Raw genomic sequence first — 144179 nt, 5'->3', positions numbered from 1 at the left:
GTGTAAGCTATTGACTACTATGAGTATTTGTAAATACTCAGAATAGATGCCTCCAGAGTCACAATAAAGGCAGACATATTTTTCACGAGTTAGAAATTAACTACAAGACTTCCTCCCTCTGATGAACAGTTTCATGCTGCCACTATTGGAGAATAAAAATGAGCCCTCAAATTCCCCATCTCCTTTTTCATTTGTTTCAGGGGTGTATCTTGTGGTTTTGGTGGAACCTGGGTCTTGCTTGCATATCTGTGGTATTCAGTGAAAACCAATGTGATAAGGTAAATAAAAGATAATATCCAAAAAGTTTTCTAGGGGCTGGGAGACAGTCCAAAGGTGAACTCTGTATCCTTTGATGCCCTATTACTGTAGAGGCTTCTTTTGAAAGAATGTCTTCTGGTGGTCTTTGTTGTGGAGTTTCTGTTTGTGGAACACACCCTGTATGCTGAGGGACTATTGCCATCTCAGTTGTCTGGAATAAAACCAGCAGAGCATGCACTGCAGCCCAGAGAAGCGTCTCCTTGCCCTGTTGGGAAATGAAATGAATATCCCAAAGTTGAATTTCCATGAAAATATTGAAAAAGAATGATTTAGAAGGAAGTTTTTAATTTAGTCTCTTAACCCTTTGTTTAAATTGTTATTTGATTTAATGCTACAATATTTTATTTTATTTTATTTTATTTTGTGGTGTAGGTTATAGCCAGAAAATCCCGGTCATATTCCTTCAGGAATCACCTATGATTGGTTCCAGGGTCATGGGGATCAAAAACCCGGATGACCAGGTATAGGCTAATTTCTTACTCTCTGTACTTTTTATTTTGGACACTGATATAGCATTTTGGACAATATAATCTTAACACTTTTTGACTTGTTTTTGTCCTTAGCGAAAGTTTCCTCAAGGCATGCTCATTCTTTCAATATTTTATCAACATTTTTATTGTATGGTCTTATATTGTTACTTATGATGATGAAGATGATGATGATAATCCATTTAAAGCTTAAGGTGAGCATAACTTTGGAAAAGTCCTTATGACCTCTTCATGAGCAATCTATGAGTCATAGAAGTTGAGTCATAGAATCTTTCAGGGAAGTCTACATGCTATTGCAGGGAATGACTTACTGAACTTTGCCAAGGTGGTTGGTGGGGACTGGGGGACCTGGAAGCATTAGTGGATAGACCTTGACACAGCTGTTGTGTGTGGAGCAGGAACTTTTTTCTGAGAATATGTTGTTTGCTGTTGCCTACAGTATTGGAGATCCTGGAGCCTAAGGAAAAATGAGAAGATGGGACAACAGTTAAGGAAAGTACTGGACTTCCTGGTGGGGTGTTTTTGATCTCCCCACTAAATGAAATATTGTGTTTTTTTCAGAGTATTTTGCTACTTTGGGAGCATTTAGAAGATGCCTGCTCTCATAATAACCACTTCCACCAACTCGCCAACATCCATCTCATCATTTTTCGACTCCAGCCAGTACCAGATCATCTCAGTGAGAGATGTACCCTAAAATGAGAATTTTACATCATCTTTGCCAAAGTATGGGTTGGGGAGAAAACGGTTTGGTTGTTTGGTAGTTTTGTTGGTTGCTTTGGGTCTTATCTAGGGTGCTCATTGTAATATATGATATCTTCTCCAGAGAATTTTTAATAAGTATTTCTGCATGTTTTTTTCCTTTACTTTATACAAATATTTGCATGCATGATATAGGGTGCTTTTTTTTTTTAATCTTGGGATTTTACCTTTATTCTCAATATATGATGTCAATGATGTCATTTTTTAATTTTCTTTCCCATTTAATCTTGGAAAAGAGACTATATTTCTATGGTTCTAAGGAAAACAGGGAAATCAAGATGTTCCATTAGTATAATGGTGAAATTATCTCACTCTAGGCTTGAGATACAGCTTAGGAGATTGTAGTGGCCATCTGACACAAATGGGGGAGTCAATCTCCAATCCTATATGCTTCGTCAGGCACCCATGTGGCATGCTATGTCATTGCTAGTTCAAGAAGCAAATGAACCAAAATTTCTTTTCTTTGTGTTCAGTTCTATTCTCCAGTCAGCTAAGGATTAAGTAACCCCCATTTCACTAGTAATCACAATATTTGTGTATTCCTGATTAAAAATTGATTAATTGATTTTTGATTTTGTCATAAACCAGGATTATCCCTTAATTACTCCTTTTGAGACCATATGAAATACCAAGGATAGTGGTACATATACACAATGGAATATTATGCAGCCATCAGGAGAGATGAAGTCATGAAAATTTTCTATACATGGATGTACATGGAATCTATTATGTTGAGTGAAATAAGTCAGAGAGAAAGAGAAAGATGGAGAATGGTCTCATTTATCTATGGGTTTTAAGAAAAATGAAAGACATTTCTCAACAATTTTCAGAGACAAAAGAGAGAGGACTGGAAGTTACAGCCGACCTCATGAATCTCACCACAAACAGTGATGAGTTTAGTTAGAGAAATAACCACATTGCGAACTATCTTAACAATGAATATATGAGGGAAGTGGAAAGCCTGTCTAGGTAGGGGCTGGGAGGGGAGGAGAGATATTTGGGTCACTGGTGATGGGAATATTGCACTGGTGATGGGGGGGTGTCATCTGATATGACTGAAACCCAACCACAATCATGTTTGTAACCAAGGTGTTTAAATAAAAATATTAAAAAAAGAAATATTTATTAGAATTGTGCACTGGTAAAGGGGTGCTCTTTTTATGACTGAAATCCAACTACAACCATATTTGTAATCATGGTGTTTATAAAGATATTATTAAAAGAAAAGGAAACCAAGGATAGAACCTGTGTTGGCCACATGCCAGGCAAATGCTCTACCTGCAGTGTTATCACTCTGACTCTTAGTAGCATTTTAAAAGCTTTGAACAGTTACAGGTCTAGATATTAGTAGTGCACACATAACATACATGCATATATGTTTATGGCATTTTAAATCAATTCCTGATAGATGGAATGATTCTCCCTCCTTTTCCTGAAGCAAACCCCTTTCTTTTTTCTCTTGGCAGGTTATTAAAATGGGCGTCATTCTCTGCCCGTCTGTCTCCATGATCATTCTTTATAGACTCTTCCTGTTTCACAGTCTTTAGTGGAAAGTTTCCTTGCTCTCTGTCAAGTTGTCCTGACCATCTCATCCAGACACAAAAGCTGGCCTCACTTCAAGGAGGCTTGAGTCCCATGTGAAGAAAATGCCAGTTGATCACGCAGTGCAAGAAGCATCCAAATCCAGTGACTTTTTTTTGTTGTTGATACTTTTTGCTATGAAAAACTGAACTAAGAAAGAAAGTGTGTTATTTTATACTGCATTTAAGCAGTGAGAAATCTGTGGGGGTGGAAATGGTAATGTTTTGGAATCTGCTTACTAAACTTTTGCAAAAAATGTGTTCTTAAAAGTTGATTTATGTATTTCTATATGGAAATAAAGATGGAGATGATATATTTAGTAAGAGGCTCATCACTCCTTTTGTAATGCTTTATCTCCTATCTGTAAGGTACTCAGGTTGGATAGTCTTATAAAAAGTAATCAAGGGCAGAAGCAATTGCATAGTGGTAGGGCATTTGCCTTTGCAAGCTTCTGACTTGGGACCGGCCCAAATTTGATTCCCAGCATCCATAGGGTCCCTGGAGACTCAGGAATAATTTCTGAGCACAGAGCTAGGAGCAACTCTCAAGTGTCACTGGGTGTGGCCCACAAAACAAAACAAGAAAAAAAAAGAAAAAGAAAAAAATTGCACATTCTATTTTTTTAGTTTTATTTTTCAGCATCCCTTTAACATTATTGTCAAGAGAACTGTTAAACATGCCCCAAGAGGCAAGTACTTTATTTTTCCTATCATGTTAGCAGAACCCAGATGATTTGGCAACCTGTCAGTGGCAATACCAGACATAAAAGAAATATCAGCAGTGCCATGTTTTCTCTATTCCCACAGTTCCCTTAGGCATGTTGGCACAAGATATTAATGAAAGACTAAGGTAGGGATCAGGATAATTTCTTTTAGTTGGGAGACCACTCTTCAGGGTTCACGTACCAATTCTGAAGGAAAATTGAAGGTAGAGTAGGAATTGTTTTGGGATTATTAGAGTAGGAATTATTTTGCTCAGAGCTGGCTTGATCACTTCTGGCATTGCTGGGGGACCATATAAGGTGTCTTAGTATCCAACCTATAGTTCTATCTCTCTGGCAGTGGCTAGCAGGTTTTGAACCAAGGGAAATGAGGACCTGGTTCAGCTACACAGAAGGAAGTGGCCAAGAACGGGATAATTTTGGGGTCCAGGTATCAAAGTTTTCAGTCGCGTAAGAACTTTCATTCAGGTCATTGGTAAGCTCAGGTTAGCAGGAGATAGAAAAGGCTCCTACAGATCTTGAGTGTGTGGGTTCCTGGAAGGAAAGGCATGACAACTGGATCTTTGGATATACAGGAGTCTGGAAGGGGAGCTCTCTACAGAGGCATGGCTGTAGCTGAAGACATTCTAATGGAATGATCTTGGTGGGTTTTCTCTCAAGTTCAAAAGTAAGCATAACTGGGTAGGGGACAGAAATGCTGGTACAAAGTGTCCAGAGGAACAGGGTCAAGGGATCATTAATATTGGATGAAGATTGTAACTGGTTCCAGAACATTTAAATAGCAAGGCCTCTTTTCCTGGCCTTGGAACCAACTCTAGGAGGGAGGTCCACTCACTTAGACACAGCCTTAGTGCTGCTGCCACATGATGATTGTTAAATGTCACCACAGCTTCAGTGGTCCCATCCTTTACTAGGAACCTGATACTACCCTTACTTACAGATGTCTGAGTAGGGCAAGTTGAGGTCTGACAAAAATACCTGAGGACAGAGGCTGATACAATGAGTGCTCACGCATAGGAGCTGAAGGCTGAAGACAAACAACATGGCAGGAGGTAGTGGCCTGGAGTGGGATCTGGTCACCCTGAAGTTCAGCCACGTAGATGTGGGTCAGAGAAGCCCTCTACAATGTCAAATCAGAATCCATAACAACTGGAAGAACAAAAGCAGCTTACTGCACAAGAGCAACAAGGCTTTAGGGGGCAGACCAGGAGGCTTATAGACCCGGAAATCACATCAGCAGTACCCAGGTGAAAAACAGAATCCAAGTCAAGGAATTGGCCACACATCTATCACAAGCCAATGACAAATATTATTCTCAATGGAGATAAACTAAAAGCCTTTTCTCTAAAATCTGCTACAAGACAATGGTGCCCTCTTTCACCACTCCTATTCAATATAGTGCTGGAAGTTCTTGCCATAGTGATTAGGCAAGAAAAAGATGATATGGGCATCCAGATAGGAAAGGAAAAATTCAATCCTTCACTGTATGAAGATGATATGATACTATATTTAGAAAACCCTAAAGATTCTACCAAAAAGCTTCTAGAAACAATAGTTCATATAACTGTAAGGCTACAAAATTAATATGTAAAAATCAATGGTCTTCTTGTACACCAATAATGATAGAGAAGAAATGAACATTAAAAATACAATCCTGGGGCCCAAGTGGTGGTGCAAGCAATAAGGCGTCTGCCTTGCCCATGCTAGCCTAGGACGGTCCGTGGTTCGATCCCCTGGCTTCCCATATGGTCCCCCAAGCCAGGAGCGATTTCTGAGAGTCAATGGGTGTGGCCCAAAAAACTAATATATAAAAAATCCTCTTCACATTAGTGTCATACAAACTCAAATATCTTGGAGTCAATTTAACTAAAGAGGTGAAGGACCTATATAAAGAAAACTACAAAATCCTGCTTTAAGAAATAAAAGAGGACACACAGAAATGAAGAAACATACCCTGTTCATAGATTGGAAGGATTAACATAATTAAAATGACAATACTTTCCAAAACATTAGATTTAATGCAATCCCTCTAATGTTACCCATGGCATTCTTCATTTGATATTCTTCAAATAAACCATTTAATTGTTCAATTATTTCCAGTGTTAATCTCTAGTTGTAGAGATAAAGATTCCATCTTCAACAGTAAACATGGAGACATCCTTCTAAAATACCATGTCCTAGGTATGCTGATCATGTTACATTTCTTTTGGCAACAACCTTTTCTGTCTAAGCCAAAAGCAGTAGCGCCAATGGTTTTCTGATGATTCTGACTGAGACCACAAATACCATATCTCAGCACATACTTGCTGCTTTTATGCCATTTAATTTTTGATAAAAAGATAGGGTGTTATTATCATGCAAATGTTAAAAAATTATCACAGTATTATTTTAAAATATTGTGTTCAGTGATTCTGCCATGGGTTGGGGGGTAATAAGGTACTTCCCATACAATTGCCTACATGCTGCTAGCTGTCACCAGAGTAAGTAGCTACCAGGAAAACAGCATCTGTAAGACTTCTCAAGGCTCCCAGTAGTTACTTCATCCTGAAGACTCTGGAGATGCTTTTGATCTCTTTGTTCTACTTGAATCATAAGGCAGCTTGTATCATTTACCACAATGGGCCATTGTGTCATATCAGATTAGATGACAATACATCAAATCTATGTGACCAATCTGGCATAGAGATGAAAGACTTGAGTGGATTCTTGGCAGCATCAATTCTTAAGTATCATTAAAGGTGACATAGCTTGGGGTGATTTGGTTTTCCTGATTATTGCCAAGTATTTCTCTTTTCTGGCTTTAAGATGCCCACGCAAGAGTAGGTTGTGCTAAGATCAATACCAATTGTGTGACTCTTAGATGTGGTTGAGTGTAGGTTTGATTAGCAAGGAAAATAGCAATCGAGTTGCCACTGCATTCAATGAGGACTTGTATATTTTTCACTTTTGGTTACTATTGTGGATCTACACTTGGCGTTCTAGAAGAGACAGAGCATGCAGTTTCAGAGATGGATTCTTAGGCCATAGTACCAGGTCCTAAACTTTTATTTTTTGATGTGTTTGGGACATACCAAGTGTTTTTCAAGGCTTATCTCTGGCTTGGTTCTCAGGGATTATGTTATCAGGAACATATGCAATACCAGGATCAAACTAGGGTCTCATGTATGAAAGGCAAGTGCCATAACTTCAGTACAATCTCTCTGGCTTGACCCTAACCTTTTTAATTTGAAATAAATTTAAATTTGCTGAAATGTTGGGAAAGTGACTTTTTCATTTCATCATCCATTTAGGTTGCTATAGCAAACTTTAGTAAACTTATTACTATATTAGTATCTTGCATAACCATACTATAATGATCCAAGCCAGAAAAATTAAGTAGATGCAATGATATTGTCTAATCTAAAGCTCTTATTTACATTTTACAGTATTTCCTTTAATCCCTCTAATCCTTTTCTAATCCCTGGTGCCTTTTAGTTGTTATTTATTTAATTATTTAGTTTTTGGGGCCACATCTGGTGATGTTCAAGGGGTTGCTCCTGCCTCTACATTCAGAAATTACTCCTTGTGGTGCTCGGGGGACTATATGGAATGAAGGACTTTGAATGCAGGTCAGGCTTGTGTAAGGTATTACCCTCTATAATATCTCTCCAGCCCTGGCATTTACATACAATACAAATAGAATACAAATGTTGTGTACTTTTCATCTCTGCTTGTCTGTGACAGTCCTGTCTTTCATAACTTTGTCACTTTTGGGGAATAGGGTTCACTCTGCCTATTTTTCTCCTAAAAACACAATACCCAGAAAGTACTATATTGGAAGATTATAGTAACACTTCTTCCTCTATGTTCTATTTGAACACAGTATTGCAAACATCTTTTCTCCCTTGTGTTTTTGGGCCCTTGGGAATGTATTCCATGAAATGGAATTATTGTTTCAAATGGAAGCTCAATTCCTAGTGTTTATAGGAATGTCCATATTGTTTTCTTAAATGGTTGAACCAGTGGACATTCCATCAGCAATGAATAAGAGTCCTTTTTCTCCTGAAATTATGCCAACACCTGTGATTCTTGTTTTTTAATGAGTGTGAGTCTCTGGTGTGAAGAGATACTTTGCTGTTTTATTTTACATTTCCCTGATGATTGGTGATGAGTAGCATTTTTTACATACGTTTTGAACATTTGCCTGTCTTCTCTGAAAAAGAAGACATATATTAGGTATCAGATAATTAGTTTGCAGATATTTTCTCCCAGTCTTTGGGGTCATCTTTGTATTTTGCTCACTGTTTCCTTTGAGGTGCAACTTATGAATTTATTATAGCACTATTTTTTATGTTTATTTCTCTTTGTGTTGAGTTCTTAAAGATGCCTCCAGCTTCAGTGTCATGGGGAATTCTGCCTATGTTTTTCTCTATGTATTTTATGGATTTAGGTCTAATATCAAGTTCCTTAATTCATTTTAATTTTATTTTTGTTTTGAGCCACATATGGTTTACTTCTGACCCTGCACTGAAGGATCAATCCTGATGGTCTCAGGGAACATATGGGATGCCAGGTAGATCAAACCTAGGCCAGTCACATGCAAGGCAAATGTTTAACCCATTATAGTATCACCCCAGCTCCTGGTTTGATTTGTTCATGGCACTAGAATAAGCCTGAATTAATTTTTTTTGCATGTAGGCAACCTATTTTTCCAGTACCACTTGTTGAAGAGGCTTTCCTAGCTTTACTCATATTTTTTGCTTCTTTTTTATTCATTAGATATTTGTTTGAAATTTAGTTTAAACACATGCAAATTAAGCCACAGGTAAACACTAAATTATATGAGATAATGCTGGCTTCCAGGAGAATAGGAGACAATTTTAAAATTCGTTGCACTAGGCAAGAAAACTATGATGTCTAATCTTGATGTGCTGCTTATTTAATAAAGAAGCACAATTAAAAATTGTTATTTGAGGCACATACATTTTTATTTATTTTGATTGAGGTAGTTTACAGTGCTGTTAATGACACCATTTCATGCATACAATGTTTTAATACCACATTCTCTACTAGCAAAAACCTTAGACTATTACATATCCTAACTCCTCCTGTTTTCCAGTAAAAAAAATAACTAAGATCTAATAAGAGAATAGCATAGTTTATATATCAAGAACACTAGACCAGGAGTCAGAGTAATAGTACAGAGGGTAGGGCATTTGACTTGTATGCGTCAAACTCTGCCACATCCAGAGGCTCCAGAGGCTGCTAGGAGTAATCTCAGAGCTAGGATAAACCCTGAGTACTGTCAGATGGAGTCCCAAAACAGGAGAATTTCTATAACAAAAGGATCTATCTCTTTCCTTACCTTTTCTTATCCTTTTCCCCTTACCTCATTCTTTTTCACTCTCCCTCTTTCCCTTCCCTTCCCTTCTCTCCTTCCTTCCTTCCCTTCCTTCTTCCTTCCTTCCACTTCCTTTCCTTCCTTCCTTCCTTCCTTCCTTCCTTCCTTCCTTCCTTCCTCCTTCCTTCCTTCCTTCCTTCCTTCCTTCCTTCCTTCCTTCCTTCCTTCCTTCCCTTCCTTCCTTCCTTCCCTTCCTTCCTTCCTTCCTTCCTTCCTTTTTCTTCTCTCTCTCTTCTCTCTCTCTCTCTCTCTCTCTCTCCTCTCTCTCTCTCTCTCTCTCTCTCTCTCTCTCTCTCTCTCTCTCTCGGTTTTTGGGCCACACCCGGCTATGCTCAGGGGTTACTCCTGGCTGTCTGCTTAGAAATAGCTCCTGGCAGGCATGGGGGACCATATGGGACACCGGGATTCGAACCAACCACCTGTGGTCCTGGATCGGCTGCTTGCAAGGCAAACACCGCAGTGCTATCTCTCCGGGCCCTCTTTTCTTTCTCTGAGACCTATTTCCTGGAAGAATTTCTTCCTACTCTGTGTGGGTGTGGGGCGAGGCAGGTGCCAGTCAATCTTTCTTTGTTGTTACTTTCAATGGATTGCATGAGACTCACCTCTCTTATGGAGGATAATCTTCACTAAGATTATCCTTTTCAAAATTTCATCTTGTCTGCAAAAATATAGTGAATGTTGACCCAAATTCTGGCCACCCAATAAAGCTGGAAGATAAAGAACCCATCTCTGGTTTTCCAGAAACCAGACAGACTGAAGAGAAATGTCACCCCAAGCATGTTGCTTGCACATCTAAAATGATTCCCAGGGCTTGGCTGGGATTCTCTTGAGCCCCCACCCCAGTCCACTAGGACCAGTTTGATTCATATCTATCTGAGTCTTAGAGGAGCTCAGGGCCTGTCTTCTGTATTCTGGAGTGTGTGGGCCCAGCCCAACCAACCGGTGACCTCTCCTACTTGCAGCGATATTTACCGGAACTGGGTTTCAATGGCCAGTTGTGGGAGGTGGAAAGATCTTATTGTTTGCAGGAAGCTGCTGTCTTTCTCCAAAGTTGCTCCAGGGAAGCCAATTGCACAAACTCCTTCACCAAACTGAAGACAAGATTCTAATAGAAAAGAATTCTTCATCTTAGAGTCAGATCTTTTTTTTTTTTTTTTTTTTTTTGGTTTTTGGGCCACACCTGGCATTGCTCAGGAGTGACTCCTGGCTGTCAGCTCAGAAATAGCTCCTGGCAGGCACGGGGGACAATATGGGACACCGGAATTCCAACCAACCACCTTTGGTCCTGGATTGGCTGCTTGCAAGGCAAATGCCGCTGTGCTATCTCTCCAGGCCCTAGAGTCAGATCTTATGTAGTCTCTGAATACTGCTTTACTGTGAGGAGAAAGGGAATAATAAGATAAATGATCACATGTATTATATAAGGTAAAAAAATATATTATGTCTCATAAAAATCAAAGACAGAAAACAATGACACTTTGCTCTAAACTATAATCAAAGGGGGCCAGAGTGATAGTTCAATGGGTAGGGCATTTTCCTAGCATGTAGCTGATCCAGGTTTGATTCCCTGTACTGAGTCTGCCAGGAATAATCCCTGAGTGCTGAGCCATGAGTAAACCCTTAAAACAAACAGCTGGGTGTGGCCTCAAAACAAAGCAAAAACACAACAGTGCTGGCTAAGGTTTGTGTGTGTGGGTTATTTCTGAGCAAAGAGTGGTGTGATGTTTGTTTAATACTTTGAGAACTAGATGCTTCTCAAGATTGGGACTGTCCAAAAAATTATCATATTAGCTGGTATTCTAAAAATTCTCCTACAGTTATTAAGTCTTGAGTCTTTTGCACAGTACATAGAACACCATGTGGATTGAGCTCAAAGAATTCCATTGACTGGGCAAGGAGATGGAAAGCAAAATAATAATTTATCAAGGAAGCTTTATCAACTAACCTCATCTCATCTTTTGGCTTTGAGGGGAAATAAGTATTTTTCCCTGAACTAATGAGACTTAATAAATATGTTTGACCAATAATTTCAAGTAAAAAAAAAAAAGGAAGATTCAGAGACAAGAGGGAGAATAGCCATATAGATGGAAAAGGAGGTCTCAGCCCCCCTGGGGACTTTCCTAGCTTTACTTTGGGCACTTTAGAAGGTTGACTTGTGGGTGTATTTGTGTGTTTCTGTTTTCCTCAGTATAGATCTTTGTAGCTACAAGACTCTGCATGTGCCTGCAGAATGCATGAATAAGCTAATAGTAACAAGGGAAACTTGCAACTGAGACATGGGACCAAGTTTTACTTCCTGGAAAAGAACCAGACTTTTTTTAACCTGACTTCTCAGTTACAATTATTTCACAAAAGGATGGGGCAAGATTTAGTGCTTTGTTGTTGTTGTTGTTGCATTAGATGTACTGTCTCCCCCTCCTACTCCTGTTTTTGGAGGGATGTGGTGGGAAGAGGTGCTGGAGCTACACCTGGTGATGCTCAGGGATCATTCCTAGTGGTGCTTAGGGGATTATAGGTGGTTCCCTGTTGGAACCCAGATATCCTGCATGCACTCCAGTCTGTTAAGCTTTCTCTTCCACCCTGCTGTTTCTCTGAAACAAGGAGGAACATGGATTCATTGTAAGTGTGTATGTGTGTGTGAAGGGAGGGGTAGTAGGAAGAGAAAGCACCAAGGAAGCATTGTTGGAAAAGGGTTCAGAGGCAAAGAGGTAGAGACAGCCCCAAATTTAGAAAAAAGTTCAGTGGGCTGCAGTGTGGTTCTGGATGATCTGCTTTGGAAACCTGGCTCATTCAAGTCTTTTCTTCTCTTCACATTGTCTTATGTGTGTCCTCTAAAACAATGCTTGGAGATAAGATGTCACTCCTGATGGTACTCCACTAGCTGTGTAAGTTGAACTGTGAGTACTAAGTCCTGTGATGTGCTGTTGGGGGCCACAAATATAATATGGGGATGGAAGTTGGGGATTCCTCATGCTAGGTATATGCTTCAGTTCTTTGAACATTATCTAAATTCCTCCAGACAGATAAGCCTTTAAGTTCTCAATATTTATATCTTTTCTAGGAGGCCTGGATCTCTTCTCTGTAAGCTTTGCATGGCTCCTGTTTGAACTGGCATCCAGAGCATTCATCTATGTTTTAAAATACAAGACAACATTTGGCCAGACAGGGAGTGTACGCATGCTGGGGCCTGTCGGACTGCCTATCTGGGCTGTTGGGAAACCAGCCTGAGATGGTTTGGCTGAAATACAAAAACAGTTATGAGCACTCAATCAAGCCAGAGTATTCTTTGAGTAGTAGTAGGTAGCAGTCAGACGTTGGTATTATATTGATCATTGAATGCAAACCAGATTTTGCTTGATCTTGCAAACTGCCTTTGTGTTTAAGAGAGTGTTTAGTATTAAGTCCAACCTAGGCCACACAGGAATCTTTCTCTTTCTTAGTTGTCTGTTTTAGCATAATCAAATGATGTATTTTAGCACCAGCCTATCCTATTTTACTCCTTAAAAATTATTTTTATTATAACACTGTGATTTAACAAGCTTACAATACAATCATTTCAGGCATTTAATGTTCACACACCAATCCCCACCATCAGTGTGACGACCTTCTCTTCAACAGTGTTCTCAATCTCCCACCCACCATCCTAGTCTGTTTTCTTGCAGGCACAAGCATAATGCATATTGTTTATTACAAGACAAAGGCAAAACTTAGATCAACAAACATCAGTTTAAAATGATTGTTTTATTTCTTTCTGTTGTTACTAAAGTCAGTGTCCAGGGATTTACTATGCTGTGTGGTTGGTGTTAGTTGAACCTTCTCGGCTACTTTTTTAAGACTCACTGCACTTGATAGACTTTATGGAACTTTCCTATAAGATTTCCTGTGATACTGCTGGGTAGGCTAACACTATGATGAAGATTTAAGGTCAAATATCTATGGATCTGAAACAAACTTGGTGGTTTGGCAGTTTGATAGGGTTAAGTCGTGGAGCTGGGTCATTTTTGTCGGAGGGTGTAAGGTGTGGTGCTGGGCTGCTGTTGTTCATGAAGAAAGGGGAATATGCCTCCATCCATTCTGAGAATGCTCCAGAGGTATCAGCCCAGATAGAAGAGTCTGCAGCTATTCATTTCTTCTGGATCCTACTAGATGGCTATTTTCTGCTGGGAAGATGGCTGGTGTGGGTGGAGGAGGAGCACAAGCTCAACCTGGAAGATTGGTGTTCTCAGTGCATGCTCTTGTCATATGTTGGAGAGGGTGGAAATGTCAATAACATACTGGAATCTGTTCCAGAAACAACAAGTGTGGGATGCACCGCTTGCACTCTGGCTGATTCATCTAGATTGCACTCCACAGGGTTCAGGATAAGTTCAAAAGCTAGAGTTAGGTCACAGTAACAAATCTTTGTAGATAAGTGAATGATGATGACAGAATTAGAGGTAGGAGAAAGGGAGGCAAGTCTATGACTTCTGAGAAGAGTTTGCAACCCATACTTTCTTTAACAACAAATTAAACCTGCTGTGTCATAGAGCTTGAAGAATTATCTTCGCATGCATTATGAGAAAGTGCCTGGTTAAATTATTTACAACCAGATTTAGAAGAAATTCCTCGTAACTTAAATATGAAATGATGATATTAAATCCCTTATTATTCTAAAAGACTTGCATAGTTTAATCATATTTCTGTCCCCTTTTGAAATATGGTCCTTTTATCTGTCTTCTACAACTGAGTGATTCATACAGCTGTGATTATTAGTGAATATTGAAGAAACAGTAATAGTTTGTGACCTATTCCATATAAAGTTGACCATGCCCAATGGTGCTTAAGGTCCACTTCTGGCTCTCTGCCCAGGCATTTAGTGGTGATGGTCAGAGTAGCATATGTGGTGAGAGGAATCTAACTGAGATCAACTTCAAGTGCCCAATATCTTGTACATTTTTTATGGGCCAGGCTCCCATATTATATTAATGTTTGGGATTTCTTTTGTTTGGTTTGAGGATTCACACATGATGGTACTCAGATATTTCTCTTGACTCTGTTAGGGATCACTCTTAGTGGGCTAAAGGGACAATTTGGGATGCCGAGGATTGAACCTGGGTCAGCCATATGCAAGACAAGTGCCTTAACCACTATACTCTTGTTCCCTCCGCATCTTATATTTTATTTATTTAAAAATTTTTTTTGACATCTTACCTTTTGACAAGCACTCCCAACCCCACTAAAATTTAAGCTCTGAATATAAGTAAAATATATTTAAGATTTTTACCTTAAATATGAACTCATTCTTGATACTGGTATTCTCCAGTTTTTGGAATGAGTATGGTACATTTGAAGGTAATTCAAAATGGGCTACAAAAGCATTCAAAATAGACGTATGTGGGGCCAGAACAATTGTACAACAGGTAGAGCATTTACCTTGCACATAGCTGACCAAAGTTTGATTCCTGGTATCCCATATGCTTCACAAACCCACCAGGAATGGTCGCTGAGAACAGAGCCTGGAGTAAGCCTTGAGTAATATAGGGTGTTGTGGCCCCAAAACAAAACAAAAGAAAATTAAAAAAAGAAACATGTGCTTTAAAGCAATATTCCTGTTTCTAGGAAATTAACCCATGAAAATGACCAGAGATGAGAACAAAGATTTATCTACATGATTGCTTGGTCCATATTATCTATTAAGATATATAAAATAAAACCATCCAATGCTGTGTCTAAAAATAGGGAATCAATTAAATCACTTAGATCATCATAGTGATTTATTTAGTGAGTTATTAAGTAGCCTTTGAAATTATTTGAGAAAAGTGTGCATAATATTGTTCAGTGAAAAAATGGTCATATAAAATGTATATGATCATAATTTTATTTAAATTTATAGATGTATATAACTGAAAAATGATTGGATAATTGTCAAAGTGTTTTATGGTTGTCTGAGTCAAAAATAATAGAGATATAACTCTTCCTTCACATCTTTAATACTTTATGAACATTCTGTAATGAAATAAGTACCAGAGGCTGAAGAGATAGCACAGTGGGTAGGGCTCTTACCTTGAATACAGCTGACTCAGGTTTGATCCCTAGTACCACATATGCTTCCCTTATAGTACCACCAGGAATGATTCCTGAGCACAGAGCCAAGAGTAAACCCTGAGCACTTCTTCCTTTTTTTTTTTTTTTTTTTTTTTGGTTTTTGGGTCACACCCAGCAGTGCTCAGGGGTTACTCCTGGCTCTAGGCTCAGATCACCCCTGCCAGGCACAGGGGACCATATGGGATACCGGAATTTGAACCACCATCCTTTTGCATGAAAGGCAAATGCCTTACTTCCATGCTATCTCTCCAGACCCAACCCTGAGCACTTTTGACCATAGCCCCCCAAAAAACAAACAAACAAACAATAATAAATAAATCCTTTCTTTGAGGTTACATATTTGGATAATACTAATTAAACAGCAAAGGATTAAACATGATCTCACAGAAGAATACTTAACTTGGCTGCCCAAAGAATTCATATCCATGTGAAACTGGGAGGAGCAGGTCAGTGATGGGTGATACCAATTAGACATTCTTTATTAGAACAAAACTTAAGAAGTCTCCAGAGAGGACATTTTGGTCTTGAGGCATCTCCAGTGATCTGAGCATTCTAGAAGGATTGACAATTGACTTACCAGAACCAAACAAAAGCACAGAATCTGGAAAAGAAGAAGAATTATGCCTCAGGGTAATGCTTCCTGAGGTCTTCCAGGAGCCAGGACTCTTAGAAGAGAGCCTGGGAAATTTCTTCAGTGGTGAAACTACACTCACAGGTGAACAATGTAGATGAGGCAGATAGATGGGGCATGAGAAATTGGGGCTTGGTTTAAGTTACTGGGTTTCTAGTGTTTTGGGATAAAATTGGAATATGTTCTAAGTTTTGAACTAGTGGGAACCTTTCATTTTCTTGAAGTAATGAAGTTATTTTTTTAGGGGATTCTTGTTGGTTTATGAAAAAATTGAACAGCTAAGTATAGTTTTCATAGATTCCACAACCCTGCCTCTCTCAACTCAGTTTTCTTAGGATTAACATCTGGTGTGAGCATAGTATCTACTACCATTGACAAACAATTATGAACATATTCTTATTAAATAAAATCCATAATTTACAACAGGGTTTATTTATTGTGTTGTACCTTATTTAGGCATTGGCAGGTGTGTACTGGTCTAGTATTAGATTTTTTCATACATAATAATGTGCCTGTCCTAAAAAGGTTCTACCTAGTTATTTCTACTTTTTCCCTTGAAATTCTGATCTCTTTACTGTCTCTAGACTTTTCCAAAATACCATATATATATATATATATATATATACAGAATTAAGTCTTTTCATTTGACTTTACCAAATTAGCAATGATCAAGCCATGATCATAATGATCCTTGCATGCCATCATGATCATGGCTTAGTACATTATTTTCTTTTACCTACAACTTTATTATGTTTTATAGATGTGCTACAGTCCACCCACATACTTATTGAAAGGTATCATGGCTATTTCTAGCACCTTTTACTTTCCAATAACTTTATTAAGTCACAACTAATGTGCAACAGTGACACATATTTTAAATCTAAAGCTTAATGAGTTTTCACATGCATATGCCCACCAGTAAAATCATTGTCAATTGACATGATGAATGCATCTTACTGTGTTCAAAAGTTTCCTTATATTTTTTAATAACCTATTTCTTCATATTCTATCTACCATCCTGTGACCATGGAAACACATGCCTGATTTTTGTCACTTGAGCTTGCTTAGTATCTTCTAAATAAATTTTCCCAATGTTTTTCCAACCATGATCTCCATCTTACCTTTTTTCCTTCTTGTGGCCTTTGTCTACTGGTAAGTCCCCTAGTCATTTACTATGGCTCTCTATTATAGTGATTTTTTGTTTATATTTGAACCACTTCCAGCATCACTCAGGGGTTATTCCTGGTTCTGTGCTCAGAAATTACTCCTGACAAGCTTGGGGGACCATATAGAAAGCTGAGGATTGGACCTGGTATGCTATGTACAAGGCAAACACCCTATCTGTTATTTTGTCACTCCAGCCCCGTTATCTGTAATCTCTTCAGAATATCCAGGGCATCCATCAGGGGCCCTGTAATTAAACACTTTTTAAAAAATGTTTATAAATAAAATCAGAGGGGTTCTCACTTTTGGCTTCTGTTATTTTTCTCCTGGATTATATAGAAGTCTCACTGTGAGAAAAATCACTAAAACATGGAGCCAAGCTTTGCCTACTATGAAGCATTCCTTTATATACTAAATTGGGAAAATAGCACCAACCATTCATTTTCCCTAGAGTCATGTGGCATATATATTTATATATAAATGTGGTATATATCTGTGTTACTGATAGGAAGGGCCTCATCATGTTTCACCCAATGAGCCACACAACAGAAGCCTTGGGGAAATCAATTTTGTCAACTGCTATGTGTTGATATGGGCACTGTGGATTTTTAGAATTGAGATGGAACTGAAATTATGGTATGTAATTAGTATGTTCATTTCAGGTGCAAATCAGAATGCTACAGGAATCCTTTTGATGAAGGAAGATTTTTAGTATTCTTTTGCTGTGTATTTGGTCAGCTACAAATTATAAAAATGCATTTGCGATACATAATTAAAGTGGGATAAAACAGAACTATGAAAATGTCTACACTGTAATTCTAATTGGATTGCAACAATGATGGAAAGAAAGAAACAATTATATTCATCTTGGGCAATAAACAGCAAATGACTAATTAGAATTATTTCTCAATGATGAGAATACGGGTGATTTATATTTCAATCATCTACCTATGCTTTGCTGCATTTTTCAACTTCAAATGGATGTATGTATCATGGTTAGAAACAGGGTGAAAAAATGATATTAACCCCCAAATTTCAGCTTTTCATTTTAATTTAAGAAATTAGCTAGTTATTAGGATTAGCTCCTTCCTTGAAGATAAGGCAGTGATAGTTATGACAGTTATTTGTGCATTCCCTTATTTAAACAACAGACGTTTCTTTTAAAAAATTAGATATAAGATGCTAGGTTCGGTGTTAGATACTGGCCATAAAGATGAACAAAATAGCACTCCTTTCTCATGAGAAAAATGCCTTGGTAGCAGATTAGACTAATGGCGAGTCTGTTTATTGACCTCAAAGGTTGGTCGAAGAGGTTTAGGATTTCCAGTAGGAAGTAAATGTTGAATGAAAACGACAAAACTATGCAGCACTTGGTTCTCAAGGATATCCTCTGCCTTCCAGGAATCAATGAGCTTCAAGATTCCTCACCTTGCTTTACCTCTGCAAGACCGCCAAGCAGAGCAGGGCCTCCTGAGCTTTTGTGCTGTTGTAGGGATTGTCATTCTAGCAGGGCAATTGCTGGGCCCTAGTGATGCAGTGGTAATTGTTATCTTGAATGTCTTACCTTCAAGATAACTATAGATTCACACACGTTGGTAAGAAAGAACACAGAACTTCCATGTGCCCCATTCCTAGTATACACTGCAGAGAACAACTTGCACAAGTATAGGACAATACAAGCTGGTCTCTTTCCTTCCTACTCAGGAAGATGGAAAAGAGAAAGGAGAGAGAGCTCCTTCCTTTCTTGCCTGCACAACTGGGACTTTGCCCTTCCCTCACAGAATTCTGAACTTCTGCAGGATTGGTTCTTTCCCATTTTAATTAAGTATTTTAAGTTAGACTTTTCTTATTTAGATTTAGATAGTTAAACATTTCCTTAGAGGGTTATATGGCCATCACTTTAAATATGAACTCCTTTTAGGGAATGGGGATCCCAAGAGGTGTTCAGGAGGCCCAGGCCCCCTCTAAAGATTCTTTGCCAACGATTTTTTGCCTGTTTAGGTTGAGAGCCTGTTTAGGTTGAGGATACGGAGCTGTTCAGAGGTCAGTGGTGTTGGGGATTCCTCAAGGGCTCCAAGTTTGTATTTCATGGTGCTCAGACGATGGAACTGGGACTGGCCACATGCAAAACAAGTGCCTTAATGTTTGAACTATCTCTCCAGCTCCTAGACTATTACCTTTCTCCTCCCCTCTCCTCTTCCCTCTCTTCTCCCCTCTCGTTTCTTCTCTTCTCTCCTTCCTTCTCCTCTCCTCTTCACTCCTCTCTCTTCTATCCCTCCTCTCCCCTCTCCGCCCCTCTCCTTTCTCCTCTTTTTTTCTCTTCTTCTCTCCTCTCCTTTCTTTCCTTTTCCTCCTCTCATATCTGCTCTGGTCCTTTCCCTTTCTTCCCCATTCCTCTCTCCTCTTCTCCAATCCCCTCTTCTCTTTCTTTAATTTTCTTTTACCTTTCTTTTATTTTCTTTATTACTGAAAAAAAGCTTTTTAATCTTTATTCACAATTGTGATTTACAACAATGCCAATGATAGGGTTTCATGTATACAATACTGCAACACCATCCCTGCCCCTCTCCCACTATAGTGTTCATTTTGGAGTATTATTATTTTTTATTTTGGGTATTTTTGGGGCCCATGCCCAGTGATGCTCAGGCTTACTCCTGGCTATACACTCAGGAATTAAACCTGGTGGTGCTGGGGGAACCATTTGGGATGTTGCTATCTAACCCAGATTGTCTGCCTGCAAGGCAAATGCCCTAACCACTGTGCTATCTTTCTGGTCCCGGACTATATTTTAAATGAAGTTCTGTGCAAATATAAAGAAATAGTTTCTAGTGATAAACATAGGAGGTCACTCTGAACAGAAAAATGTAATGTGCTATGGGTTATTTTTAGTTGAGGGAGGAAGATCGATGGAGGGAATGTTCTGGAAGGAGATCATTCTGCTTATGATATTCAGTGTTAAAGTAATCGAACATGGAGATTGTAGATGGTGGTGGCCCATGACTTGGTCCTCAATATGAACAAACAGAAACCAGTCAATTCCTGTCAGTGCCTCAAGGTTAAGAAGTACCACAAACAGCCAATTCATCTCTCCCAAATAAAGTACCATATTTTTCGCTCTATGAGATGCACTTGAACTTAAGACACACATAGTTTTTAGGCAAGGAAAACAAAAAAAATATTGTAAAGCAAATGGTGTACTAAAATATTTAATAAACTATAACAAAATAATATTTCAACCATGTTAAATAAACAGCAGTCAAGATAACATTAAGGATCATTATGACTGTCATTAAGAAATGGAGAGAGTTTAAGTTTCAGGTATTCTTCTAGTTTTCTGGGAACCCAAAAACCCAGGTGGCATTTGCTCCATAAGATGCACAGACATTTTTCTCCATCTTTTGGGGTGTGAGGGATAGTGTGTCTTATGGTACAAAAATACAGTAGCTGTTGGAACTATAGTCCATCAATGAATTTCCTTGCTTTGTTTTTGTGTCTTCTCTATACAAGCTTTGTCTACATTTTCTTGGTGAAAACTTCTAACTGCTTTTGATTTGATATTTCTTGATTCATATTGGTGTTTTCTCAAATAAAGTCATTTAGATGTTAAATATGCCCCAACTGATCTCTTCATAGCTCTTTATGGCAAACTAATATACTGTCAGACTTGGAGAACCGAGGTCAATTCTGTGAACTTATATTTGCTCAGTAGAAATTAAGAATGTCTACAGAGGATTATTACTAGTTTCTTTGTGTGTGTTTTAAAATACACTTAATTCTATAAGTGTTGTTCTTGATCCCCATGTGCACAGTAGCATAATTATTATACTTACAGCTTTATACTTAGCTTGTAAGGAAGGACTAACAAGCTTCCCCCCAGGGAGAATGCTCACCTCACCATCATCTGCATTTGCTGCTGAGATATGATCTTGTTCCAATCATTCTGCTCAGTAGGAAACCCACTTCCAGGGCTTGCATTGGCAGTTGGTGTTCATAAATTTTAGTTGATTTTGTGACTATGAAAATATCATGTTACTACAAACTCCTCTGATAATGAAGCTAAGCTCAAACCTCCTCAAATGATCTTGCTCTGCTGCCTTTCAGTCTGATTTTCTTCTTATACTAGAACACATTTTAGAAATGAAAAATTGATAACAACAGAATTTACATTTGGTGTGCAGCTGTCTGCCATGACTTGTATGAACATATTTCTTATTCTACAGCATATAAAATAAATCGCAAGTTTAGATTTATTCTTTTGGACTGTATGTGCTTGACTTATTAAAAGTCACTGAAGTTTTGCTGATGGGATGAAACGAGAAGGAAACATTTTCAAGGAGAGTGTCAGGTACATGGTTAGGTGCTTTGGACAGCAGTTATAAAATAATATGCTTGGTATAAAGCATATTATTTAACTCAAGTATTAAAGATTTCTTTTTCTTATATGTAATGATATAATTCATTTTATCAGTTACTAAAATTAACAAGGGGCTCTCATAACTATTTCATCCATAGTCTCTGTGGTTTATTTAAGTATTATCCACACATACACTCACTATAATTGATAGATATTATGGCTAAAAAATGTGGCATACCTAAAAATATAACTTATTATCATATAATTTATTTGACAGGATCAAAGAATTATTTCTAGGTAGGAAGATGAAATCATGGGTAAGAATCTTTTTCACACGGTGAAGTTGAAAATACTGATTTTTGTTTCAGAAGAAAAATGTTGCTCATGAACTTTTAATTATATTCTTGGATATGATATGCTTATATATATATAAACATGAGTGTACACACATTTACATGCTGAGTCAAATGCCTGCATGCATGAGTGTGTGAAAATGTGTGTTGATCAGTCTGTCCTGGGATAGATTCTGTTGGGAAGATTTTTTTAGCATCCCAAAGGGATACTTTTGTTTATTTAGTTTTGAGGCTACACTTGATGATGCTTAGGGGTTACTCCTGATTCTACACTCAGGTATTATTCCTGTTGGTGCCCAGGCAACCATCTGGGGTTCTGGGGGTTGAATCCCAGTTGGCCACATGCAAGGCAAGAGCCCTATCTGTTGTAATATTGCTCTTACATCCCCAAAGGAAAATTTTTAATGTCCTCTTGTTGTCCATGGAAATAGAATACTGTGAACTATTAAGAAGCACTGTTTTTCAAAAAACATTAGAAAAATGACATAATAGCTAAGACCATTCATTCAACATTAAGTTATTTGAAAGGCTGATTATGATGACCTTTCAAATTCCAAACTAACCATAAAACACAAAATTATGGCCACTCTCTGATGAGGACCATACACATGCCAGGTTCAGCCAGTCAATTAATTCTACATGGTACCTTTTTCAATCCTTGCAGTTAAACTCAACAGCTATTAGATTGCTGAGATTTATGGAGGAAATTGAGGTTGAGAGAGGCTAACCACACTACCCAAGGTCATCGAACTGGTATCAATTTGGGTCCGGTCCTTCCAGACTCTGAACACTTTCAAGTTTTTGTGGATTTGAATAGCAGCCATACTTGGCAGGACTCAGGGGTTCCTGGGGTGTATTCCAAGGTTACCTAGAAAATAGACATTTTTGCATATCTTGCAAATGTGAATAGTATATATTTGCTGGATTTTCTCAGAATTAGGCAGAAAGGGGTGAGAGGCCCTCTCTTCCATAGGTACATGCTTTGAAGAAGAAGTTACATGTTATTTACCCATTTCAGTCATTAAAACATAGGACTACCCATTAAAGACTTCACATTGAATGCCCGTGTATTTGGAGGGAGGACAAAAAAAAAAAAGAAGAAAGAAATTGCATGAGGAGAATTAAAGGATCATAAAACACCTAAGAAAGAACTGAGATGGATGGATGCAAAATATGAAATTAAAAAATATGCTATTCAATGCACAAACACAGCCTTAAAGCAAAACAAAAGTGTGTGCAGGAAGGATAAAACAAAATGCATCCCACTAAAATAGTAGAAAAATCACACAGTCCTTTCCCAGCTCTTAATTATTCTGAAAAAGTCACCTGACCAAGAAGAAAAACTCTTTCAGATGGAAAAAGCAAAATCTTTATCAGAACAAATGCCCAGAATTTAGGAAGCAATTTAGAGGCAAAAAACAAACCACCTCTTTTCCCCATGATGTGGCAGAGAGAACAGAGCACTGAGCATCTGAGAGGAGGAGATGAGCTTGGGGCTAAATTCCAGGATGGATTTTTACATTCAGAGGGCAGCAGAAAAAGAGCAAGCAATTCGCTGTGGAGTAGAAGAAAGATTGAGATGATTTCTCTCTTTTCATTCTTAGTCACTGCTCTAAAACATTTATCACTCCATCCATCCAATTTCTGATCAGTCTTGGAGTCATTTCTTCCTGTTTTGAATTGCGAAAAAGGCTTCCCATTTCTAAAGTTTCTCATGCCTGGTCCCCTATATCATCCATTCATATTTCTTGATCCAATTTAGTTCCCTTGCTCAAGTATGCATAGGTGCAAGGTGGCTGTAGGGTATTGAGAGGAAAGCAAACTTTTGCACATCTTAATATCATTCAGGTTCTTCCCTGTTCTATCAAAGGGCAGGAGAGTAAATGAACCATTTCTCATAATGCATCTTCCTACTCTAGGATTATTCAGCTTTGTGTTTACATAGCTGTTCCTCTCTTTACTGGGATCCAGAACATTTCTAAAATGGAGCTTATTTATCTAGCACACTCTTTGGCTGTCTGTGGTCTCAATAAACCCAGGAGATTTTCTCCTGGATTTTGCAAGTCAGTTGCTAGTAAAAATAATTTCTGTTCTCTCTGAAAATAAGACAATGTTTAATTATCATTACCTTGCTTTAAGCTGAGCTCCTCCTAGGCATAATGTCCTTCAGATCTATGCTTCTTTTATACCAGGTTATTGGGGGGGGGGGGAATCTTCTTTAAGTCCTGATTTGCTTATCATTTTGGGTACTTGGAAGAGGGTATCTTTCCGAAGTGGGTCATTTTCACATGATTGGGCGGGGTGGGTTATGGAGTGTCAGGGATCAAACGAGGATCAGTCACATGCCAAGGGCAAGTGCCACTGATTCTTGATTATTTTCCTGACTCCCTCTCACTTGTTTATAAGCAAAAACTTCGATGGATGTTTATTACCTTTGGCTTAATGAAAAATGTTTGCATGTTTAGAGAGAAAGAAATAGCCCTTTTCTTTCTCAAGGGATGAGGCAAGACTGGAGAAATACAAAATATTTGTAAAGGGAAAAGATGAGAGTCCAAGGAAAGACAATATCAAAGCAGACTCTGAGCACATCCATTGCCAGAAGGCTGTGTAACGGATTTGTCTTTAAGCTTCAAAGCTGTCCAAAGCAAAGCAAGAAACTAGGTTAACAATCCATAGACTCTAAAAATGTCAGGACAAGCTTGTTATTATAAGGCAGGACAGGCCTTTCTGGATCTGAAAAAAAACCTCTTCCCTGGATCCCCATCAAATAGGATAACCAGGAGGTATTAGATGACATAAAAAAACCTGCCTGACAAGTTTCTCAGGATATGTATTTTTTTCATAGTAGACCTTAAGCGTAGGCTGATGGCTTGTGTACCAAAGGTAACTCAGTAATGCTAGGGAGACCAACATTCTAAAGTGTTAGAGCTTTCTCTGTCAGCTCTATTGACAATAGAGATGAGGGCTGGAAGGACCGGCCTACAGTATGAAGCTTACCACAAAGAGTGGTAAGTGCAGATAGAGAAATGACTACACTGACAACTATCATGACAATGGTAGTGAGTTAGAGAAATATAAGGCATGGTGTAGGGGAGGAGGGAGATAGAGGGCATTGATGGTATGAAGGTTTGCACTGGTGAAGGAGGGGGGGATGTTCTTTTTTTTTTTATCACCTGAACCCAAACTACAAACATGCTTGTATCATCATTGGTGCTTAAATAAAGATATTATAAATAAAAAAGACTTCTTTGTCAAAGTGATGGATTTCTTAATTCTGTTCTGATTTCCCTAGTGATGCATGTAAGCTAGTAAAAAAAAAATTTCAGATTAGAAATACCTTGCCGGCGCCGGAGAGATAGCACAGTGGCGTTTTGCCTTGCAAGCAGCCAATCCAGGGACCAAAGGTGGTTGGTTCGAATCCCGGTGTCCCATATGGTCCCCCATGCCTGCCAGGAGCTATTTCTGAGCAGCACCAGCCAGGAGTAACCCCTGAGCACTGCTGCGGTATGGCCCAAAAACCAAAAAAAAAAAAAAAAAAAAAAAAGAAAAACAAAAGAAAAAAGAAAAAAGAAATACCTTGCCAGTAAAAACGTGATGCCCCCAAATCAACCTTCTTATTTGTAATATAAACAGTGATGAACACAATTGTATTGTTCTATGTATTATGTACTATTCTTATTACACAAAGTTAGCTAGAGAAAAAAAATCTTATTTAGAAAATCTCTGAATGGTGGTGGGTAGAGAGACAGTACAGAAGTTAAGGCATTTGCTTGCATGTGACTGATAGTAGTTCAATCCCTGGCACTACATATGGTCCCCCAAGCCACCACCCCCGAGGAATGACCCATGAAGTAAGCCAGGGTAAGTTCTGAACACGCAGGGTGAGGAAGAAAAAAATATGTTCAAAATATTTTGAACTTTGTGGGGCCCAAAGGACAATTGTTTATTTTCTAAAAAAATTTAAAAAAGTTTAGTAGATCCAGGCTATTCATTCTTGTATTGTTCCAGAACCTGTATTTGAATTGCATTCTGAAGGCCGTTGTAATCGATGAAATAGCATAGTAATGACAGCAAGCCTCTGCTTGACATAAATTGAGTCGGAGATGAAGAATGAAAAGTTTTCAGGCCTTGAGCACATGAAGCATAGTAGTATTCCCTGGAGACAGTTATGAACTGGGAAATGCAGCCTAGTGAAAAAACACTGGTCATGACCCATGGTCTTGGAGTCAGAAAAATACTAACTTGTTAGGCTTAACACTTGAGACCCTTGAATTTCTTCTGTGAAATGGAAATAATACCTGTGATTAAATAATGAGTAAATCACTCAAAAATTTTACTACAAGTCAGATGATCTTTTTTCTAACTATCTCCCATCTTTTTAAGTATTAAGAGAAGTATCTTCTCATCCATTTTGTTTTCTCTTTTCTCTTTGAAATATATAGAAACTCACATTTGGTGTCTCCATGGGATAAGTAGTGTTCCTGATTTCATAAGGGATGATTGAAGAGACATACCAAAAATTTTAATTTATTTAAGCATCTTTTTTTATTTTAGGGCCATATCTGATAGTGATCAGGACTTAATCGTTACTCTACACTCAGGGATCAGTCATGGCAGTGTACAGGTTACTATTTGGGACATTGGGTATTAAACCTGGGTGGACCATGTACAAGACAAATGCCCTTCCCACGTTAGTATTATTCTGCCCCCAACTTAGCAAATATTTTTACAGTGCTTATAATTTGACATACTGTATTTATGTAAGAATGGGTTGTCATTGGACATTTCTCTTTAATTATTGGGTCCTTTTTCTCCAAGCCCAGGGAGTAAGTGACCTGTGTCAGTCTAGAAGAAGGACAGCAAGTCATAGGTAACTTTCTATGGTGGACACACTGACCTGTGTCAAAAGGCCATGAATATTTGCAAGTCAATGGTGCTAAGAGTATATCTGCTGGCTCTACTTTATGTGACATATATTTTGTATATGGTGACTTCCAAATGGCTGCTTTATGAATCCATGAGAAGTTTGCAAAGTCTATAAATATTCACAAAAAATACTTATGCTAAATTCTTCACACAATTTCAGGACATTCATGGATGCAATGAAAGTTATACCTTTCTTCCACTATCAACTCTGAATAAGAGTTTCTGTTTGAGCAGTGTGTCTGCCAAATTTCTTGGTTCTTTTTATCCTTCTTATCAAAGAGTTGGGTTATGAATATTCTAACTATTTAGTATAGTTGAATTAGAGGCAGAATATGAGAAAACACACTTTATTACAATTTATCTGATAATATTTAATAGAAATGAAAACAGATTCTTGCATTGAGATCTTGTTTAGACTAAAATTGTTATACCACTCCCATTAATATTTTACAACCTTAATCATTAATATCTCAGACTATGACTATATTCTGAGGTATACTATTTTAGTTTTGCTTTAGTTTTGAAGCCATTCCTTGTGGTGATCAAGGTTTACTCCTGGCCCTATTTTTAGGGATCCCTTCTGGTGGCCTTAGGGTCCCAGAGATTGAATCCAAAACAACCAAGTGTAAGACAAGTACCTCAAGTGTTGTACTATAGTTTTGGTCCCAGCATGTAGGTTTTTAAAGAAGTGGTTAGTTAAAAACAAGACACTTATGGTGGGTCCTAATATGAATGTTAAAAATTTGTACACCATGTGACAAAGGTCTAATGACCAAAATATATAAGGAACTCACAAAACTTAACAACAATAAAATGAAAAATTTCTTAAAACTGGAAAAAGAGTTGAATAGACACAATCAAAGAGTCATACAGGTGGACAACACACATGAAGAATGCTCACCAATGCTGATGATCAGGGTAACACAAAAATACATAAATGAGACAGTCCCTCACACCCATTTTAATGCCTTCTATAAAATGTCATGGAATTCTCCAACATGTAAACTACACAGCATCACAGTTCCATGACTAACCTTACCACCTTTGAATTATCTCAGATAGCCCAATCTTCTTGAAGAGCCTTTTAGGGATGGGAAAAAAACTGAGTCCCCACCCTGCCAAGGCTCAGTGTCCCACCAACACCCTATATCCTCTGGTGTGTAAACAGTCCATTTCAGAGCTCCATAACTAATCTCAAAGAGATGCCAAGCTGCTGAATCATCCCAGTTCCACAGCTCCTTGAGTGCACAACACCTCCAAATTTTATAGTATTGACAGCCCAGTAGGAATACAACAAATTAGATGGGGAAGCTTCATTGAGCACTTTAAGCTTAATGAGCACAAACTATAGTACAAAGGACTCAACTAGTACCTAAGAGCTCAGCAAATCCTCAGATAATGACTTTAGTAGCACTGTTGTGAGATATGTGTTGTAATAGGCAATATAAAGAAAATTATTTTGTTCTTGTTAAGCAGACAGGCTTGGGAGAAGGGTTGGAATCTGAAGAGATTAGTGGAGGGAAAGTCACATTGGTGGTGGGATTGGTGTTGAAAAATGGAATACCTGTAACAAATGTTTTATGAACAACTTCGTAAACCATGGTGTTTAAATAAAGTTTTTTTAATCTTTAATTTTTAGTTATTTTTTTTATTTGGGGTTTTGAGCCACACCCAGCAACGCTCAGGGATTACTGCTGGCTCTGCACTCAGAAACTGCCCCTATCAGGCTCTGGGAACCATATGGAATGCTGGTGATCAAACCTGGGTCTGTCCCAGGTCAGCTGCATGCAAGACAAACAAACACCCTACTGCTGTGCTATCACTCTGGCCCTATAAAGTTTTAACTATCTTTTAAAAAGGCCAGGAAACAATTTTTGACAGGGATGTGTAGAAAACAAACCTACATATAACATTGATTGATAGTATGTTACTTGGTTCAACTTCCTGGAAAACAGTGTGGTTGTAAAGGTTCAACATGCTGTGATCCCACCTCAAGAAAGTGGGTCTGGAGCAGGGATTGCTGCAGGAAATAATCCAAACCAAACTCAGAGGGCTAATCATACATGGTCTGGTAGCTTTTTGCCTTGTAGAGCAAAAGAGAGAACTGCCTACCAGAAGTACAGTTTTTATAAAATACAGAGACCACTACTGGGTGGGGGTATGAGGACAGAAGACCGATCCTGATCCAGTCCTGTCCACATATGATTGAGACATGTAAAATAAGATGACAAGTAGAAAAATCTCTGTTTTGGATAAAACCAAGTTGTAAACACACAGATATAAAGAAATCAAGGATGATCATTGTTTTGGGTGAAATCAAATTGTTAACCAACAATTGTAATTTTTATAAACATTGAAAGTCAGTCTTCCATCTAATCCAGCAATTTCTTTCTCAGTATCCATCCAAAAGAACACCAGAACAATAATTCTAGTGAGATTTATGAACACCTGGGTTCATTGTAGCACGACTGACAATAACCACCACTTGAAAACAACCCAAATGCCCAAAGACAAATAAATAAGTGGATAAAAAATATGACATAAGAAAAGATAAAATATTTTCTTATTGTGGAGGTGGCTGTATGGTAAGTTCTTAGTGTTTATTCCTGACTCTTCGGGGTCCTCAAGGGACCACATGCCGTGCTGGGAACTGAACCAGGGTTAACCATGTGACACACAAATGCCTTAACCCTCTGGTATCTCATTGGGCTGAAATCTTGATATTTGCAAAGACATGGTTGGATTTGAAGGGAGTCATGCTAAGTGAAATAAATCAGAAGGAAAAGGAAAAATACTGAATGATCTCAATCATCAGCAGGATAAAGAGAAGCCAGCAAAAGGAACAAACTCAGTCAAGTGAAAACAAAATCGTAGGTGCAGCTTACCAGAGGGGAGGGAAGAGGAGATCTAATGGTCAGTGGTTGAGAGATTTTGGTACTTTGGTGATGGCAATGTGGCCATAGTTGAGAAGGTGTATAATTGTCCACCTAACACACAGGTATTTGTAGAAACCAATATGACCTCAATTAGAAACTATATATTGTTTCTCTCTATATTAGTTATATATTATAATATATATTAATTAATATTATAATTATTAATCATTAATGATTAATTAACATAATAATATATATTAGTTCTTTTTGAGTCACACCCAGCAGTGCTCAGGGGTTACTTTTGACTCTGTGCTCAGAAATCGCTCCTGGCAGGCACTGGGAACCATATGGGATGCCAGGATTAGAATCACTGTCCATTCTGATCTTCTGTGTGCAAGGAAACACCCTACTGCTGTGCATCTCTCCAGCCCCCAAAACAAAAAATATTTTTAAAAATAGAGGAAATTGGACCAGAGCGATAGCATAGCTGTAGGGGCATTTGCCTTGCATATGGCTGATCCAGGACAGATGTTGGTTCTATCCCCAACATTCCATATGGTCCCTCAAGCCAGGAGAGATTTCTGAGCACATAGCAGGAGTAACCCCTGAGTGTCTTTGGGTGTGATCCAATAGCCAAAAAAAAAAAAAAGAGGAAATTGAGTCACAAGAAAAGACTTCAGGAGCAGGCATAGCACATGAAGGAATAGCCCATGAAGCAGCAATCAACTCTGTTGAATTCTGATTCTGTGCTGGAGAGCAGCTCAAGATATGAATGTGCATTGCATGTAGGAGGCCATAAACTAAACTCAATAGATATAAAATAAAATAAAAATAAGGGAAATAAAGCATAATATAATTTAAAATAAACTTTAGCTTCTTCAATTGTAGTTCACAGCTCTAGAGTCCCATAACCAAATGTCAGAGATGTGGTAACAGTACAAGTCTCTGAATGCACAATGATCAAAATATTATTAAAAATCATGTGTCTAGTGAATCCAAATGTTTCTGGCAGTTTTTGCTGTTTGCTTATGCTGCTTCCTCAGGTGAGAAGGGGTGGTGAGTGGTAAGAAAAATTTAAGAGGCCCTAGTTTGAGGTCCAGAGCAATAGAACAGAGGGTCAGATGTTTGTCTTGAATGTAGTCTACCCAACTTTGATCCTTATCATTCCATATGGTCCCCTGAACTCATCAAGAGTAATTCCTGAGTGCATAGCCAGGAGTAACCCCTGAGCAATGCCAGGTGTGGCCTAAAAACAAATGAAAAATAAGCCCTGGTTGAAAGTGTCTCATCTGCAGTGCTTTCATCTGGTAGCCCTCACCAAAAATCCAGACCCTCCTCTCCCAAGATAATTCTGTAAGAACAGTATAGAGATGAGGCAGAAAAGGGTTTTGACGCAAAAGCAATCTTATGAACAGTGTATGAAGAAGATACAGGCTTTATGTTAGCATCACATGCAGTAAATGAAAAATCGGCAAGTGATAATTTGGAGGAAGTGATGGAAGCAAAGTGAGTCTATAGCTCAAACAGGGTTTGTTTTTGGCAAAGGATAAAACTGGACTTTCAGTGGGGAACTTCATACAGCATACATGCATGCTATTTACAGTAATACATGACTGAAACCTATAGAAGGTCACCATTCAATGACATTCTCTCAAGTTGAAAGAGACTTTTTGGGTTCTGCTTTGCATGAAACTACAGCAGCCAAACGCCACCCCCCTAACCCTCTCCAACAAAAACAGCCTAGCTGGGTGATGTAACCTTATCAAATGTCAAAGCCACCAACTTTGTTTTAGATCTATAACCCCTGAACCACATGGTTGCATGATACCTTAATATCTTCAGTAGTGTTAGCTCAGTAGCTTCACAAGAAATTTGGTGGAAAAATTGTGAGACTTGCTGTGGTTAAAAATCAGACAGTCCCTACCTCCCCCAGGAGACAGGCCGGTCATGACTAAAAACGCCAGATGATGGTTTGAATAGCAAAGGATAATATGATATTTGTCCATAACAAAAGTCACGAGGATTGACTGTAGGAAGGCAGCAGGATATTGGCCCACACCATAGTCACAAGAACTGACCATGTGAGCCTGATTGTAGGGTCGATGGGAAATCTTTAACCAATTCCAAACTGGATAATCTTACTGCAGACATGACACTGTCAGACTACCTGAGAGTGTTCCCTAATAAAAATCTTGTTGGCCAAGTCTGTCTCTGCCTCTGATTTTTGCTACCTTTCAAAAGTTCCATAGTGGTCTCCCAAGCTCAGTGAGCCTAAACAGGAACACAGAAGTTTCAAACAGCACCAAACACAGTAAATCCTCAGACTTTAGTTGACTTTAGAAACAACATGTTGAGAGAGAACAATTATTTCAAATTGACCTGTGCTATTCTAAGTTTTGATATTTCCATTTGCTTTTGTGTTAGAACAAGCATATTAAGTAAAAGTTGTGCCTGCATGGAGGCAGGCTATGGTGATGGGTGAGAGAATGGTGAAGGGAAAGTTACTCTGATGTTTGAATCTTTAATGCGTGAAATGACTGCCCTATGAACAACTTGGAAAATCATGGTGTTATAATAAAAATTAGAAAAAATAAAAGACTTAAAAATAAAGCAGTGAACAATAAAATATTGATTTATCCTCTTTCTGGAGACAAGAGACTCTTGCCAAGAGGACACAGTTTAGTCTATAAAATTATTAGAATACAGAATTTTATTGTTTGCGGTGCTTTGTTGTGTAGTCATTTTAAATTATTATGAATTTACCTTTCAGTGAAAAGGATGAAACTTAGGGCCTCCTGCATGCAAAGTAAGCAGTCTACCACTGAGCTACATTCCTGGCCTATTTTGGGGTCATAGAAAGACAGAATATGCCAAAATTTTTCTGCTGATGTTGTTCCAATAAGTCCTTCAGACATGGCTTTGTTTTGTCTCAGTGATGTATATGTTAGAAGAGCCTGGCATAAAACACCATCTTACCCCACAGCCTCAAGATTTGCCATCCATTTTCAGGGGGAGCCACTGATTGGCAGAATAAATGAGCCATCGCATCAGTTTAATGTCATGAGGTACAGACAGAGGGTATAGAAATATTTCTATATTTTTATAGAAATATATCTTTTTTCACCTTAGGAAGAGAACATTCTCTCTCTTTATGTCCCAATAGAAAGCATTCTTGGAAGTTGTCAGTAGTTCCCCAGCACCCCTGGTGACAGTTAGGCTGTTCATTTCACACTGGGTGAGGAAAGAGGGACGCTCAGGGCGGGGGCAGGTATGGGTCACAGCCGACTGGCTGCAGTTGACAAGGCAGAACTAGCAGAGAAGGCAAAAGATGATGCTGGGAAGCTCGTCCTTCAGCGGGTCCCACGACCCCATCCCCATCATATCCTGTCTTCCTTACATTTTTGGAAGCATCACAATCCCATGAATAATTAAAGATAAAATATGTTATCCAGATGTGGCAAAGAGGAGAATAGTATGTTGTCTTCTGGAGGGAAGTGGATCCCTAATTGGGGAAGAAAGTGAGTCTTTGTCTGCCGGCTATCAATGTTTCTTTATTGCTGGAGTCCGGTGACCCCTCACAGTGGCCTCCCCAACAAGTCAGAGAGCAGTCATGAGTAGATGGTAGTTAGCACTGCCTGCTGGTCTGTTAAAGGGCCTTTCACGGAGGCCCTGACTCCCTAGGAAGTCTGAGGTTAAGCTTGGCTGGAGCACATGAGCTCAGATAATGAAGACGGTGTTACTCCCTTGAAACAAAGCCAGAAACTTGATCTACTCCTTTGTACACTTTGGGTCATGTGCTAACACCCAGGCTTTCTCCAACGCTAATCCCCCTAATGATGCTTTCTCCCAGCCCTTGCACAAACCGCACAAGGCCTCCTGGCCTGGCAAGCCAGACAGAATAAAGGCAGCACGGTGCTAGGCTTTTAAACTGAGTTCAAGGCAATTAAAGTCAAGGGCGAGAGAGGGAAGGAGCGGGTTAGAAATACCAGCGTAATAAGCAGTTTGACTGGGGCGCTCTGCAAATTAACTCAATTAGACAAAGCTTGATTTAACGGGGATATGCAGGGAGAAGCACTACCCTCATTAAGGTGGACTGATGGAAGTGTGGCTAATGGAATTAAATTTGTTTTAGTGATTTGAATCACACATAGAAGAGTCTGTACATGTGATCCTACACACGTGTACAAGTACTGGCATTGGGAATTTTTGAATATTATAATTGTTACTTTTTTTTTAATAGAACGCCTAACAGAAATTTATCTCCTAAGCTAAAGGCCCCCAAGGCTCCAAGTCAAAACCAAAACAGTCAAGTTCTTGTGAGAAGATGCTCAGGCGAATGCAGCAGAACAGTGTGGAGTCATGGGAGATCATGAGCACCCTTTGGTGGTGGGTTCTGCTGGCTGCTCTGGGCTGCGGACACCTGCCTGGAGCTTGGGGGCAGTTTCCCCGGGTCTGCATGACAGTGGATAATCTGATGTCCAAAAGGTGCTGCCCTCCACTGGGCTTAGACCCGGCCAATGCTTGCGGTGCTCAGCAGGGCCGGGGCCAGTGTAGGGAAGCACAGGTGGACACCCGACCTTGGAGTGGCCCTTACATCCTGCGAAACCAGGATGACCGTGAGCAGTGGCCCAGAAAGTTCTTCCAGTGGACCTGCAGCTGCGTAGGTGAGCCATGAGGGATTTTGGTTCCAGGGTGCGGTGGGAAGGATTTCCTTTGGGATCACACCCAACCCAGCTGAAGGATTGGGAAAGGCAGACCCAACTTGCTCTTTCTGCATTGGAGTTGAGTAAGGCTTATTAGTTGGCTGCATTCTTCCCAGTCTATGGGAACTATCTCAAGATAGTCTGGGTCAAAATCAGTGACATAAACCCATGCCAACTGCCCACTGGCTTGTTGGCTGGAAGGGGAAGCTCAGGAACAGAAAGGCAAAGCTTGAAAGGCAGAGCAAGTTATTTCAGGATGGGTGTGGTGCCATCTCCTTCCGAAATGGGTCTAAACTTGTTGGAATATGTGGGGGGTGGTTGAGGATTGGCTTTGGGTAGCCAGTAGAGAGCAGAAGCTCTGTCATCTCAGACTCAGTGTTTCTAAGGATCAGGTGGAGTCTCCATGCTCAAGTGGGGTATCTGTTTGTTCAAGGGATGACTGGAATGTGGCTGCCAGGTAGAGGATTGTACCCATTAGGTACAAAGGCAATTCCCAATCTTGATTGGGTTTCATCTGGGCACTTCAAAATGTGTTCAGGACCCCATTCAGGCCCAATTGAAAAATAAGATTTTTTTTTGGTCATACCTGGCAGCACTCAGGGGTTACTCCTAGCTCTATGCTCAGAAATTGCTCCTGGCAGGCTTGGGGGACCATATGGGATGCTGGGATACCACCATCCTTCTGCATGCAAAACAAACACCTTACCTCCATGCTATCTCTCCATCCTGAAAAATAAGATCTTGGTCTCTCTCACTACCTGGTCCTTTGGCATTTCTGCACATTGTTCATTTCTCAGGCTCTCCAGAGCCTTCTCCAGTTCTTTAATATTAGGATTTTTTTTGAACTAAGTGAGTGAGTGCAGCAGTGTTGAATACTCAGTTCTAGCAGAAACATTGGCATTTGGAGCACAGAGAACATGGGCAGTAAAGTAAGAATCGGCTCTACAGTGTCTGGGCACTTGAGATTTTAAATTCTGATGTTCCCTAGAGTTTAAGATACTGATTGAACTGTGTTAGGGTATCACAAGGGAAATGAAGGGAATTTTTAGGGTGGACTTTTATGCTTAGTGAAATGGAATTGCCTCTTTTCTGGCTTGTACATCTAATGCACTTTCCAGAGATGCTTGTTATGGACTTAGAAGCAGACTGCCCGCTTTGCAGGTATGAACTCTGAGTTAGATCCCTGGCACCACTCCATGCACCAGGACAGTCCTAATAGTCCTTACATTCAAGATTCCCAACGCTAATTCCTAGTAAAGGAATGAGAGAAAAGAGTTATAAAAAATAAACAAAAGTTTCAACTAGTTCATAATCACATTGTTAATTTTGTGTTTCTAAGACATATCTTACATTCTATTGAGGTTATTCATTGAATCCCCAAATTGGAATGTCTAAAGAAGTCATATTGAATATATCAATATGTCAAACTCTCCATGTTTGACTCTTTTGCTCTCTGATCTCCTAAAGAAATTGCACCTTTGCTTTTGGAGACATTTTCTCAATTATTCTCAGTGCCTTTTAGTTACATGAGAAGTACAGTTTTCATTCAGCCTGTGTGATTAGACAGTTCATGAGCTTCTTTGGTCATGATTCAGAAATTCCCTGGACATGTCTTCCAGCTCTTTCAGTGAGAGGAAGTGGCATCTCTCAAGGCCTGGGACTTTCCATATAGCATCTTGGGGGGCAAAGAAATCAGGACACTTATTAATACTGAACTCATCTTCTTTCCATCATCTTACTCTTTTTGACTGGCCAACAAGTCTTTAAGATGGAAAGAAAAGAGAACCATAGATACAAAGGACCATAAGAAAGGGTAGCTTCTTTCTCTCCTGTGGATTGATGTAAGTTTTCCTTCAGAAGTGAGAGGAACTTAAGGTCCTAGAATTCTTTCAAAGCCAAAAAAGATCCCTGTTCCAAGAAGAACAAACACACTAAGGAGACTTGGGGTGAGCACAGAATGTACATGTGTGAGATCCTGAGTTTGATCCCCAGCACTGAATATTCCTACCCAGAAACTTTAAGGTCAAGTTGTAAGGACATTGTAAGTCGAGCTTCCTCAAAATATGCACCTTTTCCCCACCAGCGTTGTGTAGGTCACTGTTGCTCCAGAAATCTGCCTTCTGCCTATGATTATTTTCCTTCACCAAATGAGAGAAAAATTCCATTTCTCCATGGTTTGATCTGTCAAGGCTCATTTGGTCATGGCTCCTTTCATAGCAACATTGAATGGCTCTGCTTTCTACTGCTGAGATGGTCTTTCCATTGAAGTTTCTGAGCACGAACACCTTAGTGAGTGAGCTGGAAAATTAGTTAGCACGCACAATAATCACCATTCCAGGCCATGTCATGTACTTAGAAGAGAGAGCTACTTGTCTTTTTGGGGTGAGTATTTCATGATTTGGAAAATGGCCTTTAGAATTAAAACCACAACTTGAATCCTTCCCTATTTTCTGATAGTCTCATAGTTCTTATTTTTGGGGGGCACACCTAGCAGTGCTCAGGAATTACTCCTGGATCTGTGCTCAGGAATTAAGCCTGGTGTGCTCTGAGGACCATATGGTTTGCCAGAAATCAAACCTCAGGTTAGCTGCTTACAAGGCAACTTCCTTACCTATTGTACTATGGCTTCAGCCCCAGTCTCATTGTTCTTTTGAAAGTAAAACGTTGGATTTTCTCAAATTTATTAAGGCTTGGGGGACCATATTGGATGCCGGGGGATCAACTATGGCCCATCCTAGTCTAGCACTTGCAAGGCAGACACCTTACGACTTGCGCCACTGCTCCAGCCCTAAGAGTTTAAGTTCTAAGCATTACTGATTGTGGTCTTATTCCACTCAACTAAAAATAAAACCATAAATAACTAAAATAACAACAAACTTACTGTAGTTTATATATTCTTGAAGATATTTTATATATTCTTGAAGCTATATATCTTGGGTTAAAGATTTTAACCCAAGGAATGGAGTTAATGACATAGGAGTTAAAGAACTCGCCTTTTATATATCTTGCCCCAGTCCTGTCCCATATATCCTGCCCCAGAGTTCTGTGCCCCAGAATTACATGATTGCCTGAGCACCAGCAGAACAACCCCTGAGTACTGAGTCAGGAGTAGCTCTCAAGTACTTCCTGTTATGGTACAAAAATAAAACAAAAACATTAAAATATGTTTATCCTAATAAATAGAAATTGCTGCAAGCTCTGGAGGTAGAGGGTTGCATTATACACTCATTGTCCTAAGAGAATGTCTCTGTTTTCTGCATGGAAAAATGAATCCCAAACCATTGAACTTAATTGTCAGTAACAGCAGAATTCCAGTCAATGTGGACAAGAGCCATTCACCCTAGGGCAGTACATGGCAATTGGCATTTCTGAGAATAGACCAGTTACAGTTGTGCCTGTAGACACACGGCTGAGTGTGAAAAAAAGGAGCACACCCCATTGTTTTGGAACAGTTGGCTGAGAATTTCTTGTTTGTCTAAGTGACTGTCTCCGTTTTCCAATCTCTGAAATGGGTCTAATGATGAAACCACACTTGTAAAATCCTTTTGAGCTCGGTAGATGAAAGGCTCTGGGTGAGTATCAAGTATTGTTATTAAAATAATAGTGCCTCTAATGAAAAGGAATAGGCTATTTAGAGCTCCTTGTAAAGTTACTAATCGGTGGTCTTTAAGCTTATTTAATCTAATGGGCTTCTAAGGTTGAGCTGAGGCGGTTCATGTAAGAACATGCAATGTTTAGTTTTGCTCTTTCCATTTTTATCCCTGTTTCAAATAAGTGCAGAACTTTGGCTTTTTACATTTAAATTATACTCAAAATATAGCCAGTGGTATGCATATTAGTGTCTAGGATTCTTCTTTATTATTCTCATCATTTTGTAGTAAGGTATACAAACTTTCCTACCATTATTGGTGAGTTAAAGGGAGGGAGGGGATTGACCATGCTAAATTGATACAAGGAAAGACTGAAAATTTAAAAAATTAAAGAAATTACTATCAACCTATCTACCTACCTTCCTTTTCCTATCTATCTATCTATCTATCTATCTATCTATCTATCTATCTATCTATCTATCTATCTATCTATCTATCTATCTATCTACCTATCTATCCATCGCCTGAATGCACTCTTAGGAACAGATTTAGGAGCTTAAAAATGAGAGACCTCACTTGAGAGATTTGGTGGATTATCTTTAAGACATGCCGTAAAATAATTTTTTTTTGTTTTAGGGCATACCTGCAGAGCTCAGAGAGGTTACTCCTGGCTCTGTGCTCAGGAGTCACTCCTGACAGGCTAGAGGGGACCAAATGGGTTATCAGAGATTGAACCCAGGTTGGTCCTAGGTAAGGGAAATGCCCTACTTGCTTTGAGATTGCTCCAGTCCCAGGAAAATAATTTTTAATAGAATACAAGGATGAACTCAAATCCAAACAAATATCTTCTTATTAAAATGGCCACATTACTCCATGGGGCAGCTCTAGTTTTTTGAGATGTGAGAGGACTTAGTTCAATCTCTAGGTGAAGTTTCTCTGGTCCTGAGTTAGAATTTATTCTTTGTCCTTTGTCCTTCATGGTACTCTGTCTGTTCCTCTGTTTTCACTATTTCCAAGTTACGATGGGGTTGATAGTTTATCACAACATGCTCTTCATCTCCATTAGACTAAGGCAATAGTCTTTATCTTTCTGTTCTGCAAATATTTGCCTTTTATTCCATTATTTATATATTTTTCCACCACCTTCCACCTCTATGCTTATTTGTCACAAATTAGGGATCTTCAGGTGCAAAGAGAGGAAACATCCTGTCATGATTTTTATGGTATCTAAGGTGTAGTGGATGACTAAGACAGCTGTGAAAATGAACACGATGACTTCTTAATAACTCATCTGTAGAAATGATCATTATATTAGCAGGTTGGGCTTATTATGTATTAGCCCAGGGGAGTAAAACTCATCTCAATAAGACAAATCTGAGAGAGGAAGCTCAAAGTAATCAAGTGAGGCACATATCTATTTATATTTAAATACATTATATATATATAAAGTGATGGGAACCTAAAGGAAGGCAAACTTATTGCTTGGATAGTCTGCATTCAAGTGGTAAAAGTTGACACACTTATTGTAGAGTAAATGAATGAAACGATCACTTATTATTGGTATTTTTCCCCTACCCACTGAAAAAAGAACTGTGATAATAATAAGCAGACATCCCTATACTCATGACATATGGTTGACTTCTGAGGCCCCAAATTTTATGCCTTTATTTGTAGAAATATATTGTACTTATTATTACAAAATATAGGAGTGTTATCTTAATGTTTTATTTGTATTTGCATTTTTTTTTAATTTTGGGTCACACCTGGTGATGCTCAGAGGTAACTCCTGGCTGTGTGCTCAGAAATAGCTCTTGGCTTGGGGACCATATGGGACCAAACCATATAGGGATCGAACCAAGGCCCATCCTAGGACAGCAGTGTGCAAGGCAAACACCCTACTGCTGCACCTCACTCTGGCCCCTGTATTTAAAATATTTTTATACTTACAGGTACTTTCAATAAAAATAGACAAGAAAGTGGTATACAAGTATAAACAAACACATGTAACATGGTCAACAAATGGCTTGAGGAGCATGGCACAGGGTCATAGCTCATACTGGCATACTTTCTTTGCAGGAACCTCAAGTTTGATCCCTTGTAAGGTTTAGTCTCTCCTATATCCAAGATGTTGTTCAAAAATGCCTTCAGGATCTGGAGCCCGAGTTATAATAAAGCCACTAATTAGTTGCATGCTTTTCAGCAGTTGATCATTTCTTAAGGTCTATTATAAAATGTGGTTGATAAAAGCAACTGAGTCACATGAGACTTTTTTTGGGGGGGTCACACCCCATGGTGCTCAGGAATTATATTCAATACTGGGAATCAAACCAGAGAAGTGCCCAAGCCCCTGTACTATCTCTCTGGTCCTGAATTCCAGGAATTTTAAGATAATACATTTCAAAATTGTTAAATTTTCATTTGTAAGATACAATTTGGTTTTATATGCCTTTTTTTTTTGGTTTCATATGTCTTTATTTCTGGGGGAGTCATACCTGGTACTGCTCAGGACCTATATTCTTGGTCTGTGCTCAGAAGCAACCACTGTGGTGCTCCATAGACCATATGTGGTATCAGGGTTTCAAAGCAGGGTTAGCCGAAGTGCAAGACAAATTCCTAAACCTCTTCATGATCTTTCCAAACCCTGATTTTTATGTCTTTCATTTATTCAACAAATATTCATCATGTATAAGATCTGCCTTGCTGTTGCTTGTTATGAGTGTAAGCACTGGGATGATTTTAGTGAAAGAAGATTGCAAAGAACCAGAGGGAAACATCACAGAGCAGCTGACCCCAATGTGTGGAATCAGGTGATTTCAGACAGACTCTACTGTGAAACCAGGCCTCGCCTAAGTGTCCAGGGCAGAGCAAGCTGGGCAGATGCATAGGGAAAAGTGTTCTAGACAGAAGGCATGGACATTCAAAAAGATCTGGAAGCTAGAGAGGAAGTGGAGAGCTTGAGAACTCCTCCATATTTTGCCTGGCTCTTCCTGTCCCCCCCCCCCAGGAGGGTTGCATGAGGGATTTTCTTTCATTCTCCATTTCAGACATTTCAGCACCTAGAATCATGCTGACATTCCATAGATGATTTCAATCTTGAAGTAACTAACACTGGAAGGATAAGGAACAGATCTCACCAAAAGCAATACTCAAAGCTGAGAAAAATCAAGGCCAGGCTCAAAAAAATTTCACCGTTGGAACTAACCCAAGAAATACTTTCAATGTGATCTCTTAGTCCAGGGTTGATAAGAGAAGACGCATGTGCTTGACAGGAACAAGGCAGTGATTTGCGGTTCCTGCCACTAAATCTGCTAATTCACCTCTCTGATCTGCCAGCCTTCATTGATTTTTGTCCTAACTGTCTCCTCTGTGAACCAAAGCATCTTTTTTAAAAGGTTGCTTTCACTTGATTGTCTGGAGACGCACTTATTTATTTATTTATTTATTTATTTATTTATTTATTTATTTATTTATTTATTTATTTATTTACGGTTCACATTTAGCTTGGTGCAGATACTTTCCTTCTCCAAATCAATGCACTGCTATGTGCCAGTCTTTTCACATGTGCCCTGGGGAGGTGGGGCTCAGCAGCATGCACAATTGCTCCTGCTTAGGTTCCCCTGCTCGGCCCCTGGTGGGACAGGTCTAGGAAGAGGATGGTCCTGCTGTGAGGCCCTTGAGAAGAAGGAATATCTGTATTCCCTTCACTTCCTCTCTCCCCCCTCTCCTCTCCTTTCTCCTCTCCTCCCTTCACTTCCCTTTTCCTCCATCCCTCTTTGCTTCACTCCCTTCTCCCTTCCTCACTTCCTCTTTCAATCTTCCTATCTTCCTTCCTTCCTATCTTCCTTCCTTCCTATCTTCCTTTCTTCCTTCCTTCCTATCTTCCTTCCTATCTTCCTTCCTTTCTTTCTTTCTTTCTCTTTCTTTCTTTCTTTCTTTCTTTCTTTCTTTCTTTCTTTCTTTCTTTCTTTCTTTCTTTCTTTCTTTCTTTCTTTCTTTCTTTCTTTCTTTCTTTCTTTCTTTCTTTCTTTCTTTCTTTCTTTCTTTCTTTCTTTTTCTCTCTCTCTCTCTCTCTTTCTTTCTTTCTTTCTTTCTTTCTTTCTTTCTTTCTTTCTTTCTTTCTTTCTTTCTTTCTTTCTTTCTTTCTTTCTTTCTTTCTTTCTTTCTTTCTTTCTTTCTTTCTTTCTTTCTTTCTTTCTTTCTTTCTTTCTTCTTTCGTCTCACAGCTTATTTCTGGCTGTGTACTTATGTATCATTCCTAATCATGCTTGGGGGATCACGTGGGGGTACAGGGTACAGACATCTGCAAGCCCAGCACCCTAATCACTGTATTATGATGAAGGAACAATGAAAGGTAGGAAGGAAAAAAGGAGGGTTGAAAGGAAAGAGGGGAGCGAAGAAATGAAAAAAGATCAGGGATGGGACGGGGAAGAATAAAGAAAGGGAGGAGAGAAAGATCAGTCTCAACTTCCACTTCTAAGCATACCAATTTCTCTTTTGGTTGAGAGTCACTCTAATGCTTAATTTTTCTTACACAACTTTTATTTTTTTTTAAATTACACTAATTCTTTCAATGCCTTTAATGACAGCAGATAGAGAAGTAGTGGAGATAAACACTTCCAAGTAAACATTCAGTGGGAACATTGCTGTTCAGCTTCTGGCAGTGTGCAAAGCATTGCTTATCTGTTTGCTTTGCTCAGATGATTTCTAGGTAACTCTAAGATTTGGTCCACTGGGAATAACAAGAATTTTAGGAAGAGAACCAGGGAAGGAAGTGAGTTGACTTTATCTCCAGCGTGTACCACCCACTTTTCTTCCATGCTTGCCTAGTGGTTTTCCAAGATACATCAACTTAACTTCTTTGTTTATTTTTATTTTTCAATACTAGGAAACTTTTCTGGCTACAACTGTGGAGACTGCAAGTTTGGCTGGACAGGTTCCAACTGTGATCAGAGAAAGCCTCCAGTAGTTCGAAGAAATATCCATGCCTTGACCCCTCAAGAGAGGGAACAATTCCTGGATGCCTTAGATCTTGCGAAGAATACCACACACCCCGACTACGTCATCACCACGCAACACTGGCTGGGCCTGTTGGGGCCCAATAGGACCCAGCCGCAGATCACCAACTGCAGCATTTATGATTTTTTCGTATGGCTGCATTATTATTCTGTTAGAGACACTCTCTTAGGTGGGTTTTGCTCATGAGTTCAAGGCAGATGTCCATTGATTTGGATTGGGTGGTGTGGGGCATCACTTTACATAAATGAATGAACTCGAAGCTGTTTTCAAGGAAGGATTAGTGTTGGTCTTCACTTTTTTCAAGATAATTCTTTTTTGCTAGTGATTGTCACTCATTGAATGGAAGCGCCTTTGGATTAAAGAATCTTTTGGATTGGTCTTTTACCCAACCAGTTCTCTACCCTAGGGTGTGTTCTTTTCTTCCCAATAAAAACACTGGGTCCTAGGGAGAAACCACTTCTGGTTTTTAAAGTTTTTTTTTTATTATTTTGGTTACTGAACTTTCTGCTTATTGGTCTTAGGGCTCATGAGTGGAAAGCATGCAGTGGAAGTCCCTGAACCTGTTTTATATCCTTTAAAATATTTGGAGTTCCCATCCCAATGAATAGTAACTCTTCTCTGTATCTAAGATTTTCCCATTTTTTTTATTATAATATAATTTTATTTTTATCATAGTGGCTTACATATTGGTGACAATAATATTTTAGGTACATATTCACATAAAATCAGGAGGGATTCCCATCCATCACCAAATTGTTCTCCCTACCCGTCCATTTTTGTCTTCCTTCCCATTTCTTCTTCCCTCACCCCCCGGGTGGCTAGAATATGTGGTCCCCTCTGTATCTAACCTATTACTTAGTAGTCTTGCACCTGTTTGGTCTTGATGCCTCCCTTATTTCCCCCTCTAACTGGAGGCAAGACCAGCTATTTCAAGTTATGTGGTTTTGCCTGAAAAAGAAAAAAGTAATAAATTGGGGTAAGAGTCTAATACCCCGAAAATGGGCGGAATCCTTCTAGTGGCTCTCATCATCGATTTGGGAGGTGAAAAGAAAGAGAAGGTGAAACACTCCACCAGTACCAAAAGAAGTGTTAAATATCCATTGAGGACTCCAGCTTTATCGATAAGCACCACAAAAAACAAACAAAAAAAAACAAAACAACACAAACAAAAACACAACAAAAACAAGCACACAAACAAAAAAACACACCATGGTCTTGAAATAAGAAACATGGCATAGCACATAACGAAAGAAAAGAGAGGAAGAGAAAAAAATAAGTATAACTGGGGACAACAATTTCAATAATCACACCCAAAGAGAGAAATCGACCAAAATAGATAGGTAAATGAAAATAATAATAATAATAAATGAAGGTAAAAAAATATATATATAAATAACCAAGGTTTTGTGCTTTTTGTATTTTTGTTTTTTCCCTCCTGCCCTGGCACAGTAAATATTGGGGTCATTTGAAAAGAAATTCACTTGGCCTAAAAAAATATGGGGTTTCTCCGTCCTTGGAGTATACTGTCATGGGGATCAACTCTAGATTTTGCTCAGGATCATTTACTCTCCCGGTGGCGTTTTTGTGGTTGGTAGACTTCTGCTCTGTCCAGGGTGATACAATCAGAGCTCTCTGTTTAGAGGTCTCAGTATCTGCACAGATCCTGAGATGGGATTTATGATGAAGTCAGTCTTCGTGATTCTAGAGGTTCTGTTACCTCAGTGTCATTTTAATCCATCTTCTGTGGTTGGTGGTCTTGGGCTTTGCACTGAGCCTAGGATGGCACCTAGGTTAGCGTCTTTCTTTGTGCTTCCAGAAGCTCCATTCCGTTACAATTGTCTCTGCAGGACCTTTGGGACTGGGGATCATGCTTATTGTGCAGGTCATAGTTCAAACCCTAAACTAGGGCTTTTTTATTGGTCCCAAGATGTGTACAGTCTGGCCGTGGTTCTATCAGCCAGTCATCTGTAAATCGCGATCTTGGCTTTTGGACCTACCAAAGGGTGCCAAGTCTTCTGGTTTTGTCTTGTCGTTAGCTGGTAAGGTAGGCTAATCAGCTCTAAGGTCAAGTTGTTCACATTTTCCTCGTTGTCAGGATATCATGTTAGAGCTGGCCCTTGTTGTTGACCCCGCAGTATTAAGGCTGTCCTGGATGGGATTTGTTTCCTGCAGCTGTGTGAAGAGCTGTGCCGTTTCTATGTCTGGGATCCAGGGTTCAAGGCTGGATGAATGGTATCTAATCACCTGAGGCCTAAGTTGATTCCACATGACATATTTTCCAGGTAGGAGATATCCCTGTATTATTAACAACTGTGAGTTCCTATCTCTATTAGATAAGAGCTCTTTTCTATATGTAAGATTTCCCCTTTATTTAGTGTGCCTTTGCAGGGAGAAATGGTGCTACATTATATTGTCGGTGTATTTGGGGGTGGACAGAGGGGATAACAGAAACAGGTCACATCCCCAAAAACGATAAAAAAATGAAATAAAATAAAATAAAATAAAAATAAAATAAATAAAAAAAGAAAGGGAATGACAATGTATATGCTCACAAATGTATATGTAGGACAGGCATTTGAAAAAATAAATTAAAAAAAATAAATAAATAAAAGAAAATGAAATAAAATGAGTTAGCGAAGCTTTTAAAGGACCAAAGTGGTGCAAAAAACTACCTTACATTTGGGGGAAAGCCGGTAAAGATGTGGTGTATTACAGGTCTCATGCCTATGTTGGAAGTACAGTTTTTCCCATTGCCTTTTGGGTTTTTCTTGTGGTGTGTGGGTTCCCAGGCATCTTTCTATCCCACCCCCTGGCCTTCTTCAGTTTGGTAAAAATTTGTGGTAGGGAGGTCTTGGAAGAATTCTTGTATTGGGGATACTTTTGGACCTAGGCCCGGTTTCAAGAAACAGTCCACGTTAGGGGGAGTTGGTAGGGAGGGCCGCACAGCATGAGTCCGCAGGGGAGTTGGCTGTCTTTTCTTGCAGGAGACTAGGTGTGGGTTTGACTGGGTGTCCCCTCGCCTGGGTGCTGGGTACTGGTTCGTTGGATAGGAGGTCGATCTTGATGCCTAATAGATTAAGGACTGAGGGTGAAGAGTTTTAATATGGTGGGAGATCTGGATGGGATTGAGGGGTGAAGGGATAGTTAGATTTCCGGAGGGGAGAAAGGGGAAGGTATATGGGAGGGGTATGAAGGGAGAGAAAAGAAAAAATACCTTATAAAGAAAGGGAGAAGAGAATGGGAAAAAAGTAAAGAGAAGAATAGAAAAGAGAGAAATGAAGAAAGAAAAAAGAAGAAAAGAAAAAAGAGAAAAAAAAAGAAAAAAAAAGAAGAAAGTAGTGAGAAGAGAAGAGAAAATAGCAAGGGAATGCTGGATTGGTTGATTGTGTTCGATGAATAGAGTCTGTAGTTTAAGTCCGTACGTCGTAGTTACTGCCTCGGTGATCTGGCTGGTCACGTGCTTCAATTCCTAAAAGAAGGTATAACCTAGAGATAAAGTGTATGTTAAAGATTTTTCTCGCGGCTATCTCGTAGTGCAAGCAAGGTATGGTATCTCGTGTAGTATCCTGAGTTGCCACCTTAGTTTGTCCGCCCTTTGTATCCAAGGGTGCCTGTGGACAGAAAAGCTGAGAGGTTATTTAAAATATAGTAAGATAAAGGCATTAAAACATAGTGTTAAGGTATGTTTCCATTGCAGTCAGTGATTTCCCGTGGTGTTCTATACTTGTGTTCTTGTATACGATCTCTAAGGGATTATTGTGGGCCTTTGTTGTAGAAGTCTGATTACATACCTGTTTCTCTCTATGCTGCTGTCACTGTTGTTGCTGTTTTCTTTGTGGTATACTGTGTAGTCAAGAGTTTGCATTGTTCCTTTTTCATGTATTTTGGACACTGCTCCCAAGTATATGTTGACTATTACAGTGCTCAGAGTTTCTACCCTGTTAAACCCAGTTATTTGATTGTTAGGTATTAGTTGTGTATAAAATATATGTTCTAGGTGCTTCAGAATAGTGCTACCATTCTGTGTTTATCTTTTGTCTTCTGACTTACTTCCTTTAACATAACATGATCTAGGTCCATCCACGTTGCTGCAAAGTCTGTGATTGTATCATTTCTAACTGCCATGTAATATTCCATTGTGCATATGTACCACATCTTAATGATCCATTCATCTGTTGTTGGACATCGAGGTTGGTTCCAAGATTTGGCTATTATACTGATTTTTGCGATAAATAGTGGGGTGCATATGTATTTTGGGATGAATATCCTTCCAACTTGGGGGTATATGCCTAGGAGGGCAATTGCTGGGTCAAATGGCAGCTCAATTCTGAGTTCTTTGAGCACTCTCCAGACTTTTCTCCATAGATGTTGAACTAGGGGGCATTCCCACCAGCAGTGGATGAGAGTTCCTTTCATACCGCATCCCCGCCAACAAAGGTTGTTTCCATTATTTTTTATGTGAGCCATCCTCACTGGTGTAAGGTGGTATCTCATTGTTGTCTTGATTTGGATCTCCCTGATGATGAGTGAAGGTGAGCATGTTTTCATGTGTTTGTTGGCCATCCTTCTGTCTTCCTCAGAGAAGTGTCTATTCATTTCATCTTCCCATTTTTTTATGGCTTTATTTGGTTTTGGGGGGCTCAGCTTTCTGAGTGCTTTGTATGTTCTAGATATCAGCCCTTTATCTGATATGTCGAGTGAAAAGATTTTTTTCCCATTCTGTTAACTGTCTTCTTGCATTAAGTAGGGTTTCTTTCACCATGCAGAAGCTTTTTAGTTTGATGTAGTCCCATTTGTTTATATTTGCTGTTAACGTTCTTGCCATTGGTGCTCCCTTCTCAAAGACCTTTTTGATATATAGGTCTTCGAGTGTTCTGCCTATTTTATTCTTGATAAACTTTATAGATTCGGGTCTGATTTCAAGGTCTTTGATCCATTTTGAGTTGACTTTTGTATAAGGGGTGAGGTATGGGTCAATCTTCATTTTCATACATGTGGTTTTCCAATTGTACCAACACCATTTGTTGAATAGACTTCCTTTGTTCCATTTCAGGTTCTTGCCTCTTTTATCAAATATTAGTTGGCTGTATATCTTGGGGTTTATGTCTGGGAATTCTGTTCTGACCCACTGGTCTGAGGTCCTGTCTCTGTTCCAGTACCATGCTGTTTTGATTACTATGGCTCTATAGTATAGTTTCAAGTTAGGTAAGGAGATGCCTCCCAGCTTTTTGTTTTTCAGTATGTGTTTGGCTATCCTGGGTCTTTTGTGGTTCCAAATAAATTTTGTGATTGATTGTTCTATTTCATTAAAGAATGGTGTCTGGATTTGGATAGGGATTGCATTAAATCTATATAGTAGTTTGGGTAGGATAGTCATTTTGACTATGTTAATTCTACCTATCCATGAGCATGGGATGTTCTTCCATTTCTTTAGGTCGTCTTCAATTTCTTTCTGAAGCGTTTTGAAGTTTCCCTGGTATAGGTCTTTCACTTCCCTCGTAAGGTTGATTCCTAGGTACCTGATATTTTTTGATACTATTTTAAATGGTATTGTATTTTTAATCTCTCTCTCCTCAACTTCGTTGTTTGTATATAGAAATGCTACTGTCTTTTGTGTATTGACTTTGTATCCAGCCACTTTGCTGTAGTGGTTAATTGTTTCTAGGAGTTTTACTGTGGACTCTTTAGGATTTTCGATGTATATCATCATATCATCTGCAAATACAGATAGTTTGTGTTCCTCTTTCCCAATTTGGATTCCTTTGATTCCCTTCTCTTGTTGGATTGCTCTTGCTAGGACTTCTAAGGTTATATTGAATAATAGTGGAGAGAGTGGACAGCCTTGCCTAGTTCCTGACCTTAGTGGGAATGCTTCTAGTTTCTCGCCATTAAGTATAATGTTGGCTGTAGGCTTTTCATAGATAGCTGTAACTATCTTGAGGAAGGTTCCTTCTAACCCTATTTTGCTGAGTGTCTTTAACATGAAAGGGTGTTGGATTTTGTCAAACGCCTTCTCTGCATTGATTGATATGATCATGTGGTTTTTGTTTTTCTTGTTGTTGATGTGATGTATAATGTTGATTGATTTGCGTATGTTGAACCAACCTTGCATTCCTGGTATAAAACCCACTTGGTCATGATGTATGATCTTTTTGATGAAGTGCTGGATTCGGTTTGCTAAGATTTTGTTGAGTATCTTTGCATCTATGTTCATTAGTGAGATTGGTCTGTAGTTTTCTTTTTTGGTGGTGTCTTTGCCTTCTTTGGAAATGAGTGTGATATTTGCCTCATAGAAGGAGTTAGGAAGGATTCCTGTTTTTTCTATGGTTTGGAAGAGCCTATGGAAAAGTGGCAGTAAGTCTTCTCGGAATGTTTGGTAGAATTCACCTGTAAATCCATCTGGTCCTGGGCTTTTGTTCTTAGGGAGTTTTTTAATTACATCTTCAATTTCCTCTGAGGTGATTGGTCTGTTTAGGCTTTCTAGGTCTTCCTTGTCCAGTCTCGGAAGAGGGTTTTTCTCCAAGAATCTGTCGATTTCTCCTGGGTTCTCTATCCTAGCTGAGTATAGTTGTTCATAATATGATCTTATGATATGTTGTATTTCTTGGGGTTCTGTTGTAATATCTCCCCTTTCATTTGTGATCCTATTGATTTGGGTGTTTTCCCTCTTTTTTTTGGTGAGTTTTGCTGGGGGTTTGTCTATCTTGTTTATTTTTTCAAAAAACCAACTCCTGGTCTCATTGATTTTTTGTATTGTTTTCTTGGTTTCTATGTTGTTTATTTCTGCTCTGGTTTTTATTATATCTTGCCTTCTGGTTGTGGTTGGATTTCTCTGTTGCTGTTGTTCCAATTCTTTGAGGTGATCTTTTAAACTGTTGGTTTTGTTATTTTCCTGTTTCTTGATATAGGCCTGTATTGCTATGAGTTTCCCCCTAATTACTGCTTTTGCTGTGTCCCACAAATTTTGACATGTTGTCTCTTCATTATCATTTGTCTCAAGGAATCTTTTTATTTCTTCCTTGAGTAGTTCTTTGATCCAGCTGTTGTTGAGCAGCATGTTGTTTAATCTCCAGGTATTAGTTTTTCTCCATTGCTTCTTCTTGATGTCAATTTTGATCTCTGTTGCATAGTGATCTGAAAGGGTACTTCTAATGATCCTTACCTTTGTGGTCTTATATAGGTTGGCTTTGTATCCTAGGACATGGTCTATTCTGGAGAAGGTTCCATGTGGGCTTGAGAAGAATGTGTATTTTGCTTTTTGGGGATAGAGGGCTCTATATAAGTCTATTAGCCCCAAATCTTCTAATTTTTCATTTAGAGCTCTTATTTCTTTGCTATTTTTCTGTTTGGTGGATCTGTCCAGTGGTGAAAGTGGAGTATTGAGGTCCCCTACTATTATCACATTTCCCTTCATGTGTTTCTCCAGGTTTACGAGCAGTTGCCTCACATATTTTGCTGACTCTAGATTAGGTGCATAGATATTGACCAGGGTTAGTGTTTCTTGATCCAATGTTCCCCTGATCAGTAAGTAGTGACCCTCTTTGTCTCTGATCACTTTCTTGAGGTTGAATACAATTTGGTCTGATATAAGAATGGCTGTCCCTGCTCTTTTTTGTTTTCCATTGGCCTGAATAATTACTTTCCATCCTTTTATTCTAAGCCTATGCTTTTCCTGTAGCTGTAGGTGTGTTTCTTGCAGACAGCAGAAGTCCAGTTTATTTTTCCTAATCCAGTTCTCTACTATGCGTCTTTTAATTGGAGAGTTTAGGCCATTAACATTTAGGGAGATTATTGAGAGAGAGGACTGTTGTGCAGTTGTGTTGTGTAGGGTGGCTTTTGTTACAATCGGGGGTTTGGATTGTGTAATTCATCTCTGAGTAGGTCGTTTAGGATCGGTTTTGTTTGCACAAATAGCTCTAGTTCAGTCTTGTTTGAAAATGTTTTTAGTCTGTTCTCCCATATGAATGATAGTTTTGCTGGATATTGGACTCTAGGTTGGAGGTTTCTTTCATTCAGTCGTTTAAATATGTCATTCCACTGTCTTCTAGCTTGAATTATTTCGACTGGCAGATCTGGTTTGATTCTTATGTCCCTACCTTTGTACTTGAGGTTTTTTTTCTCTCTTATTGCCTTAAGAATTTCCTCTTTCTCTTTGTTTTTAGCCATTTGGATTACTATATGTCTTGGTGTTGGTTTATTGGGGTCTATTTTATTAGGGACCCTCTTGATTTCCTGGATTTGCCCTGAAGTTTCATTCCAGAGGGTGGGAAAGTTCTCTGCTATTATCTCTCTGACTACTTGTTCTTCCCCTTTCCCTATTTCCTCCCCTTCTGGTATACCCATGATTCTTAGATTGTTTCTTTTGTCCTTGTTCATTAGGTACTGGACTTTTCCTTCCAGTGCTTTGCCTTTTATTTCTTTGTTGGTTTCTTGGTCATTTTTTGTTTGCAGTTTTCCTTCGAGTTCTTCAATGTGTTTCTCCAACTCTGTGTTTCTGCTAGTAAGGCTTGTTATTTTGTCTGTTAATTCCTTCACTTCTTTTTGTATGGACTCTCTCATACTCTTTAACATTTCTTCTTTAATTTGGCTAATTTGTTCCTCGATAGATATCTTATACTCGGTAGCTAAGGTTTCTCTCATTGCTTTTATTGATTCTTGCATTTCCTTCCTCATTGCTGCTTTTAGGTCAACTTCCCATGAATCTGTGCATTTTGGCGGGCTTGGAAACTTGTTAGGGTTTGTCTCCGTATCTTCAGAACTTAGGGTTCTCTTTGATTTACCCATATTTCTTTGTGTTTAATGGTGTGCTTTGGAGTACTGTTCCTTCCAATTTCAGCCTGTTTTGATCCCCTGTGGTGTGGGAATGGGTCCCCTCCCTGAGGGTGGATCTAGGGGTACTGTTGGGTGGGTTTGCTGCGGTTTGGCTCCTCCTGTGCTCTTTCTGTGGCCTAACCCGACGGGGGATGGGGCGTGGAGGGTGTTTGCGCAGTCGGCATGTGTGGGTGGGGCTTCCCTACCTTTCCTGGGGCAAGTGAAACCCAGCCAGACTGGCTGCAGTTCGAGCGGCCCTTCCCGGAGCAAGAGAGACCCAGCTGGAGCCGGCGGCTGTTCGCGCGCTCAGCGTGTGTGGGCGGAGCTTCCCTACCTTTCCTGGGGCAAGTGAAACCCAGCCAGACTGGCTGTGGTTCGCGCGGCCCTTCCCGGAGCACCGGAGCAAGCAAGATTTTCCCATTTTAATGTGCCTATGCAAAAAGAACAGTGCACAGAACACTAGTGGTGTCTATGGGGGAAACAATAAAAAAACAAACAATTTCTATAATCTACTTCTAATCAAAAGCACAAAACTCAAAGGATGCTATCTACCATAAATACCTACGAACAAATTCAAAGAGGATAGGTAAAACTACATTTATATAATAAAATATTCAATAAAGAATTATACATATTGAGGAAATACATCTAAGAAAATATCCAAAGAAAGTACACAATTAGGTTTAGAAAAGTTAGCATGAGCAAATGCTGCCTGGAGTTATGGAGCTGCAGACATTTGAAGATGCATCCCCAAAGTTAGTGTAGGGCTTCCAAATCTAATCTCTTGCCTATAAAACTGTTAATGTTGAAAGTCAAGAATTGAAGTGGGACTACATTTTTTTTATTCCCTAAAAAAAGACTCTTGATCTGACCAAGAAATCACCCTGAACATGAAAATGAGAGGAATTAGTGGACAATGTGGTAACAACCTAGAAATTTCTTTGTGCATTGAAAAGGGTTTGTGTTAGAAGCTGATACCTTGTTAAACTCACATGTAGAGTACTGTGAAGGCCCTCGTTTTTGTGCAGTTGCATTGACAGGAAAGCACCTAAAATTGTGTCACAGCAGTGTAGAATTCCTCAGTGAGTCCTTGGAACTGGAGTATATTTGTTATTAGACAAAATCGTCCCCTACTCTTCCTAATTCCAAAGGTTGGGGCTGAGGGAGGACACGGACAATAGTAGATATAATTTTGTCCTTGGTTTTTCTTCAGTTGAGACAAAGCCCTAGAATATATGTTCCAGGAGGGCTCTAATCTAGGCTCTGACTGGAACCAAAAGTGCTATTGTGTGGTCTCTAGCATTTCCCAGTTGCCTTAGGACTAGAGCACCCCTACAAATATAGCTCTGAATCCTCAGTTCTACCTTCCAATGTGTTTACTTTGGGTACCCCAAGTTGGGGTAATGGTGAAAGAGGTGAGGATATGAAAGATTCTCTTAACAGTGCTCTTTTTTAAAGTTGCCAGTCCTTGCAGTTAGCATAGACTCTCCGCAATAGATTCTCCTTATCATAGGATTTAGAGAATTTTGTCTCTTTACTATATCAAGGTCACCACTAGTTAAAGTAACATCAGAATTAGTGTTTTATGAATATATGGTGCTACATCAACCACCAAAATGTTCATATCCCAAACATTCTGTCTATAGTTTTCTTTGCTTAGAGGATAAAAGGGTAGTGTGGCTAGCATCAGCAAGAGCTGCTCTTTCCTAGGAGAGACTTTGAAAAGCTTGTCTCACCGTTGAGCATCTGTCTTTCTTTATCCATATATATCAGGAGGCTCACCTGGCCATATGCCATGTGTCATTTTCTTGCTATCAAGCCGAGAAATTTTTGCTTTATGAGAGGTAGTCTCTCAAGAGGAAAAGAAAACGATAGTTTCTGGTTGTCTCTAGAAATTAAATTTATATTCATGTCTGTTCTGCTCTCTCAAGTTATTATAGGTACTTGGAAAAAGAAGCCGACTTAGCTAAAGTTTCCACCTAGCCATCCAGAGCCATTATCAAAGGGGAAAGAAGGCTGGAACAGGCAGTAAGGAGGTCATTAAATTGTCCAAAGCTTTTTCACGAAAATTGACAGTTCCAGTAGCCAGCCAAATTGGTCTGAATGTATTTTTCTTCCTCTGGTCTCAGAGACCATGCTTGTCTGCTAACAGTTGGAACTGATGTATGGCTGAGGCGGAATCTGTGTATGTTCTTTTGGTTCTATAAATGCTAAATCAGGGCTAAGTATGCAGCCAACATTGCTCTATTATTCATTAGGATTTCTCATAAACTTGTGCATTTATAAGAAGAGTTTAGAAAATGTCTTTAAAATTATATTTCATGTATGTCTTAATGAGCTGTTTCTTTGGACACTCAATTCACCTTAATGAAAGGTCGCTTATAAATTAAGCCAAGAACCAAATGTATTCAAGTGACCTGAATTTCTCTGGCTTTCTATAGGCCATCAACTTTTTAAGGAGAATATGCCCTAAAAGTTGCTAATCGTCCCTGAAAATAGTCGTGTTGTTATGAAAGTTGCTTTCAGAGAGATGGTAAGAATGCTTTTTTTTTTCCAACCAAAAAATCAAGGATTTAATGGCTCTGCAGATACATGCAGGCAAAGATTCACATCGAGTACATTCAATATCCTACATGTTTCCAATTGTTTTAGGACCAGGGCGTCCATACAAGGCTATTGATTTCTCCCATCAAGGACCTGCCTTTGTGACCTGGCACCGTTATCATTTGCTGTGGTTGGAAAGAGATCTCCAGGTTAGTCCAGGCATATATTTAGTTTTCATTTTCTATTTTCTTTCTATGATCAAGACCCCTGTCAATCTTTGCTTTATATGTTTTCTTATTGTCTCTGACAAGACAGACGAAATTGACTCAGCATGTTCTTTACCTCTAGCGACTCACAGGTAATGAATCCTTTGCTTTGCCCTATTGGAACTTCGCCACAGGAAGAAATGAGTGTGACGTGTGTACAGACCAACTGCTGGGGGCAGCAAGACAAGATGATCCGATGCTGATTAGTCAGAACTCCAGATTCTCCAACTGGAAAATTGTCTGTGATAGGTAATGGCTGGCAACCCTGCAGAAATCTGACAACCGTATTTATAAGCGAGAGATGGAGAATGGCTTCATCATTTAGTTTCTAATCCTTATGATGTTCTGTTTATATTTCTAAAAATAATTTTTATAATAGCAGTGGGATTTTTAAGAAAGTCTAAATGCTCCTAGCTCCTAAATTAAAAAAAAATAGAAATCACATTTGTGAATTGAATATGTCTAGTGAATATTAAGAGTAACTGCTTTTAAACTCTGCAATCTCTGCACTTGTTCAATATTTTCTTTTTTTTTCTTTCTTTTTTTTGTGTGTGGGGGGTGGTTTGGGCCACACCCGGCGGTGTTCATGGTTTACTCCTGGCTATCTGCTCAGAAATAGCTCCTGGCAGGCACGGGGGGCCATATGGGACACCGGGATTCGAACCAACCACCTTTGGTCCTGGATCGGCTGCTTGCAAGGCAAACGCCGCTGTGCTATCTCTCCGGGCCCTGTTCAATATTTTCTTTCTGTACTTTTTCTCACTTTGTAAAGAACAGAGGAAACATTAACTGGAAGGAAGATGTCTTTGTACTTTAGAGTACACTCTTATCTGACCCTCACTACCTCCAAAGTGCCAATATCTCTCTACCATTGTTCTTCTTTTTTGTCTATTCCTATTCTTCCCCTTGGTAAGGTTAGTTTGTAGTGAGAGTCTAAGGGTTTGCTGTAATTGTTTATATGTTCAATTGTTTAACTGAACACCACCTGGTTCATTATTTTGGTTTTTTGGATCCCATATATGAGTCCAGTATTTTCCTTTCTTCTTCTGACTTATTTCACTTCGTAGGATGTCCTCCAGTTCCAAGTAGGCAGAAGTAAAAGGAAAGATCATATCTCTTCTTATAGTAAATCAGTATATCTTTGTGTACAAATACCTCAATTTCTTTATCCACTTACCTGTTCTTGGGCACCTTTGGGTTATTTTGGATCTTGGATATTATGAATAGTGCTACAATGAACACAAGAGTGAAAATGTCTTTTCAAAACTAGTAGTTTTGGACCCTTAAGGTGAATTCCAAGAAGATTTCATATGACCTATAATTTTTGGGTTAACTGGTATATATAGTTTCTTAGTTTTTGAGATGTCTCCGTACATAAAGGCTGAGTCAGTCAATAGTTCCATCAACAGTGGATTAGGGTTCCTTTCCCCCCACATCCTTGGTATGAAGTGATCTGACATTGCTATTTTGATTTATATTTTTGTGAAAGTGATAAAGAGCACTTTTTATAAACATATTGGTGAGGTATATGTCTTTACTGAGGAAATATTTATTTTGCTAAACTCCCACTTTTTGTTGTGTTGTTTTTTCTGATGTTAAGTTTTAAAAGTGCTTTATATATCTTGGGTATTACTTCTTTGTCATATGAGTGATGAGAAAATATATTCTTCCACTCTGTAGGGGAGGTATAGTATTTTTTTATCTCCTTATGAATCTTAGCTTAGATGACTACAACCAACGAGTCACGCTGTGTAATGGGACCTATGAGGGTCTGCTAAGAAGAAGCCAAATGGGAAGAAATGGTGAGAAATTGCCAACTTTAAAAGACATACAAGACTGTCTGTCTCTCCAGAAGTTTGACAACCCTCCTTTCTTCCAGAACTCCACCTTTAGCTTCCGGTGGGTCCTTTGAGCTCTGCCTGTCTGACAGTTCACAATGTGTTTTATGTGTTCATGTCTGCGTTTATAATGAACTGGAAGGAAATCCAGGTAGCAGAAGGCATCTAAAAAGCTAAGTGAGGAAGAAGGGATTGATTGGAGAAAATAACAAGGAATCATGTTAGGAAAGTCATCTCTACTAAGAGTGTAAGCCTATGCACACAGTTGACATGATCAGTACCTCCCCAACCCTGCAAACAAGGGGTGTAGCTTTAGTTATCTTTTAATGTAGCTATTCAAAACCATCATTCACATCTCTAATATATATTTACATGTATGTATGTATAGGGACAGTCTTCAGAACCAGCAAACCTCATTAAATATAGTATCTTACAAATAATTAAGGGACTGAAGACCTAATACAGGATAAAGCACTTGCCTTGCTTGTGGCTGACCCAGTTCAGTCTCTAACATTGAATCTGATCCTGCATCACTAGGTGTGACCTCTAACCCCCACCAGAAGTAAATATTTAATAATTCTTTTCCTCCTCTATTTCTTTATAATATAAATAAGTCATCATTTAAAAATAGTTTTGATTTTGTGGCCATATCTAGCAGTGCTCAGGGGTTACTCCTGGCTATGCACTCAGGAATCACTCCTGATGGTGCCCAAAAGACCTTACAGATGCTGGTGAATCAAACCCAGATCAGATGCGTGCAAGACAAGTGCCCTAACCACTGTGCTATTTCTCCAGCACAGTTTCTTTATTGATTTTGGAGTCACACCCAGGAGTACATGAGTTTTATTTGGCAGTTCTGTGCTTAAGGGTCATTCCCAGCTATGCTCTGGGGATCATGTGGTGTCAGATCAATATGGGCCTCTTGACTCACTGCATCTTCTCAGCACATCATGTTACTTCTCTAGCTCCATAACTTTTGTTTTTTGTTTTAAATGTATTAACCAGAGATCTTAATATTAGAATTTGAAATCTCAAAGTGTTATAGAGCAAACTCAACTCAAATGACAACATAGCATTGCATTACAATATTTCAAAGGCTAACTAATAATGTCCTTCCTCTAATGTGCCTAAGAATTATAAGGCAGCTATTTTGATATAAACAATGTTTTAACCAAAAACAGATGATGTTCCAAAAAGAAATGGTAATATACAGTAGGTAGGATGCTGGTTTTGCAAGAGGCTGACCCGGGTTCAATCTCTAGCACCTCACTGGTTCCCCAAGCCTCCCAAAAGTGAATAAGTTTTGAGCTCTGTTGGGCTGCAAAAGAATAGTAGATAGACTCAGATTTCCAAACAAAACTATTTCTTTCTTGACTGTGTGTATATTATACAATGGATAAGTTTGGAGAAGTGAGGGGCAGGCTTATATACTCAAGTATAGAGATTCTGTTAAAGCATATATTGTTTCTGCTTGGGGATTTGGAGTGTGTGCTGTGTGGGGTTAACCACCAGCCTTAGTGTAGGGTCAAGGTGGGGTTCAGTGTTACATTTAAGATTGTTTTGAAAAGGAGCATGTTTTTGTTTTTTATTGTTATAAAATGATACCAATCCATCTAGTTTTGAGTGAAGGGACTAATTCTCCAAATGTGGTTTCTTGCCACCATAATTGGTGTTATCTTTGAGTCTACAGAAATACAAATTATTAGGATTCAGGCTGTACCCACCGAATCAGAAACTCTGGAAGTGGGGCATAAAATATGTGTTTTTCTTGAGTGATTCCAATGTATACTTAAATTTAAGAATCACTGAGTTAGATTATGGGCAATCAGAATTTCTTGAAAGTGGGGAGGGGAAAAAGAATTATAAGAGAGTTTGAGAATATGTATAGAATTCTGAGTAGATCACAGTCAAGCTATATATATATATATATATATATATTTAGTTGAGAAATAAGAATTTATGTTTGTATGTTGATTCAAAAAATGTTTGAAGATTATAGAGCAAGTTCTGGGCATGATACTGAGTCTTGGTAGCAGAGCTTTGAAGAAAACACAAAAGTCCATATAGCCTGGCATGGGAGAGAGTTCAGAATTTTCATCCTGTACAAAAAGTTAGAATCCATTTAAATGGGTACACAAGTCACATGGATGAAGAGTCACTAAAGGTTCTAAAGGTCACTAAAGGTTGAGACTAATTAGTTATTAAAAGACTATGTCAAAGCTTCCTATTTCCCCACCCAATATCAATTTAGAAGACTGTTATTTAGGCTGGAATCAATCAAAAGAAAGCTCCATTAATCCTTAACTGTTGTTGCTGTCGTACTTCTTTTTCTTAGGAATGCTCTAGAAGGATTTGATAAAGTGGATGGGACCCTGGACTCCCCAGTGATGAGCCTTCATAACTTGGTCCACTCCTTCTTGAATGGGACAAATGCTTTGCCGCACTCTGCTGCCAATGATCCTATATTTGTGGTAGGTTCAAAGGCTTGGAAGAGTCCAACAAATTGTTTGGTTAATAGGTCGCATCTATTTACTTTTCAGTAAGATTAAGGTTTGGCTTCTGTTTTATTCTCACTATTAAACAATGAGTTTGATGCATATAGAGACCAATTTTTATCTTTGTCACAGCAGTGGTTGAATAGTGTTTGAAGTCCCTCATCAGAAACCCATGCTTCAGAGATAACTTTGACCCTAGATGGGAGCTTGAAGCCCAGGGATTAATTAATAAATTAGCATAGTTAATTAGAAATTATTCATACATTGGCATATATTATCATGAATTAGTATAATGAGAACAGATTATTTTTATGGTAACAGAAGTGGGGCTGAAAATGGCAGCACCAAATGCTAGGTGGTACCTAGCAGCCTCCACACACAATACCATTTGCCCAGGAGAAAAATGCTCTAGCTCCTCTACCAACCTTCAAAGGAAAATAATGGCTGCCTATACTTCCCAGGGAGTCTGGTCCGGACTGATACTTCTGCAGCGTTTTCAAAAGGGGTGAGGGTGGGCTCCCCTTTCTGCATGAACCACAGCAGCCCAGCACCACATCCTATACCCTCCAACGGAAAAGGTCTAGCTCCGACTTAACCTTAACAATCTTCCATGGCAACAAATACACATACACACATACCTTGGACCTCGAAATTTAATTGTCATGTCATCTCAGCATTATCACTGGAAATTTGATGGGAAAGTTACATGGAATTGTACTAAGCTAAATAGTAACACAGAAGACTCAACTAACACCAACCACAACCCAGTAAATCTTTAGATGCTAACTTTACTTAACACTATGAAGAGACAGAAATTATTTCAAATTGACCCTTATTGACCAACATTTTGAGTATTACATTTTCTTTGTGTTGTCACAAACAATATGAAGTAAATTTGTTTGTGTTGTAAGGTGACAGGCTAAGACGGTGGGTAGGGAATTGGAGAAACTGGTGAAGAGAAGGTCACATTTGTGGTGGGATTGGTAATTGATCTCTTAATGCCTGAAATGACTGTATTATGAACAACATGGTAAATCACTGTTATAATAAAATTTTTTAAAAAGATAAAATGGTTAAAAGACTGGAAAACCTGAGCATGAGCTAGTGCCCTTATATGTAATAGGTGTAAGAACCTAGTAAATATAGTCAAAGTGCCAAAGTTTGGCAACAGGGCAGAGTCCATGCTCCCTTTTATGGCTGTTCCTGAGTCCCCAGTTCATTAAAATGAAGTTTTATCTGCTGTTTGAATATCTTGGTGTTCTCTATGGAAGGCCTCTTCCATCCAAAACATGGGTCAGAAAAGAGGGTGGGTGCTCCTGAGTGTCCAAGATTAGAGTCTTTCACTTCTGTGACAACTTAGAAAATACTGTACGAGTTGACCAGAATCTATTCTTATGTTCATAAGAAGCTCATAAACTTGCCATAGTTTATTGGATAAGAGTGGAAGGGGGCATAAGTCCACTGAAGGAGACCACTGTCCTAGAAAAGAACCTGGGGGGTAATGATGACATTGATTGGGTTGGGTCCACTTGCAAATCTGATGGTATATATATTCAGTTGCATATATTTGTTCAGAAATAAACAGAAATTCCATTAAAATAATTAGCTAATTAAATTATAAATGGCTGAGGATTTTAGAAGAATCAATTGTCTTCTGATTTGCAAAATATGAGGGAGGGCACAGAAGATGCAACTTTCTACCTATATGTAGTGGGTTTTTTTGTGTGGAAACTGGAGTGGCTATTGACAGCCACACTAAGCTACTAGCTTAGTACTTAGCAGGAAAAAAATGATCAGTTACATTTCATCACATCAGGAACACAATACCAGTAGGCCTGGTCTATCTGCCTTCCCCAAAGCAGTTAAACCTTCTTGTCCAGGTTGGGGTTACATGTTACCACCAATTTATCTCTGTGTAAAGTGAAGTAGAAGGTTAGTGTGTGAATACACAACTAGTTATGAGTTTCCTGCAGGAAAGAAAGTTTCTGTTAGCCAGAACATAGGAGAATGGGGGACAGACTTGAATTAGCACAAACATCACATCTGAGTTTGTTTGTTTGTTTGTTTTGGTTTGTGGGCCACACCTGGCAGCACTCAGGAGTTACTCCTATCTCTACACTCAGAAATCACTCCTGGCAGGCTCGGGGGACCATATGGGATGCTGGGATTCGAACCACCTTCCTTCTGCGTGCAAGGCAAATGCCCTACCTCCATTCCATGCTATCTCTCTGGCCCCTTGAGTTTGTTTTGTTAGTAGGTTCACAGCTATGAGAAGGAACTACCATTTCCAGAGGGTTAAAGGAGGAACTTCATGGTTATTTAGATTCTCAAGTATACTAATACTCTGAACCTTATGACCATCATTCTTATTATCTCAGAAAGGGCTACTTTTTATATTGGGTATTTTGTGACTTTGAAAATGTTCATATTTTGTCTGACTATAAAGTGGACTTGTTTTTATCCTTATCAATCAATCAATCAATCAAGAGTGACCTCGTTTGCTGTTGCTGTTTCACAAAATTGTTTCTGTTCAACTGGAGAACACTAAGTCCTACTGATAATTTCAGGGCAGGGACTGTCTTATGTTAATTAAAAGCTTTTTAAAATTAAATTATTGTAAGATACAGTTTAAAAAAGTTGCTGATAGTTGAGATTTAGTCATACAATGCTCCAATACCCATTCACTCACCAGTGTTCATTTCCAGCAACCAATTTCCCCAATTCCCCTTCTGTCACTTACTACCATCATCAATCTGCCTTTATGTCAGACATTTTTCTTCTCTCTATCTCTCTCCTTTTTTCTCCTTTTTTATTTTAGTCACCATGGTATGCAATACTAAAAGAATATAATGCATATCACTTTACTTTTTTTAGGTTCCCAATTCTTGTCCAGAGTGATCATTTCCAACTATCATTGCCATAAGTGACCCGTCTCTGGCCTAGATGCACTTCCTTTCCATCATTTCGATTGTCCTTAGGTACTATTCTCATACTGTTTAAAAAAATATCATCAGGGACCTGCGCAGTGGTGCAGCGGTAAGGTGTTTGCCTTACACATGGCTGACCTAGGATGGACTGTGGTTTGATCCCCTGGCATCCTATATAGTCCCCTAAGCCAGGAGCAATTTCTGAGCACAGAGCCAGGAGTAATCCTTGAGTGTCAACAGGTGTGGCCCAAAAACCAAAACCAAAACAAAATATCAGATGAACATGGAAATTATTATGCTGAGTGAAATAAATCAGAGGGAGAGAGATAGACAGAATAGTCTCACTCACTTACTGGTTTTAAGAAAAATAAAATATATTATTGTAATAATATACAGAGACAATAGAGATGAGGGCTGGAAGGACCAGCCCATGATATGAAGCTTACCAGAGTGGTGAGTACAGTTAGATAGATAACTACACTGATAAGTATCATAACAATGGTAATGAGTGAGAGAAGTAGAATGCCTGTCTAGAATACAGGCAAAGGGTGGGGGAAGAAGGAGACGGGGGCATTGATGGTAGGAAGGTTGCACTGATGAAGGCGGGTGTTCTTTTTTATAACTGAAACCCAACTATAAACTGTTTGTAATCATGGTGCTTAAATAAAGATATTAATTAAAAATATCATCAGGAAACTCATCTCTCACTATTCTGAAGGCTGGGACATCTAAAGTCAAGGACTGAGTCAATTCTCAAGATGTCTCTTCTTTCTCACTTGCTGATGGCCACATTCTTGAGGCTGGTGCCTCAGATGGTAAAGAGAAAGAGTAGGGCAAAGTTCCCTGATAAATTATCTTACCAGGACACAAATTCTGTTATCTCAGGGTTTTATACATAAAATTATGTATTCTTATTTTAAAATTTTAACATATCTAAGCAAGCATAAAATACACGTTTTTTGTACTAGATACATCTACATATGTATATACACACATTTTGTAAATGTCACTCTAACATTTTTGAGTTTAGACTGACATTGCAGCCACACATAATATGAGATGTATTTGGACGTGTCAAACAGCAATGATATGACATGCTGAAAGGCATAAACCTTTCCTTTTAAATTTTTTATTTAAAAAATAAATAAGTTATATAAATAACAAAGTTATATATAGTTGGCTTTAGACATACAATGTTTCATCACCAATCCCACTATCAGTCTTATCTTCCCTTCACCTATGTTTCCCAGATACCACCCTATTCCACTACACCCAGCCTGACATGAAAACAGACACCTTTTAAAGTTTTGTTGTTAAAGTTTGGGTCTTATAATTTCATTGTTGTTGGCTCTGGCTTGAATATTTAGTTCTGTCTTTTCTTAGCACAAACAATGCACCTGAGAGCCCTTTGCTCCTGTTTCCCATCATTTCTACTCAATTTCTTTCCTTTTCCTCACTATATACTGGGTATTATAATGCCTATTTAACCCATTGCATATATTCATGCAGGTCGTCTAAATACTACATATAAGTGATATCATCTTGTATGTATCCTTCTTCTTCTGGCTTACTTCATTTAACATAGTATCTTCCAGTTTTAAACATGTTGCAGCTAATTGCATGATTGCATCATTTGTTACAGCTATAGTAGTATTCTATTGCCTATATGTACCACATCTTCATGATCCACTCGCCTTTTGGGCATATTGGTTGAGTCCAACTCTTACTATTTTTCTGAGTGCTGCAATGAATAGTGGTGTGCATACATTCTTTTGAATGAGTTGTTTTTTTTTTCCCTGGAAATAAAAGATTATTAGCTTTTATACTATCTTAAAATGCTTTAATGTTTGTAAACCCTAAACCCTATGAGTACAACCTATTGGCTGTGCTCAGGAGTTACTCCTGACTCTATACTCAGAAATCACTCCTGGCAGGCTCAGGGGGATCAAATGGGATGCCTAGGATTAAACCAAGGTTGGCTGCATGCAAGACAAATGCCCACCCGCTGTGCTATTATTCCAGGCCCCTGTATTTTATCTTTCACACCTTCCCTTATTTATAGTTTTATTGTTTGAGGCAAGTATTAAGTAAAGTTTTTTTAGCCATACGTTATCATACTGGTATCTTACTCCAAACTGAGAGTCAAGGAAGAGTGTTTTTTTTTTTTAACAGATTTAGCCAGTCAACTCCTGTTGGTACATAGAATTCAATCCTCAGCTTCATTTAACTTCAGTTACTTTTTGATCAGTCCCATATATAAACCCAGTTCCAGTTGGCCTGGGGAGAGTAACTAAAGACCTGGAGGCCTTCCAGTCATTGCCCTGGATAACTCTGGTGGCTCCAGAACTAATAGAGATCCCCTTAATGAAAACAAGTGAAATCAAATACAGTCAGTCACATTGGAGGTTAGGCCTGAAACTAAAGTGGATCTGGGAGCCTTGGGAAGATTCAGTTCATGGTACAATGCACCTTAAAACCAGCACTTGACAACAATTTGATTTTCTGCCCTCCTGGGGCCCACGTGGCAGAATCAAAGAACGGTGATTACTCACCAAATTAGTTGTACTTAGCCCTGACTTGTGCATCCTAGTAGCCTCATTAAAGCTCGTGGAGCCTCTGTTTCCCACTCTCATGCAAAGCATTACCCAGGGCCTGATCCAGTTGTGAGGGAAAGTGTTGTGCTCATTAAAGACCGCTCCTAATAGATGCAGATAATAGGAGGACGCTCTCACAGCTACCAAGGACAATATAAGCGTTATCATAAAACATAACAGTGTTTTTTTTTTTTTTTATGAAAGTCAGTGGGAGAAAAGAGAGTTAAGTGCTGGCTTGGCATTTGCTAACCTTGGTGAAGCTTTCTTACTCATCTTCTTTAAGGCAGACAGTTGTGGCCAACGGCAAATGACTGGTGAGCATAAAGCCAAAGATAGTTCCAACATGAGTTATGACTTTTATTCTTTTACCCGGGTACCAAAAATTAGAGATATAAAGAGGGAAGGTGTGACATAATCCCCAATGACTCTTAACTTACATTTACTGAAGGTGGAGGAAGCTTTCTGAGCTCCCCAATCAACAAATGCAAAGGAAGAGTTTCAAGAATGCCTAATAGTTGATAGAGATGTTTCTTTCAATATTTCTCCTCATATATTGGAGTGGTAGTAATAAATTCAGGGATTGTCAGAAATGTGGGTTCTGGAACCCACTTCTAAAAAAGCGGAGGGCTTACTTTTGAATAATTTGCCATTTTTGCTGTTCTTTAGTGTTTTTTATTTTATCTTATTTTACTAATTTCTTTATTTAAGCATGTTGGTTGCAAAAATGTTTGCAGTTGGGTTTCAGTCACCGAATATACACCATCTTTCACCAGTGTAACTTTTTTGTCATCAATGTTCCCCATTTCCCTCCTCCCCCAACCCCTGCCTATCTTCGAGACAGGCATTCTATCTCTCTCTCTCTCTCTCTCTCTCTCTCTCTCTCTCTCTCTCATTGTCTGGTAGTTGTTTGTGCAATAACTTATCTAATTTCACTCACTGATATTTGTGGTAAGCTTCATATCATGAGCTGGTCCTTCTGGTTCACATGTCTATTGTATGGTTGTTATAGGTGAACTGTCTTTTATTTTTCTTAAATCTCACAGACTATTTTGTGTCTGTCTCATTTCACTCAGCATAATAGTATCCATGTCCAGCTATGTATAGGCAAATTTTATGACTTTGTTTTTCCTAACAGCTGCATAGTATTCCATTGTGTTGATGTACCACAGTTTCTTTAGCACTCATTTGTTGTTGAGCACCTGGGTTGTTTCCATATTCTGTCTATGGTAAATAGCACTGCAATAAACATAGGAGTACAGAGCACATTTTTTGTATTGTATTTTTGTGTTTCTAGGTTATATCCCTAGGAGTGGTAGCTGGATCATATGGGTGCTCAATTTCCAGATTTTTGAGGAATATCCATATTGTTTTCCAGAAAGGCTGTATTAGATGGTATTCCTACCAGCAGTGAATGAGAGTTTCTTTCTCCCTGAATCTACTCCAGCACTCGTTGTTTTTGTTCTTTGTGATGTGTACCAGTCTCTGTGGTGTAAGATGATACCTTTTTGTTGTTTTGATTTGGTGTATTTATTATTCTTTTAATTCTTATCTTAGCCCTTGGCTCTTGCCAAGCATCTCAGATATTTTATCTTCTAGATAAAAGATACATTCAAAGATACATTTTTGTATCTAGTGATCTAGATTTTATATCTCTAAGTATATTTTAATTAGATTATAACTTCAGCTCTATGATTCATGCACACAACATATTTTAAATCTTTATTGATTTGCTATTGCCTCTTATGCAAGGTAACATTTTAGGGGTGCCTTTTTATACCTTGATAGAACTGGTACACCCATCACCAAGTCAAGGCTCCCAGATTTATTTGGTCTACTCCCCTTTTTCAGAAAAAAGTCTTTCAGTGGTCCTCTGAATAACTACCTTCTTTAAGCGAACAGAGAGCAGTGCCCCAAGTTGCACTGAAGCTACTGTCACACACTCCCTACTTACTCATCATCTTCTCCCCCCACTGCCCAGGATCATTTCAAAATCCTGCAGGGGGCAGAATCATTGGTTTTTAGAAATATGGTGGTTAGGGCCATCACATTGTCAAAACTATGCCCACATCCCATTCCCCTAACCCCCTCCCATTCCCTCTGCTAACTAGTGCATTATTCAGTCTGAAAATAATAATTATTATTATTTACCAGTTTTCTTGCTTTGGATGTTTATATTCCACATATAAATGTGTGGAATGATAATGTTTTTCTTTTCTTGTCCTATTTTGCTTATCACAGTCACCATGAATTCCACCTATGTTGTTTTTAAATGACTGAGAAGTATTCCATGAGTAAACCTCAGCTTCTTGATCCAGTCAATTGGCTGTTGGACATTTAGGTTAGAGTCCATGAGTTGGCTCTGCACAATTCATCTTTGTGAGGAAAGTAGCATATTGCTATGCAGTATTCCAATATATAAATAAAATGATAAGATACTAAAAAACATTGAGATTAGACCCTCAAGAATTTCCTAACAAAGGAGCAAATGGTGACACTAACTACTAGGTACTACAGCTTTTCAGCATCCTAAGTCTCGAGATTTCTATGAGGAAGCCCACTATGTGTGCAGAACTCAGCTTGACTTGTCTATAAAGGGCACATAGCAGATATTTTTTAAACTTAGTCCAGGCCTGATCAGATGTTGGAAGTTGCAATATTCAATGCTGATTCTGGAGTGAATGCAACCTAGGATATCACATGAGAGAATGAAGATGTTCTAATCACACTTCATCAAAACAGTTTGTGACGGGCCAGAGCTGTGGTGCAAGCTGTAGGGAATTTGCCTTGCATGCGCTAACCTAGGATGGATTGTGGATTAATTCCCTGGCATCCTATATGGTCCTCTAAGCCAGGAGCAATTTCTGAGCACATAGCCAGCAGTAATCCTTGAGTTGCACCAGGTATGCCCCCAACCCCCCCCCCAAATAAACACTTTGTGAGCCCTATTTGAATTGTAGACATTGCCAATACTTGATCTATGGGGTCAATATTCTTTCTTTGCAGTAGGAACCACCCTATGTCTATATTTATCATGCTGCTTCAAGTGGAAGCCCCTTTTAGGAGGCTATGGCTGAGCAATCTCATGAATTACACAGACTTCAAAATTCCCAGTTTTTTCAATCATTCTTGTCTTTGTTCCCTTTAATGCCTTCACTATTCTAATTTTTATTTTCTTTGATTTGTTATCCTGTACGCATAAATGGACAAAAAACCTGAAGCCTTTTCTTTGAAGGAACAGAAGAAATAAACTTTTGACACTAGTTCTAGAACTCACTGTTACTTTAGATTATTTACAAAAAAAAGTTTCATGTTGAAGCCAATTCAGCCTTTAATGTTTTATTAAATCCCATTTTGAGATTCAGACTAAAGCAGATAAGTGGACAGAGTTGTGGCTTCTGGAATTTGAAATGCACCTGACAGTTCATGCAAAGACGTTGCATACAAGGGTTGCTAAAATTATTTTTTGGTTAAATGTCTTCAAGCAAGAGAGAAACTAAAGTTGCGTGTGATCACAATTCTAATAATCCCGAAAGTAGTGAAGAGAATGCATACATTTCTTATGGAAATAAAGGGTAGGTAACAGGAATACTAAGTAGTGCTGTATTCAATATTAGATTTAGATATAATCTAGAAGAAATAAAGAGGTAAAAGAGGGAAACCACTAGACTATAAATAGTTCACTTAAGGGCCATGAAAGAAACTATGTAAGAGACACGTAATTTTCTTTGCAGTTCCCAAAGAAACTATTCTTCAGGGTGAATTTTGATGTTCTACTTTAACAAGGTACTTTCGGCAAGTTCTAATTTTTTCAGCTCCTCAGTGGCTGGGGAATTCAGTGGTTGTATGGGAAATACTCTGAACATCTTCAGTTTCTTCTCACTCTTAACACTGAAATTCTGTGTGCACTCTGACATACAAGCAGTTTTATCATTTGTAAGTCTTAATAGTGGCAGCCAATTGAATAAGATAGATTCATTAGGTGGGTGCATAAGTCCATAGGAATATAAAGTCAGAATGAAGAATGAAGTTTCTGACAAGAACTGATGAATAATACTAGGTCAATCCTATAAAAACCATTCTGATTCCTCTGCTCCAGGCTGCCACAAACTTAGTAAAATTCATTTTTTACCATGACAAAGGTCACAGATACAAGTATACCTGTAAGTTAGTATGACTTTATGTAAATGAAAAACAATTTTAGTCACTATGAGTTACAATTGTACAATGCTGTCAATGGCAGGTTATCATGCACACAACAGCCCAACACCACATACCACCAACACACCAGAGTGTTTCCCTCCACCATTTTCTCAGCCTTGTCCTCCTACGTTCCTTCTCCCCAGTCTCACACTGTTCTGATAAGCTCTATTCTATAGATCTTTCTACAGATCGATCACCCCATTCTATAGTTACTGCACCTTTCTATAGATCAATTGCTCCATTTTGTAGATATATCACTTCATGCTATAGACCTATCGCTTCATTCTATAGTGCTACTGCTCTTTTCTATAGATCTATTGCTCTATTCCATAGATCTATACTCCATTCTGTAGATCTACTGTTCCTTCCTACAGATCTCTCGCCCATTTTCTAGATCTATCATTCCATTCTATAGATCAATTGCTCTGTTCTAAAGATCTATTGCTCTGTTCTATAGATCTATTTGCTCTGTTCTATAGATCTACCGTTCTGTTTTATAGATCGATCACTCTTTTCTATACAACTATTGCTCCATTTTATAGATCTATTGTTTCTTCTGCTTTTGACCATTTATTTAAAAAAATAGAAGTGAGCATAAATTTTATTATTTTTCCAATAGAAAAACACTTAAAATTAGATTTTTTTCTTTCTTTAAAATAAAAATCACAGTCTATTATCATGAGCTGTGAAAATAAGACTTTTGTTTTGTTTTAGGATCAAAGTCAGGGCCTTACCCATGTAAGGCAATAATGCACTGATGCTGAGTTGCTTTCCCTGTCAAAGAGACACTGATTTACATCAAGTTTTCATTTGTTTTGGTTTAATGATTTTTCAGTGATTGGTAATTATAGAACTATAGGTAAAACTATTCAAAAACCCATAAATTATCAACATTTTTCTGCTTCAGTTTTATATTCTTCTACATTTATGTTCTTGCAATGATTAATGAACACACTTTTTAAGTTATTACATACTTTCCTAAATTTACCAGGTGGGGGCCTTCCAAACCTTGCTAAGGAGTGAGAGTTTGAATTGTTGTGTTGCTCACAGCTGACTGGGTACCACAGACCATAAACTCTTGGAGGCATTAATGGGTCCAAACAGCATATTTGGTGTATGTGGGTAGCAGTGGGAACTAAACTCATGGCTTCATGTTTGCCATACAAATAGCAGTAGCTATTGAGCCATCTTCTGAGCCCTAAATAGGCTTAAAAAGTTACTGCTAGGAATTATCTCATTTAGAAATTTCATCCCAACATTTTAAAATGCATTTTAATAAAATTACTGTAGTCCAAATATGTTTATGATAAAGTTCACATATATGATTTGATGTGCATTACCATATCTCATCACCACCAAAGTGTTAACAACTCTTCACTACTGTTCTTTTTAAGTTCGTTCGTTTTAGGCAACACCTGGCTATCTCCAGGGCACCATATGGGGTGTGAGGGATTGAATATGGGTTGGCCAAATGCAAGGCACATGTCCTACCAGCTGAACTATTGCTTCATCCCTAGCACTTCTGTCCTTGGGTTACTTCAAACCCATTACTTCATTACCCAACATGACCTCCCCACTTCTTGGTATATGAGTTTTGTAAACTCAGGCCTAGTGCTCGTTACTGTTTGGTATGATATGGCATTTTCTCATTTGTTTTTGTCTAATTTCTAGTGATGAGTTAGATCATCTGACATTTGCCCTTTTGCCATAATGTTTTTCCTCCTTAATTCATATAATACATTATTTTTCCAAGCTGTTCATAATACAGTCATTTCAGGCATCAAATGTTCAAACACCAATCCCACCACCAGTGTCCTCGATGTTCTGTTCACCATCCTACCCTGACTCCATACAGGTAAAAACAAATTTACTTTCTATTGCTCGTTACAATAGAAAGGGAAATGGAATAATCAAAATTTAGATCGACAAAGGTCAATTTGAAGTGACTGTTCTATCTCTCCATAGTGTTACTAAAGCCAGTGCATATGCATTTACCAGGCTGTGGTTGGTGTCAGTTGAGCCTTCTGTGTTACTATTTAGGCTCCAGAGCATAAAAGATTTTGATGGAACTTTCCCCCATAAGATTTATCATAATACTAGTGGGTCTGACACTACAACAAAATGATAAGATGTTGCACATCCATACATGGCCACATGGTTCAGGATTTATAGAACTAAACCAAATTTAGTGGCTTGGAAGTTTATAAGATTAAGTCAAAGATCTGGGCAGTTTCTGTCAAGGGATGTAGGGTATGTCAAAACTTTTAATTTGTGTCTGATCCTATAACATTTCATATGGAACTGTAGCTAACGAGTGACTTTATTTTGAGGCTATTCCCAGTGATGCTCTGATGAAAGTGATTCTGATGAGGTCAGATCCCAAAATGTAGAAGTCGCTGGTGAGGTTAGATCCTGGAAGAATGCAATATTCATCAAGAAGCATCCACCAGTTAGTAACTCAGTTTATTGTAGGTGGGAAAGGGATATTTATATTCGGGGAGTGTAGAGTGTGGACTCTTGTGTCAGCCAATCAGGTAGGATGTAAGAGGGGATTAAAACAAAGTGTATGTTTCTGTATTTAGAAAACACAGGATAAGAAGATTAAGGAAAGCAGGGTGTGTGCTCTGAATATTAAAACAGGTGTTTGCTTAAGGCGATTTGCTATACTCCAAGGCTATTCCCATCACTATGCTCAGACCTGGGTCTCCATCATCCAGAATATGCTCTTGACCTGTTGAACTATCTCTCTGGCCCTTCTAACTTCTGTACCATTTACTTGTGAATTCTTAGCCACCAAGAGAATGATCATGTTACCCAGTAAAATGACCTGCGATGACAAAAAGCAGCTTCTAGATAGGAACATGTAGACACCAGAAGTGAGAACCAGTTCTGATCATTTATTGTGCTCTGATAATTCCCTAAGTCTGTGTCTGTGGCTCATTTCCATGACACCTTTTCCCCGGATGCAAATATTAATTTCCTGTCTCTAGATGGCCTGGGAGTTGCAAGCCTCAAGGCAAGGTTAGATCTGATTCCCCACTTAGTGCTCTAGGGATCTAAAATAAATGAGACACTTTCCATGTAATTTGTCCTGTTTCTTTGAACCTGCAAGAGCTGTGTTGTGCTACTCATTGTTTCCTCACTTTATAAATATCTTACCTTAAAGGATTGCTTATTGATGGTTTTTCTTTCTTGACTGTCTTTGTGGTTTTGCAACATACATGTATTTGGTAAGTCATAATTAAGTAAGTCATGATTCAAGATTGCAAGATGCAGATCCTGTGAAAGCACTTGCTTTCATTTACCTCCAAATTGTAGTCCAGTGTTTATCACTTTCTTCAGCCACTCTTACTGGAATGCAGTAAGAGCTAACACAATTTGTACACTAAAACATGTGTATCTTTCTTCTGAAGCATTCCATTTTTAGAACCAAAATAGAGCTTCAGATTTCTATGGAATATTTAAGGCACCAACAGTAAACTTTTACTTTACTGCTGCATTTATTAATCACCCTCAAATTACCTTTGGCCTTTACACAGATATAAATTGAGTTGTTTTTGACTGTGTCTAACAAAGATGCTGCTACTCCCTCAAGCATAAACCCTGGTAGTTCTTCTAAGCCCAATGTTCACAAGTTTAGCAGAAACACCTCTATAGTTCAGGCTATTTCTCTTTCTAGTCTGTGGATCTATTGCTGTTCACATCATTTTCATTATTGTATCCTTTGCATCTTCTTGGCACACACCAGCTGACTTTTTTCTTTTACTACCTTCTGTGCACTGGGTACTCTATGAATAGTGCCTATTCAAGCATTTATTGTTTAATGTTTTATAGTCCTTCTGAGACCTATAATCTCTCCTCATTATTTTTTCCTGTTCTTTTATCTCTTCAAATTATGAATTGCTTTATACTCTTGTGCTTTCTTTAATTATTTACACTTTGCACTGGGTGGGTTCTGGTACTTTCCAGAAGTTATTTACCTCTTGAAGCACTGAATTTTTGTCTCTTATATATCCCAGGAGTCTTGCATCACTTTTTCTAATTGTGTTTGATCTTGGATTTGATTATAGACTGGACATAGGGCTGGGGATGTGACTCAGTAGTAGAGCACTTGACTGGGTTCTAATGGCACTGTGAAAAAAAAAAGGGAGGGAGGGAGTAAGGAAGGTAGGAAAAAAGGAAGGAAGGATGGTTGAAGAAAGGAAGGAAGGAAGAAAGGAAGAAATAAGGAAGAAAGAAAGACAAAGAAAGAAAGCTAAGAAAGGAAAAAGGAGGAGCAGAAGAAAGGAGGGAGGGAGAGAGGAAAGATGTGAGGGAAGGAGGATGATGAAAAGGATGGATGGAAGGATGGAAAGAAGAGAGGAAAGAAGGAGGAAAGAGGAAGGATGTGAGGGAGGAAGTAATGACTAAGAAAGGAGGGAAAAGGGAGGAAGGATTGAAGAGATGGAGGAAGGAAGGAAGAAAGGAAGGAGAGATAGGAGGGAGCTATGTAGGAAGGAGGGATGGAAGGAAGAAAGGAAGAGAGGAAAGAAGAAAGGAGGTAAGGAAGAATGGGAAGGAGGGAGGGAGGAATGAAGGAAGGAAGAAATGTAAGAGGGAGGGAAGGAGGGAGAAAGGAAGTTGGGAAGGAAAGAGAAAATAAAGAAGGAAAGAAGAGGGGGAGGGGAGAAGAAATGAAGAAAGGAATAAAAGTAGAAAGGAAGGGAGGCATGGAGTAAGAAAGAAAGAATGAAGCAAGAGAGATGAGATTTCAAAGATCAAGAGCCTTTATATGATACTCTTTGAAAAATACACTGTTACTCCCTAGATACTTTTTCTGTGTATTACTTAGGATTTGTTCCAGCTGCTTAGAACATAAACCCCAAACTCCAGAAGCTTAAACCAAAGGAGGTGCATTTTCTCTTTATGGAAAGAACCCCAGAGAGAGGCAAAGCAAGACTGACAGAGTTTATCATAATCATCCTAGACTCTTTTTCTTGCCATCTTTTTCTGAGCCACACCTGGTGATGCCCAGGGGCCACTCTTGGCTTACTGCCTGCCTGTCCGTCTTGGCTGTGCTCAGGTGTAAAATCACTGCCCCCATGCCATATCTCCAAGCCAAGGTGTATGAGTCTAAAGCAGGGGTCTCAAACTCAATTTACCTGGGGTCCGCAGGAGGCAAAGTCGGGGTGAGGCAGGGTCACATAAGGGATTTCGCTTACTGAATATTCGCAATAAAAAATCTCATTAGTATGAAAAAAATCGCATTAAACATTTGCATACCCTGAACAGAACTGCTCGGGGTATGCGAATGTTTAATGCGATTTTTTTCTTACTAATGCGATTTTTATTGCGATTATTCGGCAAGTGAATAATCGCTAATACTGCGATATTTGAAGGCCAGCCGCGGGGCACAAAATGTTGTGCGAAGGGCCACAAATGGCCTCCTGGCAGCGAGTTTGAGACCCCTGGTCTAAAGCAAAGTCGTGCATAAAATAATCCAGAGCAGGCTGAGAATGAAACACATATAGTCTGGCAGTTTTCTACCTTGTATCTCAACCCAGCTGCCTGTCAAAACTGCTGTTTTTATTGAGTACAGAGACTACCCCTGAGTGGGGCAGTAAGGACATAATAAGGGCAGATAGCTCTGGCTCTCCTGAGCCAGTCCCACCCAGGTTTACAAAAAAAGACAGTAGTGTTTCTCTACACAAGTTAGATCCTCTTCAATTTCTTTCTGGAGTGTTTTGAAGTTTCCCTGGTATAGGTCCTTCATTTCCCTTGTAAGGTTGATTTCTAGGTACCTTACATTTTTTGATACTATTTTAAATGGAGTTGTATTTTTGATCTCTCTCTCCTCAACTTCATTACTTGTGTAGAGAAATGCTACTGTCTTTTGTGTATTGACTTTGTAGCCAGCCACTTTGCTGTATTGGTTAATTATTTCTAGGAATTTTACTGTGGACTCTTTAGGGTTTTCGATGTATAACATCATATCATCTGCAAAAAGAGATAGTTTGAATTCCTCTTTCCCAATTTGGATTCCTTTGATACCTGTCTCTTGTCGGATTGCTATTGCTAGGACTTCTAAGATTATATTGAATAAGAGTGGAGAGAGTGGACAGCCTTACCTAGTTCCTGAGTTTAGTGGAAATGCTTCTAGCTTTTTAACCATTAAGGATAATTTTGGCTGTGGGCTTTTCATAAATAGCTGTAACTATCTTGAGGAAGGTTCCCTCTAACCCTATTTTGCTGAGTGTTTTCAGCATGAAAGGGTGTTGGATTTTGTCAAACGCCTTCTCTGCATCAACTGATATGATCATGTGTTTTTTGTCTTTCTTGTTGTTGATGTGATGCATGATGTTGATTGATTTGCGTATGTTGAACCAACCTTGCATTCCTGGGATGAAACCTACTTGGTCATGATGTATGATCATTTTGATAAAGTGCTGGATTTGGTTTGCTAAAATTTTGTTTAGAATCTTTGCATCTATGTTCATTAGTGAGATTGGTCTGTAGTTTTCTTTCTTGGTGGTGTCTTTGCCATCTTTGGGAATGAGTGTGATATTAACCTCATAAAAGGAGTTGGGGAGAATTCCCGTTTCTTCGATGGTTTGGAAGAACCTGTGGAAAAGTGATAGTAAGTCTTCTCGGAATGTTTGATAGAATTCGCCTGTAAATCCATCTGGACCTGGACTTTTGTTCTTAGGGAGTTTCTTAATTACATCTTCAATTTCCTCTGAGGTGATTGGTCTGTTTAGGCTTTCTAGGTCTTCCTTATGCAGTCTTGGAAGATGGTATTTTTCCAGGAATCTGTCGATTTCTACTGGGTTCTCTAGCCTAACTCAGTATAGTTGTTCATAATATGATCTCATGATATGTTGTATTTCTTGGGGTTCTGTTGTAATCTCTCCTCTTTCATTTGTGATCCTACTGATTTCGGTGTTTTCCCTCTTTTTTTTGGTGAGTTTTGCCAGTGATTTGTCTATCTTGTTTATTTTTTTCAAAAAACTAACTGCTGGTCTTATTGATTGTTTGTATTGTTTTCTTTGTTTCTATACTGTTTATATCTGCTCTGGTTTTTATTATTTCTTGCCTTCTGGTTGTGGTTGGATTTCTTTGCTGATGTTGTTCCAATTTCTTGAGGTGATCCTTTAAACTGTTGGTTTTTTCATTTTCCTGTTTCTTGACATAGGCCTGTATTGCTATGAGTTTCCCCCTAATTACTGCTTTTGCTGTGATCCACAGATTTTGACAGGCTGTCTCTTTATTATCATTTGTCTCAAGGAATCTATTTATTTTCTCCTTGATTTGCTCTTTGATCCAGCTGTTGTTGAGCAGCATGTTGTTTAATCTTCAGGTATTAGTTTTTCTTCATTTCTTCTTCTTGTAATCAATTTTGACCTCTGTTGCATAGTGATCTGATAGGATGCTTCTAATGTTACTTACATTTGTGAACTTATATAGGTTAGATTTGTATCTAGGACATAGTCTATTTTTGAAAAGGTTCCATGTGGGCTTGAGAAGAATGTGTATTCTGTTTTCTGATGATGGAGGGTCCTATAAAAGTCTATTAGCCCTAGATCTTCTAATTTTTCATTTAGGGCTTTTATGTCTTTGCTGTTTTTCTGTTTGGTGGATCTATCCATTAGTGATAGTGGAGTATTGAGATCTCCTATAATTATCACATTTCCCTTCATGTGTTTCTCCAGGTTTGCAAGCAGTTTGCTGGGCTCTACATTAGGTGCATAAATATTGACCAGAGTTAGTACTTCTTGATCTAGTGTTCTCCTGATCAGTAAGTAGTGTCCCTCTTTGTCCCAGATCACTTTTTGAGGTTGAATGGATTTTGGTCTGATATAAGAATGGCTGTCCCTGCTCTTTTTTGTTTTCTATTAGCCTGAATAATTAATTTCCATCCTTTTATTCTAAGTCTGTTTTTGTCCTGTAGTTGTAGGTGTGTTTCTTGCAGGCAGCAGAAGTCCAGTTTATGCTTTATAATCCAGTTCTCTACTATGTGCCTCTTAATGGGAGAATTTAGACTATTAACATTTAGGGAAATTATTGACAGAGAGGACTGTTGTGCAGTTGTGTTGTGTAGGGTGGTTGTTGTTACAATCGGGGGTTTGGATTGTGTAGTTTGTCTCTGAATAGGTCATTTAGGATCAGTTTTGTTTGCGCAAATAATGCAAGATTATTTTTGTTTGAGAATGTTTTTAGTCTGCCCTCTCATATGAATGAGAGTTTTGCTGGATATTGGACCCTAGGTTGCAAATTTCTTTCGTTCAGGCATTTAAATATGTTGTTCCACTGTCTTCTTGCTTGAATTATTTCAAATGGGAGATCTAGTTTGATTCTTATGTCCCTTCCTTTGTACTTGAGGGTTTTTTTTTCTCCCTTATTGCTTTAAGGAGATCATCTTTCTCTCTCTCTCTCTCTTTTTTTTTTGCCATTACTATATGTCTTAGTGTTTATTTATTAGGGTCTATTTTATTAGGGACTCTCTTCACTTCCTGGATTTGCACTGAACTTTCTTTCCAGAGGGTGGGAAAGTTCTCTGCTATTATTTCTCTGACTATTTGTTCTTTCCCTTTCCCTATTTCCTCCCCTTCTGGTACACCCACAATTCTTAGGTTATTTCTTTTGTCCATGTTCATTAGATACTGGAATTTTCCTTCCATTGCTTTGCCTTTTATTTCTTTGTTGGTTTCTTGGTCATTTTTTGTTTGCAGTTTTCCTTCGAGTTCTTCAATGTGCTTCTTGAATTGTGTGTTTCTGCTCGTAAGGCTTGTTACGTTGTCTTTTAATTTCTTCAATTCCTTTTGTATGGAATCTCTCATGTTCTTTAACATTTCTTCTTTAGTTTGGCTGATTTGTTCATCCATAGATTTTTTTTTTTATACTCGGTGGCTAGCATTTCTTTCATTTTCTTTATCAATTCTTGCATTTCCTTCCTCATGCTGCTTTTAGGTCTTCTTTCCATGGATCTGTGCATTTTTGGTGAACTTGGAAACTTGCCAGGGTTTGTCTCCATATCTCCAGATGTGAGGGTTCTCCTTGATTTACCCATATTTCCTTGCATTTATTGGTCTGTCTTGGAGTGCAGTGCCTTCCAAATTCGGCCTCTTTTGGCCCCTTATGGCATGGGGATGGGTCCCCTCCCTGAGCGTGGTTCTAGAGGGATCTGTTGGGTGAGGTCGCTGAGGTTTGGCTCCTCGTGTGTTCTCTGGTGGGACCTGATCAGTTGTTCTACCCTTTTGATGCCAGCTATTGCAGTTCCGCTCCTGGCCACAGTGGTGGGGACACTGTTGAGCCTAGCTCCTTCACCCCCACCCCCTTCCTGAGAGTCAGCACTGCCTCTTCCTTCAGTGGGCCTGGTCAATTCTCTCTGCGTATTCCTGCCAGCCGGTGCAGTTCCGCTCCTGGCCACAATGGTGGGGGGCGCTATTAAGCCTAGGTCCCTGCCCTCTCTCCCCTGTCTGGGAGTCAGCTGAGCTCCCCCCACTCCAGGTCTCAGCCAAAGAAATTCCCTCAATCAGACCCCCGGCAGCTTCCCTCGGCCCCTGGAGTTTGAGGTCCACTCCTAGGCTCAGGGGAGCAGGCTGCTGTAGCCCACCCAAAGGTCAGGGGAGCAGTCCCATGCTCTCCTCTGTTCCACAGATTCCAGCCTGTCCCGGCATAGCTGGGCATCTTGGGAGCCAGGCAGGGGGTGCCAAGGGGGCGATCGCTCCCTTACCAGTGTCTGCAAGTGTCTGGTGCAGCGGGTAGATTGCGCGCAGGGGACACCTGGGGATGGTTTCTCCCTTACCTGTGTCTGGGCCGGTGTGTGGGTCTGGGGTGTCCACAGAGAGTGCCCTGGGTGTTTACTCCCTCACTGGCTCCTGCGGTCTGTGAGTCCGGCGCACAGTGTCTGAGGCAGGCGCAGCTCAAATGACACTTTTGAAGAGCTCTATGAAGGTTAAGCCAGTGACTTCCTATTAAATGTCTGACATAGCTGACACATAGGTTCACTGTAAACACTATAAACATTATTGAGATTAGTGAGGAAGGATGTGGGAACTGTATATTGGACCCTCAGCCAGTCATACTTCTTGCTACTGAAGACTCAACTCTATTGTTTGGGCACCATGCTTGAAACAGATTTTGCTGGAAGGGTTGGCAGGACCCCAGGACTATGTCTGGATGATGAATCACAACATCACTGTCTGTCTGTCCATCTGCCTTCTTCTTTCTCTTTCTCAGTACTTCTAACATAATTGGACTTTCCAGGTTTTAGCACACAGGCAATCTTTTTTATGGACTTGCACTAACATTGACTCCTTTCCAAAAACTGATACCCCATCTCCAAGATAAGGTTCTGAGCTCTACTTGCTAGAAAATTCCACCCTGTATGAGAACCAGTCCTCTTCTAAAGTAGTTGCCTATGCATTGAATTCAGCTTTGTAATGCTTCAACCTGGCTTCATGGCTTCAACCTTTCTGCTTAGAGTCAAGATCTTAGAATTTAAAAACTCTTTTTTTTTCTCCCAGTTCAGGCCTTAAGGTTTGAGTTGCTAGGTTTCTCTGTTATGAATTTTAAACATCTTCTTAGGGGAAAATTTTTGCTTCAGTAAATTCAGTATATTCTTTTTACTTTTTCAAATGTAGCCACATAAGACAATATAAGCAGAAAGGATTTGCTGTTGCCAAAGCTACAAAGTATCCCAGGAAAACTTAAACATAATATTTACTACATAAATAACAGCAATATGTGTTGCAGGGATGAGTTCTGATACTTGCTCAAAGTTAGATATTTTGAAGTCAAGTGAATTATTGCAGAAGTAAACTTGGATCATTCTAGGTCTATAGAGTTTCTCCTTTCCTTTCCACAAGCTATGTCATGGACAAATCAATCTAGAGTAAAAAGAACTTTGACATGAAGTTCTCAGAGATAGAGACCATGAAACAAGCCCTTGCAAAATTTGAGCCAGAAAACTGCAGGAAAAACCTAGAAAATAGAGGAGGATGTGGCATTGGCTTGTAAGGAGCCTTTTAGGTTGGATATTAAAGCAATAAAATTCTCTATATGGCTCTATTATCAACCAACAAACCTACTCAGCATGGACCCTCTCCAGTGGTGTACAAGGCTTACTTTTGAATCTTAGCTCAGAGATCACTCCCGATGGGCTCAGTATCATATGGAGTGTTAGGGATCAAATCTGGGTTGACCATGTGCAAAACAAGCATCCTACCCACTGAATTATCATTCTGGCCTCATCTCCATCAGTTGATGCTTACTTCACATTTTCAAAGATGAGTCATCCTTGTTGATGACCTTCGGGTGTTAAGGATCTTCTTAGGAGACTTAGGAACATAAATTTCAAATGAATTATAGTGTAATTGCTGTAAAGAAGGGTTAAGTGGGAAGTGCTGAATGAATTCATTTAATAAGCATTGATTGAAATAAGTACCTCCAAGCTCCCACTGTCTCAGAGCCTAGGGTGACTGGCATTAGGGACAAAGACCGGTAGGAAGCACAGACATGGTCTCTGAGATCCTCAAATTTCACTGCTAGGGATGAAGGAGGAGATTTGTTGACAGGAAGAGAGGCTGTTTAGAACGTACATTTATAGCCTATTGCAATGCTTTGTCCACACATGTGGTTTTCATTTTGGAGGGGTCCACACCCAGTGATGCTCAGGGGTCACGCCTGGCTATGCGCTCAGAAATCGCTTCTGGCTTGCTTATTTTGTATTTTGGGGGGTGACACACCTGGCAGTGCTCAGTGTTTACACCTGAATCTGCACTCAGGGATCATTCCAAGTGGGCTCAAGAAACCATATGGGATGCTGGAAATTGAACCTGGGTTGGCTGCATGATAGACAAGTGACTTAGCTGCTGTATTATGGCTTTAGCCCTCATAATATATAGTATTTAAAACTGCCAATACTGGTTGGTTTTGTATTTTTAGATATATATCAATCTTATTGGTGGGCTGTCAATATTTTAAAAACAAGTGATAATTTCTAGTTTGACAAGGGCTTAACAAACTCCTAGTAAATATGATGAATGAATACTGTACTCACAGTAGTGAGTACAGGAAACTATTTTTGAAGTTTCTTCCCCTGAAGCAACACTGAGAACTCATATAAGAGGGTTGCAACATGTGAGCATAAAATTCTGAGTGTTTCTAGTGAGAAAAAACTTGGTAAACCATTCTGAATTTTTTTCCTTCTCTGTTACCTCTCCTTCTTCTCCTCAGTCTCTTTCTCCTCTCCCACCCCTCTTCCTCACAGAAGACACATATCAAGTCTGCTAAACACAGATAGTCTTTTCTTTTAAGACAGAATCCTCTAAATTTTGCTTAGAATATGCAACTCATCATGCTTATATTGTTCCCATACTTTGTAATTAAACATGCATTTGTTAAAGACCTTAAATGTTTTCCAATTGAAATGAAATCTATAACATGGGTTTCTACTTGTTTACATGGCAAAGAATGTTTCTAACCACACTGAAAGACTTAAGCCAGACCTGGAAAAAAAAAAAAAAAACTAAAGTTAGATCTAGAGTAGTAGCACAGCAGAGAAGGCATGTTACCAAACTGGGTTCTACTCCCAACATCCCTTATGGTTTCTTGAGCCCTGCCTAAAGTAATTTCAGAGTGCAGAGTCAGAAACTTCTTAAGCACCCTAAGATATCAAAATAACAAATCATATTTAAAGAGAATGAGGTAGTGACTCAGTGGTAGAGCACTTGCTTGGCATGTGTGAGGCCCTGAGTTGCATCCCCAAAATCATCCGGTCTCCTGTGTGCTGTTGTTAGTGATCATCAAGCCCCAGGTAGAAACTAGCTCCTGAGTGCCGTTTGGCATGGCCACTAAACCAAACCAAAACAACTCACATAAAAATGCCAGCCACAGATTGCTAAGATTAGGCTGACAGATGGAAATGTTTTATGTCAATTAGAACCTTGCTCTAGAATAGAAAGCACAATGGTTAAAGGGGCACTTTACTTGCAAGTCACTGGCCCTGGCTTCAACTGTGGCAATGCATATGGTCTCTAAGCACTGCAGGGAGTGATCTCTAAGGACAGAGCCTGAAGTATGCCTTGAGTACTGATGGTTGCAAGTTAAACAAGCAAACAGTCCTGTTCCATGTTAGAGCAAGTTCTAGGTGAGTGCATTGGACCTCTCAATCTTAAAAACCACCTTCCATTGTCTTGCAGGTACTTCATTCCTTTACTGATGCCGTTTTTGATGAATGGATGAAAAGATTTAATCCTTCAGCAAATGCCTGGCCTCAGGAACTGGCACCCATTGGTCACAACCGGCTGTACAACATGGTACCTTTCTTCCCTCCAGTGACCAACGAGGAATTCTTTTTAACCGCAGACCAACTTGGCTATAGCTATGCCCTTGACCTGCCAGGTGACTAACAAAACATCTAAATGGGTGACTCATTTGGCTTCTAAAGATGTTTTCGTTGGATCTCCTCTTGGTTAATGATTTCAAAATGTAAACCAGGATCTTAAATGGATATATTTAGGGCTTATTAAGTTTATTGGCAGTTTTCTAAAATATGCATGTCACCTTTATTTTATTATTTTATTTTATTTTTTGTTTGTTTGGAGCCACATCCAGCAGTGCTTAGGGGTTACTCCCGACTTTACACTCACAAATTATTTCTGGTGGTGTTTCAGGGGACCATGTGGGATGCTAGGGATTAAACCAGGGTCAGCCACATACAAATCAAAGCCCCTTCTCTCTGTACTATGTCTCCAACCCTATATATCACATTTAGATATAAGTTTTAAACTGGCTATTAAAGATGAGAAAAAAAGGTATGGCTGGCACAGGATAGTCTGAGAAAACAAAATGTTGTTAGGAGACTTGATTCCATGGAGAAAGTACCTCTGATTTCACCTGATTTGACAATTCTATCTATATGAGTAAAGAGAATGAGGATATTTAGTAAGTTTTTCTAGGGACTGGAATGCTAGCACAGGGATGAAGGTATATGCCTTGTAATAAGATGTCCCCAGTTCCATCCTGACACTGCATATTGTCTTATGACACTGCATTCCTGAATGCCAGTATAGAAAAGTTGGCCAAAAATTATAGACATCTAGATCCAATGAATATCTTTTGGGAGACCCCCAAAAGAAGTCTGAAGAGAAGACACACATTTTTCAACTTTCTCAGGCCTCTGTTGTAATCTATTTGTCATAAAAATATCTTACTGTCCTCAAGGGTACACTGGAAGGATCCAGAGAGTTTATAGTAGCCTAGGGTGCAATTGGGAGGTAGTTTATATTTGTTCATTTAATAAAGTAAATTTAATTAAGAAGGGTGCTGAGTAAATTTGTTTAATTTTCTTTCTATAAAGGGGATCCTATGTCCAATAAGCTTGGGTGCCTCTGAAGAGGACTGTGAAGAGAGAGCTAGTGCTTGGGGAGAAGGAACCATGAGTTAAGGTTATGTAGTTGAGAAGGGCCTGTACTTGAAGAATTTTAGGAGCTAGAATAAACCACAATGAGAAAGTGTTCTATATCTTTTAGTGGGTTGGCACTAAGACAGACATAACTGGGGAGAAAGCTGCTATGTAATCACTGTGGGGACAGTCAACAGGATCCTGACTTCAAGACATCATGACAGTGTCTCCAAAATATTAATTTAGGCTGCTCAAAATCTCTAGCTGTTCTTTTTCTGAGTGTAAACCGCACAGACTAGAAAGTGGGCACCTCAAAGAGCCAATTGTATAGCCATGCTTGTGGTGACAAGATTCACAATAGATAAAAGGAGGAAGCTGTCCAACTGCCCACGCCTGGATGAGTGGATAGACCCAACATGGAGAATCCATACAATGGGATGTTGTTCAGCTTGGAAGAGAGGCTGATCCTGGGACATGCACGAGATGGGTGGAACTTGGAGGCTCTGTGTGAAGGGAATAAGGTCATTCACAGAAGGACAAAATAGGTCTTTCCACTTCTCTGAGGTCTTGAATGTGACTTGATTCCTAGAAACAGAGAGTAAGAGAGCAGTGGACAGTGCTGGGGAGTTGGAAGAATGAGATTCTCTACTATAGTTTTGCATCATGAGAGGAGCTCTGTGGAGGGGATGTACAGCAATGAAAAATGTGCACATCTGGATGCCTCCAAGCCAGATACTTCTTTTTTTTTTATAAAGTTCATTTTTTATTCTTTTATTTTAAATAATATCTTTATTTAAGCACCTTGATTACAGACATGGTTGTAGTTGGTTATCAGTCATATAAAGAATACTGCCTTTGGGGCTGGAGCTGTGGTGATAGAGGTAAGGTGTCTGCCTTGCAAGTTCTAGCCTAGGATTGACTTCAGTTCAATCCCTGGTGTACCATATGGTCCCCCATGCAGGGGCAATTTCTGAGCAAGAGTAACCCCTTAGCGTCACTGGGTATGGCCAAAACAAAACAAAAAAAAGAATACCCTCCTTACCAGTGCAACATTCCCACCACCAATGCCCGCCATTTTCCACTTCCCCTTCTCGCCTGTATTTCAGACAGGCTTTCTAGTTCCCTCACTCATTGACATTGTTATGATAGTTGCACTCACCACTCTTTGTGGTGAGCTTCATATCGTGAGCTGGTCCTTCCAGCCTTCATCTCTATTGTCTCTGGGCATTATTACAGTAATGTCTTTTGTTTTTCTTAAAACCCATAGATGAGTGAGATTTTTCTGTGTCTATCTCTCTCACTCTGACTTATTTCACTCAGCATAATAGATTCCATGCACATCCATGTATAGGAAAATTTCATAACTTCATCTCTCCTATGGCTGCATAATATTTCATTGTGTATATGTGGCACAGTTTCTTTCAAAACAGAGACTTCTAATGATCAGGATTTGATCAGAGAGAGTTCAATGGTTAGAGTGCCTGCTGGTCGGAAGGAGACCCAGGTTAGATCTTCCACACCAGATGCTCTGTGAAGTACCACCAGGAGGGATCCCTGTTGTATTTCCCAGCACAACACCAAAACAAAACAAAAACAAAAACAAAAACTGGTCAGGGTGGTCAAATCTTTGTTCACTGTATTGGGCTACATTTGAGCAAATAATCAATTTTGGTTCTGAAAAGTAACTTTAGAATAATAACTATTGTGGTAAAGTCATAAGGCTAGGAATAAATACTAGGCTGGAGACAGATAGACAGACAGACAGAGACAGACAGAAATACAGAGAGAGGCAGAGAGAAAAGTGTCTGCCATAGAGGCAGGTATGGGAATAAGTGAGAAAAAACTGCGGATATTGGTGGTGGGAAGTGTGTATTGGTGAAGGAATGGGTGTTGGAACACTATATGACTGAAACTCAACTATGAACTATCTAACTGTATATGTCATAGAGATGTAATTAAAAATTTTTATTAAAAATGTTAAAACACAACCTTTTTTAAAAATGTTATGTTGGCCTAGGTAGACTAAAAATGAAGTCATTCCTGTTGTGGAAGATAGTTTAATAAAGATATTTGAAGAGAAGATTTTATTTACTGTGTGAAAATTTAAGAGAGATATTTAGTATAATTTTTCTTTTATTCCCCAGAGGCCATTTTTTAATTGCAGGACATATGTGTGTTGTCACTGGTAGAGTTCACTTCCCAGCTCCTACTCAGTCTACTTGCTATTTTTGCATGACTATATTCTCATATACAATTATTGTTTTATTTTGTTTGGGGACCATAAACAATCATGCTTGGGGCTACTTTGAAGTCTGTGCTTGGGAAATGGCTCTTAGTAGTGTTTGGAGAACCAGGTGGTAGAGGGATTGAACCCAGACCTCCTGTATGCCAAGCACATGAGCTAACCTGGTAAACTCCATTCCTCCAGAGACCAGAAATCCTTTACAAAAGGAATTTCTCACTCAGAAAAGTCATTACAGTCTTCCTTGGATGGGTCATTCTGTGCAACTTTTTGCTATAATTTTTTTAATGCGGTGAAGTATATTTAAATAACAAGATGCTACTTCCCACTGCCTCAAGAAAAGCAATGGTGTTTGTGATAACTTGTTGAAAAGAAAGAAGAGACATTTTCTCCCAGGAAGAATAGTATTGTCTTTCTGATTTTGTTTTTCGGAGAGTGTGAGACACAACAACAGGTGGTACTCAGGGCTTATTCCTGGCTCTGTGCTCTGGGATCACTTGTAGCTGAGCTCTGGGGACCATATGAAATGCTGGAAATCAAGTTTAGGTTAGGCACATGAGACAAGATCCCTATGCACTGAACTTTCCTCTCTGGCCCCAGGCAGCATAATTTTGCATTCTTCACAAAAATACTTGGGAAAGGCAAATGGGTTTTTTTCTTTCCTTGATGAACATCCCAATGGCAAATGCATCTCTTCTGCTTTGCTTTCAGTGGCTGCAGAGACGACAGGCTGGGCTGCAGCAGTCTCGGTGGCGGTGGGAGTTCTGGTGGCTCTGGCTAGTCTGGTGCTGCTGCTGCTTTTCCTTCAGTCCAGAAGACGGGCCAGAGACTTCACGCCCCTCTTGGAAACCCAGCTCAGCAGCAAGAGCTACACAGAGGAAATCTAGAAGGCCAGCTCCTTACCCTAGAGAGCCTCAGACCTCAGTGCTGACCCAAGACCTCATTTGCTGTTTCAGCCACTGTTACATTGACCAGTATTCATAGAAAATCCAGCCGTAGCCCATGACCTTGCTACGTCATGGTTTGGGCTTTGGGGTCAGGATTTCTGGGAGACTGGTGTTCACATTCCTGATATGTTTGCTTTCATTCGCTCTCCCTTCCCCTGTCCTTCAATTCACTTTTGTTCTACTATGTATGACCAGGCACCACAACATTTGGTGACTATACTGGGATGCACCTTTGGCTATGGTGCAGACACCCAGTCTGACTGCAGAGCTGGACAGGGTCACATATGAATTGTGGTGCTGAGGATGTCTCAAGGCTCAACACACTGCCTAGACAGTGTTGGGATTCAACTCAAGATCTCAGACTTCCAAGTCAGACCAGTTTTTGTTTTATGTTTCTTTGTTTCTAGGTCACATCTGGAAGTGTTCAGGGGTTACTCCTGGCTCTTCATTCAGGTATCACTCCTAGTGGTGCTTGGGGATCATATGGGATGATGGGGATCGAACCTGGGTCGGCCACATTCAAGGCCCTTCCCACTGTGTTATCGCTCTGTTCCCCAGCAATTCAGACCTTTCATCAGTGATCTGCTCCTGAGTCTTTACACCCTGTGTTTATGCCTACAGAGACATGACACTAAAATGAAAGGTAAGCGTGCTCTGAAAAGGTTGTGGATAATTACTTGTTAAAAGTGCCAAGGAGAGTTGACTTTTATGGGTGAACTGTTATAAATAATTCTATGAAGCAAAAAAAAAAAAACACCTCTAGTTTATCTTGGAAGTATAGTCAAATTTTTATAAGTCATATACTCAAAGGATTTGCTTAAAGCAAGATCCATCCTACTTAAAAATAAAGAGAAATGATTTCTACTTTGTTACTTTTTATCTGTAGTGCATGCAACATGTTTCAAATATTATGTTTTATCATGTCCTCCTAGGATAAATAATTTTCTAATTTTGTAGTTTGTGTAAGAGGAATAACATTTTATAATATCATAATAAATCAGTGATGAATATATCTAAACAAACACAGAGATCTGATAAACCTGTAGAATAAAAACATTAGTATTTACTTACACTTGAATATTATCCAAATAAACCCAGGCAACACTGAGCATTACAGGGTTATATTTTTCAATGAAGGGAGAAAATTCAATCTTGAAGAAAATGAATAGATCACTTTATATACTTCTGTACACAGCATTAGAAAAATGAAATGACTATAAATTATGATTTCAAAACATTTAGAAATAAACTGGACTCCATTAACAATGTTCTTTTGCAAAATAAATTCTAATTCTAAAATTCATTGATGCTAATTTTGTATCTTAGTCAGGAATTAACATTGTATTTATTATTGTTATTATTAATATTTGGTTTGGGGGCCATACCTGGTGGTGTTCAGACTTTACTTCTGATTCTGTGCTCAGGGATCACTACTGGCATTGCTTGGAGACCATATGTGATGCCAGAATTTGGATTAGGGGTTAATCGCATGCAAGATAAGTACCTTAACCCCTGTACTATCTCTCTAGCTAAGGAATTAACATTATTTATTTAATAATGCTAAGGAATAATTTTAGCTCAAAAGAACAAGAAAAAGAAAACATAATAAAGAGACATCAAAAGTAGTTTGAAATATTAGCATTTATCTGTTAGGTGTTATTCCTTTAGTAATATATGAGAATTAATTCAAAATCAATTTTGAAGTTCATACACTCAACTACCCAACAGGTGGGAAAATGAGACCCCAGTCATTTTTCAAGTACAGTTACTTTTTGCTGTCCTGAAGTCTAAAGCCTTATTATGAGGTGAAGAAGACATGAAATGAGGAGGTCAATTTTAATGATTGGCCAGTGAAGGGTTTTTGTGGGTTTAATTTTTGTGTTTGGGGTTAATTTGATGGTGCTCAGATCTCTCCTGATGGGTTTGGCTATGAGCAAGGCAAGCACCCTATGTGCTGGACTATAGCTCCAACCCGAATGAGAAGTGGAACACTACTGAGATTCTCCCCCAAATCCTTCTGGGCTAGGCCCCTCTGGTGAACACCCCAGAGGAAAGAAGGAAGTGAGCACCAGTGAGGTAATGGTGATGTGATCTTGTCTTCTGCGTGTTGACTTGAAGCTTTTAGAATGTTACTCTCTGTTGTTCAGTACTAATAATACTCTATGGACTAATAAAATGTGGCAACTAATGACTGTGTATGTGTATAAAAGAACAAATTTATCCTATATACACAGACACACAGACACACACACACACACACACACGGACACACACACACACAGACACACACACAGACACACACACAGACACACACACACACACACACACACACACACACACACACACACACACACACACACACACGAGACCATGACTTTCCCCAAAGGAAAGGCAGAAGCCAACAAACCTGTATTGTTTCTATGCCATGGTGCTCCTCTGGAGAACTTTACACATATATGTTTTAATGAGTACACCAATCTCAATAGTTTTTTTTTTTTTCAATTCAAGGCCTCTGGCATCTGGTTTACCATGTACTTGTAACATATCAGATTGTGAAGATTTTTTTTTATCTCTTCTATGAAATGTATAACCCGTCCTTCTGGTTTTAGTTGCTTTTATGTACTCTGGAACTTGATTCCATGCAGCTCTAGAGAAGATATTTTTCCACATTCATTTTTTTTTTCAAGGATGCTGCTTCCTCCCATTGTTGGCAATCTGGTTACTGCCATTCACAGAGCAAAGGAGAGACAGTTAAGACCACACTGCTATTGGTCTTCTCCCCACTATCTAATGTCTTAATGCTTCACATCATTCAGCAAATAATTCAGGTGAACCCTCCTGTTATTATGCCAAAAAACTCAAGAGGTGTTGCTTTATGTTAGTTTTCTGCTTTTGGGTCACACCCAGCAATGCTCAGTGGTTACTCCTAGCTCTGTGCTCAGGAATTACTCTTGCTGGTGCTCAGAGGACCAGCGGGATACCAGGATCAAACCCAGGTCTGTTGTGTGCAAAGCAAACACTCTTGGTGTGATACTATAGCTCCTGCCCCATGGTGTTGGTTTAAACCCCAAACAAGACCATATAGTCCTTTAACTTCAGTTCTAATGGATGTAATCCAAGAAGAAAAGAACCCCTTAAGAAATTCAAGGGGATTATAGCAGGTAATTGAAAAAAATTTCAAAATTACACAAAAGAAAAATTGTGACCTATTGAGCATTCAAGCTTTCTAAAATAAAACAAAACTCGTGGTCCCATTCCAGGCCTGCTTGCATACTTTATTTTGACAGTGACTGCATCTGTTTGGCAAAAGCTACTAACTCATGGTATTATCTGCCACCTTAACTCAATTTCTGACCATGGAGAGAGGTCACTCATTTCTTCCACTCATTTCCAAGTTTCCTGAGCAGCTTCGAATCAGAAGCTGTTAGGAATCACAGGTGTCTCAAGAGTTATTGTTTTCTGCGTTGTAGATAATGGCACATACAAAGGTTCAGGTCTCCCTTCGTCAAAGCACTAGAGCTTCACTGCCAATGCACATATTCTGATTCACTCCAGGTTTGGGAAGCTTTTCTGGAATTCCTAATGAACACACTAGCCAGGCTAGTTAGCAGCGGGACAGAGCAAGGCTCAACACTAAAGCAAAGCCTGTCCTCCTGTGGTCTGTTAGAGCATCGCACCCTAAATTGAGTTCTGTGGACTGTATCCCCTTTAGCTGGGAAGTTTGGGGTCAAAGAAAAAACAAAAAAATAAAACCAAGCAGTATGTGATTTGCCATGAATTTAGAATAGACAAAGAACAATATTCAGAAGGAAATGATTTCCCGCAAAGGCAAAGGAATTATGTAATTAAGGCTTTTCAAGTGTCCTTCTAAATATATCTTGAAATGTTAAATGTTCACCAGCAAGCGAGCCATAAAAATTGGGGGAACATTTAGAGCCGCTGGGGGGGAAATATAAAACCTTTTTATGCTTGTCAAAGCCACTCGGGATATAATTTAGTTAAATATTATTTATATGTTCATACAGTCATGGAAGAGCGGGGGAAATTTCTTTTTGCAATTAAACTTATTTTTGAAAGAGCTGATCATCGTTGGAAAGTTTTTTAGGAAACAACTGTACTGGACTAGTAAATTGGAATCAGCAACAATAGTTTGAATCAGAATCAAACACAAATCGCTGAATTTGGGGCTGGGTCTGAGACATGAGTGTCTGCTAGAAAGTCTGACTTTTCAAGACTGGATTATTGGTCCCAAGCATCTAATTGAACTGGGTTCAGTTAGATTTGAGGAGATCTTCATGAGTAATTTGCTATTAAATGATTGAAAGAGAAACTGTCAGTAAAAATATATGTCCTCAACTTAGTTTTTATTTTTATTATTTATTTAATTTTGTTTCAAAGGCCACACTCAGCTATACTTAGATTTTATTCCTGCTTGGGGAGAATATCTATGTGTGTGTTGGGGAGAGGGTTTGAACCCTTGTTGCTTGTTGGCAAGGTAAGGCTATCTCTCCTGCTCTCTACCTAGTACATTTTTTGTTTGTTTGATTTTTTTTGTTGTTGTTATTGTTACATACCTAGTGATGCTCAGGGGTTACTTCTGACTCTGGACCATATGGGATATTAAGGATAAAACCCAGACCTGCTGTGTGCAAGGTAATCACCCTACCCATTGTACCATTTAGCTGGCCCCTCCATCTAGTTTTCCTTCTGGCATACACAGGGAACAGTGAAAGTGAGGGACACAGGTGCAGAGCATTTGTTTGCTTGTTTGAAAATTTTGTTTAGGTGAGAAAATTTGGACTCAAAATTCCCAGCTAGTTCTTCACATTTTTCCTTTTACTCTGGGAGTTGCTGTCAAATGGGGATTCCAGACATGGAGACTGGCTGATATTGCTTTGTTATGTATTGCTCCTCCCAAGAACAGTGGGGAAAAGACCAAAACAAACAAACCAAAATAAAAAAAAGGCAGAAGAAATAGGAGTATCAGATTATAAAATACTTTGTTCATAGAATAGATGAAGAATCATGAATTCTTTATTGACATGTAATTATATGGCAAACATGATGATAATTTAATCCTCAAAATAATAAATTTATTATTTGTGTTTCTACTGAAAGTCTTCAATTTTGATTTTGGCCCACACTTGGCTGTGCTCAGGGATCACATGACTTTACGGGATTTGAGCGATAGAATCCAGGTCAGCTAAGCACATGGCAAGCGCCCACCCCATGGTATTTATTATTGCTTTGGTCCTGAAAGTCTCCAATATTTTATTTGTGTCTTTGAAATGCAAGTTTCAGGCTATACACATAAAAATGTTAAGGTACTTGCCTTGTGTGCAGCTGACCCCACCTGGATCTTCAGCACTGCAGAAATGGGACCCTCAGAGCCCCTGGGAGCCACCCCCCAGAACACAAAACCAAAACACCAATAGGCACAGCACACTCTTTACCCTCAAGTAGTTAAATTCTTTTAAAATCATAAGTCTTGATTATGATCGAGTCATTTTAGTTTCCTTTTCAATGACTATTTGCAGGGGCCAGCACAGTGGCTAACACCCTGATTTGCAAGTGTCAGGCTACACATTTGCTCCCCAGAACCACTCATAGGCATGGTGATGCCCTTTGATGGCTCAACTGTTTGGGGGCTCAGGCCGGAATCCAGTGTGCATGATTTTTCCAAACCCCAGTAAGCTTCCAACGTTGTTTCTTCAATTAAGGGAGGAGAGGGAAGGTATTTAAGAAGTCTGCATTGTTCCACCCAGGAGGCAAGCTCAGGAGAGACATTGGGTGCTTTAAAACAAAGGTTTACTGGCTCTGCGGGAGTAAAATAGAAAATAGAAATGTCACCTCAACCCCATCTCAACCTTGCTGTAGTATGGGACCTTCTTTGTCTTTCATTCCATAGTATTTGACAACTCTAGGTCTGGCCAAACTACTCCCTGCACTCAAAATCCTTTCCCCTTTCTCTCTGTGTCTGTGTCAGTCAGTCTGTCTGTCTCTGTTTCTGTCTTTCTCTGTCTTTGTCTCTGTCTTTGTCTCTGTCATGATCTCTCTCTCTCTCTCTTTCCTCGATCCTTCTTCTAACATCCCCTTATCATCAGGTCTGCTATTTTGTGGGTTTTTTTTAACATGCCTGCCGATAGTTCCAGCTCTTTGATTTCAGGCATATTAGAATCCTTTGCTGTCAAGTGAGTGCTGAAATCCAGAGTATCTCACCTCTGTCTCCAGAGCAGCTGGCAGCCCACTCTTGACAGCCGAAGTCCAACATCATCAACATTATCATCATCATCTGACTTCTCCTACCACAAAGTATCCCTGCCACACCACCCTACACCACCAGCCACCAGCCACCCTGGTCTACCATTTGGGACAATCCACTTGCTGGGGTGCACAAAAGCGGGAGTCATCAGCCCCTTCTGCAAAAGATGCTCAGTATGCACCCAGGATGTAGTCCTTGTTTTCACATCATAGCTGTCCGGAGCATCCAACACTGGGAATTTCTCACCCAGCTAAGCTGCTAGTTGACAGTATGGTGTGTTTTTGCTCCTGCAAGAACCGATCCCATCACCATATCACTTTCTGAGCTTTTATGATGCCTGTATTTAGAAAGAAAACTCTTTTCTGGACAGTTTAAAGGAGACTTCTGGAGTACACAGGGATCAATCACAGGGATGGGAGCAAGCAAAGACCCAGGACTCCTTTCCTGATTTTGTTTGTCTTTTGCTTTTGAAATTGCTCTGTGCTCAGGGATCACTCCTGACAGGGGTTCAGGGAATCTTATGGGGTGCCAGCAATTGAACCCGGCATGTAAGGCAAATGTCCCTACTACACTGTGTTATTACTGACCCTTCCCCTTTTCTGTTCTATCTCTTAGTCTTCTCCTACTTTGCCTTATCCTCTTCCTCTGTACGCTGAAGATGCCCCTGTGAAATATTAGTTAGAAAGCCCCACTTTGTTTTCTCACAGTTCAAGCATCAGTGATTTGACACTGAATTTCCCAAGAACAAAGACTGGTCCCAAACTATCAGAATGTGTGAATGTGCTTTTCTGTGGGTATCTGACAAGATTGTCCCCAAGTCTGTTGGTTCTAGGACTCACTGGGAACTAGTTATGGGTACTCAAAAGGGTTATTTTTATTTATTGTATTTGACGATTTTTAGTCCCCAGCCAGTGACACTCAGGGATTATTCATGGTTCTGCACTCAGAAATCATTCCTAGCATAATTGGGGGACTATATGGGATGCCGAGGATCAAACCTGGGTCTATTGTGTGCAATACAAATGCCCTACCCACTGTACTATAACTCTGGCCCCATGGGAGGTTATTTTTAATGGTGAAGGGGCACTTTTGGAATGAGACATCAGCTGACTTCTGCTGAGATTGGAACTATGTTAAATCAATTTTTTACATATTCCATTACTGCAATATTTTTGTGGTTTTATATATAAATAATGCACACATATATATGCGCATATATATACACACAGAGAACCTAAAATGAGTCTTTTGGTCTTTCTACATCCACCCCATCTATAATGTACTACTATGATTTATAACACTGTTTGGGTTTGGGGGTTATATCTAGTGGCTCTCAGGGGTTACTTCTGGCTCTGTGCTCAAATATTACTCCTGAAAGACTCTGGAGAACATATAGGGTGCTGAGGATCCAACCATATAAGGCAAATGCCCTACTCACATTACTATTACTTTTAATGAGTTTTATGCAGACATAATTCTAAGATCACAAACATCAATAGAGTACCTGCTTTCCTTCAAAATCTCCCCTATTTAAACATGCCTGCCAGCAATTCTGTGGACCAAATCTCTAGTAATAGTGCATTTGAGCACTTGTTCAACCCTTACTATATTTCTTTCATTTTTATGATTTATTTTTTAAATTTTGGGCCACACCTGGCAATGCTCAGGAGAATTGCTACTGACTTTGCACTCAGAAATTACTCCTGGAAGGTTCAGGGGACCATATAGGATTTTAGGGGTCTAATCTGGGTCAACCACATACAAAAAATACCCTACCCATTGTATTATTGCTCCAAGCCCTTAGTATGTTTCTTTATCTTGACATGTGAAAAAAAAATATTCTGTGTCTTTCCTGTTTCTTTTGACTTCCCTCAGCACAATGTCCCCTGGTTTTATCTAGGTAGTAGCAAACTACATGATTTTGTTCTTTTATATAGCTGTGTGTCTTTCATTGAGTTTATGATCCACAACTTCTTGATCCATTGTCCGTTGTTGGATATTTGGATTGTTTCTGTATCCTGGCCATTCTATTAAGCACTGCAATGAAGATAAGTTTGACCAAGTCCTTTCCAATGAATGTTTTTGTGTTTGGGCTGTAGAGGCATTTGACCTATTTTAAAGTGTGTGATTCAGTTACTCACACACTTTAAATGTCCAAGAACATTCACCCTGTTGTGCTATCATTACTTCACCTGTTTTTTGTTTGTTTGTTTTTCTGGGTTTTTTTGGGGGGTCACACCTGGCAGTACTCAGAAGTTACTCCTGGCTTTACACTCGGAAATCACTCCTCGAAGGCCTAGAAGACCATATGGTAGCCAGGATTTGAACTACTGTTTATCTTGGATTGGCTGAGTGCAAGGCAAATGCCCTACCACTGTGCTATCTCTCTGGCCTCTATTACTTTGCCTGTTCTCTAGCTTTGTACCCTCTCAACAACAGTTCCCTAACCCTCTTCTATCACCTCTGCTTCCTATAACTTCTGATGAGGCTTTGGAAGCCCCTTACTCACTCCCAATTCCATCTTGGCACCCTCAATCCTGAAATTTGGATGGGAGTCAATTGATTTAAATTAGTTGCTCTATTCCATTTCTCTGGCAGCTGTGTTTTAGTTGCAAGTGGTAAAATTGAAAGCCAAAGCACAGGAAAGGGATTGTTGCCAAGAGTGCTAGGAAATATAGCCAAAGGCATGACTTAGTGAGACAGTCTGCAGACTTGAGGCCTGGAATCACAGCAGCCATTTTGCCTTCATGAGGAAGAGTGAAGTAAACAGGGGATAACCCTCTATTAGAAATTTTTTTAAAGTCAGTTTGAGAGGGCTTTCTCTTACTGTATAAAGTCATTAATAAAAGTCATCTCCATGGAATTAAAAATATAAACCAAACAAAAGAGAATCTCGTTCAATTAATTCTAAATGCTACAATTCTTGTCTTTGATTTAGTCAAAAGATTTTCTTTTAAAGTTTGCAAGAGGAAGTTTGCATGTGGAAGGCTCTGAAGCACAGTGGACTGCAGAGGTCCAGTCTGTGTTTTCTAAAGACAGGTCATGCAGATGGCAATTTCTAGGAAGAAAAGGTTTTTCTATAGATATAGATTTTGAGCAGAAAATTCTTTTACATAAAATTTCTTTTTATTTGTAGAAATTGTAACACCTGGGACAGTTTTTCAGAGTCAATTGTCAGATGGAGCAACCTCCCCTCCTCGTTCCCATGCCTATACACACATGAACAAACACACCACCACCTTCCACACAGGCACAGAGAAGGGAACAGAGATTGGAAAGAAACCCTATGGCTTCATAAATAGAAAAATCTCTGCAGTTCATAGACACTATATACAAATGCTCTAGAAATTTCATATATAACCCATGAATAGGAAAGAAGTGGGGGGGAAGAGAAATAGAATAGTGGGTAATGCCTTGGCCTTGCCTGAATTTTGCTGACCTGAATTCAATTTTCAGCATTCTGGGTCCACCTGAAGTAAAAGAGTAATCCCTCCGCACAGTTTGGTGTGGTATAACAAATAAACAATAAAAACGAAGAAGGAAAGGATCTTATATGCACATTTTGGACTCCCAATTTCCCTTACCCTTTGTACACTCCAATTCAAGCCACCATCCTACCTTTGGGAAAACTTCCTTTTGAAGCTGTAAACTCATCCAGTGATGGGGAGAGCAGATCTGAGCTCTGCTCCTGCTTCAAGCAGCCAGAATTAAAAAGCTTTTCTTCTTTGGGAACCAGAGAGATGGTACAAGAGGGGAAGCACTTTCCTTGTGCATGCAACTGATCCCAGTTGGATCCTCTGCATTGCATATCGCTCCCTGATCATCTTCACGAATGGTTCTTGAACACAGAACTAAGAATAAACTCCCTGAGCACTTCCAGGGGTAACTTCATAGCTTTAGAAAAGGTTATTTGGGGGGCTGGGCCACACCCAGTGACACTCAGGGGTTACTCCTGGCTAGGCACTCAGAAATAGCTCCTAGTTTGGGGGACCATATGGAACACTGAGGGATCGATCTGCGGTCCATCCTAGGTCAGTCGCGTGCAAAGCAAATGCCCTACTTCTGCATCACCAATCCGGTCCCCCAAAAGGTTATTTTTTAACAGCTTGGGTGCCACATTTTTTGAACATTAGGTAACAATTTTAGTTTTGGCAACAATAATAGGCTTTAGAGAGCAACCCCTTCTCCTTACCACTGCTGGAGCCCCTGGCACTGCCCAGCATAAGCAGTATCATTGCTCATCAGGCTTCTATAAAAAAGGAAAAGGAATGGATATTTCAACCTACTTACCATATGGAATCGAATTGAAATGATAACATATAAATTATGTTTAAGTATGATATAAAACAGAGTCAACATATTGATGTGGGAAGGGAGTGCATAATGCAGTCTACAGCAGCCTGGAACAAACCAGCTGCTCAATTGCTTTTGAAAATTATTTGTCAATTCTCTCTGAAAAGCCTGATACGTGAAACCAATGGGCAGGTTGTCAGCATGCAGAGCAAAATCCCCGACCCCTCAGGGTTCTTCTTGGGCTCAATGAATAATTAAAACAGTAACAGACAGGTGAGCCATGGAAAAAATCAATTTAATAACACTCATATGAAGAATTGACGTGGTTGTAAATTCCAGAGTAAAAGGCAGCAACTCAGGCTCTAGATCTGGTGCCAGGAGCCCTGCGGTGACCCAGAGAGAGAAGGAGGAGATGTCCCATGCCAGGAAGGATTTCATCTTTATCCTGAAGAGCAGAAAGATGAGTGCTCCAGATAGGAGGGACATGTTTCCTCCTTGACCATATCCCTTTCCATTCTTCTGGGCCTTTTGGGAAGTAAGGGTGGGCTGGTCGCACCTAGTGATGCTTAGATATGATTCCTGGCTTTGCACTCAGAAATTAATCCTGGAGGTGCTCAGGGGACCATCTGGGATGTGGGAGTCAAATCTGGGTTGGCTGCATGTAATGCAAGAACTTATCCACTGGGCCCGGAGAGATAGCACAGCGGTGTTTGCCTTGCAAGCAGCCGATCCAGGACCAAAGGTGGTTGATTCGAATCCCGGTGTCCCATATGGTCCCCTGTGCCTGCCAGGAGCTATTTCTGAGCAGACAGCCAGGAGTAAGCCCTGAGCACTGCAGGGTGTGGCCCAAAAAAAAACAAAAAAACCAAAAAAAAAAAAAAAAAAAAAAGAATTTATCCCCTGCTATCTCTTCAGACTCTCTTCTCTCTTTTTCTTCCTACAAACGGTTTTACTAGGCAATATATGACTGATGATAGACCACTATTAGACTAATTATTATCCAGAGAGATGGAAAAAGATCACTTCAGTTTTAAACAGCTTTATTCCTGACAATGAACTATTTTTTACTATTAATTAGTGTTATTAAACTGTCACACGATTCGGTAAGTTTGATTATGTCTTTTTGAGAGGAAGAATCATGGTGGCATTGATAAGTTTTTAATTTCTTTCCCCCCCTAAATTTTATTAAAACACTGATTTATCATGTTGTTCATAATAGTTATTTCAGGCATTAAATGTTCAAACACCAATACGATCACCAGTGTGACTTCCCTTTACCAGGGTCCCTAGTTTCCCATCCACCGCCATAGCCTGCCTCCATGCAGGCACAAACAAATTTACTTCAGATTGGTTGTTACCTCACACGTAACAAATATTGGAAGTATTGTTAGGGTCCAGCGTTGAAGGATGAGACCACACAATTGAAATAAAACAAAGCAAAACTTTATTTCTGTCTATTAGCACACCCCAAGTTGACCAGTCAGGATCATCTCTCACAAGAGGCATCCCTCCACCCACCCTCTCATGGACTACAAGCAAGTTTATATAAGTACCCATTTTCTGGAGTATAAGATGACTTTTTAACCCATGAAAAACTTCTTAAAAGCCGCGAGTTGTCTTATATGCAGGTATACGGCATGCTGAAACTTACTCCTGCTTCAGAGATGAGTGATCTGTCCCCCTCTTACCACTGCACCCCATCCAGCTGCTAGGTGTCATCACTTAGTTCTCTGCTTGTCCTGATTCATCTTTCAGGATGAATCACACAGAGGAGCTGAATTACCGAGCTCAGCATCTTATCCAGCTGCCTGGTGTCATTGCTGATATGTGGCTTTCTGGTGCTCAGTCCTCTGTCCAGTTTTTATGGGATATAGAGGAGGTGCTTTGTTTCCCTCTAACTGTCCTATTAATCACTGCACCCAGATAGCTACTCTAGAGGAGCCCCCTCTCCCTGCTCTCAATGTAGATCACAATTAAAGAATCACAGTCACTCACTACAAATGACAAATGTAAAATGACTGTTGGCACTCCAAAGTCTAGCTTTATTAAACATATACTATTAATCTTTGAGGGTTCTACTCTTTATCTCTTATGTTTTTTAATTTCCATTTAGTGTGCGTTAAAAGAGAGGTAGTCTTATATGGCAAATATAGCCCAAACCCTATGTTTTAAAAGGAAAAGTAGGAGGTCATCTTATACTCCCAGTAGTCTTATAAGCCAGAAAATATGGCATATATGCAAGAGCTGTTTCATCTTGCTAACCTTTAAACTAATAGGCTGAAGTCTGGGGTCTGGGGGTGGGGAGAAGGTTTTCGAAAGCCCCTACTATCTTAGCCCTAACAATATTTATGCTATGACCAGGTGTACTGAGGCAATATTTATGGTTTCTAACTGCCTTAAGAGCCCTGAGAACCATGAGGGATCCATGAGAGATGTGAGGTTTTTTTTTTTTTTGTTTATTTGTTTTGTTTTGTTTTGTTTTTTGCAAATGGAACCAGCCTAGAAACAGGAGATGGAATCCTTAACACTGGATGACAAGATGGAGTCCATTCTGCTCTGGTTCCATAGTATCAAACCTTAGAACACAGGTCAAATTGAAATGATTGTTCTATCTCTCCATGGTGTTACTAAAATCAGTAATGGGCTGTAGTTGATGCTACTTGAGCTTCTATGTTACTGTTTAGGCTCACTGAGCTTGGCATACTTCTTTGTAACTTTCCCATCAGATTTCCTATGTGAGTACTGCGCTGACACTACTATAAAATATTGAGATGTACAGGACTTATTGATCTGAAACAAATTTGTGACTTGGAAATTTGTTAAGGCAAAGTGACAGAGTCACAGAATTGAGTGTTTCTGTGCTATAGGATGTGGTACATGCAGAAAAGGAAATCTTCTCTTTTCATGTCCCACCTTTCTGAGAATGCCTCAGAGGTATCAACCCAGACCAAGCTACCTGGGAAGTATAGGCAGTCATTATTTTATTTTTGGAATTTTGTGTCAGATTTGCATCATTTTTCTACTGGAAAGATGGCCTCTTTTTTTTTTTTTTGGCCACACCCAGCGGTGCTCAGGGGTTACTCCTGGCTGTCTGCCCAGAAATAGCTCCTGGCAGGCACGGGGGACCATATGGGACAATGGGATTTGAACCAACCACCTTTGGTCCTGGATCGGCTGCTTGCAAGGCAAACGCCACTGTGCTATCACTCCGGGCCCAAAAGATGGCCTCTTATGGGCAGGGGCTGCAGGGGTTTTCCAGTTTCTTTATGGTTTAAATGAAAAACAGTGATTGTGTCTTTTTTCGGTTTGGAAAAGTGCAAAACACTGAGATAAGGAATATGAGCTTGTCCAGGGTCTTGGCGGCTCAGATAAAACACGCACAAATGATTTTGGAATGATAAGTGTTCACAGTCAATTATTCCCTGACTGGCTTCTGCCCCTTCTCTCCTCCTTTCATCTGCCCTTTGGGGCCTCCCGCCAACCTCACCCTACCCATGTTCAGTTTTCGGAAATTGATCCTTTTTATTTTCTGAAGTTTGAATTCAGTTTCTCAGCTTCAAAGTTCAAATCACAGTTCCTTACACAAAATCTTCTATTTTCCTTTCTTATCAATATACTCAAATGGCTTCGTCTAAAGCAGGATACTTTTCTTCGTCCTTTCTCAGTCTGTTCTTCACCTGACCCCACTTACTCTTCCTGCTGTGAATAGTTTTTCACTGTGATCTCTTCTTTCACTTTATCCTTCCTCATAGGCTCTAGTGGCTTTCAAAGACTTTCAGGAATCAAATTATAAAAATGGTATCTTTTATGCTGAAAAATCTCTCTTCCTCTCTCTTCCTCTGCCTCTCCATCTTCCTTCTTTTCCATTTTTCTGGTGGTAGGGATTGAATCCCGGGACTCACACATGAAGTCAAGTGTTATATTTTAACTTACATCTTCTGCCCTGTGTTTATTATTTTTTGACTTCCTAAAATTTTCTTGAATTCTTCCCCATTTGTCGTTCTCTAATAGGAGACTATCCACTCCAGGAAGTATTAAGTAGCATGTTTATATCCCCTTAAATAATTTTCTTTAATTAATGTTAAGGTTCTGAAGGTATAACAAGTTCATGTGATGTTGTTCCCTATTGCGTGGCCAATAGAATGCTGTAGTACAATTGTTCTGGGAGACACTGTAGAACAACTGTTCCTGGGATTCTCCTTGAAATGAAAGTATTGGAGACACAAGAGATGGAAAAGGACAGCACAAAAAGAGGTGCCATTTCACCAATAATCAGAGGTTACTTTCAGGCTTGACTCTGGGCTCTCCTACCTCCCTCACAGAGAACTCTAGTCAAGAGAGCTAAGGCTATTTGTAAGACCTATTGTGTTATTCCTAAAATATTTTTATTGCCCAATTTTAATGTTTAACTTTTCCCTGGTGCCTTGTGACCCTAGCTGCTCAGCTCTGGTGTCCTGGGCCCTGCCACTCTGCATGTATCCTGGTTCCTCTTGCCCATAAAAGCATTATTATAATGGAATAAAGTGTCTCTGTTTATCAGCCTCAGACCAGTTCTTTCTTGGTCAACTAGGGGAAGTTCCCCCCATTCTGGTCTTGCTGGGAGAATGAATGTTGACTTTTGCTGGTCAACAGGATCAGCACAGATCAGTAGTGTGTTCCAAGTCAGCACATATTTAGAAGAAAACTTATAAATATTCTGTAGTAATAGCTCATTTTAAACTTTCTTATTCTAGAAAGCAGAGTTGTAAGCCAGAAAGCATCAAGATGTTGATTGGGTCAGCCCTCAGAATTATGCAAAGGACCAAAGATCAGTTATAGCCCCATGGGAAGCACTAGTCTCATTAATTGGCATCAGAATTCCACTTAGATTAAGCAGAAGTTTGGAAAACATGACTTCATAAAAGACCAGTCATGGTTGAGGTCACAAAAATGAAAAATACCTTTATCTTAAGACGATAAAGATGAGAGTAGAAGAAAGAAACTCCTTTCAGATGGATGTGATTTACTCTCAAGTCCTTTGCAAATGTTACCAGTGTTGGTTTGAGCTAATTGAATAGGAGAGACTATGCAGTGAGCAGTTTTAATAATTCAGTGCAGTCTTGTTGCTCATGGAAGGTCTGATCTGCAGAGTGCCTCAAATAGTGACTACCTTTGAGTAGCAGGCAAGGTAGTATTGACTACCTTCAGCACATTGCCCCTTGGTTATATATTATTCTTTATGTATATAATATAAATGTATATAATATATTGCCTCAATATATATTACATTATATATAGGTTAAATTTTTACCAAGGAATCAATTATAACTTTTATGTTTGTTTCTGTATAAAGACATCTTATTTAATATGTATTTGTTCATTAGCATTGAACTCACAGCCAAAGACCATGACAGCACACAAAAACAAATCTTAGCTACATACACCATTCCTTTCTAAATTGCATCACAGATTCATTGTGGTTGAACTCCATTGTCAGCAGCCAATCTAGAACCAAATACACACAGATGTGTAAAACCTGGCGCTCAAGAGTCTATGAAAAAGATGCTGCTTCTAGTCAAGAGATGAGATGAGGAACACAGATTCCCTTGTTCGACTTCACCTGGGATGTGTGTGCTGAGGGACTCATTGCATGCCTGTGAATGGTGGAGCCAGGAGCTTCTCTTCATAGCTATATACTATGCTATCACACTTCATCATGGCATCATAAAGAGAATTGGGGTATGGGATGATGTGAAGCAGATGTTTGCCTTGCATATGGCCAACCAGGTCCAATCCCCATCATCCCATATGATCCCCGTAGAGCTGCCTGGAGTAATTCCTGAGCAAAAAACTAGTAGTAATCCCTGAGCACTATCAGGAGTGAAACTCTCCCCCTCCCCAAAGAGAGAGATGGGAAGTATATTTTTAAAAAGGGAGGGCTATGGGTTTGTGGGCGCCAAGATCAATCATGTCACTCAAATTTGGATCCCTTGAGGCACACATCTGACATGACTTTAAATAAAGGACTGGGGTGGGGAGGAGAGCTACAACTGGTGGTGCTCAGGGCAACACCTGGATCTGTGGCTCAGAGGTCACTCCTAGTAGTATTGTGAACTATCTGTGGTTTCAGAAATCCAATAAGGGTTGTCCTCCTGATTGTTGTTGTTGTTGGTTGTTGCACAATATAAATACCTTCTCTCCTATACTATCTCCCAGGCCCACATGATTTTTGGTTATGGTTTCTGTCCTATTATTCTTTTTTTTTTTTTTTAGCTTTACATAGTGGTGTTCCAAGGTTATTTCTGGCTTTACACCCCAGAATCACTTCTGGAGGACTCAGCAGACCAAATGGGGTTCTGAGGATTGAACCCAGGCATGCAAGCCGAGGCATGCAAGATAAGTGCCCTACCCACTGTACTATTGCTCTGGCTCCTGTCCTTTTACTCTTTAGCAAAAGACCAGGAGGCAATTTTAATTTTTCAAACATACCTAACCAAATAGGTTTAGTAATTTCTAGTGTTAAGTGCAACTAATTTATGTATTATTATTATTATTATTATTATTATTATTATTATTAATTACGTTTGAGGTCTACATCCAGTAGTGCTCAGGGCTTACTCCTGGTGGTCCTCAAAGAATCATCTGGTGTGCAGGGAATTGAACAAGTGTTGGCCACATTCAAGCAAGTGCCTTAACCCTGTGCTCTTTTTCCAACACCTAACTGGGCAGCTTTAGAACCACACCCCAACTTCCTTTAAATGAAACTTAACTCAAGTTCTTTGTCACTGCAGCCTCTTCCCTTAACATCTCACAGTTCTTAGAATTGTTCATCCTTCAGGATTATGGAGGTGGTTCTGAAGCTCCAGAATTGAATGGCCCAGAAGTAAGATTTCCCTAGTTCAACCATCCCTAATTTTTCTCTCCTCTCTTCTCTCCAGGTCAAGTGGAGAAATGTGTTCACAAAATTAGATACTTGAGGATGAAAAAGGGCTATTTACCATTTTCTTTTCTCAAACGCTCTACAACTGTGATTAACTCAGCACCGACCACCCTCCACCATTTCTTATTGCTTAATTAAGGAACAGCTCCGAATCTTCTCCCTATTAGTTTTTGCCAGATTAGAAAGAAAATGATGTTAACAGATGCTAACGAGTCTTTGCAAGGATTTGAAGATTAGGAAAATGCCTTTTATAGAGCTTCCAAATGTTCCCTGGCTGCTTCTGCCAGAGTTGAAAACAAGTTGAAAAGTCACTTAATGAAAAGCCAAGAGGCTCTGACAAAGAACTCCTGGGCCACTATTACTCGAATCCAGAATTAGTGCAAATTAATTTTACCCTTGTCTTTCACGATCTATATCAGTTGGTAGGTGTCTCGCCATGAGTGAGATATTCTTGCTGTATGCTGGGAATAAACATGCTCATTCATGAATAGATGGATTTCAGCAGGAAACAGGGAACTCCAGCTGAAATGCTGGCTTTTGCACTAGTTACTTACTTCACAGGCACAAAGCAGAGTAAATACAATCTGAGTTTGGGGACGAGGAAATTAATGTCACCATCTGCTTACACATTCTTTATCTGAATCCAAACCTCTGACGGAGTTCGTAGACTTATGGAGTCTCTTACCAGGCAACCTAATAAAGGCTTACTTATAAAACGGTACCTTGAAATCTTTCCAAGATTGCCTGTGTCTAATAACACAATATCACATCTGGCAAGATTACCAGCCCTGTAAAGCACCATCTTTTAATAGTATTTATTAAAAACTTTCCCGAGACGCCTAATCACCAACATGAGTTGGTGTTAATAGAGAGACAGGAGTCAGCTGGATCTTCAATATTTGCAGAAAAGGCGAACTCGGCATGATATACTAATGAAGGAAAGTAAATACAAAACACCACCTCCTGTGGTCACCTATTTCTGATGGAGGCAAATGCTGCATTGCCCGGGCCAGCTGCTTAATGATTCTGGAGCACTGTGTTGAAAAGATTGGGCATGAAATGTCATGAGCTAAACAAGCAGGAAGAATCCAGCAGTTAAAGGGAGCCTGACAGGGAGAAAGGGCATTGATTTGAATGACAGTGGCTGAGGAAAATTGCCATATTTCACACAGGGTTAATAGAGGCTTAGGGCAAAGTAGAGAGTCAAGTGTCAAAGTGCTGAGAGCTGGAGTGAAATGTCAAGCTCGTGCTAGTTACAGAAATAGCCGAATACCCTTCCCACCCCAGTTCCTTCTCTAGTCCATCAGCCCAGAGAATGCTGACAGGAAAGTCTTATGATGAGGTAATTCAGCAGGGACCCCTAGTTCCTGATAGCCCCTCAATAATGAAGAACCACAGACAGGGAAGTGCACAGGATAGTATGTGTATGAAATTGTTGGAGCCAGAGAGATCATCTAGTAGAAGGGCATGTGCCTTGCATGTGGCCAACCTAGGCTCCATTCCTGGGATTCTTGGACCACCACCAGGAATGACTCCTCAGTGAAGAGCCAGGAGTATGCCCTAAATATCACCATGTATGGCCCATATCCCAAGACATACAAGGTAGAAAAGATTATGAGGCTGTTATTTAGTCAAGAGGTTAGAGGTTATAAGCATAGCCAAGCCATCTTTCTATCAACACCTTAGGACTGAATCAGAACTTGGCCTGACCATATTATAACATTTTTTAAAAATAAAATCACTGTGTGATGCAAAGTTAAATAGTTGTTGATAGTTGAGTTTTGGCCATATAATGTTCCAACACTCATCTCTTCATCACTGTTCATTTCTCGCCACCAATGTCACCAGTTACTTTCCCATTGCTCCAGCTTCTCCTACCTTCATTATCCCAATCCTGCCTGCCTCTTCTCTCTATCTCAGTCTATCTCTGTGTGTCTGTCTATATTTTTCTCTTTTCCTTTTAGGCTGCATGGTTTGCAATATTGTTACTGAGGGGGTATCATGCATAGCACTTTACTTCCTTTCAATTTCAGTTCTTGGTTAGAGTGATTATTTCCACTCTGGAAATAATGGTCACTTTAATAAGGGACCCAAACAGTAAGTGGTCCCTTCTCTGTCTTAACTATAGTTTCCACTCTTAATTTCCTTTGGGCTTCACCTTATTGTTTCTTTATTGTATAGGGAAGTGACAGGTGGGGGGAACTCCAGTGTCTCCAATTGGTCAATCACTCTAGGTCATATATATTTATGTGCATATCCATATGCTTTTCCCCACACCTTCCCCAAGCTCTGTATTCTCCCCATTCTCCCACCCCCACTTATAAACTGAAAATAGTTTTAAAACTCTTTTTATTTTGGGTCACACCTGGCAGTGTTCAGGGGTTACTCCTAGCTCTATGCTCAGAAATCGCTCCTAGCAGGCTCGGAAGACCATATGGGATGCCAGGATTCAAACCACCGTCCTTCTGCAGGCAAGGCAAACGCCTTAGCTCCATGATACCTTTCTGGCTTCAGTTTTAAAAACTTATGACAGCAGAAGCCTATATGGAATTGAGATGACTGCTGGATCTTTTTCATATACTTGACCATAGTGAAGTCCACTGTAACTAATTATTCCTACAGGTGGTTCCTCCTCTTTCTTTGTGTGACTGAAGAGTCAGCAAAACTCTTTTTATTCAGAGCAATGGGCTTCTGAGGCTGGAGTGATGGTACCGTGTGGAAGAAGCTTACCTTGCACATGGCTGACCCAGGTTTGATCCCTGGTACCACATATGTTCCCCTGAGTACTACCAGGGGGGATCCCTGAGTGCAGAACCAGGACTGAGTTTTTGAGCACCGCTCATTATGCCTCCACCTCCAAATAAAACAACCCAGAGCTCTGGACTTCTGCAAGTAACCATACTGGCTCCAGTAAAGTGATTTCAACACTTTACTCCACCTCACTAGCTTTTTTTGAGATGCATTGCTTTGCTACATTTTTATACTTCAAATACTACCAACTATTGCTGCCACTTCTGTGGTCAGAGCATTTAAGATTAACTCTCTCAGCAACATTCAAGGGTTCAGAAGCATATAGGTCAATACAATGATCAGTATGGAAATTAGCTCCAAGGTTTTAAGCATCTTGTAACTGGCAAGTTTCTACCCTTTGAACAACATTTCTCTAATCCTCCACTCCTCCACCCGGCCACCCACTCCAATCTTCAGACAATCTTCCGACACTCCATGCCGCCAATTTTCTTCCTGCCATTCTTCCCCCCCCCCCCCCCCCGCGCCCACCTACCCCTGATGCCTGCCTCTAAAATAGACATTTCTTTCTTTTCCTTTTAGGCACCATGGTTTGCAATATTGCTAATAAAAGGGACATCAGGCATTTTACTTTCCTTCCACCCAGTTCTTGTCCAGAGTGATAATTTCCAACTCTCAGTTCATAGTGAACCCTTCATTGCCCTAACTGCACTCCTCTTTTCTTTGTGGCAAGAGTCTTCCCATGTGGAATTTTTGTTGTTGTTGTTGTTGTTTTGGGCCACACCCGTTTGATGCTCAGGGGTTACTCCTGGCTAAGTGCTCAGAAATTGCCCCTGGCTTGGGGGGACCATATGGGACGCTGGGGGATCGAACCGCGGTCCTTCCTTGGCTAGCGCTTGCAAGACAGACACCTTACCTCTAGCGCCTCCTCACCAGCCACCCATGAGGAATTTTTAATACAACTCTTTGACCTCTTTGGAGCACATTCTTCCAGATGTGAAGTGGAACAACACAGTTTGTTGACATTCAATGTCAACATCAATGGTAAAGGGTGGTAAATAATCTGAGAGTAATAATCATTGAATGAAAAGACTTGTGAATGGCTCTCTATAAATTGGAATTGATCAAACATTAAATCTATGATTACTTTCCATCTATTTCTTCCCTGCTTTCTGATATGCTCATTTGAGTGGGAGCAAAAGGGGTGGATATATTGATTCTTAGGCAATTATTGGTACAACTTGAAAGGAACATTATATGTTTGCAACTCATGCCAAGAGAAAGGTTGAAAACTTTCAACAATTTGGTCAACCTGCCTCAGCAATCTAGAAATTGATACTGGTGACTAAAATAAATAACTAAAAAAATATAATAATTGTCGTTGTTGTAGGACTGTTAAGATGGCAAACACAAAAACATTGTGGGATTAATTGGATCCCATCCCATGCCTTGGTTGGAAACATTTTTGAATGTAATACCTTGGATTGGTGTTTAGATAATCTAATTCCACTTTCCAGTGTGGTTCCTTCCAATAAATATGCTGGGTTATAGGAAAATGCTCTCTTGCGTTTTTGGAATTTTCATTGAGCTTCCTGCTTCTTAGGAATGGAAGGTTTATGTGTTGGAATTCCTGAACCCATTTCTCCCTCGTGTGTGTGTGTGTGTGTGTGTGTGTGTGTGTGTGTGTGTATTATTTTCTACATCTATGTTTGCTTCCAGACTGATCTCTCTCCAGTGTCCTGGCTTTGGAACCTGAGGTCTCATTCTAGCAAACACGTCTCCAATTCCATTTTTCTTTCGCAGTGACAAATGAAATAAAAATGCAATAAAAATGCAATTCCTGGGGTAACAACAATTGTCAACTCATGGATCTCCAGCAAAGCTGTGGAGAAATGGGACAATGACCTAGGATCAAGTTCCAAGTGTTTTACTCTTGGGGTAAAAAAAAAAATGTCTAGTGTTTGGAGTGAGTCAACTGTGATTGGACCGTACTTGTTTTTGAAGTCTTAATTCCATTTCCAGATGTGTTCACTGCAAGTGGGCAGGAATTTAAACAGGAAGGAGAGTTGTGAATAGCTTTATCCAGTACTTTTTCAGCCAGCTGGGTACTTTGAAAAATGATAAGGTGTCATATACATTTGAATGTAAATTGATTTTGTGAATAGACCATTATTCATAGCTACAGTGACTATATAATTTATCATTCAAACGGGGCACTGGAGACTAAAAGGGTGCTATTAAGAACTGGGTTAACAGATAGAACTGAAACTGGCTCCAACAATTTGGGACATATAGGTTTTTATTTAACTCATGTGCATCAGGAAGTTTTTATTCATTCCATGTACTGTAGTTCTGTGATTTCTTAAAAAAATTTTTAAATTGAATTACAGTGAGATACACAGTTACAAAGCTGTTCATGACTGAATTTTAAACATACCATGTTCAATACTCCTTCACCAGGACTAATTTCCCACCACCAATGTCCTGCTTCCCTCCTGCCTGCCTTTTGGCAGACATTGTTGTTCTCTCTATCTCTCCCTCCCCCCCCTCTCTCCCTTTCTTTTAGACACTTTGGTGTACAATACTGATAATGAAGGGGTACCATGATTATCATTTTACTTCATTCTAGCACCCAGTTTTTATTTAGAGTGATCATTCCTAACTCTCATTGTCATAATGCTCCCTTATGTGCCCAAACTGCACTCCACTGCTCTTTGTGGCAAGCTTCCTACCATAGTACTCCTGGTCCTCATCTCTATTGTCTCTGGATATTATTACCATACTATCATTTTCTTATATACCACAAAAAGAGTGCAATTATTGTATGCCTATCTTTCTACCTCTAACTCATTTCACTCAACACAATATTCTTCATATCCATCCATATACAAGTAAATTTCATGACTTTGTTTTTCCTAATAGCTGCATAGTATTCCAATGGGTAAACATACCACAGTTTCTTTTTTTTTGGGGGGGGGTATACCCGTTTGATGCTCAGGGGTTACTCCTGGCTAAGCGCTCAGAAATTGCCCCTTGCTTGAGGGGACCATATGGGATGCCGGGGATCAAACCGCGGTCCTTCCTTGGCTAGCGCTTGCAAGGCAGACACCTTACCTCTAGCGCCACCTCACTGGCCCCATAGTTTCTTAGTCCACTCATCTGTTCTCAGGAACTTGGATTGTTTCCAAATTCTGGCAATTGTGAATAGTACTGCAATGCACATAGGAATGCAGAGGGTATTTCTACACAGTATTTTTGGGTTTCTAGGGTATATTTCTAAAAGCAGTGTTGCTGGGTCATATGAAAGCTCAATTTCTGGATCAGTCAACAATACCACCAGCAGTGAATGAGAATCCCGTTCTCCATGCACCAAGAACAGCACTGGTTGTTATTTTACTTTGTGATGTATGTCAGTCTCTGTGGTGCATGATTTTGACTTAAATCTCCCTGATTAATGATGTGGAGCATTTTTTTCACTTGCCTTTTGGCCATCTGTATTTATTCCTTGAAGAATTTTTTGTTTATCTCTTCTTCTTTATTTTGTTAAGCTCTACCAGTGACTTATATATTTAAGATATTAACCCCTTATCAGAGTGCTATTGGGTAAATAGATTTCCCCATTCTTTGAGCAATATTCATATCCTTGTCACCATTTTGTTTGAGGTGTATAAACTTCTCAGTTTAATATATACTCATTTGTTTATCTTTACTTCCACTTGCTTGGAGGTTGGTGTTTAATCATTTAAGATGCCTTAGCTTCAGTGCCATAGGGAATTCTGCCTACATTTTCCTTTCTGTGTCTTATAGTTTCAGCGCTGATATTAAGATTTTTAATCCATTTTTATTTGGCTTTTGTGCATGGTATTAAAGAGGTCTGAGTTTACATTTTTGCATATGGCTGACTAGTTTTCCTGAAACCACTTGTTGAAGAAATTTTCTTTGCTCCACCTCAAATTTGTTGCCCCTTTATCGAAGATTAATTGATCATATATTTGAAAATCTGTTTCAGAATATTCAAGTATATTCCATCGATCTGAGAACCTGCCTTTATGTTAATACCATGCTTTTGTTGTTGTTGTTGTTGTTGTTGTTAGTGGCTACTGCTTGATAGCAGTTTGATGCTAGGAAAAATGATGCCTCCATCTTCGTTTTCCCAAGGATTGCTTTAGCTATTTGTGAGGTAATTTCAGAAATATTTGCTCTATTTCTTTGAAAAAATATCATGGGTATCCTCATATGGATTTCGCTAAATTTGTATTGTCTTCTGAGATTTATTTCTTTCCTTGAAACTTTCTTTTTGTGTAGTTCTGGGGATTAAACTTGGGGTCATGGGCATTTCAAATTTATACTTCATCCTTTTGAGTTATCTCCCTAGCCCTCTGTTTTGTTGTTTTCTTTTCTCAACATGCTGACTCTTTCTTGACTCCTATGGTGCTTGGTGAAAGTCTTTATCATAACTTTAGTCATAGCCATTACATAATCAACTGTAAATTTCTTCTGTAATTTTTCACTTGCACTAGACTTTTGACTTCTTGGGAACAAACATATGAATTCCTTTGTTTTGTTTTGCTTTGCTTTTGATCTTGGGGCCACACTTGACAATGCTCTGGGATAATTCCTGGTTCTGTATAAGGAAACAGAGACTCTATGGTCCCTGGTCAGGCATAAGTGAGTACAGTTCCTTTAAGGATGAAGACATCAGCTACCAGAGCCTATCTCTTGTAATTGCCCCAGGATAACAGTTGGCCCTGGCGTATATAAAGCCCTGCACTGAAGTCTTGGGGACAGGGATAAGGAAAAGTTTGCCCCTGCTTGATGGCTCCTTCACGATTGCTGGAGAAATTGTTTATTGAACTCCCAACTCTTGCTTTCTTTTGCCATATCTCCTACAGCTCTGGGTATAACAGTAACAGTTCTGTGCTCAGGAATTACCTCCTGGCATTGTTTAGGGGACTAAAAGAGGTGCCAAGTATCAACCTAGGTCAGCTGCATGTAAGGCAAATGCCTTACCCACTGTACTATCCTTCCAATTTCAGGCATATGCATTCTTTTTTTTTATTTAATTTAATTTTTTACAAGTCTTTCACAGTAGTACTTTTGGCTTTTAGTTTAGTTTAGATAGTGAATTAGGGCCATTCTCACCACCAGTGTTGATATCCCCCACCATAGTCTCCCAGATGCATCCCTTACCTCCACCCCTAGCCTCCAGGACTACCAGTGTAACGGTTACGTTTTGTATTTAGCTTGTTATATTTTGGGGCTCTTGATCTTATTGTCATTGACTTTGTCTTGGGTATTATCTGACTTTTTTTTTTCATTCTTATTTGTTTTTAAATTTAACAGTGGAATCATTTCTCAGTGTGTAGTATAGCAGTGTTACCCATGTTAGAACTTTCACGTCTTGTAAGACTGAAACCTTTTCTCCCCTAAATATCAATACCTTCTTCCTTCACTATTCTTGTCTCCCACCATCTATTCCTGGCAACCTCCATTCTGCCATCTGTTCTAAGAATCTAGCAACGTAAGATACTATATACAAGTGAAGTCTTACACTGTTTGTTTATTATTATTTTTTTACTGGTTATTTCACTTAGCATAGTGTCCTCAAGGCTTTTCCATGGTGTAGCACATGACAAGGTTTCTCTCTCTCTCTTTCTGGGCGGAGGGTTTGGGCTACACACAGTGATGCTCAGGGGTTACTCCTGGCTATGCACTCAGAAATCGCTCCTGGCTTGGGCGATCATATGGAATGCCTGGGATCAAACCGAGACTTGTCCTGGATCAGCATGTGAAAGAAAAACACCCTTCTTCTGTGCTATTGCTTTAGCCCCAAGGTTTCTATATTTTTTAAGGCTGAAAATTTTATTGCATGGATATGCCACATTTTTTTTTACATTCATTCATTAATAAACATTGATTGGTTGGTTGCTTCTATAGCTGGGCTACTGTAAATAATGTGACAATGAGTATAAAATGTTTATTCTTTTGGCTCTGTTTGGAAGTGGTATTGTTGGATAAATATTAAGTTTGGTTTTTGGGCCACACCTGGAGATGCTCAGAAGTTACTCCTGGCTTGTGGGACCATATGGAATGCTGGGGTATCAAACTATGGTCCATCTTAGGTTAGTGCATGCCAGGCAAATGCCCTACTGCTTGTGCCATTGCTCTGGCCACAAATATCGTGTTTCTAGGGTTTAAATTTTAAGAAAATTTTAAAAGTTTTTGCATGGTGCTTACATCAGTTTTATTCTCACTAGTGGTACACCAAGGTTCCAGTGTCTCTGCATCCACACTGAAACTTATTTATTCTTTACTAATGGCCATCCTACTGAGCAGTGATATCTTTTTATGGCTTAAATTTGCATTTCCATGATAGTTAATAATGCTAAGTATGTTGCTATTGATATGATTATTTATACTGTCAAAGGGAGGATTACCTGAGAGAAACTTCATAGTGAAGGTTCAGAAAAGTTCAAGTAAACACAGGAAACACTTTCTGCTTCAAATGACATTTCATTCTATTCTTTTTTTGCTTCTTTATAGTTCCTCTGTGCTATTTTATGTTACTCTTCCTGATAATAAGGAACAAGATTATAAGATTACCCTAGAGGAAAGAAGATTTTAAATGTTGGGACAATCTTTGATTCTCTTCTAGAGAAATCTATTTTGTTCGCATATTTCTCCTGACATATACTTTCTAGTATTATGATGTAAAGTCTTCATATTTATCTTAATATAAATAAAAATGTCAAGTTCAAACACAATTATATATACTAAACCCGAACTTATTTTAGGCTATATGAAAATCGCCTTAGAACTGAGGGGGGGCACATCTTGCAGTGCTTAGAGATTACTCCTGGATCTGTGCTCAGGAATCATACCTAGTGGGCACAAGGGAAGATATAGGACACTGGGGCTCAAACCCAGGTAAGCAGGGCAAATGCACTGCCCATTGTACTGTTGCTTTGGTCCTGATATAACTGGTATGCAATGACTCAAGCAACCAAAATCAAAAAATGAAACAGGACAAATAGTTAAGGGCATGGGGAGATAGTTCAAGGGGGAAGAAAGCATACCTAACATGTATAAAGTCCTGAGTCTGATCCTAAGCACTGCACAACCATCTACCCTGACATGTGCCTGGAGTAACCTCTGGCTCTGACCAATCCCAGGTGCAAGTGTGGCTCTTCTAAAAATGTTATAGGTCAAAGCAAAAAAAAAAAATGGCACTACTGTTCGGAATAAAGCTGTAATATATTCTTATGCAAGCAAACACTTATTATTCCTATTCGCAGACTTGCTGCCAATTCTTGGGCAATCCAAGGAAATCAGTTGATCAGCATTGCAATAGAAAAACAAGTTTATTCTTCTATACATCCATTTTCCACTTAGTTACTAAAAATCTTGATTCATGTAGTTGACCTTGATAGTGACTAGTTGAGTAAATTAATTTTATTGTGTTCCATTCCATCCTGTATAAAATAGACACAATAAATCTTTCATTATAGAGATTTCATTAAATAAAGTACATAATGACCTTAGCCTCATCTTATACTAAAATGTTTGCCAGGATCACCAGTAAGGCTGAAGAGTTTGGATTGGAGATGCTGGCTCACCAGGTGGTAAAGACTATAGCTTTGTGTACTAAATATAATATAGAACCCCCAGTTTAACAATTCAACCATTTCAAAGGGCAAGAGTGATATTACAGTAGGTAGGGGATTTGTTTTGCATACAGTTGACCCATGTTCAATCCTTGGCATCCCATACAGTTTCCTATGCCTGCCAGCAGTGATTCCTAAATGCAAATCTGGGAGTAATCCATGAGTACCACTGGATGTAGTTCAACCCACCCCCCACTTCCAACAAAACAAAACAAAATGATTTGAACATTCCCAAGAATCAGTTACTCTCTTTTGAGGGGACACGTCATACCCAGTGGTGAGCAGAATATATTCTTGCCTTTGTCGGTGCACAGAGATCGTTCTTGGCAGTCTTAGGGGATCATATTGGATGCTGGGGATCAAGCCAAGTTCAGCCATATGCAAAGCAAGTGTCCTACCTTCTGTACTATCTTTCCAGCCCACCAGTCGTCACTCTTACCAGTCTCTTGCCTCACTGGCATTTGCAACGATCACTTCTGGGCTGAGATCTTGACAGGGTTGCCTATTTTCTGTCAGTATATTTCAGTTGGAGATCACTTTAGGGGTGGGGACAGCTCTACAGAACCACTGGTATAAAGGAATATTTTCTTTTTAAGTCATGATCTCATATTCTCCCTTTTTTTCCTTCTTGACACTTCCCATTTCTGAAAGTCATCTGACCTAGTATTTACCTGCATGAGTTCTGTTTCTTTCTGCTGATGTGTTTGTTGATTGAGTCAAAAGGTTGGTGTCTGGCCTTGGCACACCAATAATCTGTGTCTGATAGTTATTATATAGCTATGGCATAATTTGAGACTCATCACCCAAGTCAATTTTTTCCATTGCTTTACACATCCACAGCATATATTCATACTGGAGAAGATGTTTTGATTCCTGGCAAATATTCTTCTGTTTTTCTTGAATCTAGTTGGTTTTTCTTTTTTTTCTGTTTTTATCTAAACCCACCATGTCCCCAACTAAAATGCCCATGATTTTGCTCACCTTTATGTTTCAAGGGGTACAAGAACTTGAACTCCTTAATTTAGTTTACCTAAGAGACAAGTAATTCTTCCTGGCTTTGCCATATGCCTCATTTATAAGAGAACAACATATGCTTGGCCGTATCCTTTTAACAGTAAATGAGTTTGTGAAATGGAAAGGTATCTACATGAAATAAACTACAAATGTCTATTTGAATAGACCTGCTTGGGGCTTCATCCTGAAATTACCTTCTAAGTCTGATTGTTCCGATTTTACAAATTGTTTGTTTGAAAGTCAATGTCATGCTGTGTGTCTATTTTATGCATCTGTTTTGTTTGTGTATTTTGATTTTATCCAAAACTTGGATAATTTGACTTGGTATTTTAACCCGTCTAATTCAAGAACAAACTAAAATGAATATGACTTTGTCTTGATAAAAATGTGGTTTTATTAATATTTTTTCTCTCAAATACACTTGGATTTTTTTTTCTTCTAATGAACTTGATCCTTTTTGTTTTCAAATACCAGTAAAATGAATTATAGTTTGGTTTTCTGGATTTCTAAATTTCTTTAATTTTGTTGTAAATTGTTTTCAAATACCAGTAAAATGAATTATAGTTTGGTTTTCTGGATTTCTAAATTTCTTTAATTTTGTTGTAAATTTTGTTCTAAATTTCTTTAATTTTGTTGTAAAAAATCATCATTCTCAATAGAATAAAAGTAATAATAATATGAGCTAAAGTATAAAACGCTTAAAACATTGCGTATTCTTAATAACTTTTGATGGTTTCTTTATTAAAGACCATTTTGTTTTGGCAGTGGACGTGGAGAATCTCAGGTGGTTTAGCTGTGAGGGTCTCATGGATCAGTGTTTGGTCCAGCAATGTGGATGCTGCTAATGCCCAGGAGAACTGAGTAAAAATATAAAATAACAGGGATGGAATTTGGGGTCATTGTTAGTCTAAAGACAATTTTTGAATGCTCTATATGTATATATGTATAAATACATGAATATATATATTATTGAAGCTATATATTTGTAATAATGCTATTTAGCAAAGGAAAAAAAACAAACAATTTTCATCTGGCAGTTTTGACAACCAGCTATAAAGCACCTAGAGTAGGTTTAGAGCAGCAAGAGTGTAAAAGATATTTTATAAGTGAATCTTCATCATGTTACAAGATATTAGCATGTATGCATGTTTGAGAGCATGAAAACTTAAAAATGTTAGTGCAAACTGATGAATTTAGAAATTTTTACTGTTTATATACTATCTTGTTTTGCTGATCTCAGTGATAAAGCATTGAATCCTATTGCAATACACTAAATTTTATCTTAAAGACCAGTACAGAAGATATTTTCAATATATGCTTGGAAAGAATCTAAAGTTCTAAAAGTTTATGATTTGAAATGTCAGCTGTATTGATGTATTACAGGTATAATCTATGGTTCTTTCTTTTTTTTCCTTTTCTGTCCTTTAGCATAGATTTTAAAAGGTCTAAAACAAATATACAAACCAAAAAGAAAAAAAAAACAATGCTCTGAAATGTAGTTGAATAATAATAAAATTCAGAAAGGGCACGGGTAGATTTTTTAAAACTATTTTTAATACAAGATTAATAGCAATTTTCTATCCAAACCAGAAATGAAAAACCTTAACCCAAATAATATTCATTTGACAGTCACATAAAATTTTAGGTTTGATTGGTCACACATTTGTTCTGCATATCGAGTATGCATAGTCACACGGAGACCTTGCCACTAAGCCATCCTCATGAGGTCTTGCCTCAAAAGGCCATGCCAAAGATTCCAACAATTAGTCAACTTTTTGATATTTGAATGAGAATCAAATATTCCCTCCTTAAGCTGAGTCTCAGGTGGTAACCAATGGTGATAGAGCAAGGCTCCAGAATGCATACAAATCAATATTCTATGTGTATAACTTGCCTAAAACAAAACACTAGCTAATGTTTTCAGCAAGGAAGAACACATTGCAAATTTATAAGTTATAGTCTCTTTTACTCTTCTGTTGCTAAAGCTAAATTGCTTCTTTGACCAACTCTTAAGTCAAGTCTGTTAGTGATCTTAAGTTAAGGAACATGATTGAATTTCTGCAAGTTTGGAAGAAGTGAAAACTTGCAGTTGCTAACACTCTTTTTACCTTTTGTCAACCCCCACATGGCAATTCGCCTTGCAAAGAGAAGTCATAAAGGAACCACAATTCACAAATTTGCTAAGTTCTTATTCCTCCCTGGGGACTTGAGTTGGTTTTCGGTATGTAGCCAAAACATGTATGTAATGGCTAAAGAATTAAAGTAGGCTAATGTCTGCAGCAGGGAATATAAATTAAACATCAAGACTTTGCATCTAATAATATTTTCAATGTGTTTGATTTATATAGAATGTTACTGTAATAATGACTACTGCTTGTCATGGAGTTTTTCTATGTAGGCAAAATACTAGATTCTATCCCTTACATGTAAAGCAGGTAATGCAAGTTACTTATTTGGAGAAGCCATTGTAAGGGGTCAGATTGCTAGTGTTACCACTGCGATACCAAAGCTATTATCAAAGTACCCATGTGACTTTTTATTAAAATGACAAAAGGTAGCCATGGTTGTCTCTAATTCCTGAATTTACAATTTCATTTTTTCTCTGCTAAAGACTTTAGCCTCTGATTAGCTCTTGTTAGAACATATACAAAGTATAATATACACCAATTACAGACGTGTATTTCTGTTAGAAAAATACATATTATAACTAAAGAACATGTAAATAGAGGCACTTCAATAAGCTAAGTGTTTGCAGTTATGAGCGTCACCCAACAGTTTCTAGGGTCTGATTTCAGTAAGCCCATTCCTCTCTATTCAAAACAGAGGGTAAGATGTGACCACAGACAAAGCAAAGAAGGTCAGATCTAAAAAATAATGGAGCATCCTTATATCCCCTCTCACTATGCTGAGAAAAAATTGAAAGAAAAAAAATTCATGGGAATGGGGGTGGGAGTGTGTAGAGATTCCAACATTTTTACTGAAATGGGAATAATAGATGACATTAAATCCATTAGGTTAGGCAAAAATTCTCATGTGAAATTAGTCTGAAACGTATATGACATAGGAGGAGAAGATGAAACTAGGAAGCACAATTTGAATAAAGTCTTGACCACGTTCATGCAAGTTGGCTAATAATGTGACAACATGAACTGATAGTCATATCAGTTCTTATGCATCACTGACTCATTCACAAGAAGACTGTTGAAAATGCAGACGTTGAAACAAATGGAGCAAGTATTTTTATGTCATCTGATTCTTAGTATGGATGGAACCTGGGTTCACACTCATTAACAAGGTGTGTATTCATACACATGCATAAAATTGTTTTTTTGGGGTCAAAGCACAGGAGAAAAGGCATTCTGTTAGCATAGAAGACAATGTAAAATATTCTGAAAAGAAAGGATTTATAGTTTAAAGCCATAAAGCAAATTATTACTCAAATATCCTAGAAAACCAAGGTTGATCAAATTTGTATTGCACGTTAATTATTGGAGAAATACAATACTGATTTCTGAGTACACAATGGGCAACAGAAATGACTTGGTAGAAATGTTTGAGTGTAGCTAGGAAACCAAAGTTTGGCAGTGAAATAGGTGCTTTTCTATAGCAGGATGTAATGATGAATTAGATCAAGTATTAATTTCAAAAAGATCGAAACAGAAAAATGCCACAAAGTCTCTTGAAATCCTACATTTCTTATTTCATTAGGCATAAAACAGCAATAGATGTTTCTAAATACTTTTCAGTTTTGCAAAAGTGCTCAAATATACTTAACACTAGTGTGCCGCCTGTGTTCTACTTAAAAGTGATGACTAAATCAATAACTAATTATAATTTTTATGAGAACAGAGATCAAAAAATACCATTTATGTGTCATTACTGTCGATGGGTTAATTAAAATGTGACTGGCATACTATGGTATCTTGATACATTACCTTTCCCAACCCCAGATGCATCATAAAAAAAAAAAAAAAACAAGAAACACATGAATTGCCAACTGTATTCATAAAGCCCCAGTTTGGTTTATTTCACTTCTCTATGTGAAGGGAGCTGAGGCCTGTCTTTGACACACGTGGCAGGTCAGTTAGGCTGTGGCTCTACCTTGGCCTCTTGAGTTGGGTCCTGCATCCAAGCACCAAGCAGAAATCCTAGATTGGAAGCGTTGTACATCAAAACAACGGTGGCGCATGGAGAACCCCATCCTTATGCATACAGTTTCCATCACCAGGGAAATTCTGCACCCTCCTGGCTCTCCCCATGAGCTCAGTTCAGTCTGGAGCATCCAGGCCAAAGCACGCTCATGTTAAAGGATGTACCCTGGCAAACTTCTAATAAATGGACAGTTATATATGTAAAAAGTTCTCTTTCTTGATTCTTGGTGCTCATAGATCATGGAGGAACTTCCTTCTCTGAGCAGCACAAAACAAGAAGAGCTGGTTGACAAAACATTTTCATTACAAAGGTGTGTCAACCCTGAGCTTGGAATTAAGAAGTTAAAATCTGTGATTTATATATATATATAGATATAAAAATAGATGATCATACTAAGACTAAAAAAGTGAAAGAAATCTCCATGTCAATACTATATATATATAATTTTTTTGTTTTGATTTTGTTGTTGTGAGTTATTTGGAAGAGAATGCCCTTGATATGCCCAAACCAATTGACACCACAAAAAAGTTAGAAAAAGGAAAAGTTGTTCATAGAGTTCATTGAAAGAACTCTTACCTGGGGAAGGACATAAACCCAGGGGCAAAGACATTGAACTAAGTTGGAATTTTGTGGTAAAAAGCAAAGCAATAGTATGATTGAAGATTGGTATCTTCATCCTACCACTGGAAAAGGATGAATGGAGGAGTGTCCACTAGTAACTGAAGAGGAAGGAAGAAACCATGCCAATTGGCTCTAGTGGACACACATGCTCAGAATTCAGAAAAATGGTGCCAATTATGAAATTTAAACTGGGCTGTGGGAGAGAGACGCTGAGTGGTAGATGATTTTTGCTTTCAGATTCAAGGTGGAATTATAAATGGGATATGTCAGTACCCCAAGATCGGTTTGGTTTTTGTGTGGTTACAGCACAAGATGGTACCTCCAAGACAAGAGCTATTTTCACGACATTTAAAAAATAGAAGTCTCAAACTTGCCCTATAGTCATTAGTAAACTCTATTGGTTACAAGAATCAAAAACAAACAGAGAAAAAGAAACAAAGAAAAAAACCCAATAAAACAAAATAAACAAAAGCCTTCTAGGGGAGTTGCTGGCAATCCCTAACCTATGGTGGTTCTTGTTTGCTTCTTTGTTGAAAATGCAATTGTCTTGGGGTTTGGCCCACTTTTGCAAGGAAAATTGTTTTCTTCCTATGCTTTTTAAATCCTTAAACGGGGTGAAAAAACTCACAACGTGAGATTCCTTTACTTCTGCAGCATAAAAGCAAATGAAGGTAAGAAAATCTCCTGGTACGAAAGGTTTGAGTAAGAATTTTCTAGAATAAACAAGGTCCCCACAGAGAGCTGAAGGAGAGAGGAAGCAGTCCAGTCTGACACCCGGAACTCTTTGGGAAAACAGAAAGGGAGGCAGAGTGCATACTGCTCTCTTCTCATAGAAAACGCTCCGTGGCGGTGGCATGGTCCATTGGCCAAGAGTAAGAAAAGAAGTGAGTTGGCTGTTCAAAGAGCTAAAATGCAGTTTCATGGGACCCTAGACCCAGGATTATCTGCCCAGTCTCTGCAGTGCCAGGACCACACAGACGAGGAAAGCTGAGAGCAAGGAGTGACCGAGCTGGGCTGCAGAGGAGTCCACTTCTCTCCGGCCAGGGTCCACTGCAGGAGCCTCTGTGGTGACAAACTCAAACTCTGTAGGACACACATCATCCATGCACCCACTGCCGCTTCCTGAGCCGCTGGATTCATCACCTGGTTGGGGGGGGGGGACATATTAAGAAAGAATTAGACCACAGCCTGAAAAGAGTGGGAGCACATTGCAGATTTGCATAGGCTAATGCAAAGGGTCAGCTTCTATCCAAAGACTCTCACATCCTTTTCAAAAGGATGTGACTTTAATCAATAAATGGTCAGGTGGACTGAATAAAAATCGATGTCAGAAATATGGTTTTGGTTAATATTTAGAGTTACCCTAACTCAAGAAACTTGCAGTCTTCCCAGTCCTCACTGGGAAACCAAACCTACCAGGCTTTTGTCAAGAAGGTATTTAAGGACTGTGATGAAATGCTACATTTGTTTTCGGATCACACTGCTATTTCTCTCAGAGGATTTCATGTTCAAAAATTGATTTTCAAAAATTAAAAAACAAACAAACTGGTGCCAAGTGTCAAACCAAGGTCTTTCTATTTGCAAAGCATATGCTCCATCATCTTTCTTGAAAAAATATTTTAGAGTAAAGTACTAAAGAATAGTAAAAAGTAGTAAAAATGAGTAGGTGACTATGCTAGTTTCTTGACTTTCTCAGTGATTTTTTTATCTAAGGGTCCTTACACTATACCACTTGTTGGTCTGAAAATGGAAAAATACTAGTTGAGCAGCTCCTAAAAACAGGTTAAAATTAACCTGTGATTTCTACAGGTCAAAATGTGAAAGTCTGTCTAGGTAATAGAGAGACCATCCTGATGTTGCTCTGAATCAGCAAGACAGTTCAACACAATTATTATTTAAAAAAAAAAAAAAAGAACATGTAAATACCAGATAAGACCACTTGATACATTATCCAGGTTCTTAACATTTTCTATGATTTATCTTTAGTGGCCTTTACAAGGAGAAAAATGCCCATTAATTAAATCCAGAGATATCAGAATTGCTAAGGGAATTATTTTAACTATGGCTATTATGAACAAGAAGTAACATAACCTTTACAAAGATATTACTGAAGAGGTTTAGAATATTAGAAATGTGGTAAGCAAATAATGACAGGAGATTCCAGCTGAGAGAAATAATGGCCCGGTCTTTCTGAAAAGGAATCACAAATACAGATATATAAGGGATGCTTTTGAGAAATGTCAAAAGCAATAAGGGTGATGATAGCTACAAGATGTGATAATGGTGTTTGTATGCCAGACACTCTCCTTAAATAGAGCCAAATTTGGTGCTTAGGTTAGAGCTAAGTGATGCTCTGAACGAGGCCTGATTTTTTATTCCCTTTTAAGGGGAAAAGGAACAAGATTTTTCCTTGGGGCATTTTCTAAACTTTGCAGATTGACATGTATATAACCTTCTTAGCATAGCAGAAGAAAAAAGCAAAGCCAATGTCAACTAATTCTTAGGTATCCTGAATTATTTATTCTAATGGTCATTCTCCAGATAAGCTGATTTTTATCAAGGGCCCAAGTGCTAATACAGTGAGTAAAGCATTTGCCTTGCAAGTGCCAGACCTTGGTTTGATTCCTGCAGAAGCTGGCCAGAAGGTGTAAAAGGATGAAGAACTTTAGTCTACTAGGTTATCAACTAGCCTGCATCCAGGAAGTAAACTAGTTACTTAAAATAGAACAAAGTCCCAATATTTTTTGTAGGAAACAAGTTGGTAGGATGATGGCTAAAGACTTAGATAATTTAATGTCCACCACCTGTAACTTGTCTCTTCTGTCTCATTAACTCAAGTACCTGAGCCTTTTTTGTTGTTGTTGTTGTTGTCTCAGTGGACAAATTACACAACCATTAGCAACTTCATTTTTTATCTACAAAAATATTTTCTAGATTTTGTATATATGTAAAAATGTCACTGAAGCACTAGAAGACCCCAAACTTGTCTTCATAGTTAACACAATTATCTTGAACCCAATTAGAGAAAGAGCCTCAATGTTCATTAGGTTCATTTAATGTTCACTTAACCACCTTTTGAGCCACTGCTGATATCCTATGATCTTTAACAAAACTGTCAAGTAAATGGCATCAACATTGTATGATTTCTTCCATAACAACTGTCAATGATTCTTGTATGTGCGAAAGTAGACAGAGGAGGAAAATGGAGGGAAAACTGCAACAGACACGAAAACAAGTGTTTTTCTTACTTTATTTCCCTATGGCCTCAGTTCTCTCAATAACTCCTGATGCAGGAATGATTCCCTTTTTTATAGGAGTGGCTCATGAGACTTAAGCAATTTGTTCAAAACTGTATATTCAACAATGATAAAATAGAGATTGTAGCTAGCCCTGTCTAAACTGAGCAGGCAACCTTCTTTAGGGATGTGGTGTAGGGGGCATGATTCAGAGACAGAAACCTAAATGCCTGATGGTGAAATAGGAAAGCAAAATTGCTACTTTCTTGGTTAAAATAAATAATTTATTTATTGGATCAACTTGCATATGAAGATAATTTTTATTTAGAAATAACTAAATGTTATCTACTGAAACTATTTTTAGGTTCTACTTTGATTTAGAATCTTCAGTTATGTGAGTCTGAGTTCTGCCAATGTTCTGTGAACTGTTTTGTTTTTTTTCAGTTTGGGCAAAATGACACAGGACTAAAGGTACACAATACTCTTGAAGACAAAAGTATGATATCTTGCTCTGTGTAAAAATAATGCAGTGATTTTATCACCTTTTTTATTTTGAGAAATAAAGATGGTATGTGCATTTGGAGCCAGAGAGAGTACATTAGGTATGATGTTTATCTTACATGGGAATAACCCGTGTTTGATCTCTGGCACTCTATATGGTCCCACAACTTCACCAGTAATGATACCTTAATGCAGAGCTATGAGAAGCCCCAATCACTGTCAGGTGTGGCTCCCAAATAAAAAAAGCAAACAAAACTCTACATGCATCATATTGTAATGATACTGGCTAATGAAAAGGAGGGAACTATTCAGATGGTGCGCACCCATTGATCAAAAGTCAATCAATAAAAAAAAACTCATTTTATACATTTCACAGGTATGTGAAAAGCAGGAACAGATATAGAGCTTGTTGACTGAGAAGCCCTAGCTAAGTTAATAGTAACAAACAGATCTTTGAAATAAGGCATAAATTTGGACACTGAGCTGTGAAAGATTTGGGATACCTTCAGGTTCCATATCTGATATACTGGATATTCCCTTAGTGAGGAAAATCTACGGGCCCTGAATTGGAAGAAGAGACCCCTCTCCCAGTAGATGGGAAACTCTGAAAGAATTCTTCAGACCCCTTTCTTGCTGTTTGGCAAATAGTCTGTCTCCCTAAATTCCAGCTTAAGTTCAGAGTCTGTTTATTGAACTGTAGACATGTATTATTGCCAGGTGGGCTTTCCAGGTATACCCGCAGTACATTTTCACATTACACAATCAATAAAAGTCATAAAGTGAAGCCTGTCCTTTTAGAGGTGGCAGTTAGTATCTTAAGATCAAGCATCTTATTTTACTTCTGTAACTATCCACTTTTTATTATGGCCCTGAGAAATGTTTTCTTACTTGTGTCCTGGAAATTGACATCATTGCCATTGTATGCATTCTTCAGTTTGTTGGACATCACACGCAGAGCCATGATCTGCTGTCTGATGAAGGTGTCAGGCCTGGTGATGTCCACATCCACCTCGGGATTGTTGATCTGGTTGGTCAGTCCATCATTCATGATTTCAGGCAAGTACCTGATTGGCAGAGAAGGAGAGAACAAATCAGAGGTGAGAAAAGAGACCCTCAACAGCAGCCTGGTTTTCTCTTTCTAGCAGGGGGCTGAAACAATAGCAAACACTGGACTTGGTTTCCAGAAGGGGGGAAAACAGTGAAAACAAAGACGTATTTTCTCAAGGGAAAATGAGCTAAAATGGTTTCAGAGTAGATTTTTATCTTTTTTAACTTGTTAAGTAATAATTATTGTATTATTGGTAGGTTTGCCTATGAATGAACACTCAACCAGAGATTATAGAAACTATTGCTCAAAATGAATGTATTCTGTACCCTTCATCCTAAATGCTACTTCCTTACTTCAAGCATACTATATCTCTTCAGTTCTCCAGTGAATTTTGCTAGCTTTGAAATAATCTCATTTTTCTTTATCATAGTAAGATCAGTTCTGTAGACTAGTACACAGATATTGTTGCTTTGGGACATTGTTTTTTCCTTATTGTGCTTCTTTTTATCCAATGCATGAGAGATATTATTCTATATCTTGTCTCTTTCCTACTGGCTGACTTAGCTAAGCATAATTCCCTGCAGTTCTAGCTATGTTATGTCAAATTGCATAATTACATTCTTTTCATAACTAAGTAACACTGTATATATATTTATGCATGTATATATATACAGATATATACTTTATATAGTCAACTGTTTTTTGCAGCACTTACATTGTTCCTAGATTTTGGTTATTGTAAATAGTGTCGCAATAAACTGAGTGCAGAGTCAGGAGTAACCTCTGAACATTGCCAGATGTGGCCCCCAAACAACAACAACAACAACAACAACAACAACAACAAAATCTCCCTCTATTCATAAAATACATTTGTCACAATGTCACAATGGGTCAAATTTCTGTCATCTTCCTATCTTGCTTCTCCCTTTCCATTTTCAGAGTCCCTTGCAGGATAGCAGATGAGCCTCAAAGCACCTAATCTGACCCCCTCATTTCTTTCTGGTGCAGCTTGAACATGTGGTCCCATTAATTTTTTTTTTATCAAATACTGCATTGGCCCTCATCACACCCATGTAGAAAAGCTTGGTGTAATAGTAGCTAGTGTTTCTGTTAAGCACTTAATCAATGCCAGATATTGTGCTGAGCCTCGTACATGCATGCTTAAGGCAGTCAGTCTTCCAGAAAACTTACTCATATCCCATTTAAAACATAATTCTGTCAATTGGTGGTTTATATGCTAACAAATTTCAAGGTACAGTTCTTTCCACCATGCAATGTATCCAAAGTCTAGTGCCATTCCCATAATTAGGTGGATCATTTCTTTTTTCCTTCTTGCCTTTGCCCTTCTACTGGCCTAAGGAGATTAGCTTCAGAGTCCCCTAACTTCACCACGTTTATTAGTAGCTCATAAAGTATCATTCATATTTTATATCAAGATTTAGTTCTGGGTCATCTATTTTCTTATGCTGCAATACACAAAAAAGGGGACCCTTTTTGCTTTGGGGCATCTGCTCCTCAGTACATTTTGTGCTTGCCTGTCCTTGTCACATTTTCCCCTTGACTATACCCTCTTATTTATTTGGGTCTCAAATGAAGACTGGGGTAAATTCTCTTTCTCTTCTTATGTTCCCAACTTTGAGAAAGCTTTTCAATCCTTTGAAAAGCTGCCTGGTTCTGTTGCGTATTTATGTGCTACACAAAGTCACCACCCCTGGAGGGAGTTGAGACTCAAATTCAGTCTAAAGCTCACAGAGCTTGTATCATGTAGGGCACTGTTCACCAAAAGGGACTCTTTATTTTCCCTTTTATTTTCTGTATTCTTTTTTTATTTGAGAAAACTTTACAGTACATCAAAGTAGAGATCATGAACTCTGATGTATCCATCACAATGCCTTTGTCTAATCCCCACAAAAAGTGCTTCATTTGTCTATATCCTGGCAGAAACCTGAAAATACAAGTAAGGGAAAATAAAGAAAGTTTGAATCACAGGCTATGTGCAAAGGAGTGAATATGGTTAAAGGACACCAATCAATGGCAAAGATTCCCAGAGTGGCAGCAGCAAAAACATTTAAGAGGAGGGTATTGTGGCCACACACACACAAGAACAGAATTTACAGGATAGGATCCAGAGCCCCAGTAACTCTTAACAAACTATGTCAAGGCGGGAGGTGAGGGAATGGTCACTTTACCTCTCTAGTCCCTCCTTTGACCTATGCTCCCATTTGCAGAGCCTCCTCCAATTGGCTGCCTTCCATTGATTGAGCCAACTTCAAAAAGATTGGAAGTTGAGATTGTGTATAGATTTTCTACCAGGTACAGGTCAAGATGGGAGATTGAAGAGCGGAAGAATGGGTCTTTTGGGGAATCAGAACATTTATATAGGAACCTTATAGGCTGCTATTATGCCTAGTCTTCTTGCTAATGTTAGCATTCTTCTTCTGCTTCTACTCTTGGTGCCTGAAAACTGAAGGAATTCTTTTTCTATGTTCTATTTTTCCTATTTACTTATTACTAATATGCTTAGATGTTAAGGTCTTCACACTCTTACAGATCATTTACTAAGTTCCATCAGTCTCTAAAAGAAAAAACAGAAACACACTTGTATGTTTTAGTCATTTAATAGGCATAGCAATCTTATATATAGTCTTACAAGTATGAGCTGGTTTCCCTATTTTAAATAATAGTTCCCCAATAAGGTCCACTGATAAAATACACTCCATCTATTCATCCATAACTTGAACAAAATGGACTTCAAAATGTTAACAACATAATGCAGAATAAAATGCACAGTGATTATCATAAATCCCACAGTATATACTACCCTGGAAATGCCTTAATTGAAATTTTTTAAGGTCAAAGAGACTTATGTTTTTATTTTTATATTAAAGTACCACTTCTGTGCTGCCTTTCAATAGATCTGTCCTATCAATATATTTTAATTTTATTCTGATATTGCTTTCCTGATGTTTTAAAATGGAACCTGGGGGCCAGAAAGACAGCACAGCAGATAGAGCATTTGCCTGGTATATAGTCAACCTGGGTTCAAGCTTCATCATTCCATATGGTCCGCCTGATCCTTCCAAGAGTAATTTCTGAACACAGAGCTAGGAATAACCCTTGAGCTGAGTTCCACTGGGTGTGACCCAAACCACCCAAAATCCAAAAACTGACAACAAAATAAAATAGAACTTGGATTGGCTGTTGTTGACATTGAATTATATGTACTGGGTTCTGTTAGCTTTATAGAATTAATAAAAACAATTGGCATAAAAATAGCAAGTGCAGGTTAGTCTTGGTGGGTTGAGGTCAGGGGAGGCAGAAGGTGGCTCTCATTTTTGGAGTTGGCCCTCTGCATTTTGGACAAAGATCTCTGTAATGGCACTGATGCTGAATCAGAGGAGGGCTTGGTTTCTCTGAGATGCCACATGCAGCACCCGGCTTGCCAAGATTCATTTATCAGAAGCTGATTGCAAGAGCTTTCATGGGAATGCTCCTCCTGGGAGTCTGCACATCTAGGAACAGTGAGAGACTGCCAAAGTAACTCAGCCTCTCACTGTGCCAACTGATGCTCAGCCGCTCACAATAAAAACAAGGAACAATGCACCATGTCCTCAAGAACCTTTTCTCCTTTTGCTGTGTTTAAAGGGAGACTCGTAGAGACCATGGAGACTTGAAAGGAAAACACAGTTGGAAAATAAATGGTCATTTTTCCAGTCTAGTGCTTCCTTTTGCAAACCTAGAGTTGCTCAGAGAGTACAATCTGAAGGAAGGAAGCCCATTCAATACCAGGACTCCTGTGTCTGCACACAGATCCTGCTAAGTTCACTTAATGAGCATAGCCTGCAAGACTGGGTGCCTGTTTGTATCCATACTCAAACCTTTTCTTAGCTTTTTTTTTTTTTTTTGCACCAGCTTATGGGCATGACAACATTCTTTTTTTTATCATCAAATATCTGAGAGATACAAATAGAAAAAAGAATCTTGCTACAAACATACTCAGTTCTGAGGCCGGGATGGGAATGGTCGTGGATTCATTGATAGGTGGCAGGAAAGACCCAGAAAAGAGGACCCCAAGAGGTTACTGTTCACAGCTGTTTTATGCTGTGTGCTCATCAGTGGATGACCTCTGGGAACCATCATTAGCCATCGTGTCACTTGTGTGGGCTGCCTTTTGTGTTATACAAGCATGTTCAAGAAGGAAACCTTTGACTGTTTGGCCTAAGCATTTGCTTTCCTATCTGCTATGGTCAAAATGCTTGGGTTGGGGCCGGGAAGGTGGCGCTAGAGGTAAGGTGTCTGCCTTGCAAGCGCTAGCGTAGGACGGACCGCGGTTCGGCGGTTCGATTCCCTGGTGTCCCATATGGTCCCCCCAAGCCTGGGGCGATTTCTGAGCGCATAGCCAGGAGTAACCCCTGAGCGTCAAACGGGTGTGGCCCAAAAACCAAAAAACCAAAAAAAAAAAAAAATGCTTGGGTTACTCCAAGATCTATGGCTTTCAAAACCTAAGGCCTAATGAGATGGTATCAAGATGAGGCTTTTGGAGATTAGATAAGACCAGTGCCCTTATCAAAGAGGATACACAGCTTCCCAGACTGCACCCTGGTTGACCTGAGGGGTCTTCAACCTTAATAGTAGGCTTCTCTGTGATCCCCACTCTGGATCACCAGCCTCAGAAACTGTGTGAAAGGATTTTATGTTGTGTAATGAGCTACCTAAATGGGGGTATCTTGCTATAACAAACAGACACAACTAAAACATTTAATTTTAGATGTTGACATCCTTTATTATATCCATTATAGCTGATTATGGTGAAAGAGTCTCTTAGGAAATTATTTAGTTGTGTGTATATGTGTGTCATTGTGTGTGTGCATGCACAAGAAAAAAGTCAACCTCATTATGGCTGCAGGCTCTGTGCTGGGACCCTCCCTGCAGAGTTCATGATCTTTGCCATTCAACAAGACAATGATAATAACTGGTCCTGGCATACGTTTTCCAGTGACCAGCCATGGGTTCTACAATTGCCACATTTATAATTTATTGCTTATGTTGAGCCAGAGCTTCCTGAAAGACTCAAATGCTGTAGGAATAGGCTCTCTGGGGAGAGGAGAGACAGATTAAACTTCACACTAGTCACCATTCCCCAAATCATCATCAAATTAAAGTTAAGAGTTGTGCTGGTGTAAGGAATAGGTGAACAATAAAAAGGAATACTCCTCCTCCTCCTGTGGGATATGAGGTTGGAGAAGTTGAGGTACTAAAGAAATGCTAGAGGTGCCCAGTTGAGTTGACCAAAGTTAATGGAGAGAAGAGGGAAGCATGGTGCTGGCTCAGGGGTATTTCCAGGCATCTGTTTCTTCTCTGACTGTATTGGCCTTTAGGCACACTCAAAATAGAGTGATAAAAGAAAGTATTTTTCATTCTGTTTGCTGTCATAAATGAACTCATTCATTCCATGTCTATTGTCTATAGCAATTTTTGTTATAGGTGAGCAGATTCATTTGCCTCCAGTGAGCTTTATGGTTTTTACTAAAACTAACTCAAGCCCCAGTATGTTTAATCTGCACTTCCCAAACATAGTAATTTCCATCTCCCCACTATTCTGCAGTCTATTTGTTAGTAAAACTTGGTTTGATCTGAAATGAGGCTAATTAGAGTGCTTGTTTATCCCAGTTGGTTTGATAGGAATACGTGCAACTGCAGAAATAGAATGTGTCTGATTGCGAATTGCAGCTTCAGACCCCACTGGGAGGATTGCACAGTAAATGTACTGTCTGATGAATTTCCAAAATCGCAAAAGTTTTGAATTCAGAAACACAGGAGTCCAAGGATCTCAAAAAAGGTCTTTCAAGTCTTTCATTTACATGTCCTCTCTTAGCAGTGCCCTTAAAGCCCAAGTTTTATACCTCAAACCCTTTAAGAGGGCTGTTATTTATAGAAAGAAATCAGAAAATAGCAATTATCAATGAGGATGAGAAGAGACTGGAACTCGTATGCATTATTGTTTGAGGTCTGTGCTCAGCTATATGGTGGGTCTTAAGAAAATTAAACATAGAATCACCATGTGATCTTTTAAGCCTGGAAGTTTAGCCTGAAGTGCTGAATGAAAAGACCTGTCAAGATCTGCTATATGCATCTTCACAGCATTGCTATTTACAATAGTCTCCAGAAGGATCAATTCAAGTGTCCATGGGTGGAAAAATGGTTAATCACAACATTGTTCATGGATGTATAAAGGATAAAAACAATGCTGAGCATACAGACAATACAGTCAGCCCGAAGTAGGGTGGAAATTCTGGCACAATGCTTAAACATAGATGGACCTCAAGACATTATGCTAAGTAAAATAATGTGGTCATTAAAAGATTAATTATGCTGAGTTAAATGAGGGTGAGAGGGTTAGACATAGTGATTACATACATTACACTCATATAAAAATAAACCAACCAACAAAGTACGGTAATACCTAGAAACAATAGAAACAAGGATCAGGAGGATTGATCAATGGTAGAAAGCATAAATCACTCTAACTCAAAAAGCTTCACAAAATAGCTTATCACAAATTTCTATCACCAAAAAATGGGAGTGCTGTTAGGGCAGAAAAGGTACCACTATGAGATTGCTAGTTGGAATCGATCACTCTGGACAAGAAATGGTTGCTGGAAGGAGGTATAATGATATGCATATTACCCCTTCAGTAATAGTATTGCAAACTACAATGTCTAAAGGAAAAAGAAGAGAAGGAGGAGAAGGAGGAGGAAAAGGAAGAGGAGAAAGAAAAGGAGGAGGAGGAGGAGAAGGAAGAAGAGGAAGAAAAGGAGTGGGAGAAAGGAGGAGAAGATAGAGATGAAAGAGAGAGTGAGAGAGAGCTGCCATACCATAAAGACAGGCTGGGGGAAGTGGGAGGAAAATGGGATATTCGTGGAGGGAAATGTGCACAGGTGAAGGATGTTGGGGCATTACATTACATAGATTTATTTTCCCCACCTTTCCATTTTTCCTGATGGCAAAGCAAAATTACTCAAATATATCAATACTTCGTTCTTTAATTGGGCTTATCAGTTCTGAAAGATGGTCAAGATCAAGTTGTCCATAGGATGAGATATTGCAATGACATTATTTTGCCAGAAAAATCAACTTAGGGACACCCAATAGATCTCTGGCCCCTTAACTGGGATTATGGGATAGTTTATTTACCTTTTAGTATAATTATTTAAGTTTATGCTAAACCTACCTTTTTTTGTAAGTTGCCATATTGTACTAAAGCAAATAGAAGAGCTTGAGAAGTAGAAAAGAAAATTTTGCCTGTTTGTTTTTGGCTCACCCATCCAGTGATGCTCAGGGGTTATCCTTGGCTTTTCACCTGTGAGTTACTCTTGGCAGTGCTCAAGGAACCATAGGAATGCTGGAGATTTAACTTGGACTGGCCATGGGCAAGGTAAGCATTATCTCCACTGTGTTATTGCTCCAGCCCCAGTAGAACACAATTCTAATGTGTTCTTATGAAAAGTGACTTGTGAATACGGCTCCTTCAAATGTCATTCTTGTTTTTTAGGAAAGCTGACAGCTGCCAAGTTGGCAGCTTGAAAGCCTGAACTCCTGCCCAGAAGAAGGATTTTCTCCCCTTCTGCTGGAGAATGAGGTGGTGAAAACTGGCTGGAAGACTCTTGTGGGCCCATAGTGCATTGGTGGCAGCAACAAGCAGCAAGAAGCTCATTGACTTCTAAAACCCCTTTCAACTGGGTAGAAGTAGAGCCAGCAAATGATAGAAAGGAAGATGGCCCAGCTCTCAGAGTTGTTGAATTGTCTGCAACACCAATTTCCCTTCTAAAAATTCAGAGTCCCATCTTTCACCACATACAGAAGGAGGCAGAAGGAGGCCCTCTCCTCAACTCTCATGGTGATCTAAAGAGCACAAAAGGGAAATGACTGTTCAAGAATGACAAATTCTCTGTCCAGACAGATTTCCCAAATTTCTGAATTATTCGTCTAGCTGGGTAGATATGAAATGCCTGAAAGTTCTTGCAGAGGTACTTAAGGTGCTTAGGAATTTCACCATCAGACTAGAAGACTAGAAGACTAGTCTGATGTCTTGATGTCCTGATTGGTCTGCCATACTCCCATTTGTGACCAACTTTTCTTTGCCATCCATGAGCTCACTTTTTCCAGCAGCAACAATGGCACCAGTTATGGTTTCCTGTTCTCTTCATTTTGTTTTTTTCTGGCCAGAGTGACTCTTGTTCTAGACTTTTCTATGTTTTCTATTCTCTAAGATGTATTCTGTATTCCAGATGGCTGTATTCACCTCCAGGCTTCAGATAAGACTTATCTGGGGTCTATTTCTATGAAAACAGGCCAAAGTATGTTTTTTACGCACTCAATGAATTCTGCCCATCAACCTGCCTCTTGATAACCTCCTCTGTGAAGACATTTGAAAGAAAAATGAATGCTAAATACTAGATAAAGAGGAGAATAAGTAGAGAGATGTTTGCCCATTTTATGAATGTGTAAAGAATATGGAAATCAGTGAATCAGTCACATGCAAAATAGAGATTCAGACCTCTCTTTAACACCATGCACAAGGGTCAAATAAAATGGATTAAAGACCTTGATATCAGACCTGAAACTGTGAGACATATAGAAGAAATGTATACAAAGCACTCTGTGACATTGAGACTAAAGGCATCTTCAAGGAGGAAAAACCACTGTGCAAGCAAGTAGAAGCAAAGGCAAACAAATGAGACTACATTAAACTGAGAAGCTTCTGCATTTCAATGGAAACAGTGACTAGTATACAAAGGACACCCATGGAATGGAAGGAACTATTCATCCAATACCTATGTGATAAGGGGCTAATATAAAATATACAAGGTACTGGCAGAACTCAGCAAGAAAAAACATCTAACCCCATCAAGAAATGGGGAGAAGAAATGAGACATTTCCTCAGAGAAGAAAAACAGATGGCCAAAAGGCACAGAAAAAAATGTTCCATATCACTAATCATCAGGGAGATGCAAATCAAAACAACAAAGAGATATCATCTCTCACCACAGAAACTGGCACACATCACAAAGAACAAGAACAACCAGTGCTGGCATGGATGTGGGAAGTAAGAAACTATCATTCACTGCTGATGGGAATGCCATCTAGTCCAGCTTTTCTGAAAAACAATATGGATATCCCCCCCAAAAAACCTGGACATTGAGCTCCCATATGATTCAGCAATACCATTTGTAGGGATATACCCTAAGATACTGAAACTATTTTGCTTGGTCAAAAAAATCTAAATGCTATGGATACTCTTCTCATCTGTTTTACATCTGCATTCTTCCTGCTCCAGCCCTTCGTCTCCCATGTTCCTCTTTCTTTTGTAACTTCTCCAACCTGAGATAAAGGATCCCTACAAAGAGAAAGCCATCCTAAAAGGAAGACATAGAGGGAGTCACATGATATAAGCAAGAACCTCCACGTCTCTGGGTTAGGAAAGGGAAGACTGGAAGAACAATGGAAGGGCTTCATTTTTGTCTTCTGTTGTTGTTGCTGCTGCTGCCAAGGTCCTAGCTTATATGTGCTAATCCTATTGCATTTTATTTCCTTGCAACCTTTTCCTTTCCTGCCTCCTATGGAGTCATTCTCATCCAGCTGGCACACAGACAGCTTGCTCTGGCACCAGTTGCCCAGCACGCCCTTCTCAGGATGACAGATGACTGTTAAGTGTTTCTGGGGTCTCTGGGTCCACCCTGGAATACTTACAAAAGCCCAGATTTGTAACCTGCACCACGGCTTTTAAATTCCATCCCTCCTTTTGCTGTTCAAGCTTATTATTCAATTTCCTGCTTTACTTCGCAAACTTCTTTCAGCTCATACTTATCAGCAATGAGTCAGAAAGTCTCTGGTCTCTCTCCTTTCTCCCTGAGAAGTATCATGTATGAGGGAGAAGCAGTGGGAGAAATTACACTTTCAAGCTCACTAGCTCACTGCTCTGGAAGCTGTACCATTAGTACCCTGAGCTGACTTTCTTGAGATACATTAGCTCTTTTGCTAGAGCACAGTGTGATTTTGAGCACCAGATGCTATGGGCTAGTCTAGGATTATCAATATATATCTCATTGAAGCCCGTATGGGAGGCCTGATCCTTAGTCTGATGGCAGTTGAAGGTGGAACTTCAAGGATAATTAGCTTTAGGTAAGGTCAAGGAGCATGTGCCCCAGGATATGGACTAGTGCGCCTATAAAAAGAGATCAAAGTCCATCTGCTTACTGATGTCATGTGAGGCACAGCAAGAAAACAACCAGCCACCAAACAGAAAGAGGGATCTCACTAGATTCCATCCAGTGGGTACCTCACCTTCAGACTTGGAGCCTTCTATACGGTGAAGACTAATTTCTGTTTTGGAATTATACCATTACTATAATAATAGCCTACAGTAATTTTGTTATAGCAGTCTGAACTGTGACTTAAATTGATTCATGGCTAGCTTAGGATTCCAAGCATTCATCCTTGGTCCACCGTGGCGTTCCATTTGATACCAGAAGTGTGTATAGACAACAAGCTGCTTTGTGCAGACTGTGCTGGTTTCCAACTTAACATTCCCCCTTGCTGCATGTCTGAAGCTTAAGCAATTCATTGTGGATATGACTTGGCTGTGGCCTATGAGCCTGCTCTCCTAAGTGGATGCCAGCATAGTTGAACCACAGGACCTCCCTCACCTCGTTGCTGTTGTTGCTTTTCATATAAGAAAATTGCCAATAAAAGGAACATAAAGGATATCTGTGAGGCAAAGAGAAACAACAGATCTCAACATGCTCCCTGAGGCTTGTGCATGTGTTGACAAACAGGCATAGCTTGCATGTTCATGTTAACTCAACGTAGGGCTGCTGGTTTAATGTGGCTCTCAGGTAAACAGTTCAGCTTTCTTTGAGCATCTGTGTGCTTTCTTTGGTGGCTGGTGTGTCTACGTGCAGAACCATGCAACTCTGCTTTAAAACCTGGCTGCACGTTATGTGGTTTACTGAATTGGCTACAACCCCATCCCCAGAAGCTTTTTAGAAAGGCAGGATCTTAGGTTACATTCAAAACGAATGAAATCTGAGTGTTTTGAAAGATTCCCTAAGAGTTTAGCTTGCAAACTACTATTTGAGAAATGAAAGTTTAGAGTGTATAACCTATTTCCATAATCATTATTGCACTGGTATATAAATGATCCCCATAAAAATATATATACATAGATATATGTCTACATATTATATGTGTTATAGCAAGTAATAAGCTCTTTAATTATTTTAATTAATTAATTTTTATGCTCTGAGGCTACTTCCAGCTCATTGTTCAGAGTTTTATTTCTGGTGGTACTTAGAAGACCATGCAAAATTTCATCTACTTTTTTAAGCTATTTGTTTAGTTCTTTTAAAAGATAAAATGTCGGGCCCGGAGAGATAGCAAGCAGCCGATCCAGGACCAAAGGTGGTTGGTTCGAATCCCGGTGTCCCATATGGTCCCCCGTGCCTGCCAGGAGCTACTTCTGAGCAGACAGCCAGGAGTAACCCCTGAGCACAGCCGGGTGCAGCCCCCCCCCAAAAAAGATAAAATGTCTTCTGTAGCAAAGTGGATAGAATTTGGGAAAAATTATCCATAATAAAATAAATCAGAAGGATAAATGCAAATATCAGGTGTTTTCAACTATATACATGATATCAGATAATAAAGAAAATAAACAGACAGAGCAAAATTTAAACAAACAAGAGGACATTGATAATAGAATTGAGGTTAGCAGAGGAAAAAAGTATGGGGTGTTGGTATGAGAATGAAGGAACCAATGAATGGTGGTGAGTTTTAATGAACTTTTAAAAAGTTATCCTAGTCGGTTGGAAAGGAAAGGGGACAGAGAGAAGGGCTCTTCTTGGTGACTTGACCTGGATGCCAGAATGGAAATTTAGATGCTGACCATGTCATGGAAAAGCCCCATATTTCCCTGAAATGGATATTCAAGGGCACTATGTCTATACCCATCTCTTCCTAGAACTGTTTACAAAAGCAGAGTGAGATCTGCCCCAGTTGTGGGGCTGGGAGTTGAATGTGGATTAATCTTCTAGGGGAGTCACTGCTCACACCCCCTGGAATATGGTCCCAGCCTAGCAGACCCTGCTAATGCCAAAGCACTTGGATCATAATCTATTTCAAGTCATCGACAGGTCTCATCAAGGAGGAATGGCTACTTAGAAAAATAAGATTGCATTGCAATGAGCGAACATGCAGGAGCTGTTTTGATTTTGGCATGTGGGTATTTCACATGATAAATAGGTATGTTACAAATACAAAAGCATGAAGTAGCACCCAGAAAATAACCAGTAGAAATATGAATAATGATAAGCCTGATAAAATGATGAAGTAGAAGGAACAGAAGAACAAGATGATTGGCAGGTGAAAGAAGAATTTAGGTTTTTGGTTGCCTCATGCATGATGCCTCATAGCCTTGAGTGCAGAAAATATGGAGCACAAACCCTATTTCTGTTCCACATTAAAACCAAGTTCAGGGCCCGGAGAGATAGCACAGCGGCATTTGCCTTGCAAGCAGCCGATTCAGGACCAAAGGTGGTTGATTCGAATCCCGGTGTCCTATATGGTCCCCCGTGCCTGCCAGGAGCTATTTCTGAGCAGACAGCCAGGAGTAACCCCTGAGCAACGCTGGATGTGGCCCAAAAACCAAAAAAAAAAAAAAACAACAACAACAACAAAACCCCCCCCCCCAAAACCCAAGTTTAATATGGAAACTTGTTAGGGACTTTTTTTTTTAATGATTCCAATGGCTTCTTACACGTCAGTTGGGTGGTAAGAATGACTTTTCTTATTTTTTAACAAACATCCCTTAATATATAGGAAGAACTATCCTCTAAACATCTGCACTTCCAAAGCAGAGAAAAGCATATTGCTCTTTGGATTATATGTTATTTTTCAACTTTCAAAAATAAGTTCAGTGGAATTTTTTTAAATGAAAAAATCTCTCTTCTGTGTTTCTACATCAATAATGTTGACAAAAGCTTCAATTGCATTGCATTGTGTTTAATATATCCTTTTTCTTTGTGATCCACATATGCTGATTTTACATCTACAGTTAAAATATTAAACATCTTATTCCAGCAAAGAAATCTTAGAAAAGGAACTCAAAGAAACTACAATCTCAAAAGAAAAATCACAATTTTCCCCAAAGGAAATAATTGTAAGTCACCAATATGTTACAGCTCCATCTTTTCAATAATAGACTGGGCAAAGTTCTGGACTATTCTTGCAAATGATTTTATTATGTGAAACTTAATGATTTTTATCCCTTGCATATTGTCTTCCAGAAGGGTTCCCACTAATCTCCAGAGAAAAATGAATCTACACCCTGTCTCCTGAGGCAGGTAGAGTTACCTCTCCGTGGTCTATTTCCCAAAATCTAACCATATGGGAATTCCCAAATCCATCATCCTCTTTCCACATCACCATGATTTTTTCCATGCTTAACCCACTGCCATCTTGGAGCACCAAATCTTCAGAACTTTGTATGGAACCTGGGCAGGGAAGAAGGGGGCTTCTTAATATTTCTGATGACCTGATGAGTGAAATGAAGGAATGTAGTCTACTAAATCTTTCCAAGATCTAAGGACCAGCTTCCTTGGTTCTAGCCTGGGAAGGACAATGTTTAATTGTCTTTTGTTTTAGAGAGAGGGTTTTGAAGAAAAAATAGCATTGGACTCAAGTTTGGAAAATTGACATATCTCAAATATGTTGACTGAGTGACCTTGGAATAATCCTTCACCATCTGGGGCCTTGAGCTGTAGCATGAGTAAAGCTACTGGATGAATCTGAGTTCAAGCTGATTTTAACTTCAATGGTCATTAGTTTTTCTATTCACTCTTTATTTTTCCTAATGGAGAAAGTTATTTCTCCTCTTGCCTATAATCAGTCTTTTTCCATTTGTTTTCATAATAAATCGTGTATGTAATTTGCTCTATCCAGTTAATATCCAACAACCAGTAGAGCTATCCATGGGAGGGCAGTTCAAAAACAAAGTTTTTCAGCCAAGTCTGAAATGTAAACACAGATGGACAAAGAGTGGTTTGATAAAAGTACCCAATCATTTCATTCATTAGGCCTCCGGTCATCCATTACAGGATGTTTTCTGTATAATCATGAGGAAGATGCATCAGATGCTGTGCAATTCATCGCTTATTTTTTGGGCCAATGGATCTCTGTAAAAGCCAGATCCTAGTTAAGTTCTTGAATAATTCTTTAAGGGAGCTAAGATATTAATATTTGGGGGCAACATGACTTGATTACATCTTTCTAAGGTTGTTTAGTTTGCACTTCACTAAAATCCACACCAAGAGATTCTCAATGATGCATTTTAGTATCCACATAAGAAATGTGGAATGAGCACCTCCCTTGCAGTCAGCTCACCTTCTGCAGTGGCTTCTGAGCTTAATATGCAGGTGTCTTTTACTTCCATTTTGAAAATATCTGCTTCAGACATTGGAAACTGCCCAGAAAGGCCCAGCATAGACACCTCCATCTCAGTTCCTCCACCTGCTAATCCATTCCCCAAAGATTCCTGAAGTCTAATTCACCAGCTGCTCTGCCCACCTGCATGCCTGCGAAGGCAACTCAGACCTTGATGCTTGCCAACTCCTAGTCCAACTTCTCCATCATGAAAAATAACCAGGGCAAGCCCTTTTCAAACAGAATCCAAAAATTCATGAATTCCATCGCAAGAACACTGGACAGCAGAGGAGGAAGAAAAGATCATCACATCTCACCAGGAGATTCCAGAGGGAGTTTCCAACATAGGAGCATTACCAAATGGCTGTCCTGGCATAGTCCCTCATGCCCACTCTTTCCCTTATTGTTCCAATGAAGGGTTTTATTTTTTCCTTCAAGAATGAAAAGAAATCAGGTTGGATGTTTACTTCTTTTTTAACTTGAAATAATAACCATAATGATAGTGGTAATGATAATGATGTGGTGGTGATAATAATAAAATGTAAATATAACTATGGATAAAAAAATAGTGCCATTATCCATGAAGTTATGCAAGGAACATAAAGGGCTCTAGGGGATCTCAAGCATCTATCCCCTGGCTTGTCTCCCTTTCCCTGGCCTTCTCCAGCAGCTACTTCTGAGAAGCAGGTTTCCATGCTTAACATCAATGGCACCTAAGTCCTGCCAGGTGTTTATCAGACCTGTTATTCCTCACGGTAGTTGCCAGGCAAAGACTTGAACATTGGCCTTCAGTTAATTAATGGGTGTTGGCAGTGGGGCCAGGTGAGTCTTCCAGGTCTCCTATAATGCCCCTGCCCATGGCAGATGAGCTCCTCACCTGGCTTTCGTGTGCCCATTCCAGCACTCCTCCTGGTTGGAAGTGCCCGCGGTCACTCTCTCGTCCTTGCAGATGGTGTAGGGAAGCGCCGACCAAACCTTTTTAGAGAGCTTTAGTTTCTCTTTGATGTCAGTGACCTGATGGAGAAATTGTGGGAAAGCAGTGAATATACTCTGCAGATGTTTTGTGTACACACACACACACACACACACACACTCACTCATGCAGGAGAAGCGAAAGGATCCAGGGAGAGGGTAAGCACAGTGTGGGGATCAACTCTAAGACATCCATGTTTTTGCTGCATTAGTTTGCTCAGAAAAATGTCTCTTCCTCAACTCTCCGTAGCCCAGTTTCTCTCCAGCTTTGGGAGTTGCTTCCTCAAGTCATTTATGCCCCCTCTTTCCCTCCCCCATGCCTTTTTTTGAGGAAGGAGTGGTATAGGACACACTTAGTAGTATTAATCATGGTTCTGTGCTCAGGGATCACTCTTAGAGGGACTAAAGAGACAGAATGTGGTACAAGAGAATGAACCTGAGTGGGCTACATGCAAAGCAAATGCCTTACTCACCGTACTATTCCTCTGGCCCTATTGTCCATTATTTGATTTATAAATTATGGCTCTTCTCAAATGGTTTCATATACCTTTCTGTTGGAGTCCCTATTGCTAACACTTGAAATATTTGCCTTAGGATTTATTTGTTTCAATGACAGATGAATGCCCCTTAAGCATGGCACAAGAAATAAAATGTTTTCCCCAATACTGTGTTTGTTTCTTCAAGTCTTCAGAGACTGTCCAACATTCAGGTTTGTACAGTTCATTCCTGAATGGTGAGGGGCAAACTCATTTAAGAATCTCTCAACCAAGGAGGAGAAGAGAGAAACTCTAAGTCCAGGCAAGTGTCAAACCCACAGCTCTATGAGGAGCTGTTTGGGAAAAGTTAACACTGGCTTTGTTGGTATTGTCAGGTTCGGTTCTGACTTCACCTAAAGAGAAGGAAGGGAAACAATTCAGCAGCATTTTTTTGTTCCCTAATTACTAACAAATTCCACTCATAACCTGATTTCCATTTCCATCTACATGAACATCGAGAAAGTCTGTGGCAGGTTGGTATGTATCTGATATTGTTAAAATTAAGTTCCTCCAGGTGAAAGAGAAAGACATAGGGAAGGAAGAGAGAGAATCAAAGAGAAGAAAGGAAGAAAGGGAGAAAGAAGAAAGTGAGAGAAGGAAGAAAGAGAGAGAGAATCCTTCTTTTCCCAGCCCATGAAGGAATCACTTTTGGCAACTCCTTGATTTGGTATTCTGAACCCCCGAAAGGTGCAAAACAGTAATTTTCTGTGTTTTTTTTTTTTTTTTTTTGTGATCCAGCCTATGGTACCTGAAAGCCTAGGCAACTTTCTGAATGAAGAACTATTGAGACTTCATGTCCTTAGAACCATAGCATTTAGAAAACAAGAATTGTATATTTAATGTAACTGTCCCTGGTGAAGGAATTCCAGAGCTCACTCATTAGGTTTAAGAGTAAATACCATGACATAAATTATTTCTGATATTTTATTTTGCCTTTAATCATGGTCCTTGGTCATTTCACTGTTGTTCAGTTTGGCTTTTTCTTCTCTGTGACTCTCATTGTGACAGAGGTTTGAACACATCATTCATAAGAGTTGAAGATGACCAGAAGGCAAGAATTTGGTCATAAAATGACCCAGCTTCATGACTTAACCTAATTTAAGCTCCAATTCACCAAATGTGACTTAGATTTATAAGTCCTGAACTCAGTGGTTATGTGGCACCTCAATCTTATAGTAGTGTCAGCTCAGTAGGATCAAAGGAAATCTGATGGGAATGTTCCATAGTAATCTTCCAAGCTCATTGAGCCTAAAATTAACATAGAAGGCTCAACTACCACCAGTCACAGCTCTGTAAGTCTTTAGACACTGATTTTAGTAACACAATGAGGAGAACAATCATTTCAAATTAACCATTGTTGATCTAAATTGTGACACTTCCATTTGCCTCTGTGTTATAACAAACATTATGGAGTAAATTTGTTTGTGCCCGCATGGAGGCAGGTTATGGTGTGGTTGGGAGATTGGGGACAATGGTGAAGGAAAGGTCATGCTATTGGTGGGATTAGTGGTTGAATATTTAATGCCTGAAAGTGCTATATTATGAACAACTTGGTAAATCATGATGTGATAACAAAACATAAAAAAATCAAAATCAAAAGTGAAAAAAATTAATTTGACCATAGCTTTGAAGTATGTGAGGTGACTTTGGTTTTAGACAGTGAAAAAAAGATGCACAAGTCATGACATGTTGAAAAGTTTCTTCCATTAAAGTTTAGGATAGCTTGGCATGTATTAAAATAAGATTGTTCTTATTCTCCTAATGGATGCTGAGTTGGGTACTTAGGTAGTACCCTACTGCTCTCTCAGCCCAGCTGACTGGCACAGACTTTGCCATGAGTCTATCCTTCTTGGCATCCTATTTCTGTCACTGTTGTGTGTTGTTATTAATCATTGTTCTTTTCTTTTTTTTTTAGTTTTTGGGTCACACCTGCAATGCTCAGGGGTTACCCCTGGCTCTGCACTCAAGGGTTACTCCTGGCACTACACTCAGAAATCGATTTTGGCAGGCTCAAGTGACCATAAAGGATGTTGGGATTCGAACTACCATCCTTCTGCATGAAAGGAAACCTCCCTACCTCCAGAAAGCTGGGTGATGTGTAACCAAGAAGCTGGGGAGAGGCATGAATGACCCTCACTCTTAAGCCTCAGGGGAACCAACCTTGCTCACAATTAAGCTCAGACTTATGAGCTTAATTGAAATCATGAGGTTTTAAGGTCATTCCATTTGGGATTTTTTTTTGTATGGTATTCCGATTCAACTGGTACACACACACATACACACACAGCCAAGAATGGGCTCCATGTGTGATGGAAAATGGGAGATTGACACAACCTCAAAGCAGGCCTCATAAAGAGTTATCATAATAACGTTGATCACAGAGCAGAAGGTTAGCAGGTACCTTCCTTAACTAAGTGACCCAAGTAATGATTAAATTTGGATGAGGGATAAAGTGGCTTGTTTTATCTTTCCAATGGATGGAGACCAAGACTTGTTGCCCATGTAGCTAAGATTTAACAAGCCTGATCCAGTCACAAGGGCACATGACAAACCCAAATAGATGCTACAAAGCATTTGAGAACTACAAACTATTTGAGAACTTCTAGTTCTCAAAAATATTTGTAAGATTAAAAAGAATATGAGATATGGATCCAAATGTAATGTTCTGGATATGGTTTCCCTTCTGAATCTCTCCTAGAGATTTTGGTACAATCAAAGGGTTCAAACTTGCCTTGTATTTCTTGGTGCACCTACTGGTGCTTAGAGGCTAAACCCCTCTAATGGGTAGTTTCTCCTGGTAGTTCTAGGGATCAAACCAGGGCAGCCACATTCTCTCTGGCTCCCTAACTCTTTTTCTTTCTGCTCCAAAATGGGTTGGTGAGCAACTCTAATAGTCTTCCCAGGACATAGAGTATTCTTAGAAAGTCCCAGGCAAATCACAATGAGTTTTTTTTTTCCCATGGAGATCTCCTGGCATGGTAGATGCTCAATAAATCCTCCTGGAGGAAATGGATTTGATTGTCCCATTCTCTTTCAGGTCTAGATGGATGCTACAATTCAGTAGCAGGAGGCTGGTAGTGTTCTCTCTAATTGCAAAGCACACTGAAGAGATGTGTGTTTATATCTGGCTAAATAATGGACCCCTGGGGTCCATCCACTTTTTTTTCTTTTCTCAGTTTTTAGGGAGACATATAACATGAGGCGCAAAAAGATGATTCATGTTCTATGGTTCTGGAAAAAAAAAGTCCCTATCTAGAAGCTATAAATATAAATGAAATTGAAATAAAAGAAGAAAATAAAAAATAAAAAAATGGGAGGCATTTAGTGGTAATTAGAAATAAAATTATCCTTATTATTTTTGGCATCCTGAAAGTTTTCTAGATTCTCCCACTGTTCAAAAATATTTTCTCATTTGATTTTATTTTCCACTAATAAAGCAGTTATTTGCTACAGCTTCAGATTTAGAGTTGCCAGTGGTTTTTTTTCTTCTTTTTTTTTTTTTGTGGTTCTGAAAATATAAGTGTCACAAAGGTGAGCAAAG

General features: G+C 39.2%; 2 protein-coding genes across 2 annotated transcripts in view; one reads left to right on the top strand and one right to left on the bottom strand.

Moving 5' to 3' along the window:
- Positions 1 to 34007: 34007 nt before the first annotated feature.
- DCT (dopachrome tautomerase) lies at positions 34008 to 86137 on the top strand. Its single transcript, XM_049778515.1, has 8 exons — positions 34008 to 34302; positions 42817 to 43116; positions 54411 to 54511; positions 54651 to 54817; positions 56288 to 56467; positions 58742 to 58877; positions 81804 to 82005; positions 85962 to 86137. Exons 1-8 carry the CDS (start codon positions 34008 to 34010, stop codon positions 86135 to 86137), a joined length of 1557 nt encoding a protein of 518 aa, XP_049634472.1.
- A 34506-nt stretch (positions 86138 to 120643) lies between these two features.
- The window catches only part of GPC6 (glypican 6), a 1177499-nt gene continuing 1153963 nt past the window's right edge, over positions 120644 to 144179 (bottom strand). The window contains exons 9-11 of the mRNA XM_049778514.1: positions 140008 to 140144; positions 124496 to 124671; positions 120644 to 121013 (exon numbers count right to left, since the gene is read on the bottom strand). Coding sequence (XP_049634471.1) covers positions 120811 to 121013; positions 124496 to 124671; positions 140008 to 140144 — 516 coding nt within the window. The 3' untranslated portion in view covers positions 120644 to 120810. The remainder of the gene's footprint in view (positions 121014 to 124495; positions 124672 to 140007; positions 140145 to 144179) is intronic.

Source organism: Suncus etruscus, chromosome 8, assembly GCF_024139225.1.
Source record: "Suncus etruscus isolate mSunEtr1 chromosome 8, mSunEtr1.pri.cur, whole genome shotgun sequence".
In the NCBI taxonomy this organism is placed as follows: domain Eukaryota; kingdom Metazoa; phylum Chordata; class Mammalia; order Eulipotyphla; family Soricidae; genus Suncus; species Suncus etruscus.
This window is presented reverse-complemented; position numbering and strand designations above follow the sequence as displayed.

What these genes read in the sequence shown, in the direction of transcription:
- DCT (XM_049778515.1), top strand. Translation starts at nt 34,008, where the DNA reads ATGAGCACCCTTTGGTGGTGGGTTCTGCTGGCTGCTCTGGGCTGCGGA. An exon ending in GGTTGGAAAGAGATCTCCAG is followed by an intron (nt 54,512 to 54,650) that starts GTTAGTCCAGGC and finishes CTTTACCTCTAG; the next exon opens with CGACTCACAGGTAATGAATC. An exon ending in TGGAAAATTGTCTGTGATAG is followed by an intron (nt 54,818 to 56,287) that starts GTAATGGCTGGC and finishes TATGAATCTTAG; the next exon opens with CTTAGATGACTACAACCAAC.